The 121,896-nt window shown below is 40.4% G+C and overlaps 1 protein-coding gene across 1 annotated transcript; it reads right to left on the reverse strand.

The window, feature by feature from the left end:
- Nucleotides 1-47,112: 47,112 nt before the first annotated feature.
- OTC (ornithine transcarbamylase) lies at nucleotides 47,113-120,218 on the reverse strand. Its single transcript, XM_052663597.1, has 10 exons — nucleotides 120,142-120,218; nucleotides 105,323-105,461; nucleotides 103,161-103,242; nucleotides 91,443-91,530; nucleotides 69,852-70,005; nucleotides 67,745-67,867; nucleotides 60,875-60,928; nucleotides 60,645-60,794; nucleotides 57,948-58,085; nucleotides 47,113-47,172 (listed from the first exon to the last, which is right to left on the reverse strand). Exons 1-10 carry the CDS (start codon nucleotides 120,216-120,218, stop codon nucleotides 47,113-47,115), a joined length of 1,065 nt encoding a protein of 354 aa, XP_052519557.1.
- Between the last annotated feature and the right edge of the window lie 1,678 nt (nucleotides 120,219-121,896).

The following is a 121,896-nucleotide window of genomic DNA, read 5'->3' on the forward strand; positions in this document are numbered from 1 at the left end:
CATGACAACTGTGCTACATGTGGGCGGGGAGACAGGGCCGGGAGAGGCACACACTGAAGAACATGATGTTGACTGGGAGGCGCCCGACATAACTTTACTCATCATTGTGCAATAAGCCAGCTGGTACCCAATTTGCATTGTCCCTTACTGATTGGCTGATTGATTGATTGAAATAAGTACAAAACCAAAAGTTTATTTTAGATGCAATAAAAAGAAAAATCTTACCCAATCCTCACTCCTAATTTATTTGTTGTTTACTTGGTTCTAGGGGCACCCAGTAGTGATCACACTGGAAAGTTAATGCTTTTCTAGTGGTTTATGGCCACCATCCTAGCTAAGTTTATTGGATTGTAAAATCACCAGAGATGATAGATTACTGGTTAGAATTTTTATTGGTAAGTCACTGAGCCAGAAGTAGCAAGCGTTACACAGAATAACAAGTATGCCTCTGCTTTACAGGTAGCAATTTGTTGTTGTTGTTGTTGTTTTGGTTTAATTCTGGCTGGGTTTGGGGTTTTTTTTTTTAATGTGCTGTGTTCAGTCGTGTCTGACTCTTTGTGACCTCATGGACTGTAGCCCTCCAGGCTCCTCTGTCCGTGGGATTCTCCAGGCAAGCATACTGGAGTGGGTTGCCATTTCCTTCTCCAGGGGATCTTCCCGATCTAGGGATTGAACCCAGGTCTCCTGGGTCTCCTTCATTACAGGCGGATTTTTTACTGCTGAGCCATCAGGGAAGCCCCCAAATATCACATTTATTATCTCCCAGTTTCTGTGAGTCAGGAATTCAGGCACAGTTTAACTGAGCCCTCTGGCTTAGGATCTCGCATAGGCTGCAGTCAAGATGTGGAAGGATTCACTTCCAAGCTCACCCATGTGATTGTTGGCAGGATTCAGTTTCTTGCGAGTGTTTGGACTGAGGGCCTCAACTGTTTGCTGGCTCTTGACTGGAAGCCACTAACTAGGAATCCCTTGTCACATCAATCTCACCAACATGGCAGCTAGCTTCATCAAAACAAGCTGACAAGAAGGAATTCAAAATCTTGGAACTACCATGGAAGCCTCATCCCATCACCATATTCTGTTTGTTAGAGGTGAATCACTAGGTTCAGTTCATGCTCTAGGAGAGCAGATGGGTGTGAATACTAAGAAACAGTGATTGTGGAGTGGGGGAGGGGGAGCATCTTAGAGTAGATGCTTCCATTTAGCATAGCAAAGCAAAACTGGTTGACTGAAATGCCTCTGAAGTCTTGGTTGGATTCCTAGCATTGCAATATAGTAGTTATATGGTCTTGAAAAAGTTATTTAAACTCTCTAAGCCTCAATTTCCCAATCTGTTAATTCAGAATAATAACAGTACTTAGCTCTCAGGGTGGCTTTGAGGGTTAAATTTGAATGAAATGACCTAGGTATACCTATGGCTGATTCATGTTGATGTTTGGCAGAAACCAACACAGTACTGTAAAGCAATTATCCTTCAATTGAAAAAAAATAAATTTAATTATAAATGCACTTACTTATATACATGTTTAACATGGTGCCTGGCATGAGGTAGGTACTCTGAAATGTTCCTTGTCTTAGCTAGGGTTTCCTAGCAGCACCCTGAGAGGCAGGCTGATGGGTTAGGGATCAGGGGAGGAGAGGCAGTCAAGCCAGGGTGATACCTTAACCAAAATCCTGTAAAGGTTAACTTCAGCATGATCCTGCAGAGGAACTCTCAGTGTGAGTTAGCCTTCCAAGTGGTATCTTCTTGAGGTCAGGTAGCTGTGCTTTCATACGCTCATGCTTGATATCCGCTGGTCAACACTCACCCACTTCAGGGTAGAGTGGTAGCCCTCTGGCCTGTGGACAAAGTGACTCTGGTAGCCTGAGGGCAGCTCGCTAAAGAAGAGCCCAAAGACAGGTGCTGGCCTGGCAATTCCAGGAACACTGCCATTGGTGGATGGAGACCACAGAGTAGTCAAGTGGCAAAAGGAATCTGGGTAGAGCACAGATACCATCCAACCTATCACCCAATTGAAAAATGGAGCTTCCAGTCTGAGCAGGGGGGTAAACCAAGTTCACAGAAAACTGTAATTAGATACCTAATGTAATCGTTGCTATAATTGAAGTTTCAGATAGGGTCTTGGCAGAATTTTCAACCAGATTTTTACAAGAGAGTGTAGAAGGCATCCATCCAAAATGATATTGAATATGGGTCAAAATTTTAACAAGCAGAGATGAGGGAGGTGGTATGAACAAAGGCATGGAGATTGGGAATATGGGGACAGATTTAAGGAGCAAGGAATTCCATTGTCTTATAGCGTATAGTAGGAATAAAGGGTGGGGGGAACCAAGCATGGAATGGGTTGGGGATAGATCGCAAAGAAGCTTGAATGTGGGGATAATAAATTTGTACTTGGAAGTGGAGAGCCATTAAAGGTTTTCAAACAAGTAAGCTATCATCACTCTGCTTTAGGAAATTAATTTGACTTTACTGAATGTCATGGATTAGAGCAAGAAAGGAAGGTAGAGGGAGAGAAATTAGAAGCTTGTTACAAAAGCAACATGAGTGATGGTAAGGATTTGGAGTAGAGTAGTGAGAATGGAATAGGGCAGATGCAGATGTCTCAGAGTCAGAGAGCTTCCAGATTTAGCAATTGATTGGATAAAATGAGGAACAAAGGCTTCCAAGCTTTGGGAAAGGTGATAATTTGTGGGAGAATGTATGAATTTAACTAGGGGCCTGTTGAGACGCTGTTGGGTTATGCAGGGAGTGATGTCCTTCAGGAAGCTGTGAACATAGGGATAGAACTTGAGGAAATCACTGAATTAAGAGATACGGGTTTGGCAGATGAAAGCATGGACATGGATGAACTCATGGTTCAAAAGTGAGATAAAACTAATGACCAGTGGCAGTCTTGGAAAGCATTTAGGAACAAGAGGATAAAGAAAATCAGTGCAGAATACAGAGAAGGAGCAGTCTGAAGTAGAACAAAGAGACTTCAGTGTCATAAAAGTCAGGAGAAGAGAGAGGCTCAAAGAGAAGAACGTGGAAAAAATGGAGAGAGATGGAGAGGAAGAGGGAGGAGACAGCAGTGGGGTTGACAATTAGCAGTTCATCTGTAACATTAGTGAGTGGTCTCAGTGGGGCAGTACAAATGGAGTCCACATGTCAAAGGGATAAGCAATGAGCAGGTTATGAGAGTTAATTCAAGAAGTTTGATTGCTGTGAGTTTGGTAGCTTGTGGGAGGTAGGTTCTAATTCATTTTCATACAAGATAAAGCTAAAAATGTAAGCAAGGAGGAAAGACAATAAAACAAGAGCAGTTAAAATATATATTGATGGAATCAGATCCAAAATATCACCAGAAGAAACTGAGGTCAAGAGAATATACATATTCAGAGAAATAACTCATTACAGCTCCCTGTGGTTGATGTGGTTGTCATCTCACCCCCTACCCAACCCCACGCAATCTCATTCCCTTTAAACTTTGAATCTTTCAAATTGTTACTCAAATCATGTCTCTAGTAAAGTGTCTAATTTCAGATGAAGCTTGCCATTTGAGAGGGTAATTTGCAAAAGATGACTCTATCAGGGTGAGGAAGACAGAATGCATGACTAGCAGGGAAAGCTCACAAATCCACCCACCACACTCATCATTATGGAGGAGAGCAATTACCCTAGAACAAAACGCAATTTCCACATCTCATTTTTGGTTTCCGTGTTAACTAAAGGTTATACCAACACACAGATAAAATAGCCTTCAGTTGAACTCCATGTACCCAATGACTGAAGATAACGATCTGGGGACAAGTCAAAGGCTGTAAATAGAACCCCAAATGAAAGGATCTCAAAACCAGTCACTATATGACTTTCATCTTCAAGACATTTTGTTTCGTTTGTTGTTGTAGTAGAGTTAGTGGTAGAGGTGGTGTTAGTGACCTCTGAAAACCATGCAGAGCCATGCTGCACTCTGTAGGCACTTTCCTGCTTCTACATTTGTATGTATCATGGTTAAAAACTTGGAATTAATTTAGCCATATCGTATGTGAACAAGACAGTTTCTTTTCACCAATCTGAAGCCCATAAGGAAAAAAAAACCTCAGAATGAAACAATGCAAGAAGAAAAAAATTCACATACAGAAATCAAGACAACATTGCTGAAATTAAAAAACCTTTGAATATGCATAAGGGAATGGCCTGACATATCCTAGGACATTTTGATACTGAATGAGCATGCTAGTTATTAATCTCTCATCTCCAAACATACCCTTCTTTTATGTTCTACTTGGTGATTCTGGGGCAAACTACATTTTTCACTTGCAAGCTGGTTTCTTGTGCAGTTCAGTTCAGTCACTCATTTGTGTCCGACTTTTTGCAACCACATGGGCTGCAGCATGCCAGGCTTCTCTGTCCATCACCAGCTCCTGGAGCTTTCCCAGTTTCTTGTTAGGCTCTACCAGTATTGGAAGGCAGAGAGAGGGAACATCCTTCCTTCTCTTTGTATGATACTCCCCATAAGCACAGAACCAGCAAAGGTGCTTTATCAGTTCCTGTCTCCAGCTTCTTTTGGTATTTCCATGACTGACTGGTCCTGCCCCTTTGAGATAGCAGCAGCAGCCAGAAATGCACACTTCTCAGAGGTCTGAGGTTCAATTCTGCAGGGTCTCTTCAAGCTCTGGAGGTAGCAACACCAGCCAGGTAGCACCCCATCCTCGGGAACTGAAGTCCCTCTCTCTAAACTTCTAGGTTCTGATCACCTCTTCCCTTTATTTTTTCCAGTCTTAGAAGTGATAGTTGTTTGCCACAGGTATTACTCTGGGTTCCCTCAGTGTTCTCCTTTTGTTCTTTCAGCCCTCTGACAGCCATGTGAAGTTTCCTATATTAAATCTCCTCTGTTGAAATACCTAGCAGGATGTCTTTTAATGATAGCACCCTGGCTGATAGAAGGAGCAAGAACGAAACATATTCTAGTAAAGTTCCCAGACTTCAGAAACAAAGTGTCCTGTGGGCAGTAAAACATAAAGACAAAACTACCTACAAGGAAAAAAACAAGGTTGACTTCTGACTTCTGCACAATAATATTCAACCCTGCTGCTGCTACTGCTGCTAAGTCGCTTCAGTCGTATCTGACTCTTAGCGACCCCATGGACTGCAGCCTACCAGGCTCCTCCACCCATGGGATTTTCCAGGCAAGAGTACTAGAAGATAGCAAATACACCAATGCTTATAAACTTCTAAGGGGAAAAAAAAGAGTCCTAAAACATTATAACTATCTAAAATGTTGTTCAAGTATAGAGCCAACAGAAAAATATTTTCAGACACACAATTCAGGAAATATATTACTTTGAAATATTCTTGATGAAACTAAAATAAAACATTTTCTCAAAAGATGGAAACATTTGGCAATAGGAACTGGCAATAGGCATTCAGTTCAGTTCAGTTCAGTCGCTCAGTCATGTCTGACTCTTTGCAACCCCATCCACTTCTCTTAAATATATGCCTAACACTCAAGTAAGATGATAGACTGCAAATGTCATAAAATATGACAATCAGCCAAAAAAATTATTAACAAAACTCAAGAAGTAGAGAAGATATTTTTCTAAAATTCAGGAAACCTGCTAAACTTTTAACTCTCATAAATTAAAAATTTTGTCAGATTTTCTACATAAACACATTGTCTGCTCTAATTATAGATTTTCCTTTTTTTGATTATCATACATTAATTTTTCCTTGTTTTATTGTACTAGCTAGGATGTCCAGTACAATTGAATAGAAGTGGTGATAGAAGGACCCTTTGTCTCCTCTGCCCCTTCACCTTTTGGATCTTAATGGAAATCCTTTCATTTTATCACCATTAAGTGCAATAATTCCTATCAGTAGTGATAGATATCTTTTATCAGGTAAGAGAAGATCTCTTTATTTCTAATTTTCTGACTGTTATGATCATGATTATGTATTGACTTTGTTATCAGATTGATTTTATGTATCCGTATGATTTTTCACCTTTAAATTGTCAATGTGGTAAACCACATTGATCAATTTTCTAACATTAAATTAATCCTGTGTTTACAGGGTCAACTAAACATGACAGTCTTTTAAAATATTGCTAAATTCAGTTTGTTAGTATGTGATTGTGGTTCCTATATCTATATTCTTCATTGAGAGCAGACTGTAACTTTCCTTTCTTATACTATTTTTGATTTGTGTTTGAAGTCAAGGTTGTGCTAGCCTCATCAATGAGTTGAGGAGTATTCCCTCTTTCTCTGCTTATCTTATGGTCTACCATATAATAAGCTTTTATAAGCGTTCCCTATGTGCTTGAAAAAAAATGTGCTTTCTCCAGTTTGGCCATGTAGTGTTTGATAAATGTCCAGTGGACCAAGCTTACTGATTATCATATTCAAATCTTCCATATCTTTACTAATTTTTCTGCTTAATTTATTAATTCCTGAGAAAGATGTGTTAACATTTCTTCACTGATGCAGTGGATTTCTTTATTTCACCTTGTTTCATATTTTTACATATATTGTTGCTGTTCAGTTGGTAAGTCATATCCGATTCTTTGCGACTCCATGGACTATAGCACACCAGGCTCCTCTGTCCTCCACTATCTCCCAGAGTTTGCTTCAATTCATGTCCATTGAGTCACTGATACTATCTAACCATCTCATCCTCTGTCATCCCCTTCTCCTCCTGCCTTCAATCTTTCCCAGCATCCGGGTCTTTTCCAATGAGTTGGCTCTTCCTATGAGGCGGCCAAAGTATTGGAGCTTCAGCAACAGACCTTCTCTTGAATAGTCAAGGTTGATTTCCTTTAGGATTGACTGGTTTGATCTCCTTACAGCCCCTCTCAAGAGTCTTCTCCAGCACCTCTGTTGAAAAGCATTGATTCTTTAGCACTCACCCTTCTTTATGGTCAAACTCTCACATCTGTACATGACTATTGGAAAAAACAATAGCTTTGACTATATGGACCTTTGTTAGCAAAATGATGTTTCTGCTTTTTAAAATTTATTTATTTTTAGTTGAAGGGTAATTGCTTTACAATATTGCTTGGGTTTCTGCCCTATATCAACATGTCTCTCTGTCTAGGTTTGTCATAGCTTTCTTTCCAAGGAGAAAGCATCTTTTAATTTCATGGCCGCAGTCACTGTCCTTGGTGATTTTGGAACTGGCACATATAAATTTAGAAGTTTTATATTATCTTGATGATACCCTCCTCCTGAACAATATGAGAACCCTAATATTATTTGTGATTGCCACTCTCTATACTTACATGTTTGTCCAATATCTTAGTTATATCTTATTTTTCATTTAAGATATTAGACTTTATATTCACTTGCTTTATTGTTTTATATACTCAATTTGGATTTTATCCTTTATCTTTCCTTCTTGGATTTCAGATCTTACATCTGAGATTATTTTCTCCTGCTTGAATGATAATCCTTTAGAATTTACTTTACTAAGGATCTGTTGATAAAGATCTTTTAATTTTCAATTCCCTGAAAATTTTTTTTATTTTATTTTCATTCTTGAAATGTAGTTTCTGATGATACAGAATTCTAAGCCAACAGTCATTGAATCTCAGAATATTAAAGATACTATTCCATGGCCTTCTGGTTTCAATTGTGGCTATTGATTAAATAACCATTCCTTATAAGTGACTGTTAGTCTTTTCTCTCTGGCTAATTTTGATATTTTTTCTCTTTGTTAATTCAGAATTTCACTGGGATCTATGAAGATGTGGATTTCTTTTTAGTTATCCTGTTTAGGATTCATTAAGACTTCATAATGAGATTTGGTGTATGTCAACTATGCTGGAAAATTCTCATTCATGATCTCTTGAAACAGTTTCTTTCCTCCAGGTCATTTAATCTTTCATAGTTTTTATCTCCTGTCTCTGGACTACATTCTAGGGAGTTCCTTTCATTCTCCTACCTGTTGCTGCTACAACATATTCTCCTGATGGCTAAGCCTGTTTCTTCTCACCGTGCAGTGGTGCAGCAGGATTGGGACCCCCAGTTGCATCTTCTCTCTCTTCATGTGGGATTCATCTTCTGTCCCTCTTAGGAAATGTGAACTTAATTGGGGTTTGTTTCTGGAACCCTGTCTGCTTAGTAGTCCCTCACTCTGTCAACTCTTTTCAATTTTTGTTTCTCTCCTCCAATAGTAAAGGAACAGTCCAGGAAGCCTCTGGCTAAGGAGACATCCAATGAGAAAGTCAAAGTCCAATCTCCCTTACTAGTAGGCATCCATGACTTTATGAGTAATTCTCTTGAAACCTCCATCTTGGCTTTGAAAAAGGGGAGCATCCTCCTTCAACCTAGTCAGAGAAAGGATGTTTGATAATGGTGACAGGTTAAAACTGCTCACTTTACAAGGGCCATGGGCTTTCTGTTAGTTCTTCCTTTAAAACTAGGATTGAGTAGGGTGGGTGCTAAGGACTTCTCTATAGCTGAGACAGTAAAGACTCTGCCTACAATGCAGGAGACCCATGTTCAATCCCTGGGTCTGGAAGATCCTCTGGAGAAGGGAATGGCAATGCACTCCAGTATTCTTGCCTGGAGAATCCCATGGACAGAGGAGCCTAGCGGGCTACAGTCTGTGGGGTTGCAAAGAGTCCGACACGACTTAGTGACTAACACTACTACTAGGGTGGGTGGTGGTACTGTCTTTTTTTCTCTCTCTCCAGTTCTGAGGGGTGGCTAGCCCCAACTCTAAATGGCTTGATGAACTTAGATTTAGAGTAATTAGTCTTTTGTTATCAGTGTTGGACCTTAACTATAACTCCAGGACAACAGGAAAACCCACTCAACATCTGATTACATATCAAAGCATTAGTTTTGAGAAAGGTTACTCAACCGTTACTGTCAGTTGTATTCCCAACTAGACTTCTTAACTGACTGTGTTTAACTCATATCTAACCAAATGAATATATGTTTAAAAGAATTGTAGTATCTTTCTGCATTCTTAGTTCTGGTATAGTAATTTACCTTGTAATTTCTAAAATTACTTCTACTCTAAAGAATAGTTTGTCAAACATTTTAGAATACATGAAGTTTACACATTTCAATACACCCTAGCCTCATCTTGGGTATTCCCCCAAAATAATAGCAAACAAACCAAAACGTCAACTTCTGGTTAGCTTTCCAAATTAGAGTATGTACAAGCACACTCTATTGATTGTCTGGGCTGAACACACATACTGGCATCATCCATTAACAACTCTAATTAGGGGAGCCATCAATTAAAGTAAAGCAGGCCTTGGGCTGAGAATAAACATGACAGAAAACAGTCGTGATCTGCTAATTGTCTAGTCACTAATGGACATTAGTGAGCTGAAGGACATTATGACTCTCATAAAAACAGTGAAATTTTAAAATAAAGGGACATATGTCTATTATAAAACAAGTTACATAAAACAGAAAAGATAACAATCTCCACAAATCCCCTGATTTAGAGATAAATGCTATTAATATTTTGGTAAACAACCTTCAAGACATATAGATATTATCCTTTTGAAAGAATCACCTTGTCACTGTTTTGGGTATCTGTAACACATATTTTCATTTCCAATGCTTATGAATATTCTCCATAACCTCTTGACACTCTCTCATTTTGTAGAATTAAAATGATTAGCCGGTGTCCATTGACAGGCAGTCGCCTGAACAGTGGTAACAGGGGCAATAGCTAGAAACCTGGAATATGAAGAAGCTATGGAAAATATTGAGAAGCACTCAAAAATTCAAGACATGCCCATAATTTTACAGGAATTCCCCAACTTTGATAAGGAGGACTGTATTTAAAGGCATGATATTAACAAGTTAGCTTTCCCCTTAGCTCTCATGCTTGTATTAAATCAATGGTAATTTTTGTTTGTTTGTTTTCTTCTGTGTGGATCTTCTTCATAATTGTCTTTCTGGTGTCTCCTTTAATTGCCTAAGCAGGACTGCCACCTAGCTTCAGTTGCTAAGCTTTCAGAATGTCAGAGCTGCCATCAAATAATGAGTGGCCAACTTGAAGGTCCCATCATATGCCTTTATCACTCAACACTTCAAATGCCTTTATCCCAGGACAAAGGAGCTCTTCATTTGGACTATTATAGTTCAAGCTTTGTTATATTATCACTACAGGCATTGAAATTTTCAGAGGAAAAAGTAGAATGATTTATCCTTGTGTGAACAGAGGATAACAAGAATGAGCAGGACCTTTGGCCACCCAGAGGATGGAGCAAAAGGGAAAATGCCATGGTCCTTGGTTAAGGGTGGCGGGCAGGGACATCCTTCTTCCCCAAGGAGATATTGTTATGTATGTTACTCAGAATATCAGGTGCCTTATAGTAGAAATAATTACTTGATTACTGTCAGAATCAGTGGTTCTCAACCCTGACTGCACATTAGAAGTACCCTAGAGGCTTTGACACAGTATTGATGACAAGGCCCACCTCCGGATACTCTGATTTAATTATTCCTAAATGTTTCTCAGGAACCAATGTTTTTCAGCTTTTCAGTGATTCTAATGAGCCCACAGAGTTGCAAATAATTGGTTGAAATGAATAGAAGAGAGTGGAAATCTCATTATACCTACAGTTTACATTGTGAAAGATGTCAGTTTGAGCATCTCTGGGAGAAGGAGAAATAGAAAAAAAGAGAGAGAATTTTCTCGTTTGGTCATTTGTGCTTTACTGCTGTTTCCTTATAGCTAGGATAGCCATATAATTTATCATCCAAATCAGGACATTTGTGAAAGTGAAACAAGGGAGCTATTAACAATCATGCCAGGACAACAGTTGTTAACCATAACTGTCTAGGCAAACTGGGACCAATTGCCACTCCGCTTATAGCTGTGGCCTGCCTCTCCTCTTGGTCTCAGTAATGGCCCAAAGTTAAACTATACTGTTGTTGATGTTTTAATATTTGCCCATTAGAAGATTTGTAAGTCACTTTTTCAAAATGTGCTTTTATCCGGTGAAATTTTGGCAGTTGGTTTTGGAAAGTCATTTTGGGAGTGTTTAAAACAATCTACTTTCCCAAGGTTCTTATATCGCTTCTGCATCACCACTGTCGTGCAAGACAGACAGGAAAGGAAACCCACATACACTGCATTTTTCTCCCCCACTGTGGATACTTTTTAGGACCACTGTCAAAGTTTAATGGGAGAGTAGTTAGAAATGACTTGTTCAAATTAAGTTTCCTGTTGGTGTGTGGATTTTGCACACACATATTGGGTCAATTTCCCATTAACAATGATGATTAAATGTTGACTGAACTTAACACATTTGTGAATGCATAGTCTTAATTAACTGCCTTTGTTGATTAAGTTTGTTCTTCTGGCCAGATGAAATATCTTTGAAAGCTCTATAAAGAAGTAAAAGTGTCATATAAGTGGAAGGTGTCATTATATCACTGAAAGTTTGCATTTTACAATAGAGGGAGCCCCTGTTTTCTTGGGATGATTTGATTCCATAGGTTTTCAGTTTTGTTTTTTGTTTTTTTAACTTCAGAACAATCTTAGCAAATGGAAACTTAGATGGAAATTCAGTAGGTAAAAGCTGAAGACCAGCTGCTTGGATTGAAGTGAGATGAGGTGATTGGGGTGAGGGTGAGGGGAAGGAGGCTGTGTTTGCCTGTTTAGTCCATACCCCTCACCTGTACCCTTTCAGAATAAGGGAGCAAGAAGAGAGTAGAGGAATAACTTTGGGCTTAGGAAATCTATATTGTGTTCTCAATTTCAATCCAAGATTTCTGCTATAGCTCAAAATATTAGTGTCCTTCCAGAAGTCTCCTTTTCCTTTGAGGGAGGCTAATTGGTTCTGCCATCTGCCTGCCACTCAGGGATGATATGTGAGCCAAAGGTGATGACTATGACATGCTTTGATTTCTGCCACTCACAATTTACATAAATCTAAAGTATTTTAGGTTTGTGTAATAAAATTAGTACCAATTATTTGTAAAGCAACAGGCCCAGAGAGAAAAGGAGGCAGAAATTCAGTTGTTGAGGTAAAGAGTATTTTCACAAGAATCCCACTCTGTTTATATCTTCTGTTATTCATAATGCCAAGGTGACTCACAGTTCTATTTGTTTCCGATTTTCTTCTTTTACAGCCATTTGTCCATCAGTTGGTATCTTGCTGTTGTTGTTTAGTGGCTAAGTCATGTCTGACTCTTTGAGACCCCATGGACTGCTGCAAGGCTCCTCTGTCTATGGAATTTCCCAGGCAAGAATACTGGAGTGAGTTGCCATTCCCTTCTCCAGGGGATCTTCCTAAGTAAAGGATTGAACCCAAGCCTCCTGTATTGCAGGTGGATTCTTTACCACTGAGCCACCAGGGAAACCCATCAGTTGGTATATGGATAGACAAATTGTGGTATATCCACACAAGGGAATATTATTCAATAATAAAAAATGGATTTTTGATACAAAAACATGGCTGAATCTCAACATTATGCTCAACACAGAAGATCATATACTCTGTGACTTTTAGAAAAGCAAATCTAATCTACAGTAATAGGAAGCAGATTAGTGGTTGCCTGGGGCTGGAGATAGGGAGGATTGACTAGGATGGGGTTCAAGGGAACTTTTGAGGTTTGGGAAATGTTTTGTATCTTGATTGTGGTTATGGTTACACAAGTCTATAAATTTATCCAAGCTCATCAAAATATACACTTAAATTGATTTTAGTGTAGGTAAACAATATGTCAATTTAGTTTATTTAAAGAGTTTCATTTTCTTAGGATAAACAGTTTGTTCTTGGCACTGATACTGGAACTAGATGAAATATTACGTTGAACTAGTCCTGTGCAAGATATAGATTAGTTGACCTACGTTTATCTCTTGGACATTATATCTAATTCTAGAAGCTTGTACTCTAGATGGAAATATTATTGTATCTACTTTTATTTTTTTTTGTCTTAGTTCTACTTTGTCCTCTGATTTATTTGATTTTTACACCCCATTTTTAATGCTTGCTATTATTTTTTCTTGATATTGAGATGTACTCATGCAAGTTATGTGAAATCCTTTCTAGTACAAGGTAGAACATAAAATCTTTTTAAAAACCAAATAAGTGTATTTGGGTTTCTTTTATTGTAGACAAAAATGTATGTTTTCACCTCACTATACTTATATGTTTATACGCATGCACATACACACAAAATTGCTAACCATTAAGAGATTTAGAAATCCAATAAAGTTGGTGGATTTGAGAGAATAGTCCTTAGTTATGTTAGGACTAATAAGTGAAATATTTGTTGTTTCTATGAAATTTTTCCTAAAGTAGATAGAACCTTGACCAAATATGACAACAGTGGACACCTTGTAGTTGAGAAAGCTGGCAAGAAATATTTCGAGAGATTCATTGGAAAAATATGGTGTGTATTAAGATAGCTTATCATGTTAGTGGTGGTAATGAAGATTAATAGAAATAAGCCTTGCTATGGTATTTCAGAATACTCAAAATCAGCTTTTCTTTCTTAAAATCAAAGCTGTCTCATGGAACAGATGAAGTGTGCTGTTCAAAGGAGATTTGCCATTGGGGAATATGCTCAAAGAAAAGTAAATATATGAAGTTTTAGATAAGGAATTGATGAAATGAATCTACAAAGAACCTTTATCAAGTACTTTCATATCTTATATATGGGATATGTAAGATTTATAAATAAATATGTTCCTGTAAAGTAAGATTAAGGAAATCAGGCTAAAAAAAAACACAGCTCCTATTGTACACACAGATGGTACCTGTATATAATTGTGATAGAAATGGGTACTGCAGATATGTTAATAACTTTTAAATTATCTAAAAATATCAAGTTCAAAATTTATTCAAAATCCAAGACAAAACTAAACAACAGGTGAAGAGTACAATATAAAAAGAATAATAACCATCATCTGTAATTTTTATATCAATTAAAATTTGCTTCATTATAAGTTGAGTACCTTTCCTTTAAACTGTTTTTCCTAAACACAAACTATTGGTGAGTAAATTAATCTTTCTCTTCATTGTGAATATTCATAAAGGAATAATATTATCACACAAGTACTTTTCCTTCCTTAAGTTAAAAGCAGAGATGAACTAAAATTTAGTTTCAGATATTTGCAGTAAAACTACGGCATCAATATTATACCTGCCCTTGGGTATACATGGGTACCAGCAACATGGGTACCAGCAACATCAGCGTCACCTGGAAACTAGAAATGCAGACTCACAGGCCCTGCCCCAGACCTCCTGAATCAGAATCAGCATGTTAACAAAATGTCAGAGAATTTAGATGCACTTTAGCCTGAAAAGCCCTGTCCTACACCATCGGTGTTGCACAGAATTACTCAAGATATTGCTATGGTGGCCAAGCATTCCAGTTTTCCCTGGACTGCAGAATTATCCTGGATTTAGGACTTTTGGTCCTAAGCCAAGCAAGTCCCAAGCAAATCAACATGAATTGGTCACTCTAAAATTCACCAAACTTCAACCTTAGAATTGAAGAGAAAAAAATATGGAGGTGAGAAAATTATACTCTGGGTTGTTTTTTATTTTTTATTTATTTATTTTTTCTGGGTTGTTTTTTAGTCACTAGCTTGTGTCTGACTCTTTTGCAACCCTCTGGACTATAGCCCACCAAACTCCTCTGTCCACGGAGTTCTCCAGGCAAGACTACTGGAGTGGGTTGCCATTCACTTCTCCAGGGGATCTTCCCAGCCTAGGGATCACACCCGAATCTCCTGCACTGGCAAACAGATTCAGATGTCTACTAATGTTAGCTCTTCTTTTATAGCCTGTTTCCACTCACTAATTTTAAGCATTAAGAAAATAAATGTGGAACAGCTCTCTGTTCTCTGAGATGCTGAGATCTTACAGCCTTTAGGTCCTCAAGACACAGAGTCCAGAGTGAAAGGCCTAAAAGGTAAAATCTTTTTGCTTTGTCTGTACTTCTTGGCCACAGGGTTAATACACATATCCTGGTGGCTAAGACGGTAAAGAATATACCTGCAATGCAGGAGACCTGGGTTCGGTCCTTGGATTGGGAAGATCCCCTGGAGGAGGGCGTGGCAACCCACTCCAGTATACTTGTCTGGAGAATCCCAAGGACAGAGGAGCCTGGTGGGCTACAGTCCTTGGGGTCACAAAGAGTCAGACGCGGCTGAACGACTAAGCACAGCACAGCACAGTCTCAAGCAAGGCCTTTTGTTCTATTCCTTTCCTAGTTTCTCATTCAGGATTGTTGAACTGCACCTCTGGCCTCCATGTGATGATCTTATAGTTGCAAAACCTCTAAGGGAAGCCACCTGGGATAGAGCTGTTTGCTCTCATTAGCTGGGAAAACAACACTCTCTTTATTCCTCATGCTAGTGTCAGGGGGATCCTGCTTTCATTCCAACACAAGTCTAGGTGTTGACTTCACACAGAGGGATTCGCTTAGGCATCTGTGGAAGTTCTGAGTCAGCCTCAGAGGAGCCATCTGACTCAACACAGTGTGACTAGGGAAAACTGGTTATAGCAAATACACCGTAATTTTCTTTTACCATGTGTGATTAGAAAATATTACTGAAGTCAAATCAAGTAAATAAAATGCCAGTGATGCAGTCTCATTTATCATAGACGCTGGTGTTGATTTTGAAATCATGCCTGGTAAATGTCCCTTTGGACAGTACTCATCCCCTCCCACGCGTGTGAGATGGTTGTCACTCATTGAAGCAGATGCTGCAGGTGCTCTTCCCATAATCCCCCCACCCAATCCCTTGACCATTTCCATGCTTCTTAGCTCTCTGTGGGTTTTCAGTCACAACAGCCAGCACCTACATCTCTTAGTTGGCTGACTAGCCTCAGGCAGCTAGAGCCTGATTTGCCTGGAAACATGGAAAGCTGCAAGTGCCTGGGAATCTGTATCCCTTGAGAGCAACCTGTAACCAGCGACTGACAGTGAAGAAAAGAAATAGTCCAGCTCCCTTGCTCCCTAATGGGGACAGTTCTTAGATGTATTTACACTGTTTCTGTAACTCCTCTTTGAGACTGACTCAAAGGACTGTCTTGGAACCTTGCTTGCTATCATACCCTGACTTGACCTTCCTTCTTTCTTGTCCCATTTCTCCATTTGGCTACTGCTTTTTCCTAGAAATACCTCCTATTACTTCACTTTCACATGAATCTTTATCTCAAAATCTGCCTGTGGCAACCTAACCTAAGACCTCATGTTACATAATTCGAGGACCATCTAAATCCCTCCTGTTTCATAAAGACAGTGGTTTATACAAATAGACATGCAAATGGCTCTTAAGTATATACAAATGCTCTACGTTGGTCATGATAAGAGAAATGAAAATTAAGACTACACTGAGACACTGCTTCTTACCTATCAGAGGGGCAAAAATTGTCAAGGTTTGACAGTATACTCCATTGGTGAGGTTGTGGGGAATCGGACACCCTCATTACAGAGCTATTGAAACTCAATGACTAACTTAATGGTCTTCTTCTTCATAACAGTATTGTTATTTTTGAGACTATGGTATGTGAAGTAGGATCAATCAAGTTACTAATTATCTTAATATAATTAAGAATAAAATGTTTCACTGTAAGAGAAAAGGGGATACAATTATAAAGTTAAATAAGTTAAGAGACCTATAAACTTAAATTTGCCTTGGGACTATCAGAATTAATGCATGATTTCTTTTGCACTTTCTAAAAGTATCCTTATATCCTAATTCTGTTCACTAAAAAACTGTAGAATCAATGAAAACCCAGTAAGAATGAGGACTCTAACATCCCAATTATGCTAAGTAGCATTTGCTACAAAAAGGAATCAGAGCTCCATAGAGTAATGTTTATCTCCAGGTGTGGAGTAGGGAATATATACAAGGAATCTGAGACATTGTTATTTTAGAAATTGAGGAAGTATCAGAGTCTGTTGGAGTCATGATGCGAAATGTTCGTGCTAGTGAAAAATGGGATGATATGAGTATCAAAAGGAAAGATGAAGCACACCAAATACATACATATCTACGATTTTACAATATTTGGGGAAAAAATGAGTTTCTTTGACAGTTACCAGGACATCAATTTATTATTCTAAAATTGATTAATAAAGAGAAAGAATCCAATATGTGTGTCTTGTACAAGCTATATTTTGAGGTAACTACATAGTTGATGGACAGCATTTCTAGTGGAAATCATTATTAGCTGTCAAAATCGTTAGACAAATGTCAATAGGAACCTTCATAATGGAAGGATGAGTCTGGCAACACCTGAACCCCATGTCATCAGTCAAGTCACAAAAGGAAACAATAGGACCTTATTGTCATATAAGCCAAATAAGATAATTTAGGACAGTTTAATTAAAGAACTATTTGGCAAAGTATGGATGTGGTTAAGGAAAACCCACATGAAATGATGAAGTATCCAAGGATTCTCATGAGCAGGGGCCATTGACTCTACGCCTGAAGAGGTAAAGAGAAAGTGCAATTACCATAACCTTAAAAGAGAATTATAACTTCAAGAGAAGGTCACCCAGTGGTATCTGTGGACTCTGTTAGAGAAATGTAACCACTGCCAACCTGTGACAACCAAGCAGGAAAGCAAGCAGGGAGATACATACCTCAACTTTACTCTCTTCCTGCCCTATAATATATGGATATCTACCATGGGATAACCAGAAGCCAGAGGACAAAGAAATCTGTTATGGAGTCTATAAAAGCCAGCTCCTGGAGCAGAGAGCAGAACAGAGAAGAGTGGAGACAGGACTGGGAAGATAAATAGAGCATATCTGACACACATAGAATATCTGACTCACAAATGATGAATCCTTTCAGCACCAGCCCGATTCTTTAGTTGTTGTTGTTATTTAGTCACTAAGTCATGTCTGACTCTTTTGGGACCCTACGGACTGTAGCCCACCAGGCTCCTCCGTCCATGGGATTCTCCAGGCAAGAATACTGGAGTGGGTTGCCATTTCCTTCTCCTGGGGATCTTTCCAACCCAAGGATCAAACCCACATCTCCTACATTGGCAGGCGGATTCTTTACTGCTGAGCTACCAGGGAAGCCCAATTCTTTAATAGACCTGAGTGAAAGACCAGACTTCATAAGGATGCTCTCAGCATTCAGAATTTCTCAATTTCTCCCTAACGAAAACCAATAAGAATCAGGCTGGTGTTGCAATAAATTCCAACAGAGTCCACAGGATGGAGGCTGCAGTGACCCTAATTGTTTATCCCATTTGCCAGCTGGCAGACTGAAATATCCATAGTGAGATTCAAGATTTGGTTAGAATTGTGGGCTTCAGGGACTCGAGAGTAAAATGAAATCTGCAACAAATCCAGTCTCTCTGGCCCCTTGCAATTCCTTTAAGTTGATTTTGCACATTAATTCGCTTCAACAGGACCTTGTCAAAACTCCAAATCTTCCTTCCTCTCTCGCTAATTCTTCCAGAGCTCCTATTCTTTCTATCCATGAAAAGACCTAACAATTTCTGTCACGTAGTAACTAGGGTGACCATAAAATAGAGTTGATCCTCATGGTTCACAGATATCATATTTGTGAGTTTGCCTACTCAGTTGAATGTATTTGTAACACAAAAGTCAGTACTCGTGGTGCTTTTGCTGTCATTCACAGACATACGCAGAGTGATGAAAAACTTGAGTTACTCCGTGTGCACGTCCCCAGCTGAGGCTGAACATGGCAGTGCTCTGCTTTCTTGCTTCAGCAAGAAAAGGACTGTAAACAAATGTCCTTTTTTGTGGTCTATTTAGTGCCACATTTTCCCAACTTTTGTGCCTTTTGTTGGTGCTTTTTCTCTTTAAAATGCCTCCCCTCAACATGTAGCACTGCTGCTACTGCTAAGTCGCTTCAGTCGTGTCCGACTCTGTGCGACCCCATAGACGGCAGCCCACCAGGCTCCCCCGTCCCTGGGATTCTCCAGGCAAGAACGCTGGAGTGGGTTGCCATTTCCTTCTCCAATGCATGAAAGTGAAAAGTGAAAGTGAAGTCACTCAGTTGTGTCCGAACTTCGCAACCTCATGGACTGCAGCCTACCAGGTTCCTCCGTCCATGGGATTTTCCAGGCAAGAGTGCTGGAGTGGGGTGCCGTTGCCTTCTCTGATGTAGCACTGGAGTGCTGTCTAGCATTCCTTAGCACAAGAAGGCTATGATGTGCTACATGGAGAAAACATCTGTACTGGATAAGCTTCATTCAGACATGAGTTATAATGCTTTGGCCCATTAATTTAATGTTAATGAACCAACAATATATATGAAATCAGAAACACAGATAAAACCAAGTTATGTATTGATAAATTGAAGAAAATTTTATGAATAAAATTTTGCAGGAACCTAACCCTGTATTTTCCCTAAGAGCACAGGTTCGATATTTGGTAATTCAGTGTTTGCAGAGACTTCATATAACATACCTATTATGAATAGCAAGAATAGACTGTATTAAATAAAAGAAACTACTTTAGGAAGTGGAAGATGGAATGCCTATAGAGAACACATTTGTGGTTGCCAAGAGAGAGGGGGCTGGGGGAGGGATGGATTGGTAGCTTGGGATTAGCAGATGCAAACTAGTGTGTGTAGAATGGATAAACAACAAGGTCCTCCTGTATACAGGCAACTGTATTCAGTCTCCGGGGATAAACCATCATGGAAACGAATATGAAAGAGAATATATATATATATATATATATATATATATATATATATACACTTTGTTTTACAGCATAAATTAATGCAACATTGTAAATCAACTGTACCTCAATAATAATAATAACAAAGATGGAATGCCTAGACAACAGGTGAAAACTGGGACTCATAACACTATAGTGTGTCGCAGTCAGCCCCTCCAGAGCTGATGGTGTGCATCTCTTTCCAACTCCACATTCATTGATGCCGCATCAATGGATTGAATTTGGCCATTTTGTGATAGTATTTACACCATGGAAATTGGTAAATCCTATCGAAGAGCCAGTTGTTAAGCATTTACCAGCACACCACTGACTGTAACTCTCCCTTTCGGTAATTTTCCCTTCGAATTCCTTTTATTGAAGTACAGGAATCACAGTGAAGTTGTCACCAATTACCTGAGCTGACAGTAGCCCTGTCAGAATAATTCTTCAGTGTATGACCAAAAGTGTGTGGCAAAATCTTATGCGGACTGCCTCTTCCTTCAGTCTACTTTCAGTTTCTTTCATAGCAAAATCTAACTGGAACTTCAATGTTCCAGGAATCTGGAAGGAATCTAGGAAATATAGTATCCAGGTTTTCACCCTTGTGGTACAACAGAGAACTTAGAAGGTGGAAATGATACTGAATATCAGTAAACCCTTTATGGCATGGAAGGAAAACAACTCTGATATAGCAAATATCAGTAAATTATTCAATAAATATTTCCTATATGCCATCTATGTGCCATTCACTGTACTAGTGGTTTTCAAGCAGTAGTTTTAAAACTCTGGGTAAAAACATATAATAGGTTGTTTATTAATTTATTATGTTGTCTTCAATGTTATTTTTAATAAAATTGAACAAAGCAAAATAGAAATATCAGAATACATCACACGTGATATGACCAAATATTGCTTGTAAAACTGTCATCTCAGATAGATACACGCATATCTATATATGCTTGCAAAGTGAAATACATTGCTTACAGTCAAAGTTAAAAAACATAGCTTTTACAGAAAGGACTAGCAGATCTTTATTTAAAAGGTCCTCAGCTACATGTACTCCACTCTGCCTCTGTCGGATGAAAGTAGCATAGATAATAAGAAAATGAATCTTGTGTCCAGTAAAACTTTATATACAAAAACAGGTGGATGGCTATTAGTTGAATAGGATTCGACTCACAGGCTGTCAGTTTGCCAACTCCTGATTTAGAGCAAAGTTTCTCAAACTGTCTGTGGTAAAGAACCAGTTTTTTGCTCTGGTTTATTCCTGCCCGGGACAAGTATATACAGCTCCTAACATATGCAACTCATGCGAATGAGTTCAACAACAGCCCATCTGACTTGAATGATGCCTTACTCAACAGCATAAGTACAATGAACATGCACTTGAATAATACAGTAACATTAATTATACTTTGAGAAAAATTATGAAAGCATACTCTCAGTTTATGTACTTATCTTGTTGGAGACTGGCAACAAAGTTCACAGATGAGGAACCAACCATATTTTGAGTAGCACTACTTAAGAGTGTGAAAAAAAAAAAAGATAGTGCTGTTGTATTCAAGAGGTACATGAATGAATGGAGACAGACCTCTTAACAAGTAATATAATACAAGGTAGAATACAGTGTGTGCTTTAATACAAAAACTAGTTCATAGAACATGAACGTATTTTTCCCATACTTGACCTATCTATCTGAAATGGCCAATTGTGCTTCAGATGTATAGATACAGATGTACATAGTGGCATAGAAATCCTTTATCAAATGACTTAATCCATATCAACCATTATTAAGACCACTGTATTTTATAGTACTCTGTTTATATATGTATCAGTTCAGTTCAGTTCAGTCGCTCAGTCGTGTCTGACTGTTTGCAACCCCATGAATCGCAGCACGCCAGGCCTCCCTGTCCATCACCAACTCCCGGAGTTCACTCACACTCGCGTCCATCAAGTCAGTGATGCCATCCAGCCATCTCATCCTCTGTCATCCCCTTCTCCTCCTGCCCCCAATCCCTCCCAGCATCAGAGTCTTTTCCAATGAGTCAACTCTTCGCATGAGGTGGCCAAAGTACTGGAGTTTCAGCTTTAGCAAAGAGTCGGACATGACTGAGCAACTGAACTGAACTGAACTGAACTTCCAAAGAAATCCCAGGGCTGATCTCCTTCAGAATGGACTGGTTGGATCTCCTTGCAGTCCAAGGGACTCTCAAGAGTCTTCTCCAACACCACACTTCAAAAGCATCAATTCTTCGGCGCTCAGCCTTCTTCACAGTCCAACTCTCACATCCATACATGACCACAGGAAAAACCAAAGCCTTGACTAGACGGACCTTAGTTGGCAAAGTAATGTCTCTGCTTTTCAATATGCTATCTAGGTTGGTCATAACTTTTTTTCCAAGGAGTAAGCGTCTTTTAATTTCATGACTGCAATCACCATCTGCAGTGATTTTGGAGCCCCCCAAAATAAAGTCTGACACTGTTTCCACTGTTTCCCCATCTATTTCACATGAAGTGATGGGACCGGATGCCATGATCTTTGTTTTCTGAATGTTGAGCTTTAAGCCAACTTTTTCACTCTCCACTTTCACTTTCATCAAGAGGCTTTTTAGTTCCTCTTCACTTTCTGCCATAAGGGTGGTGTCATCTGCATATCTGAGGTTATTGATATTTCTCCTGGCAATCTTGATTCCAGCTTGTGTTTTCTCCAGCCCAGCGTTTCTCATGATGTACTCTGCATAGAAGTTAAATAAGCAGGGTGACAATATACAGCCTTGACATACTCCTTTTCCTATTTGGAACCAGTCTGTTGTTCCATGTCCAGTTCTAACTGTTGCTTCCTGACCTGCATACAGGTTTCTCAAGAGGCAGGTCAGGTGGCCTGGTATTCCCATCTCTTTCATAATTTTCCACAGTTTATTGTGATCCACACAGTCAAAGGCTTTGGCATAGTCAATAAAGCAGAAATAGATGTTTTTCTGGAACTCTCTTGCTTTTTTGATGATCCAGTGGATGTTGGCGATTTGATCTCTGGTTCCTCTGCCTTTTCTAAAACCAGCTTGAACATCTGGAAGTTCATGGTTCACGTATTGCTGAAGCCTGGCTTGGAGAATTTTGAGCATTACTTTACTAGCATGTGAGATGAGTGCAATTGTGCGGTAGTTTGAGCATTCTTTGGCATTGCCTTTCTTTGGAATTGGAATGAAAACTGACCTTTTCCAGTCCTGTGGCCACTGCTGAGATTTCCAAATTTGCATGTGTATATATATGTGTGTGTATACATATATGTTGTTGTTGTTCAGTCACTAAGTCATGTCCAACTGTTTGTAACCCCATGGACTGCAGCATGCCAGGCTTCCCTGTCCTTCCCTATCTCCCAGAGTTTGCTCGAACTCATGTCCATTGAGTTGGTGATGCTATCTAACTATCTCATCCCCTGCCACCCTCTTCTCCTTTTGCTTTCAGTCTTTCCCAGAATCAGAGTCTTTTCCAATGAGTTGGCTCTTCGCATTAGGTGACCAAAATATTGGAGCTTCAGTTTTAGCATCAGTCCTTCCAGTGAATATTCAGGGTTGATTTCCTTTATGATTGACTGGTTTGATCTCCCTGCAGTCCAAGGGACTCTCAAGGGTCTTCTCTACCACCACAGTTCAAAAGCATCAATTCTTCAATGCTCAGCCATTTCTTTTTGGTCCAACTCTCATTTCTGTACATGACTACTGGAAAAACCATAACTTTGATTATACTATTGGAGAAGGAATTGGCCAGCCACTCCAGTATTCTTGCCTGGAGAATTCCATGGACAAAGGAGCCTGGCAGGCTACAGTCAATGGGGTCACAAACAGTTGAGCACAACTAACCAACACTTACTTTCTTACTTGACTATACTATACATATACATACATGCTGCTGCTGCTGCTAAATTGCTTCAGTCGTGTCCGACTCTGTGCGACTCCATAGACAGAAGCCCACCAGGCTCCTCTGTCCCTGGAATTCTCCAGGCAAGAACACTGGAGTGGGTTGCCATTTCCTTCTCCAATGCATGAAAGTGAAAAGTGAAAGTGAAGTCACTCAGTCATGTCCGACTCTTAGCGACCCCATGGACTGCAGCCTACCAGGCTCCTCCATCCATGGGATTTCCCAGGCAAGAGTACTGGAGTGGGGTGCCATCGCCTTCTCTGACATATACATACATACATACATATATATATATGTGTGTATATATATGCATTTTTCTTTTTTTGTTTTGAAAGTTGCTATGTGAAATTTTTCCTGGTGGTTCAGACGGTAAACCGTCTGCCTACAATGCGGGAGACCTGGGTTCAGTCCCTGGGTCAGGAAGATTCCCCTGGAGAAGGAAATGGCAATCCACTCTAGTACTCTTGCCTGGGAAATCCCATGGACAGAGGAGCCTGGTGGGCTACAGTCCATGGGGTTGCAAAGAGTTGGACATGACTGAGTGACTTCACTTTCACTTTCATGTGCAAATTAGAAGGCAAAGTCTCTCATAGACATCATTATGAACAATTATTGGTGAATGAAGACTTAAAAACCATCCACCTCATTTACTGCTATAACTGAGGCTGATCACCCAGAGACAGAGGCTATCGTTATTTTCATGTCAAATAGTTTGCTTTCTTTCTCCAACAAGAACTATTGCTTTTTTAGAAGCTAGCAGTGAAAACCATTTAGGAAATACTTTAAGATTTACAGATACATAATATGGTTGACCTGCCTCTTGAGAAACCTATATGCAGGTCACAAAGCAACAGTTAGAACTGGACATGGAACAACAGACTGGTTCCAAATAGGAAAAGGAGTATGTCAAGGCTGTATATTGTCACCCTGCTTATTTAACTTGTATGCAGAGTACATCATGAGAAATGCTGGGCTGGAAGAAGCACAAGCTGGAATCAAGATTGCTGGGAGAAATATCAAGAACCTCAGATATGCAGATGACACCACTCTTATGGCAGAAAGTGAAGAGGAACTAAAAAGCCTCTTGATGAAAGTGAAAGTGGACAGTGAAAAAGTTGGCTTAAAGCTCAACATTCAGAAAACAAAGATCATGGCATCCGGTCCCATCACTTCATGTGAAATAGATGGGGAAACAGTGGAAACAGTGTCAGACTTTATTTTGGGGGGCTCCAAAATCACTGCAGATGGTGATTGCAGCCATGAAATTAAAAGACACTTACTCCTTGGAAGAAAAGTTATAACCTAGATAGCATATTGAAAAGCAGAGACATTACTTTGCCAACAAAGTTCCGTCTAGTCAAGGCTATGGTTTTTCCAGTGGTCATGTATGGATGTGAGAGTTGGACTGTGAAGAAAGCTGAGCGCTGAAGAATTGATGCTTTTGAAGTGTGGTGTTGGAGAAGACTCTTGAGAGTCCCTTGGACTTCAAGAATATCCAACCAGTCTATTCTGAAGGAGAGCAGCCCTGGGATTTCTTTGGAAGGAATGATGCTAAAGCTGAAACTCCAGTACTTTGGCCACCTCATGCGACGAGTTGACTCATTGGAAAAGACTCTGATGGTGGGAGGGATTGGGGGCAGGAGGAGAAGGGGACGACAGAGGATGAGATGGCTGGATGGCATCACTGACTTGATGAACGCGAGTGTGAGTGAACTCCGGGAGTTGGTGATGGACAGGGAGGCCTGGCGTGCTGCAATTCATGGGGTCGCAAAGAGTCGGACATGACTGAGCAACTGAACTGAACTGAACTGAATATGGTTGATGAGAGCCAGATCAGAGTGTGGTGGAGTAAAAATTCTTGACACTTGAGAATTTCTGGCCATTACCCTCCCTGTGCACTTTAAGAAGAACTGCTTTCTTGCTCTTTCCTTTTTCTGCTCACTAAGGAATAACTTCTGATCACAAGCTGGTTTGTGAGCTTCTGTGCTGGAAAGTCAGAGGAAATGGTGAAGCAGAGTGTGTGGATAAAGCTTTCATGGGATCATGAATTGTTACATGTGGACAAGACATTCATATAAGCATGGGTTGCTAATGTTGAGCTGTTGATTGGAAAGAGAGAAATGAGGGAGCACCTGTGGTGTCTGATGGGAGTGTATGGGAGAGGACTGAAAGAGGGCATTTGAAGGCTTATTGCTGAGGACTACATGTTTCCCTTCATGGAGGTGCTGAAATACAAGAAGAAATTAACCTATTTAAGACATACCTTTAGTTGAAAAAAAAAAGACATACCTTTAGTTGTATGAAATACGCTCTTTCAAAAACAATACCATGTGAGAAATGGTTTCATAATATTGTGTTTGGACTAGTAATATTTACTAGTGACATTTTATTTTATGCCTTTCCCGTCAAGGTATTCAAAAGATGTTTGAAGCTGTATCTTCAGAGTCTGTCAGAGCTACTAAGTATTCTTTTGATGAATGCAAAACCAACATGAATAATGTTGAAAGACTGCCATGAATCACATTTGACACTTTATCTTGACCAGTATAACCTGATTCAATTAAAATTGGGTCATCTTTCCCCTGCAACCGAACCTATGGAATGAGGAACAGATAAGTCATATGATTTTAGTTTTGCACATGGATGAATTTCAGCAAGGTCACTTGGTGAATTAGGTCTCCAGATTCATTAAACTGGACGTGCAGTAATTTTTTTATGCTTGAAAAAATGCCCAGATGTTTTTGGCAACTGGATCAGCTACGGATATAAGAGGAGAATATATCATTAACCTACAGATGTTCCAGCAGCTTCTTCATCTTAATATTGTTATCAAAACAAACTTGGGTCTACTTGCCTGTGCACAGTAAAGCCAGTCTACTGACATCGGGTTTTGATGAAGTTAAGTGCAGTGTGTATTGCAGGGTGCCAAGCAAGGAGTACAAAGCCACTAAGTGCTTAAAAAACCCTGACTCCCTGAAGGCTTATCATAGAAGGATTTTTAAAGACAGGGTGAGGGAGGGGAGTTGTGCAGTACGTGATCAGCTCACGAATATCCTTCTGACTGATCGGTTGTAAGGTAACAGGGCGTCAACATCATCAACCTTCTGATTCCAACCAGTCTGGAGTCTATGTGCTTGTGGGTAGCAAACAGATAACTTCTTCCACCTGGCGGGGATTTCAGTCTCTGCAAAACAGCACAAAGGACTTGGCCTCAGAATATTATTTATAGCCCTGAAGGAGGAACTAAAGGTCCTTGACTTTGTTTAATGGCTAAACTATTATTCTTTTGTCTCGCTTGACTGTTTTCCATTCTTTCTGCATTTTTCCAGTTCTCTGATTAAATTTATTCTTTGACTAAAGTTTTTCTACAGACAAAAGGAGGTGGAGGACATGGGGGGAGTCCTTTTCTGGGAAGGCCCCATAGGGTCCTGCTCAGTTACAATATCTCATGTGAACACCTTGGTGGCCCCCATGAGACCTCACTCCTGAGAAAGGATCATTTGGATTTCCTGTGCTTTAAAAAGGCCTCACTGCCACCTATATGCTGGGCCCCACCTCCAGTTGCTCCTCCCCTTGTACATCACCCTAAGAGCGTCATACCTTCAGTCACTTTTTTAAATCTTTATAAATTTATGTATTTTTTAATCGAAGGATAATTGCTTTACAGAATTGTGTTGGTTTCTGCCAAACATCAACATGAATCAGCCATAGGTATACCTGTGTCTCCTTCCTTCACCTTTGCTCTTCCATCTTCAGTTTCTTTAAGTTGGAGTGACATCTGGTGGGATTTCAGACATTGAAATTTTAGAAAATAAGATTTTTATTTTGCAGTTTGGAGGAGCAAAGGCCTGGGAGGAAATATTACTAGGACAAGAGTGGGACACAAAGAGGATAGAGTATGAATTTGGCTTGAGTTTATGTGTTTTTTATTATGCTGTGAAGTAGAAAGCTTATTTTTGATAACATACCCATGAATAAATGGGTCAGGAAGGAGTACTCTGAATCAGTCTTGTCACCAATATGAGAGGAGGATGTCACCAGCCTCTGAAACACTACCCCATGGGTAACAGATCCATTAGGCAGATAGCAGCAGCAGATCCAGCAGCAGAACACGATTAATGTCATGGAGAAAGCTCCATGGTGGCTGGGGAATGAACATTTTATAAACAAACAAAAAAAAAGCCTAACTGTCTAAAACCTGAAATGTATGTATTTAATTTTCTTCAGAAATGGTTTGCAATCATCTTTCCTAATCACTACATTTTTCAGGATGGAGAAAGCCTTTGTATTGGTTGGTGGTACACTTCAAGTTCTTGGAGTGAATGATAGCATTGTGACTTGGATGATTCAGAAGGATTTTTATTCTCTTTAATGTATTACTTTAATAAGTAAATTTAAGGCAAAGTATTTCTCCACCCTAAGTGCTTTTGCGACATTCCACTAAGTCCCTGTAGTTTGTATGATAAGGCTGATTCTGTTGGAAAGGTGACCTGCCTAGCCAGAGGGAAGAGAAATCACTCTTGGGCCTAAACTTTTTCCCAGTGTTGACATATCTTTCCAGATGCAAACCTTCATTCCTGAGAGGTCTGAGCCCTTGGGAATCATACCCTTATGAGGCTGGGGTGGATATACTTGCCCATACACAGTCATACACAGACTCTCGCAAAGAGTCGGACACGACTGAGCAACTGCACTGAACTGAACACAGTCATAATTGGGTAAAAGAGTACCAAGAGGTGTGCAAGGACATCACCTGGGTAGCACACACATTCCCCATTCCACCATTATGTCAAAGCAGCCCTGCTACCTCCTGCGGATCAGAGCCAATTGCTCTTGTCACAATTGATTCCTCTTCTTACCTTCTGGTCCCTGGGCACAAGGAATCCATAGTGTCCTGGTAGTAGTCATGGCTTGTAATTCAAAGGGACCCTTTCCTGCATCTTCTGGCAAGAGTGTGCCCTCTTTGAGAACCATGACCACCAGCTCTGTCATGTCCAGAGTTGATGGGACTGGAAGCATGGAGACCTCCAGTGGTAAGTGGGGCCGCTCATGCTTCTACCCCTTGATCTCTGGATCCATGTATTCTTTGGATGTAGAGCCAGATAGAGGTCTCTGATTTTAAATATAGACACTGTATCCTGAAGGGCACTCCCTTCTTTCAGAGTGTTGCCCCCAAACTAGCAATTTAGGTATTCCTTGGAGTGTTCTATGAGGCTGAGTGCCTCTAGATAGTGTCATGTGTGATACAACTAGTGGATCCCATGGTCATGGGCCCACTCCTACCCCCTCCTTTGCTGTAAAATGGGTCCCCTGGTCAGATGCCATGTTGCATGGGATTCCATATTTGTCGATTAAGCCTTCCATAATCCCCTGGATAGTGGTACTTGCTAAGGCTCTACAGGCAGGAAAGGTAAACCCAAGTCTAGAATAAGGATCTATACCTGTGAGGACAAATGATGGAAGGGACTCAATGCTGTTTACTTGATACCAAATGACCAAGAGATAGTGCCAGATATGGGAGCTCAGTTTAGGTCTCTAATGCCAATATGTTGGACATTTGGAGGCACCAATAAGCTATTGGTATTGGAGGCACCAATAAGCTAGTTGGATATTGGAGGCACCAATAAGATAATTTTTAGCCAGTGGGAGTCCACGTTATTGTGGCCATCTTGGCAACCACGGCCACTACATGAATGTGCCCATCATGCCAATTCTGGGGTGAGTGGTGATAAAAGGCTAGCTGATGTCAACTATCTGAGTCATTTTGTCTACTTAGTTGTCAGGTGCCTTGTCTGTGGTGGATGACTTCTGGTGGACATTTATGTGTGATACAAAGACCTTCATATTTTATAACCACTCCCACCCTTGGATCTGATCTTCTAGTCTTCCCTTCCAGGCCATTGGCCACTTCCATGAGTGCAAATATTCTCACCTCACACTGCTGTTCCTTCTACACAAACTGGATGGCTAGATGTACCACTTTGGCTCTACCCATTGGAAAATCATCCCTCCCGTTTTCATTTAGGGCCGTTCTCGAATGTGATGTAATGTGGCCACCATTCATTTTTAGCTTTTCTTCACATACTGAGCAAGAGCTTTAGGCTCTTCCTTCAGCTGTGTGTATGAGAACCCTCCCCCTGGGTCTATAAGGTTCAATCCTTGCTGGGGGCACTGGTATAACTCTTGTAGATGACATGCAGATCTAGGCTACCTGCTCATTCTATTAACTTGAGTCCTGTTGTTTCCATGTTGTTATAGACTGTTATAGACTGATGCAAGGCCTGTCTTACTTTATAACTTAACAGTTCAGAAAGAACCCAACTCATAATGTGTGGTTCCAGCTGCATGTTGGTGTCCTTAGTCAAATGTTGTGTCCCTACCAGGGCCCACTAACACACCAGGACCTGTTTCTCAAAAGGCAGATTATTTTTCTGCTGTGAATGGCATACCCTTGCTCCAGACTCCAAGGACTTACATTTTTTTTCTCCCACTGGAGCCTGCCATAAATTCCACACTGTATCATTTTCCACCACTGACACTTGGAGCACCCTAAGGTCTGCTGGATTGTATGGCCCACATGGCCGTGTTGCTTGCACCATAACCTGAACCTCCTATAGAACACTTTCCTCCTCTGGTCCCTACTTAAAGCTGGAAGCCTTCTCTACCAGAGTAATATTGCTAAGAGTAGAATGTCCTGCCTCCAGGACCGAAAGAGGCTGACCAGATGCTATGCTTCTTCTCTGTGGGGGGATATAAGATTCAGCACTGTTTTTCACTTTAGAGTGGGTATTCCAGCACACCCCTGAACCCTGGACTCCTCCACTGGGATCACCACCAGTGAAACCTTTGGCAAGTAAGTTACTATGGCTTTGAGCCAGAGACTCAGCATGTCTCACCTACCAACCAGAACAGTGTCATCTTTACCTGCAGGCAAGTGAATGACCAAGTTCCAACTCCACATCTTACTGCCTATATTCTGAGACCACTCCAGTACCACTTATATAGTCCAGGTCCTATAGGAAGTAGATGCCACAACAGAACTAGGCATGCAAGAGATTTCTTAGAGACAGTGTCTAAGACCGAAAATGGGGAAGGAACCAAGGGATGCTGGATGCAGACCTCAAAGCAGACTCAACTCTGTGTGAAGGGGAGGGAGAAGGGAGGAAGAAAGGAGGAAGGTTGGGTGGAAGCATCTTAGATGGCAATGCAGCTCTGAAGGAGTTCTGCAAGGCTGTCAGAAAGTCCCAAGCCAGAGATTTTATCTGAAAAGTCTTGCATCCAACATAGATGGACCTAGAGAATATTATGCTCAGTAAAATAAGTCAGAGAAAGACAAATAAGTTATGTTATCACTTATATGTGGAATCTAAAAAATAAAAGTACTGAATATAATGAAACAAGAGAAAAGTCTTGCATCATTAGCTTCGAACAGGCTGTGGAAAGCATGACCTTGGCATCTATACAATGATACATTTCACTGCAGCAGCTGGGACCATCAGTCACTTATGGTCCTTGCACTAGAGGATCTGAGAGTTTTATTTTCATGGCTGCCACAAAAGCTTTGTTTCCCTTCACAGAAAAGAATACTAATACGCACATGTAAAAATGTGTACAATTTCATGGGGTTCATGGACCATCTCAAGTCCATTCATTGGATTGCATGGGTGGTTAAGAACACCTGTTTTCAGAATTTACTGCTGATGTCATTTAATGAGAATAGACTGCTGTGGGTTTTTATCTGAAAAATAAGCAGCATATCTTCAAAAGACACAGATTCCTTAACAATGTATTGTATCCTCTTCATTAAAATGAATGCCTATAGCCTCTTAATACGTACAGTACTCTATAATTGGATAATCTGAATATCTTGACTGGATATAAGGATCCAAGCCAAAATAGTCCCATTTTGGGGAGAGTTTTAACAGTAGGACTGGGAAGCCATAAAGGCTTTTCAATCTTGAAACCCTCTCCTGTCTCATAGTTTAGCAGAGCAGAAGTTTGGTGAATCTACCAGTTCCAGACATTTGTTCTAATAAACAAGATGCCCAATTTCTTTAATCAAATAAAATATTTTCAATATGGTACTCATTCTTGGTAAGCAGTGCAGTTGAAAGAGTGTAGTGGAATACACTTACAAATCCTGGCAAAGAATGACCCTGCACAGCTCATTTGATCCCTGTGTATTAAGTTCCCCTAGAGTTGCAAAGAATAGCAAGGAGAGATAAGAAACCTTCCTCAGTGATCAATGCAAAGAAACAGAGGAAAACAACACAATAGGAAGGACTAGAGATCTCTTCAAGAAAATTAGAGATACCAAGGGAACATTTCATGCAAAGATGGGCTCAATAAAGGACAGAAATGGTATGGACCTAACAGAAGCAGAAGATATTAAGAAGAGGTGGCAGGAATACACAGAAGAACTGTACAAAAAAGATCTTCACGACCCAGATAATCACAATGGTGTGATCACTCACCTAGAGCCAGACATCCTGGAATGTGAAGTCAAATGGGCCTTAGAAAGCATCACTACGAACAAAGCTAGTGGAGGTGATGGAATTCCAGTTGAGCTCTTTCAAATCCTGAAAGGTGATGCTGTGAAAGTGCTGCACTCAATATGCCAGCAAATTTGGGAAACTCAGCCGCGGCCACAGGACTGGAAAAGGTCAGTTTTCATTCCAATTCCAAAGAAAGGCAATGCCAAAGAATGCTCAAACTACCGCACAATTGCACTCATCTCACACGCTAGTAAAGTAATGCTCAAAATTCTCCAAGCCAGGCTTCAGCAATACATGAACCATGAACTTCCAGATGTTCAAGCTGGTTTTAGAAAAGGCAGAGGAACCAGATATCAAATTGCCAACATCCACTGGATCATCAAAAAAGCAACAGAGTTCCAGAAAAACATCTATTTCTGCTTTATTGACTGTGCCAAAGCCTTTGACTGTGTGGATCACAATAAACTGTGGAAAATTATGAAAGAGTTGGGAATACCAGGCCACCTGACCTGTCTCTTGAGAAACCTGTATCCAGGTCAGGAAGCAACAGTTAGAACTGGACATGGAACAACAGACTGGTTCCAAATAGGAAAAGGAGTATGTCAAGGCTGTATATTGTCACCCTGCTTATTTAACTTCTATGCAGAGTACATCATGAAAAACGCTGGGCTGGAAGAAGCACAAACTGGAATCAAGATTGCCAGGAGAAATATCAAGAACCTCAGATATGCAGATGACACCACCCTTATGGCAGAAAGTGAAGAGGAACTAAAAAGCTTCTCGATGAAAGTGAAAGAGAAGAGTGAAAATGTTGGCTTAAAGCTCAACATTCAGAAAACGAAGATCATGGCATCTGGTCCCATCGCTTCATGGGATATAGATGGGGTAACAGTGGAAGCAGTGTCAGACTTTATTTTGGGGGGCTCCAAAATCACTGCAGATGGTGATTGCAGTCATGAAATTAAAAGACGCTTACTCCTTGGAAGGAAAGTTATGACCAACCTAGATAGCATATTCAAAAGCAGAGACATTACTTTGCCAACAAAGGTCCATCTAGTCAAGGCTATGGTTTTTCCAGTGGGCATGTATGGATGTGATAGTTAGACTGTGAAGAAAGCTGAGTGCCAAAGAATCGATGCTTTTGCACTGTGGTGTTGGAGAAGACTCTTGAGAGTCCCTTGGACTGCAAGGAGATCCAACCAGTCCATCCTAAAGAAGACCAGTCCTGGGTGTTCATTGAAAGGACTGATGCTGAGGCTGAAACTCCAATACTTTGGCCACCTGATATGAAGAGCTGACTTATTGGAGGAGACCCTGATGCTGGGAAAGATTGAGGGCAGGAGGAGAAGGGAATGACAGAGGATGAGATAGTTGGGTGGCATCACCAACTCAATGGACATGGGTTTTGGTGGACTCCAGGAGTTGGTGATGGACAGGGAGGCCTGGTGTGCTGTGATTCATGGGGTCACAAAGAGTCAGACACGACTGAGTGACTGAACTTACTGACCTGTTTTAATGTTTACCAATACTTTTATTTATTTATCACTTTAATTTAGGTGAAATTTACATAATTCACAATGAACAGATTTTAAAAGAACAGTTCAGTGAATTTTTACACACCTATGTATGTAACCACCAATCAGGTCAAGATACAGAACATTTTCTAGGGCTTCCAGAATGCTCCTTCATGCTCATCCCATTCAGCATCCCCCACACACATAAAAGTAACCACTTTTCTGACTTCTGCAAACATAGATTAATTTTTCCTGTCCTTAAACTTCATGAACTCCTTTGTTTCTGGTTTTTTCCATTATACATTATATCTGAGATCCATCCATGCTTTTGTGGGTGACTGTACTTTATTTATTTTCATTGTTGTGTAGTATTCCACTGCAGTCATCATTTACTAGCCCATTCTACTATTGATGGATATTAGCATTGTTGCCAATTTGAAACTATTATGGAAAAAACTGCGATGGATTCTTTTTTTTGTTTGGTTTGTTTATTTGGTTTTCTTATAAAATTTTTAAAATTGAAGTATAGTTCATTCATAATGTTGTGTTAGTACAGCAAAGTGATTCAGTTTTATATCTATCTATATATATATATTCTTTATCAGATTCTTTTCCATTATAGGTTATTATAACATACTGAATATAGTTCCCTGTGATATACAGTATGCCCTTGTTGGTTATCTATTTTATTTATAGTGGTGTGTGCTTGGATTCTTGAAGATGGTTTTTGATGGACACGAGTGTTCATTTCTCTTAAGTGCACATCCAGAAGTGAAATGTCTGGGTCAGTGAAATATGTGTGTTCAGCTTTGCTAGATATTACCCAATAGCTCTATAATGTGGTTGTACTACCAGTTTTCACTCCCATCAGTAAGGTGTCAAAGTTTTAGCTGTTTGCTATCCTATCCTGGCCTAACAGATGGTAGATACTGTAATTCCTTTAAACTTGGGCCATTCTGGTGGAGACTTTCCACTTTTAAGTAAGATTAACTGAGCCATTATCAGTCAGACAAAGGCATGTCAGTGCTCTCAGAACCTCTTAAAGAGCTTGGGATGGTTTTACTCCACTGGATACACAAGGTTGTGATATATATATATATTTTATTGACTATTTATTATAATATTCTTGGTTCTTTGTAAGCAGACCTATAGAAGTAACGAAAGAAACAGTTCTATAAATTCAGACGCCTTTGGAAAAGCTTCTGGAAATGATTCCTGAAAACTAAAAGTTGAGACTGTGCCCCAAGCTGAAGTGGTACAAGGAGGGAAATGGCCACTTCAGGGACCAGAGAAGTTGTTGGCTCCAGAGGAAGGAATGGATCATGCATTTTATTACTTAGAACAACTGTCTATTCTTGCTTAAATGTGCATAACTTCTTCTCAGTGGCATTTAAAGGATTAATAATTTAATCATCAAAGGACTTGGACTTTCTTAGGTCAGAGAAAGAGAGATGTTCACGTTGATAAGGTTCTGCTGTTATTGAGCTTTTACTGATGAAAGAGGAAGGACAAGGAAGCCGTGAATAGTTATAACTAAGTACTTTCCATACTTCATTCTATTCTGCTCTCAGATCCTTGAGCAGGAAATATGTCTGTTTGATCTATTAATCTGTAAACCAAGATTTGAAGACAAGAAATAGAGATTCATCATCTCCTTTAATCGTTTTCCTTAATTATTCTTACCCTCTAAAATGGCCTTGATATGTCTGTGGGGCTCTATTCCTAAATTATTTTGATTCAAAATAATTAAAAGTGAGCAAATGTTTATTAATTACTTTCTTTGTGCTAGGTAAATGGCTTGGGGTTCCTGCATCTATTATCACATTTACACTTCACGCCAAGTATCTTGCTTCAGTTCTTCTCAACCCTGTGAAGCTAAGAGATTATATTTTATCTTATATTTATGTTATATTTTATTAACATTGCTTTAAAGATAGAACTATTAAGGCAAAGAGGCGAAATGACCTGCTTTTGTACTTTTCCTTATAATTTCAAGTTCAAAGTGTTTATTCTCTTCCTTTGACTTTTAGATTCAAGTTGTCAAGCCCTGTCAGTTTTCTCTTGGATCAAGGCCTCCATTTCCACAGCTGCTACTCTTGTTCAGGGAACAAAATAGCCACAAGACTTGTTTCCCAAATAAATCTACACAGTATCACCATACCAATCTTGATGAAACATGCTTTCATTATGTCCCTCTCTCCTGCCACACTATTCATTGGCTTCCCAAAGCCTGCAGGAAAAATTCCACACTTAATAGCTTTTGGATGAAGACACTCCTCAGTCTTGTACCAACAAACTTTTTCCAAACACTGCTATATACAAATCCTCCATTTCAAACAATATAAACTACTTACTGATCATCATATAAGAATTCTCTCTCACACATTTGCTCACAGACCTGCCAACCTGAATTCCCTCTCCTTTTCCTTTGTCTAAGCAAATGTTTCCAGGTCTTCAGTGATGAAGTCATATCCATCCACTGACCTTATCAGGTATTTTCTCCTTCTCTGAACTCCTGCGACATGTCTCAGTTGTATTAAGGAGACAGCAGATTACTTACAGAGTAACAACAGGATGAAAGTGGCATGGTAGATTTGAAAATACATTTTATGCTCCTTAAACTGAAAGAACTCAAAATGTGAGATGACAATAGAAGTGGAAAATTTAATTAGGAAGTGAAATACATGTTAGTAACATTTTGAGCATTTTCTATACAGCAGTCCATGCATTGTTTTCCTGGACTTGCATATTTATTTCTATAAATAGGCAGTATTATTATCCTCTGTTTCCAGGTTAGAAATCTGAGGCTTAGATGTATTATAGGATATAGCCAAGATCATCCAACCAGTAAGAGGAGAGGGGCATCTGAATAGCCCATATTCTTATCCCTTAGGGTATAGTGCACTTAAGATGTGATCCCAAGTTGCAGTTGCTCCAGGAAGAAGAGAGGGAGATTAAAGGGATATGATACAATGGAAGACTAAATGACGGTGAATACAGAGAAACAGAGGAGGGCAAGAATTAACAAAAGAGCAATGAAAAGATGGACTGAAGCATAAGCCAATACAATGGAGCTTAGGATTTTCTAGCTTTGTCAACATTTGTCTTCCAGGGTCCTCCTTTTATTAAAAAACAAAAAACAAACAAAAAAAAAAAACTGTAAATTTGTAGATTCTTAACTGGCTCAAATTTAGTCACCTGTTTGGTTCTCAGCTTTAAAGCTGTACAAATGCCATCTTCCAGGTTTATCAGCAGTTGTGTAGACTTTGAGGGCTAACTCATACCAAACAAATGTCTGAGATCGATGGATAAACCAGATAGCATATATTAATGTTGTTGTTGTTACTTAGTTGCTCAGTCATGTCTGACTCTTTTTAGTGACCCCATGAACTGTAACCCACCAGGCTCCTCTGTCCATGAGATTCCCCAGGCAAGAATGCTGGTGTGGATTGCCATTTCCTTCTCCAGGGGATCTTCCCAACCCAAGGATCAAACCCACATCTCCTGTGTCTCTTGCATTGGCAGGCAGATTCTTCACCACTGAGCCACCCGGGAAGCCCATCTTCATGCACAATGACACTATTTTACAATACAATCAACTCATAGCTGTCTTCATAAAACACTTCTAATGGATACATCCTATCAGTGGCTTCCCATTGCACTTAGAATAAAAACCAAAATTCTTACTTTGACCTCAAAGGCCTGTGTGAATTAATCCCTGTTGAACTTTCTGGACTTGCTCCTCTCTCCCTTGCTCACTAAACTCTAGCTCTGCTCACCTTCTTCCAGTTCCTTCAAGAAGTCAAGCCCCTTTTTACCTCAGGACCAACCTGTACACTATTCCCTCTAGCTGGAATACTCTTTTCCATTCTTCACTTAATTATGTGAGGATCAGAAATTAAATACCTTAATTTCTTTTACTGACCTTAGTTAAAGAAATGTAATTTTTACAATTATATTTAATGAAAAGTCTTGAGGGGAGCTAATCTTATTAGCATAAGTACTTTGAGAATTAATTCAAAATGTCAAATGGTTGGTACAACTCTCAGGAAGATAACTGAGAGAACTCGGAGGACATTTAAATTCTGGTGACCATGTAAAAAGGCACTGTTGGAAAAATAGCCAATAAGAACATAAGTTTTTAAATATAAAGATACATGCTATGTTCCTTGTTAATGAGATGAGATGTTCTCTGATATGACTTGTAAATACAAGTCTGCTTATAAAACACTGCTTATAAAACACTTCTGCTTATAAAACATGTTTGTTATAGGAACTTTTAGTTATTAACTTTGGTGATAAAATAATTTTGTAATAATAAATGGAAGGGGCTCACTTAAGCAGTAAATGAACTCACCAGCCCTATGGCTCAACCTATAGCTGTAGATCTGGCATCACCTCAGACAGATTGGATCCAAATCCAGTTAAAAGCCTGGGCCCTGCCATTATTCTCAGCACTAAGGATTCCATTTTAAGCTCACCTTCTCTGAGAGGCTTTCTCTGAGTACTGTATTTAAAACAGCACTACTCAAAATTTGGTAAAACTACAGAAGCCCAGGCCCTCCCTATTTCAATAAACCAAGGCCCTCCATATGTCAAAAAGCCAAGGTCTCTGTAATCTTTATTAGCTCTCCAAGTGATTCTGATACTCACTGTAGTTTGAGAACTACTGATCCAAATGTGTGCTTTTTTCTTCCGTCCCTTTATTCTGTATTAGAGCATTCTGTTTGTTTCTCTCCCAGCTCCTATCACACTATCTATTTCCATGTGGTTGTCTGTCTGCCCTACTAGACTATAAACACCATGAGGGCAAGGATCATGTCTTTCTTGTCAGTTGCTATATTCCCAACATATAACAAGTGCTGGGCGCAAAGCTAGGACTGTAAACAATAGGCTCAGTATGCATAGTGACAAGTTACAAGCTTGAACGACAAGCTTGCTATGAGCCTTGAACAATGCCGGGGTTTGTGGCCTCCGTAGGAGAGGAGTTTGATCCAGGGCCAGTGATGAGGCTTGATCGCTCAGAGCTTTTTGTGTAATAAAGTTTTATTAAAGTATAAAAGAGATAGAAAAAGCTTCTGACATAGACATCAGAAGGGGACAGAATGAGTGCTGCCTTGCTAGTTTTTAGCAAAGAGTTAAAACCTGCTAATTAGAGAAAGGAAATGCCTCAGAACTGAGGGAGTGGCACCAGCTCCCTCACCCACAACATGCATCTTGAGATAGCATTGGCATAAGGTGAGTCATCCTGGCCATAAAACAGTTGACATGAATCTTGAAGAAAGGCAGATTTCCAAGCAAATACATGGTTCATTAACATAGCTTAAGGAAAACATTTCCATGAGAAAAATGCATTGGTTAGCTCAAGGTTTGAAATAAAGTTAAGTTCTGGTGGAACCAGGTGTTGCCATGACAACACAGGATTAGAAGAGAAAAGAAAAAAAAAAGAGAAAAGAAAAAAATGTTTGAAACTTGGAGTTTTATTTCCTCCTGGTGCTTGGGGACCTCCCTACCAAGGCTATTAACACTCTCAATAGGATGAATAAAATGGATTTTTATTCATAATGAACCCAAGACTCACTTTATAAAAGTGAGTCACAAACTTTATTTTTCACAAGAATCCTTTTGGGGAATTCTGAAGTGAAAGTGAAAGTCACTCGGTGTGTCCGACTCTTTGTGACCTCATGGACTATACAGTCCATAGAATTCTCCAGGCCAGAATACTGGAGTGGGTAGGGGAGCCTTTCCCTTCTCCAGGGGATCTTCCCACCCCAGGGATCGAACCCAGGTCTTCTGCACTGCAGGCAAATTTTTTACCAGCTGAGCCACCAGGGAAGCCCAAGAATACTGGAGTGGGTAGCCTATCCCTTCTCCAGCGGATCTTCCTGACTCAGGAATTGAACCAGGGCCTCCTACATTGCAGGCAGATTCTTTACCAACTGAGCTATTAGGGAAGCCCTTTGGGGAGTGCTGCTAAATATTAAATTAGATAAAATTAGACTTGAATCAGCTGTTCTGGTTTAATCAGAAATGGATGTTCTAGAGCTCTTTCCACTTGGCCTTCCATGGTTCTCTGAAGGCAGTACACGACCTTGCTTCACAGTGGGTGGTCCCTGCACCAGCAGCATCAGCAGATGGTACAGAAGGAAGGGTAGGCAAGACTGCTGACACCTTAGCACAAATGAAGGCAATAGAATCAAAAGTCATTTTACTCTTTGTTATCACATCCAAGAATTTTTTTAAAAGGTTCACTTATTAATGCCCTTGATGAATCAGTAAAAATTATTAATATTAAATTTTTAATACATGTTTCTTTAATATTCTGTGTGATGACATGAGAAGTAAGCACTAAGTCTGTTGCATAACAAAATGTGATGATTGTCTTGAAGAAAATAACATGTGCAGTTCTTTGAGATGTATGTTAAACTAGCTGCCTTTTGTATGGTACACAAGTTCTAATTAAAAAAAAAAAAACTCACAAACTATGGTCATTTGGCAGACATCTTGAAAATGAACGAGGTGAACCTGTCAAGCAAAGTAACTGAAGGTATTTGTTGCCAAAGATAAAATTTGAGCCTTCAGGAGAAAATCAGAATTGTGTAAAATTTTTATCCCCTTTGCAATACTTAAATACTTTTCTAATGAGATAGGTCATTGTTTTAGCCTGTTCAGGCAGCTGTAGACATTTACTTCCCATGGTTCTGGAGGTTGGGAAGTCCAAGATAAATGTACCCAGTATGATTATGCTCTGGTGAGGACCCTATACCTGGTTCATAGTCAGTGCCTTCTGTGTCCTAGACTGGCAGAAGGAGCTAGGGAACTCTGGATAGTCCCTTTTACAAGGGCATTTATCTCATTCATGAGGGCCCCATCCTCATGACCTAAGTATTTCCCAAAGGCCCCACGTACTAATACCATAATCTTTTGGGGCTAGGATTTTAACATATGAATTTTGGGGGCACACAAACATTCAGACCAAAGCAGTGGTGGTGTGAACAAATGCAATTTTTTTATAATTTTTTATAATGCATAATGTAATACAGCATTATTTGGAAGATCTGCATGAATCAGTGACCTAATATTTTCCAAATGACTGATGTGGAATCACACATGTGCAAAAGATTTATTCAAAGTGAAGTTTCACCTAACAGTGTAGAAAAGTTCACTGATGTGGTCAGATCCCACATTGCAACTCATCTCTAAGGAGCTATCACTTGCAGAGTTTCAGTGTAACATCCAAGAATAGTGATGATTATTTGAAAAGCCACTTCCTGTTTTAACTGCTTATATCTGTGAGGTTGGATCATCTCACTTTACTTCAAACCAACATAGTACCATGGGTGGAAAGCAGAAACAGATATGAGAATACGGATGTCTTCTATTAAGGCAGGCAGCAAAGATGCGAAAAACAAATCAATGTCATCCACTCTATTCATGAACTTTGTTATTTTCATAAACTATTATAGGTCTAGTATTGTTAACTGTAAATTAATCAATATATAAATATTTCTGAAATTTCTCAGCTTTAATTTCTAATGTGATATATACCACATAAAGGAATATCTTTGAGATCTTTCTAATTTATGAGAGCATAAAGAGGTCCTAAGAACAAAACATTTAAGAACTGCTGCCTTAAGAACAGTTTGAAAATTTCTTCCTCTGAGCACTTCTAGCCTCAAACAAAGATAAATAAACCCTGATGAGTGCTCCCTAATCCCTTTCCCCTTTTATCAGCTAGACCCAAAGCCAAATGCCTCAAATTTATTTCACATAAGTGTACATTCCTGTCATGCTTCCCTAAGCAAAAGAGTTGTCAGTTTGATTAGATTTGGGGACTTATTGGCTTCTATGATTCAGTTGGGCAAAGAGCCAAGCCACTCACCTGGGTAGCATATGTATTCACAAACCAGCTTCTAGAAAGGTATAGCTCTACTGAAGCATTAACTGCTGGGTTCTGCCAACTTCAGAGGACAAACTCATTCTTTGCCCTTTTTTGGACACCAGCTGTTCAACTCAATGTTGCTGATGGTGGGATATAATTTCGTTATAAAGGTAAAAGAAAAAATATAAAAGTATTAGAAACAATCAAATAAAAGGAGGCTGGTGTTTATTTAGCACTGGCTTTAAGCCAAATACCCTTATATGTGTTACTTCATTTAAATATTTTAGCAACACTATGAGATGGGCATTATAATTCTCATTTTACAGATAAGGAAAGTGGGATTAGATGGCTGTTGTGTAGCAGAGAAGGGATAAAATCCAGGCCTCAGTGGCTCCAAAGACAGACTAATAGTCAGAGGATCTGGGTTATGTCAAATGCTTTATGATGGTGCTTTATGGATGTGGAGATAAAGACACCTCCAATAATTCTTTAGCAGTACCTCTTACCAATGGTTCTCAAAGTGTGGTCCCTGGACTGGCAGCATTGAAATCCCTGGGGACATGTTAAAAATGCAGATTCTCAGGCCCTGGTCCAGACCTGCTGAATAAGTAGCTTTGAAGGGAAGTGGGGAAGGAAGGACCAAGGACAGATGAGGTGCCAGAGGCACCAACCTCTAAAGGTGTTAAACTATCACATAAATAAACCTGCAATATTGTGTCAGTTAATTCAGAGGTACTCCTCTCTGGGGAAAGAAAATAGGTCTATTCCACACAGCTAATAAATCCCTCATTATGAATTTGAACATGTGACAGGAAAATATTTGTTATTTATAATGGTCTGCTTCCTTCTTAAGGAAGACTGATCCTGGTAACCAGAAACATTTTTGCTTGCTGAAGTTTGAGCTCTTCACCATTTGTCTAATGGCCACTTAACTTCCTACTCCTCCCTTGATGCCTGAAGGATCAGCAGAGCAGTGCAAACCTCTGAAAAATCTTATTCATGTATCAGATCAGATTCCTGAGAAGCAGAGCCTGAGATGGGGACTCTTGTGCAAATGATTTATTGAAGGAGCACTCTTAGAAACGAGGGAAGAAGGTTAAGCATCAGCTTGGGCTTCCCGGGTGGCTCAGTGGTAAAGAAGCTTCCCAGGTGGCTCAGTGGTAAAGAAGCCTCCTGCCAAAGCAGGAGACACAAGTTCCATCCCTAGGTTGGGAAGATCCTCTGGAGAAGCAAATGGCAACCCACTCCAGTATTCTTGCCTGGGAAATCCCATGGACAGAATAGCCTGGCAGGTTACAGTCCATGGGGTTGAAAAAAAGGGTCGGACACGACTGAGCAACGAAACAGCAAAAATAACAACGACCAAGGATGTGGTCTGCAACAGATACTGGCTTCAGCCTGGGGCATGAATTTCACCACTGGGTTCGTCTTGCCTGGAGGGAAGAGATCCTCTCTGTCAGTTACTCATTGGCTGTGAACTGCCAGTAGTGGGATGACGGATGACAGCGAGAGTCTAACGTCCTGGGCTAAGTGGTTCCTGGTTGGTTGAGGATAGTGTTTCAGAAAAATGAGCAGCTGTGAGCCATCAGTATCTAGCCCTGATGGCAGCTGGGGGATGGGTGAGGCCAGATAACAGACATCTGGATGGGATACCAACAGCATCGACTCCATGAATGCTTTTTGGATCTCTGTTTACACCTCTAAATGTCTGTATCTATCTCGGCTTAGGTGTGAGCTCTCCTCTCATCTGCTGGCCTCACAGAGTCACAGTCCCAGACCAGCCAGTTCCCTATTCCCCACTCAGCCTTTTAAGGATCCCAGATAGTTTGTGGAGGGGTGCTGAACACATGCATAATCCCTCCCTGTAGAATATCTTTCTCTCCTAGGAATATTTTGTTGCTGTTTCCTGTTTCCTTCTTTTGTAAACTGAAGGGATGATCTGGATTATTTCTAAGCCTCATTTCAGTTCAAAATTTTTTTTACCTAATGATTTTGTTCCAGAAGGCAGCTGTTGTGCTTGCCTTGCCTCTGGGAATGAGCTCCAGAAGAACATCAGTTAGAAACTAAGTCTAGTGTCATTGATACAAGTCAGGCATTCCTCAGTCTGTGAAAAGATTTAATTCATATAAAGGAATGCACTTCCCTTTGCTCTGACCAAGATTCTTTTCTCAATAATTGATGCTAAATTTTCTGGACAATTATTAGGGATTAATTTTTTTTAATTAAAGAACTTCAGAGTTGATTGCAGATTCCTGCCTCGATGATGTGTCATATATTTGCCACACAAAAATGGACAGATGCTATCATTTCCATTCTGGAATTTTGAAACTGTGACAGAAACAGGCAAAATGCCTAAATCCTCACTGAAGTGTCCCTATATGTCTCACTTTAACAAGTACAAGGTGATATTGAAAAAAATTTCTGATGTAAATAATTGAAAGTAGGGTTAACCCTACCAGATACTTTTGTGTGACTTTTGGGTGCCTTTTTTGTGACTTAAAGCACCTATTCAGGCTTATAAAATACTGAAAAGTATACCCTCTGGGTGGGCAACTTTAAAAAAGTCATTCCTTCCTCCTGGCTGTAAGGCTCTAAGGAGGCACAAGCCTTGATATTTGAAGTGTAGACCAGGTTTTAGCCCTTACCTTTGAAAAAGTAAAAGTGTTAGTTGCTCAGTCATGTCTGACTCTGCAACCCCATGAACCGTAGCCCGCCAGGCTCCTCTTTTTGTGGGATTTTCCAGGCAAGAATACTGGAGTGGGTTGCCATTCCCTCCAGGGGATCTTCCCAACCCAGGGATCAAAACCAGGTCTCTTGCATTTCAGGCAGATTCTTTAGACACACCTTTACCTGAGACGTTGGCACAGAGTACATCTTGGATGTCAGTATATGGTGCTCCCAGTTGTAGGTGTCCAATCATTGTAACCAGACTGGTTTTCCATTCTTTGGTGTGACCTTTCATGTTTGTCATCAAGCCTACAAAATTGCTGAGTGATGCCATGTCTCAAGACATCCTGCAGCTCATCTTCATTGATGAGAATGTCCAAGACAAAAAGGCCCAAAGAAAGACTGTTCTGGACACCCTGTCTGTATGTATTCTTTATACCTTTTTATTATGTGGCAAGGTTTGCCTTAGGTCTTTAGCATTGATCAAGAGGCTCTCACCATTTTAACTGAAGTTCTAGAGTCACTTATTTATGTAGGAGATCAAATGTGGCATTACCATGTTAATCTAGGCAGATCTTTCTGCTTGGGGACATTATAATAGTCAAATCGTTAGCACAATATTCATTCAAAATGTCTGTTGTAGAATTATTTTTCCAAAGTTCCTAGAAACTCATCACTGCGAAAATACAGGAGTGGGTTGCCATGGCTCCTCCAGGGGATCTTCCTGACTCAGGGATTGAACCAGCATCTCTTAAATCTCCTGCATTGGCCTGGGGGTTCTTTACCACTAGTACCACCTGGGAAACCCCCATTGCAGTATAATCATATGATATTTTTTATTTCTAGTGTTACAGTGGAGAAAGCCTGGAAGAAAGGCACTCTTTGACTAGTTATATTAATTAAGTTGATAGGATCTACTGCACCAGTGACCCAAAGGTCATTGCTGGAGTTTTTGTTAATCTCTGTCATTGCAGTAGTTACACAGGAAAGGGAATGAAGGAGGAAAAGATAAAATGAAACAGGAGATAAAATAGCTTTGGAAAAAAAATAGTACTAAGTCTTCCTTCCCTGGTTTTCTTTATAAATTGACAATATAAATAGTGTCTTCTTAAGAGGAAAAGTTAAGAAAGCAAATAAATTCCTATAGGCTTACAGGTTTGGGTCGAGAACCATGTTAAATGGTGTGTTCAGAAAAAAGAAAGCTTTGGGACATTTTGAGGTAGTGAGTACATTTTGACAAGGGAATGATAAAAGTTCTTTCCCTTTGAGGAAAGAAGATTGTACCTCCTCTTTGGTTCTAAGAATAACCAATAAAGAGATGAGAGTTCATTGTCGTAGGGCAGCAGTCCCCAACCTTTTGGGCACCAGGGATGGGTTTCGTGGGAGACAGTTTTTCCATAGACTGGGGGTGGGGGGTAGTTGTAGGATGCTTCAGGTGCATTACGTTTATTATGCACTTTATTTCTATTATTATCACATCAGCTCCACCTCAGATCACCAGGCATTAGATCTCCAAGGTTGAGGGGCTCCTGCTATAGGGGACCATTTAGAAAGTGGAATATTACTCAGGATCATGTCCTTTGTTTGGAGGCAGTTTGAGGGAAAGCCCCTACAACCCACACAGCACCTCTTGGTTAAATTGTACTTATACTCTCTGCTGAAAGAAGACAGCTTACAAAACTCCACTCTTTCTTTCTCAAGTGCTCCCAATAAATCGCCATCAATGTGAAAGTCACCTTTGTTATTTACTAGAAAAATTGAATTTTTCCCCTGTAATATTATGCACTTCCCCCTCTCCCTACTAAATATGTTTTACTGTATCTTCACTGCAGATCTAATTTGTAATTCATCTCATACTCACTCATTTAACTCAGCTATCCGCTGAAGAATATCAGTCAACTAGGCTGGAAACATTCTTCCAATAGTAGAAATGGAATGCCAAGTTAATTACTCTTCTTGTCCTCTATAAAATACATTACTTTTGAAAGGTTTCACTTATTTAACATTTGAACTAAAGATTTTAAATTATATCATAATAATTCAATACTACACATTTCGTTCACCCACAAGAGACATCTAGCTTTAATTACATAATAATCCAGTGGTGCAAATTGTTCTTAGCTTGAAGAAAAATTAGAGGAAAATATAAACTAAAATGTGGCAAGTAGTGGACTTATGGAAATATCCAGTATGGTATGATGAGCTGCATGACAAACACAAACATGAAAAAAAATTAAATTGCTCCTGCTGGAGAATTTGAACCTATGAAAACGTCACTAATGGACATTATATTCCTACTTAGGTATCCGTGGTTTTACCACTTGTTCACAAAGGCTTCTTTAGGCTTGTAGCATTAAGTATTCATTACAGAAGAGAGATGTGTACTCTCGAAGGACCCTCCTTCCACAAATGACTAGAAAAAACTCCAGAGTTTGGACACAATTATAGCTGTTTTTCTAAGAATTTCATCATTTTGCCTCCCTAACTGAATGTGTGTCTACCCCATTTGCCTGCAAATTGGTTACATCAGCAAGATGGATCATTTGGCTTCCTTGTTAGTCCTAGGGGATATGAGCACAGCCCATAGGTCTGCCAGCAGCTACTTCCTGGTAAGTGTTTACTTATAAATTAGCACGGGTGATAATTTATTAGAGCAATAAGCATAGATTACTTGTAATGGCATAGGCATTATGTGTTATGAACACAGTATTTTATGTTTAGTTGAAGCAAGTGTGTATGCTTATTAATATCGTACCCAAATGTAACTCAGAAATTGTGAATTAGAAAGTTTAAACCAAGTTAAGCCACATGTTACAGTGCATCAGCACTGAAATTAGGAGCTTCAGGAAGGTTTCACAGTGGCACAGCAATATCATACCATTCACCTATACCATGTGTTAGAATTTGTTTATTTCTGTGATTTGTTCTCTTCTCTTCTCCTTCCCTCATAAACTGACCCATTCTGTTCCTGAAGAACATGGTTTCTCTCTTGAGAAGCATCAGTGCATCAAAACTTTGGCTTCTGGAGCTGAGGCGAATAATCTGTCAGCAGGGATACCATGACAGCCTGGAATGACACACAGAGAAAGAGAAAGAAAGAAATGGGTAAATATTAGCAAGATCCTGCTTAGGGACCTATGGAAGAGGATCTGGGTTACAGCTTTGAAGGTCTATGGCAGACATGTGTTTTCCTAAGGAAATGATCAAGGGTCGCTTCCAAACTAATACTTATTTTTAGTAAGGGAGCTCATGAGGGATCGTGATGACCCAAATATATACACAAACACCATGCTTTTTTAGGCCTCATTCCAGGACCAGTGCAGGTGAGAGCCGAATGGAGGTACCAGGGCGGTAGCCATGACTGGCTTTTCTAGTCTTAAGTGAAGCCTACTCACTGAAATTGAAGAAAGTGGAGAAAACCGCTAGACCATTCAGGTATGACCTAAATCAAATCCCTTATGACTATACAGTGGAAGTGAGAAATAGATTTAAGGGACTAGATCTGATAGACAGAGTACCTGATGAACTATGGATGGAGGTTTGTGACATTGTACAGGAGACAGGAATCAAGACCATCCCCAAGAAAAAGAAATGCAAAAAAGAAAAATGGCTGTCTGAGGAGGCCTTACAAATAGCTGTGAAAAGAAGGGAAGCAAAAAGCAAAGGAGAAAAGGAAAGATATACCCATTTGAATGCAGAGTTCCCAAGAATAGCAAGGAGAGATAAGAAGGCCTTCCTCAGTGATCAATGCAAAGAAATAGAGGAAAATAACAGAATGGGGAAGACTAGAGATCACTTCAAGAAAATTAGAGATACCAAGGGAGCATTTCATGCAAAATGGGCTCAATAAAGGACATAAATGGTAGGGACCTAACAGAAGCAGAAGATATTAAGAAGAGGTGGCAAGAATACACAGAAGTCTTGAGAAAGAAGAATGGAACTGGAGGAATCAACTTGCCTGACTTCAGGCTCTACTACAAAGCCACAGTCATCAAAACAGTATGGTACTGGCACAAAGACAGACATATAGATCAATGGAACAAAATAGAAAGCCCAGAGATAAATCCACACACATATGGACACCTTATCTTTGACAAAGGAGGCAAGAATATACAATGGAGTAAAGACAATCTCTTTAACAAGTGGTGCTGGGAAAACTGGTCAACCACTTGTAAAAGAATGAAACTAGATCACTTTCTAACACCGCACACGAAAATAAACTCAAAATGGATTAAAGATCTAAATGTAAGACCAGAAACTATAAAACTCCTAGAGGAGAACATAGGCAAAACACTCTCAGACATAAATCACAGCAGGATCCTCTATGATCCACCTCCCAGAATTCTGGAAATAAAAGCAAAAATAAACAAATGGGATCTAATTAAAATTAAAAGCTTCTGCACAACAAAGGAAAATATCAGCAAGGTGAAAAGACAGCCTTCTGAATGGGAGAAAATAATAGCAAATGAAGCAACTGACAAACAACTAATCTCAAAAATATACAAGCAACTTATGCAGCTCAATTCCAGAAAAATAAACGACCCAATCAAAAAATGGGCCAAAGAACTAAATAGACATTTTTCCAAAGAAGACATACGGATGGCTAACAAACACATGAAAAGATGCTCAACATCACTTATTATCAGAGAAATGCAAATCAAAACCACAATGAGGTACCACTTCACACCAGTCAGAATGGCTGCGATCCAAAAATCTGCAAGCAATAAATGCTGGAGAGGGTGTGGAGAAAAGGGAACCCTCCTACACTGTTGGTGGGAATGCAAACTAGTACAGCCACTATGGAGAACAGTGTGGAGATTCCTTAAAAAATTGCAAATAGAACTCCCTTATGACCCAGCAATCCCACTGCTGGGCATACACACCGAGGAAACCAGAATTGAAAGAGACACATGTACCCCAATGTTCATCACAGCACTGTTTATAATAGCCAGGACATGGAAACAACCTAGATGTCCATCAGCAGATGAATGGATAAGAAAGCTGTGGTACATATACACAATGGAGTATTACTCAGCCATTAAAAAAAATTCATTTGAATCAGTTCTGATGAGATGGATGAAACTGGAGCCGATTATACAGAGTGAAGTAAGCCAGAAAGAAAAACACCAATACAGTATACTAACACATATATATGGAATTTAGAAAGATGGAAATGACGACCCTGTATGCAAGACAGGAAAGGAGACGCAGCTGTGTATAACAGACTTTTGGACTCAGAGGGAGAGGGAGAGGGTGGGATGATATGGGAGAATGGCATTCTATCATGTATACTATCATGTAAGAATTGAATCGCTAGTCTATGTCTGACGCAGGATACAGCATGCTTGGGGCTGGTGCATGGGGATGACCCACAGAGATGCTATGGGGAGGGAGGTGGGAGGGGGGTTCATGTTTGGGAACACATGTAAGAATTAAAGATTTTAAAATTAAAAAAATAAATAAATAAATAAACAAATAAATAATAAAATAAAATATATGAAGTCATAGAAAAAAAAAATAATACACAGAAGAACAAAAGAGATCTTCATGACCCAGATAATCACAATGGTATGATCACTCATCTAGAGCCAGACATTCTGGAATGTGAAGTCAAGTGGGCCTTAGAAAGCATCACTACGAACAAAGCTAGTGGAGGTGATGGAATTCCAGTGGAGCTATTTCAAATCCTGAAAGATGATGCTGTGAAAGTGCTGCACTCAATATGCCAGCAAATTTGGGAAACTCAGCAGTGGCCACAGGACTGGAAAAGGTCAGTTTTCATTCCAATCCCAAAGAAAGGCAATGCCAAAGAATGCTCCAACTACGGCACAATTGCACTCATCTCACACATTAGTAAAGTAATGCTCAACATTCTCCAAGCCAGGCTTCAGCAATACGTGAACCATGAACTTCCAGATGTTCAAGCTGGTTTTAGAAAAGGCAGAGGAACCAGAGATCAAATTACCATCAACTGCTGGATCATCAAAAAAGCCAGAGAGTTCCAGAAAAACATCCACTTCTGCTTTATTGACTGTGCCAAAGCCTTTGACTGTGTGGATCACATAAACTGTGGAAAATTCTGAAAGAGATGGGGATACCAGACCACTTGACCTGCCTCTTGAGAAACCTATATGCAGGTTACGAAGCAACAGTTAGAACTGGACATGGAACAACAGACTGGTTCCAAATAGGAAAATGAGTACGTCAAGGCTGTATATTGTCACCCTGCTTATTTAACTTATATGCAGAGTACATCACAAGAAACGCTGGACTGGAGGAAGCACAAGCTGGAATCAAGATTGCCAGGAGAAATATCAATAATCTCAGATATGCAAATGACACCACCCTTATGGCAGAAAGCAAAGCAGAACTAAAGAGCCTCTTGATGAAAGTGAAAGAGGAGAGTGTAAAAGTTGGCTTAAAGCTCAACATTTAGAAAACTAAGATCATGTCATCTAGTCCCATCACTTCATGGCAAATAGATGGGGAAACAGTGGAAACAGTGGCTATTTTTCTGGGCTCCAAAATCACTGTGGATGGTGATTGCAGCCATGAAATTAAAGACACTAGCTCCTTGGAAGGAAAGTTATGACCAACCTAAACAGCATATTAAAAAGTGGCTCAGATGGTATATATATATACACACATATATACACACACATATATATGTATATGTATATATGCATATGTGTATATATATGTATATATATATATACCCACACAAATAGGTAAGTATCTAAGATAATAAAATATGCTGTCACTTTTAATCATGTTAATTAAAAAACAACAAAATATAAACAAATTTTTAAAAGCAGAGACATTACTTTGCCAACAAAGGTCCTTCTAGTCAAGGCTATAGTTTTTCCAGTGGTCATGTATGGATGTGAGAGTTGGACTATAAAGAAAGCTGAGCGCAGAATAATTGATGCTTTTGAACTGTGGTGTTGGAGAAGACTCTTGAGAGTCCCTTGGGCTGCAAGGAGATCCAACCAGTCCATCCTAAAGGAGATCAGTCCTGGGTGTTCATTGGAAGGACTGATGTTGAAGCTGAAACTCCAATCCTTTGGCCATCTGATGCAAAGAGCTGACTCACTGGAAAAGACCCTGATGCTGGGAAAGATTGAGGGCAGGAGGAGAAGGGGACGATAGAGGATGAGACGGCTGGATGGCATCACCAACTTGATGGACATGAGTTTGGGTGAACTCCGGGAGTTGGTGATGGACAGGGAGGCCTGGCGTGCTGCAATTCATGGGGTTGCAAAGAGTCAGACACAGCTGAGCGAGTGAACTGAACTGACTGCCTATTGGCTGGTTGTGGAGAAATAGAATTCCTCCCATCCTTGTGTTTGCACTGTGGTTTGGATACTTGTAACCTAGAAAAGTTTAGAATAAATTAGATGCAAATTATTAAGGTTAATGAATAATGTCTTTCTGAATCTGGATTCTCCTAAAAGAATATTTATAAGCTAGAGTACAGCTTCCCATCAGGCCATCAGCAGCAAACAGGAATTTTCACTTTTACTCTTCGCAACTTCCAAAATCACAACAATCGTAATAATATCAGAAACAGTGATGACAACAAATGCTGACTGAGTGCTTACTATGTACCAGACTAAGTGTCTTACCATCAACATTTGTTGTCATCACTGTTGCTGATATTATCACTGTGCTAGGTACTGCAGTCAGGTAGAGAGAAGTGTTTGTAAATTAGCTCATGTAACACAACAACCTTCTAAGGGAATCTCTACTATTATCACTTCCAGATGAGAAACTCAAGCCTGGAAACAACACAGAACTGGGTTTGGACCTAAGTTTCTCTGACTCCACTCTTAAGAGGTAGTTTTACTGCCTTTCAGGTACTTGCTCTTGCTTTTTTTTTTTTTCCCCTCTTCCTTTTATTTTATTTTCATTGAAATATAATTGCTTTACAATGTTGTATTGGCTTCTGCTGTAAAACAAAGTGAATCAGCTCTAAGCATACATATATCCCCTCCCTCTTGAGCCTCCCTCCCACACCCCTTGCCAATGCCACCCCTCTAGGTCTTGCAGAGCACCAAGCTGAGCTCACTGTGCTCTACAGCAGCTTGCCCCTGGCCATGTGTTTTACACACGGTAGTGTATGTATGTCAGTGCTACTTTCTCAGTTCATCCACCCCTCTTCCCTGCGTCCACAAGTCCGTTCTCTGCATCTGCATCTCTATTCCTGTCATGCAAATTGGTTCATCAGTACCGTGTTTCTAGATTCCATATAGATGCATTAATATATGATACTTGTTTTTCTCTTTCTAACTTACTTCACTTTGTACAACAGGCTCTGGGTTTATCCACATCAGTACAAATGACTCAGATTCATTCCTTTTTATGTCTGAGCGCTGTTGCTTTTTGACCAGACTATATAATATCCTTTTCTACTGTGTGAGGTAGGAAGAGATAGGAAATACAGATGAGCAGACTGAAGCACAGGTATTTCCTGAGTGATGGCAGTGAGGCATGGATCTGTACCTGCCTGTCCTATTCCTTGACCACCATTTTCCTATGAATAAACTGGACTTAGAGGAGTTATGATACTTTCCCAAGACCACACAGAGAGCCAGAATTTTAACTTGATTTCCAAAGCCCATGTTCAAAAACCAAACAGTATTCAGTATTGCCTTCAGGCTACAAAAATGTATTGAGCACATATCATTATAGGGAGAGGACAGGTAACAAATGAAAAATACAATATCAAGGAGTGATAAATGTCATTTAAAAATTACAAAAAAAAAACAGGATAAAGGAGGTTGGGGAACCACTTAGAGAGGGTGGACAGGGAAAATCTTGTTAAAGAGTGACATTTAAGTAGAGATCTGAATGACAGGAAGAAGACAGAAAGGTCAAACACTAGGATAAGAACATCTTCCAGTAAAATATTTTAAGCTTTTTTATGGGCTCCTGGGATCACCTCTTAGGTTTGGTTTTGTTTTTAATGGTCATAGCATATGTCAAATTTATTTTCAAATATTAAATCTTAGAAAGTTAATTATGAGTAGAGCTGCTGCCAGATTTAGTTAGATACAGACATACATATATACATACATACATAAGTAAGCATTTCAGGTCAACAACAATTTTTCTTAAACTATAAGAATGTTCCAAATATTACATAGGACATGTCTCCTGGTGGTGGTGTTTAGTCGCTAAGTCGTGTCTGACTCTTGCGACCCCGTGGACTGTAGCCCGCCAGGCTCCTCTGTCCATGGGGTTCTCCAGGCAAGAATACTGGAGTGGGGTGCCATTTCTTTCTCCAGGGGATCTTCCTGACCCAGGTATTGAACCTAGGTCTCCTGCATTGCAGGCAGATTCTTTACCGACTGAGCTGTGAAGAAAGCCCTTAGGACATGTCTATGCTAAACAATTATTTATTGTCTTAATAGATTGTCTGAACACCACACCACGTTTGAAACTCCAATGTAGCTGGGTATCCTGCATTTTATCTGGCACCCCTCACTTGGAGAGAAGAGATGGTAAAATACTGTGAACTGCATTGCAATGGCGTTGTATATCTAAAGGTCATCCTGATAGTAGTACTTTGAAGTGGCAGATTTTTTGCAGGGTCCCTTTAGGTTTCTTTAGCTCCACAGTAAAATTTGTAGGCAGAGGAAGAAACCCACCTCACGTTTCATGAGTCCTGTAGCCTTAGTAATTATTGAAAAATATAAAAGCAAGCTTTGTGGTGAGGAGAAGGGGTGTGCGCATGAGTGTGTGTGTGTTGTTTTCTTTTTTTGTTTAAACAAAGAGATCCAAAGGCCTGTGCACTATGGAGAGAATGATGTGATTACCAGAATGTTCTGAAAAGCACTGCTGGAAATCTCCCAGTATGAAGGCCTTAAAAAGCTAGTGTGAGTGCTGAATGAGTACACGTTTGCTTTAAAAACGTTATGTGCTTTTAGAACAAGCCCTTCACCTATTTAGTTATTACATTAGTCATTATGGGCACCTCAGAACTTGAGGCTGGATGGTGTCTCTCCTTCCTTCTTCTATCCTGACTGTAAATGAAACTGTGTGTGTGGAAATCACCCTTCAGACACTAGTGCTGCCCAGTCAGACTTTCTGTCATGATGGAAACATTCCCTGTCTATGCTGTCAAATAGAAATAGTGTAGAGCCACCAGCCCTCTGTGACTACTGAACACTTAAAATGTGGTTAGTATGTCTGAGGATTGAATCTTATATGTTATTATCTTTTAGTTCATTTTTGTTGTTTGGTTGCTCAGTTGTGTTTGACTCTTTGCAACCCCATGGACTGTAGCCTGCCAGGCTCCTCTGTCCATGGAATTCTCCAGACAAGAATACTGGAGTGGGGTACTCTTTCCTTCTCCAGTTAGTTAGCTGAAGTCTAAATTTAAATAGCCACATGCCCCTAGTGGCTACTGTGTTGGATAGGGAGATTCTAGAGGAAAACAGGTATTGTATCTTTAGAACATTCCAGAAGAATCTAGCAGAGCAGTGCTGAGCCTAAATGCCATTCTAAATAAGCCATCTAATAATTTCTTTGCCTATAAAATAGGAATTTAGACTAGATAATCTGTAAGGTCTCATCCCACTTGAAAATGCCATGCTTCTGTGAATTGTACAGACTGTGCGGAGACTGAATAATATTCTTTTTCTTAATCTGCAGTGCCTGGCAGAGAACCTGGCACACAGTAGATGCTCAGTATATGGTTGCTGAAATGAACTTAACTCAGTGGGACGTCCACATCATCAGGTTTGGAGATATAAAGAGCACAGCATGTGTGTTACCAACCCCCTTCCAAAATCCATGTCAGGTATCACTAGTCAGTTATGTCACTCTTTCCTTCCAAGACCACAGGCAGGCTTAGAAGCTTTTGAACGTAGGACTCCATGTAGCCCGTTGATGAGATTGAGGACCTAAGATTAAAAGTCATTTGCCATCTAGATAGCTCAACCTACTTATTTTATGTGGAAGGAAACTGAGACCCAGAGAGGTCACACAGCCAAAATGATACGGCTGACTAGTATCAAAGACAGTTACAGAATTCAAGTCTTTTCACTCCCAGTCAAGCATTCTTTCTATTTTAGATTCTTTACTTTCATTTTAATATGGCTGTGCATCTTATTTTTTTTTAAATATATTTAGCAGATGATGATTGCAGCCATGAAATTAAAAGATGCTTACTCCTTGGAAGAAAAGTTATGACCAACCTAGATAGCATATTCAAAAGCAGAGACATTACTTTGCCAACAAAGGTCCATCTAGTCAAGGCTATGGTTTTTCTGGTAGTCACATATGGATGTGAGAGTTGGACTGTGAAGAAGGCTGAGTGTGGAAGATTTGATGCTTTTGAACTGTGGTGTTGGAAAAGACTCTTGAGAGTCCCTTGGACTGCAAGGAGATCCAACCAGTCCATTCTGAAGGAGATCAGCCCTGGGATTTCTTTGGAAGGAATGATGCTGAAGCTGAAACTCCAGTACTTTGGCCACCTCATGCGAAGAGTTGACTCATTGGAAAAGACTCTGATGCTGGGAGGGACTGGGGGCAGGAGGAGAAGGGGACGACCGAGGATGAGATGGCTGGATGGCATCACTGACTCGATGGATGTGAATCTGAGTGAACTCTGGGAGTTGGTGATGGACAGGGAGGCCCGGCGTGCTGTGATTCATGCTGTTGCAAAGAGTCGGACACGACTGAGCGACTGAACTGAACTGAACCCATTAGGGGAACTGGATACCTCAGGAAGGTGGGAGATGGAGAGAGGGTGGTAGGACTTAGATGGTGGAAAATGGGTGGGCATAAGACTTCACTGTGAATATGCGTGTATATATATGTGTGTGTGTGTATAATATATATACACACAAGTGCATAACAAGCTCCTTAAAAATTCAGAAGTACAGAGCATCTTCATAATTATATTTTAGAAAATTTACTTTTAGTTACCCCTCCAGCCCCTGACTTTCTACAGAAGAATCTATTTTAACAGATTTGGGTTGATCTATCTTTGTCATTGTTGTCATCTTCTGATAAAGAGTAGAGCTTGAGGAAAATTCATTGCTATGTTTCTTCCTGAGGTATATGGTTGGAGAGCTCACTTTTTTTTTTTTTTGCATCTGGATCTTTGCTATTCAAAATGTGGTCTGCAGGACAGCAGCATCTTCATTACCTGGTTGCTTATTAGAAATGCTGAATCTTGGGTCACATCTCAGACCAAATCCAAATTTGCACTTAACAAGTCCCTAGGTGATTCAGATGGATCAAAAGCTTTAGAGGCACTGGTCTAACTGACATGATAATTGCCATTTTGGCCAAAGTTAGTGTCCTGAGGCTGTAAGCTGAAAGGTACAGTAAAAAAAGAAAAAGTCATTCCTCTTATTAGATATGACAACTTGGGCCTGATATACCACTTTTCATTGCAAAGGGAGTCACGTGTGTGTGTGAAAGCCACTCAGTCGTGTCCGACTCTTTGCAACCATGGACTGTAGCCTGCCAGGCTCCTCTGTCCATGGAATCCTCCAGGCAAGAATACTGGAGTGGGTAACCGTTCCCTTCTCCAGGGGATCTTCCCAACCCAGGGATTGAACCCAGGTCTCCCATATTGTAGGTGGATTCTTTACCAGCTGAGCCAGCAGGGAAGCCATACTGGAGCTCAAATCTCTGCATTAGATCAACAGCTATAAGATGACAGTGGTGATGATAATTATAATAACAATATTTACAGTGTATTAGATAACATTCTAAATGTTTTGTTTATGTGCGTGTTTAGTCGTGTCTGAATCTTTGCGATCCCCTGTACCATGGCATGCCAGGCTCCCCGCCAGGCTCCTCTGTCTATGCGATTTCCCAGGCGAGAATACTGGAGTCAGTTGCCGTTTTCTCCTCCATGGAAGCTATAATGGGTTATCTGGCATTTAGTTTCCAGGGCATTAGGTACCAGGCTATGGGAGGCTGTGTCAGTGGTGTTTTGGTTACAAAAGAAGCACAGTGTTGTTGGGCAGTTTTCCTGCCTGTGTTTCTGCATATGTGATATACAATAATGAATCATTCTGGGAAGTGCCTAATGTCTTTTAACAAATTTCTTTTTATTTCTCTACCCGAAGTAGATTTTTTTGTTTTCCAGTAAGACCCTAGCTGATATAGTAATGGAGATCAGTTAAATCACCAAAATGGTGGTACTAAATTATGGCCCTGGAGTGTTCCATTTTCCAGAGAAAAATATGGTATTTGAGACATTGTAAAGCAGAGATGTGAGGTTAATGTTTCCAAGAACAGTGGTGGTGAAGATAAACAAGTGGCATTTTGTTAAAGGGACTAATAATTTTTAAGATTAGTCTTGCTGCAATTTTGATAATGTTCTATACCTAAGAACAATGTTTCTCTACTGTCTAAAGCCAGTAGAGAACCAAATAATTACCTAGGCAATGATAGAAGGGAAGAAAGAGAGGAGGAAGGAAATAAGATTTCTTTGAATGCCCATTTTGTGCCAGACACTGAATTAGGGACTTCTGTAAACATTAACAAGGAGATTATAAAATTATTGTATAAGAATTATACAACCTATAAGGGTTGACAGGCAATGGTGGCTAGTGTTCAGGCTGATCAACAATGGTAAGAATTTTTATTAAAATAGGTATATTTACATGGGGGTCAGTCTTACTCCATTAAAAATACAGTATACATACTTTAAGCACTAATGATATATTGCAAACTTTCTGGAAAAAAATAGATACCATATGAGCAAGTAATGTATATGGGTAATACCAGCTGCTTATTGTTTACCAAAAGGCGTGAATGACCAAGTTGGGTCCACACAGAGAACTCCCCATCCTCCAATCCCCATTTCTTGCTTACCATGATTGTCCACTTTCTGTTTTCGGCCTCTGGGAATACAAGAGATCGTGGAGAATAAAACACTTCATCGTCCACTTCTTCTGGCTTTCTGGGCAAGCAGTGTAAAAATGTCCAGTCAGGGGCAGCAACTTTAGCAGTCTACAGAAGAGATGGAGATAAGACTGTGTTTTGATCTGTAGCTATCACATTTGTCTTCTTCAGAGTCAGCGTCTCTGACCTGGAGTCAAGTGAAGTCACTCAGTTGTGTCCGACTCTTTGTGACTCCATGGACTGTAGCCCGCCAGGCTCCTCTGTCCATGGGATTTCCCAGGCAAGGATACTGGAGTGGGTTGCCATTTCCTTCTCCAGGGGATCTTTCTGATCCAGGGATCGAACCCAGATCTCCCGCACTGCAGGCAGACTTTTTATAGTCTGAGCCACCAGGAAGCTCAAAGGTCCATGCAAAGGGAGAGAAAAAGGGGCAGACTGGGGCTTTCAGCTCAAGGCACCCAGCAGAAATGTATATACTTTCAGCTTAAGAAACTTTCTAGTCATTTTTTTAATTTGGAAGATCACCACTCCAAATAAAACCACTAATTCAGTTTTCTAGTACTCTGTCTAGTGAGATAGTGGACCTTTCAGTAAAGAATTCTACTAGGGTAAGATGCGGATGAGAGCAAAAATCATCAATTATACCCCAACGTATTGGGTTTGCCAAAAAGCTCATTTGGGTTTTTCCATAAGATGGTACAGAAAAACCAAAATGAAATTTTTGGCCAACCCAATATATTAAAGGTTGCCTTTACATGATTGTATTATATTTTTTAGCCTGTCTCCAAATTATGGTTTTTAGCACTTCAAGCAAATTTAATTACTAGTTAAAACAATGTTGAAAAAGAGCTCTGAGATAGTGCATTAAACAGGATTATGGGCACTATACACTAGGTGATTCATTCTTCATGTAAATGTTCTAACAATTTTAATTTTCTCTAACAGTTAATTCCTAAAAATTACATTTTCCCATCCATTTTCATTGTTCACTTACAGATTCAAAACTATATTCCCTCATAAATTCTTCCCTCAAAATTACTGCCTTTGTGCTAAACCTTTTTTGTTTTGTTAAAAAAACTATAGAAAATGGGCAAAGAATATGATATGATATAATATTAAAGAATATGATAGCAGTTTATAGAAAAACATATGGAAATGGCCAAAAAACATTCAAAGATGTTTAACTTCATTAGTAGTAAAAGAAACACAAATTTTAAAAAGCATGAGATACAGATTTTTAAAAGTTACAAATGTAAATAGCAAATAAATGGAGACAGTGTGGAAGGAAGTTATAAACTGTCAATTCTTTTTGGATGGGCAGTTTAGCAGCATTTCTCATATTTTAAAGTGAAGTATATACTACTTCACCCAGAAATTCTTCTCCCTAAAAGAATTCTATTCTCTATAATACCTGCACAAAGAAATATATATATGAGGATCTTCACTGCAGCATTGTTTATAATTGGGATAATTGGAAAGAGCCTGATTTTTTGACAGGAAACAGATAAAATAAGGCCCACTCGTACTTTGGAATTCTATGCAGTCAGAAAGAAGGAAGGATATCTAAATGAATAGACAAGAAAATCTAAGATTTGTTAAGTGGAAAAAGTAAGTCAGAATAATGTGTCTAATCTACCATTTATGATAAATCATTAGAGGTGTAGGGGTGTGGGTGTGGGTGTGTATAGGAATATGTAAATACACAGATAAGGTCTGCAAAGAGACACATCAAATTGTTAACAGTGGCTACCTCTGGGAATAGTCACTGTTAAGGGGCTAGGGCAAATACATTTTCACTTTATTTTTCTAACTTCATTCTGTTGTCATGTATAAATAAGAGGCTTGTATTTACATTTTAAATATTTTATCAATAAAACATCTATTGCAATTGCTTAATCCCTTTCTCCACCAAACAAAAGAGTTGCTCTGCAGACAGAATCCCAATGTACACCTGACTTTTAGGATATTCCTGCAGAACAGTGGTTCTCAAAGCTTGACCCTGGGGCAGCAGTATTGCACCACCTGGGAACTTGGCAGAAATGCAAATTCTTGGGTCCCACCCTTGACCTACTGATTTAGAATCCCTGGAGAAGGGGGGTCCTGCCAGCTATGTATTAACAACTCCAGCCAATTCTCAGTCACGCTCAAGGTTGACAAGCCATGCTTCAGAGCTTAATGAAAAGCATCAGAATAGATGGAATTCCCCTGGGAGTGCCCTGGAGGCAGTTAGCAAAACTAAACGACTTGAGTCCTTGGAAAATAGAGGCAAGGGCTAGCCTGAAGTACAGAACTATGGGGCTTTTCTTAGAGCAGAAATCAAAAGAAACTGCTTGCAACAGAAGTTGCCTAGTATATCTAAACAGATCATCAAGCATTCTGATGCCTCTGCTGTTGCGAGAGGGAAAGGCTTGCTTCTCTCTTCTGCCTGGGTTTCAATTCCTTCATCCTGGACAAAGTGTCTTTCCAAAGGGCAGAGCTCATATTTAGGAGGAAAGAAATCACGGGGGAGCGGGGGGTGGAGGGGGTGGGGGGTGGGGAGGCACAATCAGCGTGTCCTTGATAAGGAAGGAAGGGACGGTCTGCTCTCCCAAAAGTGATTGAGTGATTAGCTGATTCTGGCCTTTATGAATGGGATTAATGAACCTTCAGAGAGGCATCAATTTGTACCTTCATTGTAACCTGGTAACCTTGGAAAGCCTGGAGCCGCTTTTTCTTCTCCTCTTCTTGTCCCATGCTTATCCAAGTGTCTGTAATTAATACATTGCCTCCACAAGCTGCTTCCAATGGATCATTTGTCAGCAACAGCTTGGTACCATTCTGGCATACACAAGCAAGCTGGTTAAAGAACTTCATAAGACAGGGAAAGACAATGACACCTTTACATATAAGGAGCATACCTCCTTGGCATACTGCTCCGCCAACTTGGTTATACTGGGATCCGGCTCATAACCCTGCAGGGGAAAGAATTAACTGTTATTTGGTGTGGGTGTTTTTTTTTAATTATACATGCCTTCTTATATATGCATCACTTTCAACAATATTCCTGCTGTCTTTCCTGTTTCTGCTTTAAGTCGTAGCCCAACCTACTGAACATGCCTACTCCCCATGTTCAGTAGAATATGATGTTGACATCTAGAATTTCAAAGCTTAAGAGTGCTTTTGGGAATTTAAAAAGGTAATCAGTTGCCCCATTTTGCTTCGATTATTTTTGACCTCTTTAGTCCTAAAGATAAACGGGGTGTGGTGCTTTCCAGCTCTTGGTAGCACCTTTTGTTGTTCCTCTAATAGTTTAAGAGGATTGTATACATAAGTCTACAACTTACTGCATTTTTGTCTCAGAGTCTTTCTACAAGCTGTTTTTTTTTTTTAATGTTTTGTTTTCCTTTGGTCTGAAATGCTTTTCCCCACCCACTCCATGTGGATAAAGCTTTCAGGTCTCAGTGCTCTCAGCTCAAATGTTTCCTCCTCAGAGAAACCTTCCCTCAGCGTCTCAGCTGAATATTAAGAGCCCACGCACACATCTTAGTCTCACCAGCCAGTGTTCTGTAGGCAGGGAGCTGGCTTTGAAATGGCCTTTGCATAGCAAATATACTGTTTTTGCTGAAAAATATGTGTTTGGGTTTGTTTGGTGAGGACGGGGTCAGGACTTGAGTGAGGCACTCACTGACAGTCGTGCAAGCATGAATTTTGCACCCTAGGTACCTTGCTTGCTCACTCTGGTCTCAACTTTAGGTGAGGGGATGCTGTGGAAACAGCTGAAGTCCCCCCAGCTCTTCTAGACCCCACAGGTAGCCCGTCTTCTTCCATCCTCAACCTCCAGTGTGCACCATACACAGCAGCATGAATAATCTCCGAAGCCTTCAATGTTTACCACTTGTCCCATAAGTCGAAGCTGATTAAGGGTATCAAGTCTTCCCGCCGACATCTCTTGCTTCTGTCTCTTTTAATTTTTCTCAACATCTTGCTGCCAGAAAGCCAATCTAATTGTCATACTTGTACACGTCTTGCCCTTTGCTGCCGTCACAGCCTTTCACCCTTGAACACTGCCCCCTCTGTCCCTTCCTGGGCGTCTTTATTGGAACATGTCGGCTCCTCCTTTGTCAAAACCCTGGGCCAGCCCCACCTCCAGACCCTCCAAGTGGAAGGCTCGTCAGTCAAAACACCATCATTATTCTCAGCTTCCCCATCTTTCTCATTTTCCTGAATTCTTAGAATTGATTTATGCCTCTTTTTATAAACTCTCAGCAGGGCACAGCAATGGGTGTGGTAAGCCACCCAGATCCCCTTCATGAATAATGGACTTGTGCTCCAGCTGCTGCGCATGCCCTGGAAGGTGGCTTTCAGCTGTCAGCCCTAGTTGGGCACTGGCACAGCTGCAGAGAGCTGACGCACCCAAGGTCGCATACCCTTCCAAGGCCACCTGCATTCTGAGACTGATTGACAGGGGGACATGAAAACCTGACTCCCTCCTCCCAACCTGCAACAACCCTTAAATGACCATCTCAGATCTAGAATTCTCTATCAGGTCAGCTGAGGCTGCTCTCGGGCCTGCATCACAGTTTGACTTCTCCTGTTTCCTTCCCCTCCCTTCTCAAGGGCACGCCGTCATCAACAACCTGCAGGCTGAACTCTGTGTCAGAGTCTGCTTCTCAGGAAACTCAGCCCACAGCAGGGATGTTCAGGTTTATTCATTGGAAATTGTGTTTATTTACACATGTTTATCTATCATAGTTCCTTCTCTCAATAAAAAAATTCTTGAGGATAGAAGCTATCAGATGGTGATGATTCCTGCAGATCTTTTTGCAGCTTTATCACCCTCAATAGCCATAAATTCTGGAGCTTTGTTTATCTATATTTGGGGAAGGTAATTAATAAAGGCTTGCTAATTTAGCACCTCATGTTGTGACCATTCATACTGGTAAACATAAATGAAGAGGCTTGGCTCTTACCCCAGGTACCTCCTGCCCTGAAAATTCAGCCTTCCCTCTGGAAAGCAGGTTTTATACTTCCAAGTATAATCATTCTTAGAGAAGGAATCAATAAGTACTTAGAGAACCAACAGAGTGGTTTGGAAATTACAAAATCACCCAACCTTGCATGCATTGGGCCATGACTGAGAATACAAAGAGGAATTCTTTACTCACAGCTAAGCTTTCAGTACTAAATCACTCATTGGCTTTGACATAAATCTTAAAACCAGATGAAGGTGATTAACAGACCCAGTTCAGTCTAAATACTCACTTAGAACAAAGTTAAAATCATTACCATCAATAGTTTATGGAATAACTTTACAATCCAGGACAAAATTATGTTTTCTCAAACATGTAAGTTATTCTTGGTTAAAGGATGGGGAAATAGATTAATTATGGCCTTGGAAATTTTTCAGTGATTCTTAAATTTATAATAAACCTGCTAGCTCTATCTTTAAAGGAAATGGGTCTACTTATAAATTGATGGAGCACCTTCTACACTTCAGACTTTCCAGAAGACTTTTGAAAACTCTTACTCCCACCCAGATTTAACCAGGTTTTAGTGCTTGTTATCATTTAAATGAGTTTCTGCATAAGAACAATACTGAAATTACTCTGTAACATTGGAAGTTTTCCCTTTGATGTTAATAAAACATCTCGGACATGCAATAAAATGTTTAAATCATGTATTTCCCCAACAGAATAAAACCTTTCCAAAAAAACCTTATAGCAGGGAACAATCATTGTGAATATATATTTTATCTGTAAAATTGTTTGCATTAATATAGAGCCCTTCCTCAGACTAGATTTGCAGTAAGAGTGTGCTAAGTTTTCCCATAAAATGAAGAACTACCTTATTCACATGTCAAATCTGACCTTTTATCTCAGTTTTTGCTGAATGAGAGTGAATTCTCTCTTATAAGAGTTAGCTCTCTGAGTACCCAAAGTTTACTCTATAAAATAGGGTGACACCCTATGCTGCCTACCTGGCATTTCTTCTATGGCAAGTGTATTAGGTAGAAGAATGTCTTCCAAACATTTATTCCCCACCAGAACCTCAGAATGTGACCTTTTAAAAATATATTTGTTTATTTGGCTGTGTCAGGTCTTAGTTGCATGCTCAGGATCTTAGTTTCAGTATGTGAGATCTTTTATTGCAGGCCAGAGTCTCTATAGTTGTGGTATGTGGGCTCCAGAGCATGTGGGCTCACTAGTAGAGGCTTATTTGCTCCAAGGCATGTGGAATCTTAGTTCCCTGACCAGGGATCGAACCCACATACCCTGCACTACTAGGTGGATTCTTAACCATTGGACCACCAGTCCTAGAATGTGACCTTTTTTTAGAAGTAGAGTCTTTGCAGATGTACTTAGTTAAAAGGAGGTCATACTGGGCTCCAAAATTGCTGCAGATGGTGACTGCAGCCATGAAATTAAAAGATGCTTATTCCTTGGAAGAAAAGCTATGACCAACCTAGACAGCATATTAAAAAGCAGAGACATTACTTTGCCAACAAAGGTCCATCTAGTCAAAGCTACGGTTTTTCCAGTGAATGTGAGAGTTGGACCAAAAAGAAAGCTGAGCACCGAAGAATTGATGCTTTTTAACTGTGGTGTTAGAGAAGATCTCTTGAGAGTCCCTTCGACTGCAAGGAGATCCAATCAATCCATCCTAAAGGAAATCAGTCCTGAATATTCATTGGAAGGACTGATGCTGAAGCTGAAACTCCAATACTTTGGCCACCTGATGCAAAGAACTGACTCATTTGTAAAGACCCTGATGCTGGGAAAGATTGAAGGCAGGAGGAGAAGGGGACGACCGAGGATGAGATGATTGGATGGCATCACTGACTCGATGGACATGAGTTTGAGTAAGCTCTGGGAGTTGGTGATAGACAGGGAGGTCTGGCGTGCTGCGATTCATGGGGTCGCAAAGAGTCGGACACGACTGAGCGACTGAGCTTAGCTGAAGTTTAATATAACTGCTATCCTCATAAGAAGAGGAGCATGTGGACAGAGAAAGTGGGAATAAAGGAAGGATGGAGGCAGAGACTGGAGTGATGCAGCCACAAGGCAAGGAATGCCTGAAGTTACCGGAAGTGGGAAAGAGACAGGGAAGGATCCTCCCCTAGAGGTATTGTGTGGGTGTGTGTGTGCGTGTGTGTGTGTGTGGTGGTGGCGGGGTGTTGTCCTGCCAACACTTGGATTTTGGACTGCTAGCTTCCAGAGCTGTGAGAGAATACATTTCCGTTGCTTTAAGCCACCCAGTTTGTGGGAATTTGTTATGGCAGTCCTGGGAGACTAAGGCAGCACGGTACATTGACTCGAACTGGTTCAGCAAGAACACGAGGGGAAGACATTTTCTTTTGCCTTGTTTGTTGCATTTGGTTTTGGCAGGATGCAGCAGACAATGCTGGTGCTCTACCCGGAGGCCCTCAGAGGACCCTGATCTGTATCTTTTGCCCCCTCTTCCCTTTTCAGTGTGCTTTTTAAATATACTTATTTATTTAGTTTTGGCTGTGCTGGGTCTTCACTGCTGCACCAGGTCTTTCTCTAGTTGCCATGAGTGAGGGCTACTCTCTAGTTGTGGTGTGCAGGCTTCTAGAGCATGGGCTTCAGTAGTTGCAGCTCATGGGCTTAGTTGCTCAGTGGCACGTGGATCTTCCCCGACCAGGGATCGAACCTGAGTCCCCTGTATTGGCAGGCAGATTCTTAACCACTGGCCACCAGGGAAGTCCCCATCAGTGTGCTTTTAATACCTAACACTCAGCTCTTCTTTAGGATGGCCCTCTGACTCCCCAGCTGCTCTTCCTGCTAAAGTGGGAAGCTGCTGTATGGGCACAAGGAGCTCAGCCTGATGCTCTGTGACAACCTAGAGGGGTGGGATGGGGTGGGGGGTGAGGTTCAGGAGGGAGGGGAACATATGTGTACTTGTGGCTGATTCACATTGTTGTATGGCAGAAGCCAGCCCATACTGTAAAGCAATTATCTTCCAATTATCAAAAAAAAAAAAAAGAATTCAAAGATAAAATCTGAAGCTAGCAAAACACAAAGAAAAAAAAGTGCCAGAGGATTCACCACCCACCTCTCCATGCTGCCCTTGACCAATGACTGGTTCCAAGGATAAAAGCCCATCCTCCCTGTCTCAGGTTGGGGCAACACTCCAGAGCTCACTTGTTTGATCAGCCTGAAGCACTGTGCCTGACATGACATTTGGGTGACCAGATCACTCTAGTTTGCCTGTGGCCTTCCTGGTTTTAGCACTGATAGTCCCATGTCCAAAGAAATCCCTTAGTCAATCTTAAACTCAAGAAGCAGAAACAGAGAGTGAGTTTTAGGCCTCACACACTCACCTCTGAATGTGTTAGGTTATCAGAGTGAACTATGGCAGTGACCACTGAGAGCAAACACATGCTCAGCCAGAAACACACTGGTGCACAATATTATAAATCATCGTCCCTTAACGGAAAGGTCAATTCTGTCCTTTGTTTCTGCAATGTCTTCTATTTAGGGGCATTTTCCTTCCAAAAGACTCCTGATCAGAAATCATAACTAATAGAAACGTAACAAAGAAAAGAACTTAGTAGAGATGGGTTATGTAAAAGGTTCTGTGGGGATAGCTCAGAACTGATTTGTGTATGGGTCACTTGTAGGATTAGTTTTTATCCTCTAAAAGGCCTACTCATTCTGTATGAGGCTAGGAGTATCTTTTTAAAAATTTTTTTGAAGTTTAGTTGATTTACAGTGTGTTAATTTCTGCTGCACAGCAAGAAGACTCCATTATATATAAAAAGAACATACATACATATACGTAAATATATAATATACATACTCTTTTCCATTCTGGTTTATCACAGGGTAGCGAATATATTTCCTTGTGCTGTACAGTAGGACCTTATTGTGTAGCCATCCTATATATACTAGTTTGCATCTATTAATCCTATACTCGAAGCTGGGAGTTTTGTAACATAGGGCTTCTCCTAGGAGGATCTGCACTTTTTAATTTTAGTGTATTTATTTATGGACTTATGTAATCATGTACGTAAAACATTTACATGTTAAGAAATTTAAACCATATAAAAGGATATATTGCAGAAATAAAGTCTCCCTCCTACCTCTAACCTTGAACCTCCCAGCTTCACTTCTCACAGACAACAATTATTACTAGTTTCTTGTATATCAAAAGGGTTACTTTGGACCTATAAAAGAAGGCCTGTTCCCGTTCCCATACGTCCTGTGAGAGATTAACAGCAGGATGGGAAGTAGGGTAGGTCAGCTTCACAGCCAGGATTCAGATTTAAAAGGCTGAAGGACCCTTGGATTTGAGTTTTGAAGCACTAAGCTGATGCAGACGCCATCACTGTGTCCTTCACATTTGATTGAATTTGTTTTCACCAAACTGTAATATTTGAACAATGACAGCATCTTCCCCATGCCTTGAGATTTCTAGCCTGTCTGGATTTCATTATATTCTTTAGCCTTTGTGGTAGCAATACACAAGAAAGCCAGTTATCATAATGGCTGGTTTCAGGGCATTCAAAGGGATAATTCAGACATGCTTTTAACACAGAAACTCACAAGATGAAAGGCATCAGCCAAGATTATCTCTTTTTGTAGAGATGGGAAATTGGACACTCAAGAGGCTGGATAGCTATAATAGTAGGGATAGCAACATAACCTAAATTTTGTGGCCTCAACTGTGCTCTCCTTGAATGGAAGAGAGGTCTGTTTTTCACTAGGTGATTGTATCTGGGAATGATTTCCAACGGGTGCTAGTTTCAAGGCAGAAAGTTTCCCTACCTTTGGGGTAGCCACCTGAAGGTGCATCCCGAATTTAGCCGCACTCATCATGATGGAATGCAGGATGTTATTCCCATCCCCAATCCAGCTGAGGGTAAGGCCTTTCAGAGAGCCGTAGTGTTCCTGAAAGGCAAGGGATGGAGGAAATTACATCCAGGAGGAAATCCACTTCTGTGAAACAATTATTAGAGTTACTATAAAAGAAACAGTCCACATCTTTGTTGGAATGAAGAAACTACTTTTTTTTTGCATTATACAGAGCAATTTGATAACATGAAGGTACAATCACCAAAAAGAAGTCCTAATAACCAAAAAAATATCCTAATATCTAAGCCAGGATATCATATGAACTTATGAAGATTCATATGTTCCTATATCGCAAATCTGAATCTTTGTGGCATTTGTTCTTTCATTCAACAAATTGAGAACCATCCATGTCCAGACACTGTCCTTGGCCCTGGAGATATAACAATGAACAAAGGAGACAAAAATCTCTGCTTTTATGAAGCTTATACTTGTTAGAATAAGAAAGGGGAAATAGAATGCACCTAGAACAATATAGCATGGGTATTGAGAATGGTCCTGTTTATATAGCTGAAAAACCATTAATATACTTGATTTCTTATGGATATTGACATGGACAGTTAAAGTATGAACATATGCTTGGAAATCATAAATACAAACACCAGGATAAAATGTCTTTGAGGGGTTGGAGGAAATGGGATCAAAGATAGTTACACAGCGGACTTCAAATCTACCTGTAATATTTTTTGGCCACACAGCATGGGATTGCAGGATCTTAGTTCCCTGACCAGGGATTGAACCTGCACCCCCTGCAGTGGAACCCTGAAGTCTTAACTACCAGACGACCAGGGAAGTCCCTGTAATATTTTACTTAAAAACAAAAAAGTCTAAAGTAAGATTTGCCAAAACTGCATAATGGGCACATGGGTGTTTTACTTTTCTTGAAGTGTCTGTAGGTTTCATATATTGTATACATTTATATATTTACAAATGTAAAGAGATTTAAATGTAAGTGTGAAGATTTTAAGATTTTTAAAAGAGAAAGGCTAACTAATTTGGAGGTCACAAATTAGTTAAGTGGCTAAGCTAGGATGTAAATCCAGGTCCATCTGATTTAAATGCCATGCTCTTAACAAGTTGCTATTTATTCATTCAACTCCTATTTTGAGCATGTCTGTTATGAAGGCATTGCACCAGGTCCTGCAGGGGACAATATGATGAACAGAACATTTCACTGTCCCTCATGAGTATATAAACTAGTAATGATGAAACCCCAGCGAGAAGCATTAAATTATCTGGCATATATGTAAAGCCATACATACAAACAGCTGCTTGGTGTCTAACATAGTATATCCTCTCTGCATTCATCTTATCTTCATCATCAAAGAGTTTCATTTTGAGTTTAACCTCACATTTACATGTGTGTGGCATATTCAAATGAGGAGCAAGGTGGACCTGTCCAGTTTGCCCTGTCTCCCAGAATAGTTCATAGATGCAGAAACCATGGTTGTTAGGATTCCCAGTGGCAAGACTATGTAGATTGGCTGTGGCCAATCCAACAGAATGAATCTTTCAAAGTTATTCAGGTTCATAATTTGAAGGGATGTGGCTAAATCTGCATGTCCATTCTATGAATTCTACATGCTCTTAACTCCAGTCTTAAGCAGTTTATTAAAATAATAGCAAATGGCCTTCTTCTCAGAAAGTGATCTAGTAATTGGCCATTTTGAATATTCAAAGCACTCTCCATCAGCCTTCACTCCCAAATCATAGAACCTGACGTATTATGCATGACATAAAGATGTTTTCATTTTCTGTGCTCCAGCACTCCCTGTTCATCCACTGTGTTAAATAAATATGGCACCCAAAAAGCAAAGGTTTGAGAACTGAAGTGTCTTCTAGTCTGTTTTCAATAATGCCCTATCTTCCTTGAATATCAAGTTGTACACATATGCTATGCTTCTCTGCCAAGATGTTATTTGAAAACAAAACACCAGTACCACAATTTAAATGCTTCCATTTAGAGCTACTTAGGAATTATTTATTGATTTTGCTCTTGTGTGAGGCAAAGAAGTAACCCAACCTGGAGCGTGAGGTAATCAGCCAGAATCTGGATAGGGTGGTACAAATCCGACAGCCCATTGACAATTGGGATGGATGCTTCTTTAGCCAGGATGTCCAGATCTGATTGTTTGTACACTCGTGCCAGCACGGCATCTGTCATGCTAGACAACACACTGTGGCAAATGAAGAAAAGATTATCCAAGTTGATTAGGCTTAATAATTCCTTCTTAATTTAGGATCTTATAAGAGTCATAAGAAATGCTAATACATGAAATTTTTACTGTTACAACTACCTATCAACATGACAGGTTTAAAAGCTAATGATAAATATGTAGTCATTACAGAAGCCAGATGTTGTTCCCCTGATGTCTTAGCCTTGATTTTAGTATTTTTTGCAGTGCTAAGAAGCCAACTGTGGGCCTATCAATTGTAATGATGAACTATAATTGATATATGGCAATTGGTAAAGTTGAAAGGGACAAGACCAAAGACAAGATATATAGAGAAAAATTAGTAAACTGGATTGTGGCATTTGGGAGGGGGGACATCACCCCTCAAGTATGCAGTTTCACTACAAAATAGAAAGTAGCAGTGTGGCAACCATGAAGGTACACACACAGATTGTTTTTCAAGAGAGAACCTTCTGGAAGGAGTGCCATTAGCTGACAGCCCCCAGCTGTTGCACCTTTGGGATCTGCCACAGCATTTCTGTCAAGGCCACAACCTCCCTAGCCTGTTCCCACCAAGGGCCAAGCACAGTGGGGTCCCCAGAGCTGGGCCATTCTGCCTGACATTGGACGTCTGTCTCTGGTGGGCAGTGAAGATGGATATAACTATTCAAATTTTATAGCTGAAGGACCTGAACTACAAAGAAGTTTAGTAACTTGCCCCAGCTCACACAACTAATTACGTTGGAAGAACTCATCTTCAAACCAAAGTCAGTTTAATTTCAAAAGTCCATGATCTTACCATTATAATACATTGCCTCATATCTGCAGATGATAAAAACCTGGAATGAGAATCTGGGATCCAGAGTTTAAGTTCTCTCCATGTGTTAGAGTGATGGCAGTCCCTCAGCTAAAGTTTTAGCCTTACAAAAATAACAGGAATGGCTTTTTGTTTAAAATCTTGCTTTTTTCATTATTATGTCTTATTTCTTATTAAACGGAAACCCCACAGCAGAGGCTTCTAGTCATTTCAGTTTTAAGGAACTCTTTATAATGGCAAAAAAGGGAAAACCTCTCATGATACTAGTTTTATTAAATACAGAGTCATTATTATAGGGTATCCTTATACCTTATAAGTTAGTTATTATAAGTTAGTCTTATAATAAGTTATTATTATAAGTGAGACTTTGTAATTTTGACTCTCTAACTTACTAGATGTGTGACCTCGGACATGTTATTTAATTTCTCTATAACTTGGTTTCTGCATCTGTAAGACATGGAACAACAAACTGGTTCCAAATAGGAAAAGGAGTATGTCAAGGTTGTATATTGTCACCTTACTTATTTAACTTATATGCAGAGTACATCATGAGAAATGCTGGGCTGGAAGAAGTACAAGCTGGAATCAAGATTGCCGGAAGAAATATCAATTACCTCAGATATGCAGATGACACCACCCTTATGGCAGAAAGTGAAGAGGAACTAAAAAGCCTCTTGATGAAAGTGAAAGAGGAGAGTGAAAACGTTGGCTTAAAGCTCAACATTCAGAACACAAAGATCATGGCATCTGGTCCCATCACTTCATGGGAAATAGATGGGGAAACAGTGGAAATAGTGGCTGACTTTATTTTTTTGGGCTCCAAAATCACTGCAGATGGTGATTGCAGCCATGAAATTAAAAGACGCTTACTCCTTGGAAGGAATGTTATGGCTAACCTAGATAGCATATTGAAAAGCAGAGACATTACTTTGCCAACAAAGGTCCGTCTAGTCAAGGCTATGGTTTTTCCAGTGGTCATGTATGGATGAGAGAGTTGGACTATAAAGAAAGCTGAGTGCCAAAGAACTGATGCTTTTGAACTGTGGTGTTGGAGAAGACTCTTGAGAGTCCATTGGCCTGCAAGGAGATCCAAGCAGTCCATTCTAAAGGAGATCAGCCCTGGGTGTTCTTTGGAAGGAATGATGCTAAAGCTGAAACTCCAGTACTTTGGCCACCTCATGAGAAGAGTTGACTCATTGGAAAAGACCCTGATGCTGGGAGGGACTGAGGGCAGGAGGAGAAGGGGACAACAGAGGATGAGATGGCTGGATGGCATCACCGACTCAATGGATGTAAGTCTGAGTGAACTCCGGGAGTTGGTGATGGACAGGGAGGCCTGGCGTGCTGCGATTCATGCGGTCGCAAAGAGTCGGACACAATTGAGTGACTGAACTGAACTGAACTGAACGGTATCTATCTCATTGTGTTGTTGTGAGGATTATATGAGATAGCCTACATAAGAGGCATAGTATGATGCCTTGTTCATGATGAAAGATCAAAAAGTAGTTGGTGATATTACCATGTCAAAAGAAACTGTATAAAAACTAAAGCTAGTATGCATTTAGTAAGTATTTTATGGATTTGTATTTAAATCATCGTATATTTGGAAAATTAATCCTTTTTATATGTCTGAGCAACAGACTGGTTCCAAATCGGGAAAGGAGTATGTCAAGGCTGTATATTGTCACCCTGGTTATTTAACTTATATGCAGAGTAAGTTCAGTTCAGTTCAGTCGTTCAGTCGTGTCCAACTCTTTGCGACCCCATGAATCACAGCACACCAGGCCTCCCTGTCCATCACCAACTCCCGGAGTTCACTCAGACTTACGTCCATTGAGTCAGTGATGCCACCCAGCCATCTCATCCTCTGTTGTCCCCTTCTCCTCCTGCCCCCAATCCCTCCCAGCATCAGGGTCTTTTCCAATGAGTCAACTCTTCTCATGAGGTGGCCAAAGTACTGGAGTTTCAGCTTTAGCATCATTCCCTCCAAAGAAATCCCAGGGCTGATCTCCTTCAGAATAGACTGGTTGGATCTCCTTGCAGTCCAAGGGACTCTCAAGAGTCTTCTCCAACACCACAATTCAAAAGCATCAGTTCTTTGGCACTCAGCTTTCTTCATAGTCCAACTCTCACATCCATACATGACCACTGGAAAAACCATAGCCTTGACTAGACGGACCTTTGTTGGCAAAGTAATGTCTCTGCTTTTCAATATGCTATCTAGGTCATAACTTTTCTTCCAAGGAGTAAGCGTCTTTTAATTTCATGGCTGCAGTCACCATCTGCAGTGATTATGGAGCCATTTTTGATAAAGTCTGATACTGTTTCCACTGTTTCCTCATCTATTTCCCATGAAGAGATGGGACCAGATGCCATGATCTTCATTATCTGAATCACACAAAATGCAGGGCTGGATGAAGCACAAGCTGGAATCAAGATTGTTGGGAGAAATATCAATAACCTCACATATGCAGATGACACCACCCTTATGGCAGAAGTGAAGAAGTAAAGAGTCTCTTGATGAAAGTGAAAAAGGAGCATGAAAAAGCTGGCTTAAAACTCAACATTCAAAAAACTATCATCATAGCATCCAGTCCTATCACTTCATGGCAAATATATGGGGAAACAATGGAAACAGTGACAGACTTTCTTTTCTTAGGCTTCAAAATCACTGCAGATGGTGATTGCAGCCATGAAATTAAAAGACACTTGATCCTTGGAAGAAAAGTTATAACTAATCTAGACAGCATATTAAAAAGCGGAGATATTACTTTGCCAACAAAGGTCTTTCTAGTCAAAGCTATGGTTTTTCTAGTAGTCATGTATGGATGTGAGAGTTGGACTATAAAGAAAGCTGAGCGCCGAAGAATTGATGCTTTTGACTGTGGTGTTGGAGAAGACTCTTGAGAGTCCCTTGGACTGCAAGGAGATCCAACCAGCCCATCCTAAAGGAAATCAGTCCTGAATATTCATTGGAAGGACTGATGCTGGAGCTGAAATTTCAATACTTTGGCCATCTGGTGTGAAGAATTGACTCATTTGAAAAGACCCTGATGCTGGAAAAGATTGAAGGTGGGAGGAGAAGGGGATGACAGAGGATGAGATAGCTGGATGGCATCACCAACTCAATGGACATGAATTTGTGTAAGCTCCAGGATTTGGTGATGGACAGGGAGGCCTGGTGTGCTGCAGTCCGTGGGGTCACAAAGAGTTAGACACAACTGAACGATTGAACTGAACTGATATGGACTGAACTCAGTCCATAGAAAACTGTTGGTGCTTATAAAATTCAAGCATCACTTAAAAAATTCCGTTCTCCAAGAGATCAGACAGTCAAAGATTGAAAATCATATTCCAGCAACAATATTTTCTAGACTTGGATTTATTTTTTCAGCTGAGATGTGTGGCATGCGGAATCCTAGTTCCATGATCAGAGATGGAACCCATGACCCCTGCAGCGGAAGTGCAGAGTCCTAACCACTGTAAGTCCTTGGACTCATTTTTTTTTTCATATTTTCCTAATTTCTCATACCCATAGCTTCCAGATTTTCAGATTTCATGGAAGCAAAATTTCTAAAACCATATGGCAATGAACATAAGATTTCTAACTTTTTGTTTAGAAAACTAAGGACATGAGAAACAAACAAATAAACATATAAAATATGTTAATATCTTCATTTAGTAGAAGAAGACATTTTAACAACAAAAAATGTGTGAATGACTTAATTTCAAAAATATCCTTGAAAAAAAAATATCCTTGAGCTTGAATTAATTTAGCTTTATGAAATTGACTCTGTTGTCTTTATTTTCTTATTTTAAAACTTCTGATGAAAAATTCGTATGGCAGGGCATCAGGGGAGGGGGGTCAAGACTTGGAAACCAGTGCTCTGAGCTGTCTAAGCACATTGTTTATTGCAGTTTGAAAGAGGTGACTAAAAGAGCCACTTTAGAGTTTCTCCTGCGAAACAGGTGATATTTGATGGTTGACTAAGGTCAGGATCTTCCATTTTTGCTGCATATGAAATTCACCTAGAGAATTTCTTATACTCTTGAGGCCCAGGCCATAATCTCTATCAATTTCATCAGAAAAATATAATCTCTAGAGGTGCAACCTATTGATCAGCACTTTTTAAGACTTTCCAGGAAATTCCAGTGTGCAGCCAAGGTTAAGAACCAAAGCTGGAACCTCACTGCTCACATCAACAGTATCAGCATCTAACCTGGGGCTTATTAGAACTGCAGAATCACAGGCCCCACCCTGAATCAAAATCTGTATTTTAACATGGTTTCCAGGTGATTCATTTGCACATTAAAGTTCGAGACTCCTTATAAAGAGGAAATTGATGCCACCATATTTTCAAAAGTACCATTCATTCTTTTCTTTGAAACCTAACCAGCCTCTCCCCACTCCACAGAAATCAAGAGATCAAGGGATGGCAGCCCACAATGACAGAGGACTATGTCCACAATCTCATTGGCAGAGAATGCTTTCTAGTTCAGTTGAAAGAAAAAAGCACCTCAAATCCTGAAAAATGAATCATTTACTCTCTTCCATTAAAGCCACCATCTTTAGAGTAACCACCTAGCTTGATCAGTCTCATGCCCTGAGGAAATGGTTCCCAAACTTGGGTGTATATTAGAACTAAGTGAATAATAGACCACAGAGGTCCAAGCTCCTGAAATAGAGTAGGCTGGGTCTTTGTACTTTTACCAAGTTCCCCAAGTAACTCAGATAACCCTCCAAAGTTTTTGAACCATAGTCCTAAGACATAGGCTATTATATTAAAAGAATTTTAGATCTTCTCCCCTGTTTTCAAGATCACAGTACAAATTTCCTTCACAGTACAGGAATACTGACATTTCATACTACATAATACAGGTTTTAAACTCTATGTTGGGAAAGTTATTTAGATGGTGGTAGATATCCCAATAAGGTATATAATTATAAACAATGATCAATTTCCTTTTTCAGAAGAATTGGTTAATTTTATGATAGTTAAAATCCTATCAGAGAGCAGTAGAGGGGTGTTTGACCCCAAAGGACATCTTTAAATATGCATCACTTCCCTCAGTGTGTAGAGATGGGGTTAAAAAAAAATCTGGATTAGCAGATTGCAGTTGACTTTCTGGAATCTCCCAGTCAGAAAAACTGATCTGACTTCTGTTGTAGCCTCTCAGATAGTTTTAGGGAACTAGTACTGTAGGCTGCCAACCTCTTGGTTCATGAACTCTACAATGCCCTGTTTTGTAAATGTTATCTTAATCTCATAGTTGAGAAAACCAAGGCTTTTGAAAGCTTTGAAGTAATTACAGCAAGATTAGGAAAAATTGAAGAAAGGTGAGGCTGACCAAGGGAAACACTGGGAGAGCAACTGGAGAAGTCAACGCCCTATACACTTGAAATTTTCAAGAATATTGAAAAAGGGCAGTTATCGTTCCCTGCCTTGAACAATCCCAAGAGTTCAGGAAGCAAAGAAGCCAACAGGCAAGCAGGTATTTACTTGCCCTGTTTATAACTTGGACTTTGTATCCCTGGGACCTTTATGGTATAATCTCATAAAATAGTGACTGGTCTGCTTTTTGAGGTTGCCCAACACCTCCTAGAAGGGTTCTTGATCTTGGCTGAACACTAGTATCACCTATGAAGGTGTACAAATGCTGATGCCATAGTCAGCCCTTTGGAAGTTTAAACCAGAAGCTGTGGTGGGGGATTCATATCCATATTTGTGAAGCTCTCCAAGTTAGTCCAATCTACAGACAAGGCTGAGAACCATTGTCCTAGAAAACAGAGATAGTGAGGAGGTGGCAGCAGAGTGGGATACTCTGCTTCTGGGTGGAACAATGGATCAGTGTAGAGGAGGAAAGTCTTGGTAGTGGCTGAACTCTCAGACTTTAAGAAAAGTAAGGGATAACAACACAATATGTTATGCTGGAAAGAACAAGATCTCATACACATAAAAGAAGTACAGCTGACCCTTGAACAACGTGGGTTTGAACTGCAGAGGTCCACTTGTAAGTGCATCTTTTCAACAGTAAATACTAGAATATAGTCCATGGTTGGTTGAATCCATGGATGCTGAGGAACCACAGATACAGAGGGTAGACTGTAAGTTATATGTGGATTAACTCCTGTGTTGTTCAAGGGTCTGCTGTATTTTCCTTTCAGTTCAGTTGAAGAAGGAATTCCTAGGGCCTGGACTCCATCTTAGGCCTGTTCATGCTGATCATGCTCAGCCACCTTTCCAGTGGACTCTGACCTCTGTGTTTAGTGCCTATGAAAACAACACAAGGATAAGACTCCCTCCAGACAGGGGAACCTTGAAGATCGTATCTAGGTTACTCATTGCCTAAGAGAAAACATACACTAATCACCCCTTCCTCCAGACAGGCCATACATTTTTCTGTATCTCTCAGAGTGTAACCTCGGGTTTATTGATTATTGGCTGATTGTTTGACTGTTTGAGCACATGAGCACATAGCACGTGAATGATGGGGTTATTGGGATTGTATTTTCCTTGGTTTATGTAAGTCTCAAGGAATTTGGAGTGGTGGGTTCAGACACATACACATGGGGTATAAAAGATTTTCACAAATGCTGGTGGGGGTCCTTGGCTAAGAGGAGACTCTGCCTTGGGCCCGCCGGTGTGATAAACTGCACTCCACTATCTGCATTGTCCTTCTGAGTGAGTTTGTTTCCCAGAACGCGTGGCTACAACACAGTCACTACCAAGAGCAGTGCCATGGCAGTGGTGATAGCTGTAATCTTTTTTCCCCTCAACATTTGTAAGCATCCCTAGTGCCCAAATTTTGGTGTTAATACTGTGCTATACCTAAAAAAGGAGCCACAAACCAGAGGCTAGTTAATTCCATGTCCTTCAGCAGGGTAAAATCAGTATAGTCTGTAACACCCTGTTGTTGCTAGGAAGCCAAAGATATTTTTAAAATAGCAGGGGCAGTGCTAAAAGGAAAAAAGGACCAGCTTAACCGTTTGTCAAGTTGTGAGCATTTATAGCAAAAGTCTTTAAGTAAAGCAAGCTGTGCTTATAAAAAGGCCGTGAAGCTCATAAGAAAAGAGTGAATATAAAGAAAATGTACAAAAATATAATTGTAGTGTCAAAGAAGGATGACTATTACCATTACATTTAAATGTATTTACTCAAGTAAGTAGGAAAATGCTTATATGTAACTGTGTAGATACAGATAGATATTTTGTGGGTTTTTGTTAAGTATATTTCTGTTCACAAAGTATAGATATCTGCCATTTTTAGTGTGTGTAAACCACAAATAATTAAGACAACTTAGAAGTTAAATTGTCCTAGAAATAGTAGAAGCTATAACATGAATGGAAAAGCCCCATCAGCATTTGTGGTCTTACATGAAGTGATGTATAAGAAGAATCCTGCAGCTAACTAGCACCTGTTGTCATACACAATTTCCAATTAGAAAGATGATACAACCATTTATTCCAAAATAAATATTTAGTTTACTGTCCTGAAGAAGAAATCTAAATTTTCAAACTCACTCTCCTGTCACTCTGGGAGTGAAACCTCTTGGTGACCCAACTAATTATAAAACAATGCCCATCAGAAAGGCATATAGTTTAAAACATTGAAACTAGGCCAGGTTAATAAAGCATAAAAATATTACAATGAGTCATGTCCTGCCAGAGACTGAAAACAAATAAAAATTGAATGATACCCCAGCTTTTAACTTCTTTAATAAATGAGAATTGATATGAAAAACAGAAGCAAGGATCCTATGGAAGACAGGATAAGCCCCCCTACCCCCACAGGGTGTTCTTGTCCTAATACCCAGAGCCTATGAGTGTTACCTTACATGACAATGGAAATTTTCCATGTGTGATTCAATTAAGGATCTTGAGATGGGGAGGTTATCCTGGGCTGGGTCTAATCTAAGAGAGAGGTTCCTTATAAGAGAGCAGCAGGAGGGAGACACGCCTGGTGGTCCAGAGGTTGGGGTTTTGTGCTTCTACTGCAGGGGGTATGGGTTCAATCCCTAGCTGAGGAAGTAAGACACTGTAAGCTGCACAGTGAGGCAAAAAAAAAAAAGAGAGAGAGAGAGAAAGAAAGCAAAGCAGGAGGTCAGAAGAGAAGATGCTAGCTGTGTTGCTGGCTTTGATATGGAAGAAGGGGACCATGTGCCAAAGGATGTAGGCAGCCACTGGAGGCCAGAAAGACCAAGGAATTGGATTCTCCCCTGGAGCCTCCTGATGGAGAAGGCAATGGCACCCCACTCCAGTACTCTTGCCTGGAAAATCCCATGGATGGAGGAGCCTGGTAGGCTGCAGTCCATGGGGTCACTAAGAGTCGGACATGACTGAGCGACTTCACTTTCACTTTTCACTTTCATGCATTGAAGAAGGAAATGGCAACCCACTCCAGTGTTCTTGCCTGGAGAATCCCAGGGATGGGGGAGCCTGGTGGGCTGCCGTCTATGGGGTCACACAGAGTCAGACACGACTGAAGCGACTTAGCAGCAGCAGTAGCAGCTGGAGCCTCCTGAAGGATCACAGCCCTGGGGGGTTCATTTTAGACCTCTGACTTGCAGAAGCGTAAGATAATAAATCTTGTGTTAAGTCACTAAATGTATGGTAATTTGTTAAAGCAGCAATAGGAAACCAGTATCAGATCCCATTGTTAAAAGGGAAAACTAGGTGATAAAACTATATTCAAACTAGTGGATGGCAGCTTGAATTTAATTCATCTTGAACTTAGCAAGCAGTTCCCGAACCCAACCAAAATTAAGTGATCACCAATCAGCTTAATCTGCATTCCTAGCCTCTTGAGATGATTTTTCTTCTTTCCAGTCTGCTAGAATTACACACACGCATTTAAATTCCAGGATCTTGTAAGGATAAGAATAAAAGTAGGGGCAAGAATGTAAACAAAATTAAATCTATGATATTAATAGCATTGTGCTTAGTTTTATTGTTAAAAAATTAATCAGCTCTCTAATGAATACGGTGTTTTATGTATATATTTTCCTTTTTAAAATATTTAGAGCATTCAAGAAAATTTGAAATGCTAGGGTTGTGATTAAGTTAAATGTTTTAGAGCATTTGATAAAGTTGCAATCAGCGTTTAAATGGTTGATGAGACTTGTTTTGTTCATTTAATATGTATTTGATTTAGTGGCTGTATAAGTTAGTATGTGACCATTTAAAGCAATTGCTCTGAAACTTAAACACAACATCAGAATCACCAGGAGGGCTTATTAGAACACAGCCAATTGTGTTTCTGATTCAGTAGGTCTGGTTGTTGTTTTAGGGGCCCCCAAAATTTGCATTTCTAACAAGCTGCCACATACTGCTTATGCTGTTGGTTTGGGGACCACACTTTGAGAACCGTTGAGGAATATGAGAAATGGAATATTCCCTGCAGTATCAATAAACAAAGGATATCACAGTCATCAGTGATTAAAGCTACCACGGATGGTGAGCTGGTGAGCCCTGAAAAAACTCAGGATGTGAAAACACAAGGTACTGGCCCCAGACAACTGAGGAGCATATCAAAGGAATGATTTCAGTGAACCAGACTCTTACATCTTCCCATACATGGAAAACCACTAAATTCCTTACTTGGGATATCTGGCTTTCTACATTCAGACTATCTGCCCTTTGTTGCAAAACTTCATATAACCTGTCTCCTCCAAGCAGGTCTCTTGGGGTTACTTGAGATGCTGCCTCCTGGGCTTGAAGTCACAAAAGTTCCTGCACAATAAAACATAACTCTCAACTTTTAGGTTGTGAATATTTTTCAAGTCCATAACATTTTTCTAATGTTTGCTCTTTTATGTTTATTGGAATGCTAAATTCATAAGAGTATTATATTGGACTTCCCCGGTGGCTCAGCGGTAAAGAATCTGCCTGCAATTCAGGAGACGTGCAGACACTGGTTTGACCTCTGAGTCAGGAAGATCCCCTGGAGGAGGAAATGGCAACTTACTCCAGCATTCTTGCCTAGAGAATCTCATGGACAGAGGAGCCTGGCAGGCTATATAGTCCATGGGGTTGCAAAGAGTCAGACATGACTGAGTGACTAAACAAAACAAATAAAAATATTTGCTCTTTTTTCTAATGTTTACCCTTTTTATGTTTATAGAAATGCTAAATTCATAAGATTAAGATATTGAACTGTAAAACAAAGTACAAAGAATAGGGACTATTTCTATAGACAATAAGAGTCTCTTGGACATTAAAGAATCTATGAGCAAGGGGGAACATGACAAAGCTTAATAGAAAATGTCACTTCAATCCTTCAGCCACAGAAGCTGCAGGTGAAACAGATTCAGTGATATGAGGGAAGGAGCAACTCCTAAGCTGTTTTCACATTGGAATCACTTGGGAAAACAAAGATATTAGAGATCTTTAAATAGTCAATATTATTTTGTCAATAATATTGCTTTCTGCTTTATGTTTAAAAGCACTATGAATCATAGAGAAGTCACCATTCTTATTTTCCTTCCAGTCTACTAAAAATCTTTTAAAAAAAACACTTTTCACTGGAAACAATGACAAACCTGTAATTTGGGCTGGACTTACAGGCCCCCTAACAGTAATCTGGGCTTTCTGTGTTGTTGTTTAGTTGCTAAATCACGTTTGACTCTTTTGTGACCCCATGGACTGTAGCCTGCCAGGTTCCTCGGGCCATGGGATTCTCCAGGCAAAAATACTGGAGTGGTTTACAATTTCCTCCTCCAGGGGACATTCCTGACCCAGGGATCAAACCTGGGTCTCCTGCTTGGCAGGAGAATTCTTTACTATGGATTCACTGGGCTTTCTATATAGCCCTCCAGAAATTTATTATCCCAGCTTTAAATATTGTAAGAGCTGTGTTATGTGTTACAAATGAAAGGTTGACAAAGTTAAAAATACTCTCTGGCTCTGTAATGACTTTTCATTTTGGTCCCTCTTCATTTCCATTGAACATATAGTTTTGCTTGCCTTCCAATGGATTCCTGCAGCTTTGCAGTCTTAGGAATCTGTCAACAATGGTAGCAAAACAGCTTTTGCAAAATCCAAAGTACCCAAATTTAAAGTTTCTGACACTGATCAATTTGCTCTGGATGTTTAATTAGCTATGAGGATTTAAAATGAATAGTCAACAAGCTCAAATATTTATTCAACTTGATTTTGCCTAAATGTTTTAAAATGGCAACTATTTTCCACCATTGTCTCTTTTCCTGTTGTTTAGAAAAAGGAGGAAGAGCATGACATAGGATTTTAAATGGGAAGATAGTTGAGGAGATAAAATGTTAACATTGATTATTTCTGGATAATGGCAGTATTGGTGGTTCTAACTATTTTAAAAATCTCTTTTAGTATTTTTTTTTAACCAAAAAGAGTATGACTGTAATAACCAGAAAAAAAATACCATTCAAAGAAGGAAATTTCTCCCAAACATGATTTTGAAAGTAATTGAAAATGAAATAGGACTTCCTAGAGTAATGGCTAATTCTTGGCCTTAGTGAAGAAATGTGCAAGGGAGTTATCAAAGACTAATAGCGTTATGTCAAAATGACCCAGTAGCCAACTTGAAGACAGATCACATTGGCCAAATAGGGTACAATTTAAGCACCAATAAGAGTATTAACTGCAATGAATCGAAACCTTCAAGTATTAACATATTAAAATATATGAGTTTATGAAGATAATACAAAACAGAGGAACATTGAGAAGAGCCATAGTAAGATCTATTTTAATTCAATGTAAAAGAGAACTCTCTGTCAGTTTCTATGAATTCTGGTCAGAAAAGTCAGACTGTATAAAAATGGAACAAGATAGCTCCGTATATAAAGAATACCCTGATGCTGGATATTTTCATGCAGGCTAAAGAATGATTTCGAAGGAATGGTGTGGAGGAGGCATGAAAAGGATGGTTGATATAAAATAGCTCATAAAGATCTTTGAAATCTCAAATTTCTATTATTCTTTAATATTTTTCCCTTTGGTATGAAATCAAAACTTGTTTAGAAATTAACTAAAACTCCCACAAAGCCAAAATAAAGCAAAAAAACCCCAAAACAATAAATACTGTAAACAAAGTCTCCTATGGCCGGAGGAAGACCTGATGCAGAGTCCATGTGGGTGGGTAAACAGATACTAAAAACAAACAAACAAACAAAACCCCAAACCCAAATAGTGTGCTAGGCCAGATCTTAAGAGCAAACATGGATATGGATGAGATGGGCAATCACTCAACAATCCTGATATGCTTAGAAAGAGTTGAAGTGAAGTGAAGTCACTCAGTCGTGTCCGACTCTTTGCGACCCCATGGACAGTAACCTACCAGGCTCCGTGGTCCATGGGATTTTCCAGGCAAGAATACTGGAATGGATTGCCAGTTCCTTCTCCAGGGGATCTTCCCAACCCAGGGATCGAACCCGGGTCTCCTGCATTGCAGACAGACGCTTTACCGTCTGAGCCACTAGGGAAGCCCCAGAAAGAGTTGAGTAGTCCCTAAACTACCAGAACGTGGTGGATGCATTGCAAAAGCTGAAGGCAGACAGCGGTTGTATTCTCATAGGGTCGTGCCATGCATTCTTCCCTATGTCCCTATCCTGCCTTGAATTACCGTGTGTCCTAGCATTGACCTAAAAAATATTAACAACCTGAAAGTTGAGAGTTATGTTTTATTTGGTGGGAATTTTTAGGACTTCAAGGCTGGGAGACAGAATCTCAAGGAACCAGGAGAGAACTGCTCCAAGGAGGTGAGGAGCCAGATTATATAGAAGTTTTGTTAGCAAAGGGCAGGTAGTCTGAACATCTGAAGATTGTTGTTAATTAAAGAAAACCAGGTAACCTAACAAGGAATTCAGTTAACTTAATTCAAAAGTTAACCTAACTTAACTTTTCTTTGTGTGGAAAGTTGCAAGAGTCTGGGCTCACTGAAATCATTCCTTTCATAATCATCTCAGGTATCTGGGGCCAGTATCCTGTTCTCACATCCTGAGCTTCCTTCCTCAGGGCTCACCTAGGTAGAGGCCGCCATTCTGATGGCTGCTAGATCACAGGTATTCTCCTTCCTGAGTGCCCTTAGGGCTCACCAACTCACGTTGGAGGGTTGCAGTCACTGATGACTGTGACTTCCTTGTTTACTGATATGGCAATAAATATTCCATTTCTCACCCCTAATTTTCAGTATGTTATCAATGATGTCTCTCTCCAACCAGTTGAATAACTGATTGGCCAACAGTGGGAGGAATTTTGGGCTGTGTATAATGACACCGTTAAGAACCCTGTAATCATTTAAAAATGGGCATTTCCTATTTTTATTTTTTATGGAAACAGGCTAAGGCCCTAGAGGAGCCATAGACTTTATCCCCAGTGTAAACTGGCCAAGGAATAAACTTGCTGACTGAGTCTCCCTCTGGAATGGAGAATATTCCAATGCTCTGATATTCTCTACCCAGGTTATAATTTTAGTTATATCAATATAAGAATGACAAGGAAACAAAATAATGCCTTCAGCACACCTAGATTGGCTCCCCTCAAAGATAGAAGCCCAGGGATGTTGAATGAAATTGCCATATGAAATTTCTTCACGTAGGCTTCTATGATGGTCAGACTATTTTGATGTATATGTTAGTGTCTGGTTTTGAAGACCTCGGAGATAAATGGTTAGGGCATAATGGTATTCATAATGACCTCCTCAAAATGTGCTATAGGAATTTCAGTGTTGGGTCAGTGTAAACTGACTAGGAGACCACGAAGATGGCCAGAATTGAGTCAGAGCTTCTCCTGAGATTGAATTAGACTGTAACTTGATTCAATGAAAAATACAGGAATTTCTCCCGTGTGCCTGTGCTTTAAAAGCACTATGTGATTTACCCTCATACAACTCGTTGGGATACATATTTGTAAATCCATTTTACAACTGAAAAACCTAAGTCTCAGAAGCAATTGGTCCAAACCACAGGGCCAATGTGGTATGAGCTGTGACCTAAAGTCCAACCTTGCTTCAAAGCCCGTACTCTTACACTATGGCAAACTGCCTCTGAACTATATCATATTTCATGTTGTGAACAACTGGCTTTTGTTACTATTTACCCAAGGACATAAAACTGCCATGCTGCTTGGTGGCCTCTGTAAATATTCATGGAGACATCATATTTCCTATTTAGATACAAATGTATCAGTATCCAGTTAGGTACATATTTCCCATTATGTGCCAACATTTTAAAACATTTTACCAAGAAATCTAAATAAGATTACCTTTTTTGGTCCTAAAATCATTACTATAAATATCTTAGGAACAGTATTTCAGCTTTTCAAAACATTCCTGTCAATATGACAATAGTTTAACTCCTACTCTTTTTTTCACATTTCTACTCTTAAGGACTGTGTCTCATCCACAAATTCCTTTGTAACTTCCATTATTTGAACTACCAGAATGACAATGATTTGAAACCCTTCCATGTTGCTGCAGGGCCATATGGATATGTGGTTGTGTAGTGGGTTGAATGTTGTTGTTGTTCAGTTGCTAAGTCATGTCTGACTCTTTGCAGCCCCGTGGACTGTAGTCTGCCAGGCTCCTCTGTCCATGGGATTTTTCCCAGGCAAGAATACTGGAGTGGGTTGCCATTTCCTTCTCCAGAGGATCTTCCCAACCCAGGGATCGAAACTGTGCCTCCTGCATTGGCAGGTGAATTCTTTACCGCTGAGCCACCCCCAAGCCCAATGGGTTGAATGGTGTCCCCCAGATTCATATCTACCAGGAAACTGAGAATGGGGCCGAGTTTGGAAGTAGGGTCTTTGCAAATGTTATTAGTTAAGATGAAGTCATGCTGGGGTAGGCTGGACCCTAAATCCAGTGACAGATGTTTTCCTTAGAAGAGGAGAAGAAACACAGAGATATACTGAGAAGATCAAGGTGGAGTCATAGACTGGAGTGACAAGCTACAAGCCGAGCTACAAGCTGAGGAGTGCCAAAGCTTGCTGAGAGCCTCCAGAAGCTAGCAAGAGGTGAGGGAAGATTCTTCCCTAGAGCCTTCAGGGAGAACATGGCCTTGCTGACATGTGGATGTGGGGCTTCTAGCCTCCAGGACTGGAGAAGGCAATGGCACCCCACTTCAGTACTCTTGCCTGGAAAACCCCATGGATAGAGGAGCCTGGTAGGCTGCAGTCCATGGGGTCACTAAGAGTCAGACACAACTGAAGTGACTTAGCAGCAGCAGCAGCAGGAGCCTCCAGGACTGTGAGAGAATAGATCTGTGTTGTTTCTAAGCCACCAAGTTTGTGGTAATTTGTATGGCAGCCCTAGGAAACTAACACAGTGGTTTATGCTGAGTTTCCTTCCTACTGGTTTTACACTGGCAGAAAACACTTCGGCAATCACTGCCATAAGTAAATTACCTCTATAGGGGACTTAATTAGAGTAGAACAATGTTATATTATTTGGTTTTATATGGTGCTTTTCATACACATGTTTCCTGAAGCTGTTTTACTAATTACTGTGTTAAAGTGAAAATGACTGTGAAGCTATTGTATTATGAACCTTTCAATAGTGGACTCAGAGCATTAGGCATGAACAGCTGTCATTATGGAAGAAACAGAAAGGCTTGAAAGTGGAGTGATAATGTCCCACTGCTGTTGCTAAGTTTCATTCATTTTTAAACTTCCAAAGAATAAGTGATCTGGAGAAGGAAATGGCAACCCACTCCAGTAGTCTTGCCTGGAGAATCCCATGGACAAAGGAGCCTGGTGGGCTACAATCCATGGGGTCACAAAGAGTTGGACACGACTGAGCAACTAACACACACAAGGTGTCCTATCTAAAAAGACAAGCCTGGAGTGAAGGGAAAAATAGAACATCCAACCCTTGATTGACCCTGGTAGAGCATCTGAGAATTAACAAAATCTGAAAATAACACCAAATTTGAAACAAATGTAATGGAATACATATGTATATCTTTTGTAGCTTCTGATATGTTAGGGGTGGAAAAGAATCACTAAGAGAGATTTTTCTAAAGAGGGAAGTGAGCAATGGTCAATTTTCACCAATGGGAGACTGACCCTACAGGGATCCACACTGAACTGAGGATCCACACTGAATCTTCGGGCTGTCTTTCCATGGGTGTAGGATACACGTCCTTACTAGTTTAGCAAACTTCAGAAGAGAAATCATAGCCCATTTGTTGGGGGGGGAAAAAAAGAGTTAACACAGCAGTCCTGAGACGGCTGTCTTTAAAAGGCTTGCTTCCTAGGTTGGTCCTTGGCTGGCACCTGGGAACTTGAACTGTGGTGGGAGGGTTTCCACCATTCCCGGAAACGATAAAGATGGCTCACTCCCTAAATTGTTTGTAAAAGTACTATGGATTACGCTGAACAAAATCCTTTTGGGAGTCTAGAAGCTGGCTTCATGCTAGGCAGATGGTGCCTATGTGACCAGTTCCCAATAAAAGTCTTATGCACTCTGTGTCTAATGGGCTTCCACGGAAAATAGCATTTCTCACATGCAGCCACAGCTCATTGCTGGGGGAATTAAGCATGAACTGTGTGACCCCACCAGGAGAAGACCCTTACAACCTTGTGCCTGGTCTCCCCTGGCCTTTGCCCATGTGCCTTTTCCCTTTGCTTTCTTTCCTTTTTTTGTAACAAATTTTAGCCATGATCATATCCTGAGTCATGTGAATCCTCCTAATGGATCATTGAACCTGGGGTTGGTCTTGGGACCCTGACATACCAGCTCCTCCACAATATCAGTCAACAGCTCCATCTGAGTACTCCCTTTCACTCCCCAGTGGTGCCCTCAGATTATATGATACTCAACTGTGACTTAGCTAAAGAGAATTCACCCATGATATATATATATACATATATTGGCTATGTTGTTGTTGTTCAGTTGCCCAGTCATGTCCGACTCTTTGCAACCTCATGGACTGCAGCACGCCAGGCCTCTCTGTCCCTCACCATCTCCCGAAGTTTGCCTAAGTTCTTGTCCATTGCATCAGTGATGCCATACAGCCATCTCATCCTCTGATGCCCTCTTCCCCTGCCCTCAATCTTTCCAGGCATCAGGGACTTTTCCAATGAGTCAGTTGTATATATACTGGCTGTACCACATGGCATGCAGGGACCTTAGTTCCTTAACCAGGGATTGAACCCATGCCTCTGGAATCTTGACCACTAGACTGTAAGGGAAGTCTCCTGTCCCCCTCACCCACTATATTTTGACAAGTAAACAGGTTTAATTATTGTAATCAAGTAAGAAAAGAGCAATGGGGCTTCCCTTGTGGCTCAGTGATAAAGAATCGGCCTGCAATGCAGGAGCCGCAGGAGATGCAGGTTTGACCCAGGTTGGGAAGATCCTCTGGAGCAGGGCATGGCAAGCCACTCCAGAATTCTTGCCTGCAGCATCCCATGACCAGAGGAGCCTGGCTGGCTACAGTCCAGAGGGTCACAAAGAGTCAGACATGACTGAAGCAACCTAGCATGCATGCAAGAAAAGAGCAGTGCATTTTATTTTGAATGTGTATGTAGGTCTTTTACTTCTTGATCTGGTTTTTCCTTCTTTTGGTGGCTGAGACAGGACCAGCTTGTAAGGGTACATTGTTTTTTAAATTTGTAAGTTTAAAATATGTTTATTTGCTGATATAAAAACGTTGCTGGCTGTCCTTCTGTTCTCCAGTGCATCAAACTTGTTCTTGCCTTAAGCTTTTGTACCAGCAGCTCTTGCTGTCTGAGATGCTTTCCCTATAGCCTTGAATACCTCGCTCTATCTTTTCAGTGAGCACTCCCCTTAACAGTCACCTCCTCAGAGAGGCCTTCCCTGACCACCCAATCTAAAGGAGCCTCCACTCTACCCGCAGATCCCCCTGCTTTGACTTCATCATAGCACTTATTTCAACCCTCTATTGTATTCATGCTTTATTTTTTGTTTACTGAAAGCCTCTTCCCTCTAGAATATAATTTCCACTTGAAAAAGTATTTTGTTTGATTTGATCAGCATTTTATTCTCAGTGCTAAAACAACACCTGGATGAAAAATCAGGCATTTGGTAAATATTTTTGAATAAATGAATAATTAAATCATTTGATTAAATAAGTGACATTTTGGAAATTGCACTTAACAGTTTTCAGGACACTGGCCCAATTTGCTTTATTTTTTTTTTCTGTTGCCACATTCAGTATTTTCCCCATCAGGTTTTTTTCACCAGTGGGCAGTCACTATTTCTTTGTTCCATCAGGCCCCCAAAGCAACCAGACAGGCAGATTAGTGAAGCAACACCGTCAATCAATGTCAGGTGTACGCTTGCCTCAATTCCAAAGGGCCAGCACTATCATTTAAACATCATGCAATCTCTTTGCATCTTACAGAGTTTAACTGCTACAAAAAGTAAGGAGGCAATTGCAGTGGGTTGTACTGTGCATATTGGCAGGGTCGATGCCATTAAGATTCACTTCCTTGCTTCTCCTGTTCAATTACTTCTGTGCAAGGCGGTGGATTTCCCTTGTCTTCTTCAATTTGGATTTATTGAATTTCTGAGTCTCAGCCATATTGTTTGTCAGGTATTTGGGCAGATGAAGCAGTGATGGGGTGCACAAAAGAGTCAGATTTCCATAGTATCTACTCTACCCCCCCCTCCATTTCTGACATCTCCATCACCCATTCCAGCCTCTTATGATATTGCACTACCCTAATTTTCCTTGTACCTTAACAATTTACTCCTGTCCCTCCCTCAGTGTACCTGTCCTTGAGGTTTAGCCTTCTGCAATTCTCCCACAATGAGACGTGTGTGCTTAGCTGCTCAGTCATGTACAACCCTTTGCAACCCCATGAACTGTAGCCCGCCAGGCTCCTCTATCCATGGAGATTCTCCTGGCAAGAATACTGGAGTGGGTTGCCATGCCCTCTTTCAGGGATCTTCCCAACTAAGGGATCAAACCCACGTCTCTTATGTCTCTTGCATTGGCAGATGGGTTCTTTTGAACAGATTGTTTTTCCTAGGATCTGTGTAGAGCTCCTCTAACGAAGGACTTCCAGTGGCAATTGTTGTGTGGTGAGCAAGCACAGAAAAGAACATGTTTACACTCGTCCTCAGCTTTCAACCCATGCTTGGCTATTTGTCTCTTGCTTTGGGGGTCCCGCCCACTTCCCTGATTTCTGGGCCCTGACCTCTTTCTGGCTGCCAATCTGCACTTCTGCACTCCTTCACTCTCTATTGAACACTCATCTGTTTCTCCAACTGTACCTTCTTCCAACCACTAGTTCACATGTGACACTCAGCATCATTCACTTGGTCCTATATAGAGGATCCCCACTGAAACTTCTTTCCTGGTTGTGTCCCTGGCTTCATCCCCTAACCAGCTTATAATATTATTCTGGAACAAAGCATATTTCACTCTGGTGGAAACAGAATTATTAGGCAAATAGAATTCCAAGCAGTGACAGCATATTTAGAAGAAAAACTCTTTTATGTTTGTTTATTCTTTTTGTCCCTTGCATCCAGAAGATGAACACAACACAGCTTAATACTAACACTGTCTCATCTGAAATAACATAACTAAAAGTTTTAAAGATGAGTTATGTCAAATCTCTTCAGCAATTCAAATGAGGTGGATTCTTTAGTACTTACTAGGGTAGCGGCCATAAAAAGCAGGCAATGTCTGCAGGGAGTTGCTTTATGACATATCGTTTTCAGAAAATAATCATTAGTCTTTGATATCAAGTGTGAGATACTTAAACAAAGACATTTGCTCTGTATCTCTCTATCAGGCATGATACAATGGTGAGAGGACTGCATGGGGAGGCAGAGGACCTATGTTTCAGTCCCTAATTATAGGATAGTGATTCAGAGCCTTTTCTCACTCTTCTTTCATCCAGGTAGGGCTGAGCTACTTAGTACTTGCTGATAGAATGTGAGTGGAAGTGATTGTGCTGCTTCCCTGCTAAGGTGGCTTTGAAGTGAGCATCCTGTCCCCAGGCACTCTTCCCTAAAACCTGGCTGGATGTTGACACCCAGGATAACCTTGGAGGCCACATGTTGAAGACAGTAGAGCCATTTACATCCCCAGTCCCTAAATGGTCACATAAATAATCACTCCTTCTGTCTTATCAATCAGGAATATTTGCACTATGTTAAGCTACTGACATTTTGAGATTTTTGTCTTATAGTAGCTAGTATGTCCCTAATAAAGTTGTTTCACTTCTTTATGCCAATCTGTTTGGGTTTTTATAAGGATTAAATGAGTCAGAACAATGCCTTACACATAATAAATGTTCAATAAATGTTAGCTCTCAATATTACTTCCTGCTCTGATGCTAACAGGTTATGGGTCATTGAACATGTCAATTTCCCTGGCCTTCCATTTCTTCAACTGAAAAACATAAGAGTCATGCTTGATGACTAAATTTCCTGGAGTTTGAAATTCTATAATCAGAAGCCTCTTCAAATTGCTAAGAAAAGAAAGAAAACTAACCCAAGGAAAGTGGCCAGAAGATGAGAGAAATTCACTCAGGACATCAGGTAAAAAGGTAAAGAACGAAAACAGAGCCGTCCAAAGGGTGCTGAGAGGGAAAATCACTAGTTAAAGAGAAGCATATTTTCTTTTTAAGATGTATCCATAAATTGTGAAATAAGCTTCCAAGAGAAGATGTACAAACCGGGCTGTATCTGTGAGACTTTCATTCACACCCAAATGAATATCGTCCGTGGTAAGAAAACAAGGGTGTCCTCCCAGAAGTGCAAAGCCTGCAGTAAAAGAGAGAAAAGAAAGGCCTTTTGAAAAAAAAGTATTAAAGTAGCAAACAAAATCATGAGGTCTCAGCACCATCTCAATTGAAAAGTCAAAATCTTTCAATCTCACCAGCCTCTCTAATAGGGAATTCCCAGGGAAAGCAAAACGAGGAACTGAGAGAAGTATATGAGATTTTCTGTACTAGCACTTAACTCTCCTTCAGATTTGTGACCATCTCTCCACCATCTTTTCAGAACTGTGCGATTATGGGCCATTGTTCCTTTCTGGAGGCTATACCTCATTTTTATTCTTAAAATATATAAATGATGTCCACCAGGAAAATGGGAACATCAACTGTAGTATGGGATGTCATGGATGGCAATGGAATACTGCTCAGTAATTAAAAGAAATGAACTATACACACAACATGAATGAATCTCACAAACATGCTGAATGAAAGAAGCTAGACACAAAAGAGTACATAATGTATAATTCCATTCATATGAAGTCCTAGAATGGGTGAAACAAACATAGAGTGGCTGAAATTAAAACACTTGTTGCTTTCAGAGAGGGTGATTGGCTGGGAAAGAGCACTGGTGAACTTTCTGGGGTAACAGAAGTACTTTATACCTTGACAGAGATGGTAAGGTTACATACCAATACATGGGTATATGTATTCTTCAATACTTACTGAATTGCACACACTTAAGATCTGTGCATTTTCCTATATATACATTATACCTTTTTTAAAAAATTGAAAATAAAGTGAGCATTGAAATGGCAGTTTCAGTTCTCTAAAAATCAGCAAGATTGGACTTCTCTGGTGATCCAGTTGTTCAGAATCCATCTGCCAATGCAGAGGACATGATTTCAATCCCTGGTCTGGGAAGATCCCACATGCTGTGAGGCAACTAAGCACATGTGCCACAACTACTGAGCCTGTGTTTTAGAGCCCGTGAGCCACAACTACTTAAGCCCAGGTGCCTAGAGCCTGTGCTCTGCAACAAGAGAAGCCACCACACTGAGCAGCCCGCCCATCACAGCTGGAGGGTAGCCCCCACTTTCTGCCACTAGAGAAGAGCCTTTATGGAGCAATGAAGACCTAGCCCAGCCAAAAATAAATAAAATTTCAAAAGTTAGTGAGATCAAAGATCATTCAACCGTTTTATTTATCCTCCAACCAAGACAGAGCTAAGCACCACTTACATATTACCCTCGCCACTTGTCAACCCTCCATGGAATGTGAGATTACTGCAGACATCTAAGCAGATGAAGCTGGCTCCTTTCCCACCCTCAGAGCACATCCCATTGGTCTGGGAGGATGACGGACAGGGGTCTGCCCCAAGCCATAGCTAAACTCTGTGGGAACAAGGAGAACACTTTTATCACACACCCTGGGGCAAAATTATGGGAAATGATGACATCCAATCAGAACTTCACTCTCTCATCTGAGACAGGTGAGGCTTTCTTAGATATATATACATATACAATGTAAAGGTATAATTACAAGATAGAGACTTGTCTGAGGGAGTTTGCAAATATTACTTTTTCCCTCCTTGGAAACATTACTTTTTTACTTAACTTGTCTTTTGGAAAATATGCAACAGTCGCAATTTTCTGATCCTACCTGTTTCCTGTGAGAAAGAGAGAAATCATTAATTGCATGGTGAATTGGGTGATAAGGAGTGTTAGACCTATGAACGGAAACTCAACCCAAAGTCTCATGAAACAACCCAGTGAGGCCTTAACATGTTTTTTTTTTTTTTTGCATTCCACAGTGAATATTTTTTTTAATTTTAGAAAGAACGTTCAAACTACTGCACAATTGCACTCATCTCACACACTAGCAAAGTAATGCTCAAAATTCTCCAAGCTAGGCTTCAACAGTACAGGAACTGAAAACTTCCAGATGTTCAAGCTGGATTTAGAAAAGGCAGAGGAACCAGAGATCAAATTGCCAGCATCTGTTTGATCATAGAAAAAGCAAGAGAGTTCCAGAAAAACATCTACTTCTGCTTTATTGACTACGCCAAAGCCTTTGAATGTGTTGATCACAACTAACTGTGGAATATTCTTCAAGAGATGGGACTACCAGACCACCTTACCTGCCTCCTGAGAAACCTGTATGCAGATCAAGAAGGAACAGTTAGAACCGGACATGGAACAATGGACTGGTTCCAAATTGGGAAAGGAGTATGTCACGGCTGTATTTTGTCACCTCGCTTATTTAAATTATATGCAGACTATATCATGCAAAATGCCAGGCTGGATGAAGCACAAGCTGGAATCAAGATTGCTGGGAGAAATATCAATAACCTCAGATATACAGATGATCCCACCCTTATGGCAGAAAGCAAAGAGGAACTAAAGAGCCTCTTGATGAGAGTGAAAGAGGAGAGTGAAAAAGCTGGCCTAAAACTCAACATTCAAAAAACAAAGATCATGGCATCTAGTCCCATCACTTCATGGCAAATAGATGGAGAAACAGTGGAAACAGTGACAGACTTTATTTTGGGGGGCTCCAAATTCACTGCAGATGGTGACTGCAGCCATGATATTAAAAGATGCATGCTCCTTGGAAGAAAAGCTATGACCAACCTAGACAGCATATTAAAAAGCAAAAAGCAGAGACATTACTTTGCCGACAAAGGTTCGTCTAGTCAAAGCTATGGTTTTTCTAGCAGTCATGTACGGATGTGAGAGGTGGACCATAAGGAAAGCTGAGTGCCAAAGAATTGACGCTTTTGAACTGTGTTGTGGAGAAGACTTTTGTGAGTCCCTTGGACTGCAAGGAGATCAAACCAGTCAATCCTAAAGGAAATCAGTTCTGAATATTCTCTGGAAGGACTGATGCTGATGCTGAAGCTGAAGCACCCATACTTTGGCCACCTGATGTGAAGAACTGACTCATTGGGAAAGAACCTGATTCTGGGCAAGATTGAAGGCAGGAGGAAAAGGGGACAACAGAGAATGAGATGGCTGGACGGCATCATTGACTCGATGGACATGAGTTTGAGCCATCTCCAGGAGTTGGTAATAGACAGGGAAGCCTGGCGTGCTGCAGTCCATGGGGTCACAAAGAGTCGGACATGACTTGAGTGACTAAACTGACTGACTGACTTCTAGGTATCTCTGTCACATCTCACTCCCATACTCCAAACTAATACCCAGCGGCCTCTTCATCACCTTTGCTGTGTGTCTAATAGACATACCAAACTCAGCACTTCTAAAACTGAACTCCTGATCTTCGTCTCCTTCCTGCCTGATTGGCTCTATCCTGCTCCATCCTGCTGACAGTTGCTCAGATGGAAACCTTGAAGACATCCTTCACACCTCTCTTTAACCCGATACATCAGGAATCTTGTTGACTCTCCCTTCAAAATATTTCCTGAATCTAGCCCTCTTTTCTGGCCCAAATCTGCCATAACCATGGCCCCAGCCTCTATATACTGTACCTACCTGTTGACAGCTTTCACTGCTTCTATCTTATCTCCACCCCTGAAAAGTGAAAGTCTATCAGTCATGTCTGACTCTTTGCAGCCCCATGGACTGTATAGTCCATGGAATTCTCCACCCCTAGTGCCCCGGTTTATTCTCAACAGAGCAGAGAGATCCATTTAAAATGGAAGTTAGGAGCATCCCTTGTGGTCCAGTGGTTAAGACTCCTCACTTCCAATGCAAGAAGCATGGGTCTGATCCCTGTTTGGGTAACTAAGAGCTCATATACTGAACTAAGGCCTCACATGCTGTGTGGCATGGCCAAGAAAATAAATTTTCTTTTTAATTTTTTAATTTAATAAATAAAATGCAAGTTAGACCATGTTCCTCCTCTGTTCAAAACCCTCCAAAGATTCTCCTGTTTACTCAGAGTAAAAGGCAAAGTCCAAATAATAGGATACATATCTCTCCCTCACTTGCAGGCAGTCTTGTCTTTGTTGAGAGCACTGATCACCATCCACCATGATACATCATTCACTTACAATTTATTATGTCTATTGTTTACCGTCCGTGTACCAACTAGAATCTCAGCTCCATGAAGGCAGGGATTTTCCTATCTTTTATTCACCAATATGTTATAACCAATCAGAACCCTTATGGGGCCTTCAGGGACAAGCCTTCCCCTGTATCCTCTGCTTTAGCTCTTCTCTGAAGTACCTAGGTAATGGTATTTGATGCACATTTCCTGAGTTGTTTTGCAGATGTAAAAAAGCCATCCCCTCTCCAACAAAGAGGAGGTGTTAAGTACTTGAAGACCTTGAACACAAAGCCCCAGGCCTCCTGGAGCCTAAAGATTGGTAAAGCTTGTGACATCTCCCTGCTCCCTCACCATCTGCCAGTCAGAGAACCCTGCACAAGCTGATCACAGACCTTGTGACCCCCGCTTGCGCACCTGGCTTTTAAAAATGCTTTGCTGAAACCCTTCCGGGACCTCGGGGCTTTTAGGCCATCATCCACCCTTCTCCTTGCATGGTTCTGCAATAAACCTTTCCCTGTTCCAAACTCTGACCTTTCAGTTTGTTTGGCCTCACTGTGCATTGGGCACACAAACTTGTATTAACAACATCAGTCTCAAGAACCTAGAATAAATATTGGTACATAGTAAGTGGCTTCCCTGGTGGTTCACATAAAGAATCAATGTGCAATGAGGGAGACCTGGGTTCGATCCCTAGTTTGAGAAGATCTCCTGGAAAAGGGAACGGCAACCCACTCCAGTGTTCTTCCTGGAGAATGCCTTGGACAGAGGAGCCTGGCGGGTGGCAAAGAGTTGGACACTACTGAGCTGCTAACATTTTCAGTATTTCTTTCACATAGTAAGTATTCAACACAAACTTGGTGAACAAATGTAGGAAGGATTTTGACTCTGGGGAGAGAAGTCATTTTTCTTACTTGCAAACATCTCCTAATTTTGTTAATGGACTTATCTATTACCTGTTAAGTGAGCTAACAGGATTTTGTGATGATTTTAATTATGAATCACTCTTGAGCACTTAATCTGTTTCTAAACAAGGGAAATCACCTAAACAAATATGAATACTGCATATTCATCAAGAAAGTATTTATTAGGCCCCTACTATGTGCCTGGCATAGGGAAATGCCACTGAGGGTTGGGGGCTGTGGAGGAAGGATTCAAACAGTTTAAGACCTCCTGGCTGGTCTACTTGAAGTCATACTCTTACTTGGACTAGAAGTCATTTTGCTAACAATCCAGGTTTAGCTTGTTGCATTTTCATTTTTTTCTTTGTGCTATAAAGAAGATTCATATCAAATCTGGACTTAGCTGATAGGGGTAGGAAGAAAGGTTACATACAGAAAGTGTTAAGAATTAGCAGTGGAAGCTCTGATGGAAAAATGTAGCCTGCCATATCAGCAAACAAAGGATGCTGTGGCTGTCAAGCCATCAGCCACTACCACTGCCCCAAGTGTGAGCCCTGAGGAAACTCGGGATGAAGACAAAAGGGCTGCCCACTCCCAAGCCCTCAGCCACTGCAGCCACCCCAACAGTGCACCCTGAGGGGACTCGGGATGGGAAAGAACAGGATGCGTGCTCCATCACTTCAATCCCGTCCGACTCTTTGTGACCCCATGGACTGTAGCCCACCAGGCTTCTCTGTCCATGGCAAGAATACTGGAGTGGGTTGCCATGCCCTCCTCCAGGGGATCTTCCCAACCCAGGGATCCAACCTGTGTCTCTTGCATCTCCTGCATTACGGGTGGATTCTTTACCGAATGAGCCACCAGAAAAGCCTAAGAACAGGATACTGGTGCTGGATAGCTAAGATGCATATCAAAGGAATGGTTTCCATGGGCCCAGACTCTTGTATCTTCCAATACATAGAAAAGCACTAAATTCATTAACTTGAGATGTCTGATGTCTTTCATTAATGGTAATCGTTTGATGTTCCAACGACCTGGTTTTGAGTTCAGAATTCCTATGTATCCTGGCTCCTCCCTGACCTCTTCTGAGCAGTCCCTCAGAGCTAACTGAGAGACTGTCTCCCGGGCTTCAGTCCTCAGCAAGTCCACTCAATAAAACATAATTCTCAACTTTCAGTTTGTGGAATGTTTTTCAGTCAACAAAGCCTTCAGCAGTTCTTGAAGGAGATAAAATGGGAAGCCATTGCCTCCAAAAAGGAATTACCTCTGCAATTTTTGGTCACCCATCAGAAAGAAGCCTCAGACCCAGGTCCAAAAGCACAGGTCAAGCATTTGCCAGTTTAGCTGACCTGGATGGCATTAAGTGCTTGAGTGGCGCTAGTGGTAAGCAACATGCTTGCCAATGCAGGAGACACAGGAGACGCAGGTTCAATCCCTGGGTCAGGAAGATGCCCTGGAGGAGGAAATGCCAACCCAGTCCAGTATTCTTGCCTGGGAAATCCCACAGACAGAGGAGCCTGGCAGGTTACAGTCCATGGGGTCACAAATCGTGGGACACAACTGAGCATGACTTAGCATGCAGCACGCTTATGGAAGATGTCAGACATTCTGAGAAGCCACCAGGAGCTGCCATTGCTGAGGAGAGGAGGGCAGAGGGACAGATCTCTATTCTCTCTTCACTCTTCATCCGGAGGGAGTTTAGCTCTTTCACTTCTGCATACATATCAGATATTTTTGAAAAAAGGATTTCATCTGTTAATATCTAAATTTCTGTCTGAGAAAATAAAAGTCCGTCTTACTTTGCTCTTTCTTTTCTTCAGGGATCCCTGCAAGCTTTGGAAGAAGGGGTATCCTGCAAGCTTTGGAAGAAGGGGTATAAACAGAATTCACGTAGGAAATGTGAGGGCTCCAGGGGTTCTTGCTGGTAGAGATAAGGCAACTGTTGCCCTCTCTGAGCTTTACTTTCATACCCATGGCATAGTATCACGGTTTCTATATTACCAGCTTTGCAAAATGACGAATTTGAAAGAGCTTGGAAAGCACTAACTTCTATTTTACCTTGAAAGTCAAATACCAGTGTTAAATAAGGAAAAGAACCACCTCTTAGGATGCCCTGTGCATTTTTCCATCCAATACTGCGGTTACCGGGATTAATAAATGTATCCGTCTGTCTGCTCAATTAATTTGCAATGAAGGAGTATAATCATCAGTAGTCACACAGGAGAATTGTCTGGTTTGCCAGGCTGGCATACACAAAAAGTGAGTGAGGAATGAATGAGCTACAGCTACACACAGCGACATTGATACAGCTCCCAAACATAATGCTGAGCAAAAGAAGCCAGACACAAAAGAGCAGGTATTGAATGACTCCATTTCTATAAAGTTCGAAAACAGCTAAACTAATCTGTGAGGTTAGAAGCCAGGATAATGATTACCCTTGCGGGGTGGGGCAGAGAGTAGTAAATGGAAGGAGATACAAGGGAGGACTTCTGGGTGCTATTCACATTGTTTCTCTACCTGGGTATTAGTTACAAGGACGTATAAAAATTCATTGAACTGTGTAATTAATGATTTGTGCATTTTTCTATATGTGTCTTACATTTTAATAAAAATATTACATGAGTAACAAATATGGCTTGATTTGGGTGGAGAATTTTATTTTGTCTCCTAAGATAAAGGTGACGGCACCCCACTCCAGTACTCTTGCCTGGAAAATCCCATGGACAGAGGAGCCTGGTAGGCTGCAGTCCATGGGGTTGCTACGAGTCGGGCACGACTGAGCGACTTCACTTTCACTTTTCACTTTCATGCATTGGAGAAGGAAATGGCAACCCACTCCAGTGTTCTTGCCTGGAGAATCCCAGGGATGGGGAAGCCTGGTGGGCTGCCGTCTATGGGGTCGCACAGAGTCGTACACGACTGAAGCGACTTAGCAGCAGCAGCAGCAGCAAGATAATACTAGGGAAACCTCAGTGGCTCAGACAGTAAAGAATCTGCCCACGATGCAGGAGACCCAGGTTCGATCCCTGGGTCAGGAGGATCCCCTGGAGGAGGGCATGGCAACCCACTCCAGTATTCTTGTCTGGGAAATCCATGGACAGAGGAGCCGTGGCGGGCTATGGTTGTGATGTCGCAAAGAGTCAGATAAGACTGACCAACTAACAAGCTAATACGGCTGTATCATTGCAACTCAGGTTTGAGATAGAATCCTCAAGGATTATCCAGTGAGGATCACCCCATCCCAGAGGCTGGCACAAATCTGGGGTAGAAATAGACAGTTTTAATTATGTCTTATTTTCATTCTAAACAGCAGGGTAATAGGTTTTGATGAAAAATTGTGCCAACAGACAACTATTAAGATGCACATGTACATAATAGAAATGTACTGCCATATTTTGGGTTGAGGTTTACCATTTCTATATGCATTGAAATTAGCTGCTTACTCTGACTGATTCTCCTACTATTGAGTTTGGCAGGATGCCATCTCAATGAAACCCATGGGTATTTATTGAAGATCATGATGAATACTCTGAACCATAACTTTTATGGTCATATGTTCCTTTTCTCATTTATTTGTTGTTTGTAATTTTGTGCAGATTTCTATAAAGAACATTTCTTTATAGAAAATCATCATTTAACAAAATGCTTAATGCCACCTGTAGAAACAATTTTGCTGGAATAAAACATGACTAACATGTGCTCAAATTAAATTAGACATTTAAAAATATGTTTAATAATAGCTTCTAATCCTGGGTCTGCCATTTATTAGCTATATGTCTGTGGGACTTTTGCTGAACCTATTTTAGCCTATTTTCCTCAGTGGTCTCACCCTCATGGAGTTGTCCTGAGGATTAAGTGAGATAATCCATGTGATTAATGTAGAGCACTTAGTGTAGGGTCTGTGCCCAAAAGCTTATTAAATCTTCACTCTTGGTTTTATTAGTAGCTTATCTACCACATGACATGTGCATGGTAAAACTGATCACTTATTCAGGGATATGTGAAATTAAAAATAACATTTGAACAGAGGAACATGGTAGACAACATCAACAGCTAAGAAAAAAATAATTTGAGAAAAATGTAACATTAAGAAAACTGTATTTAATCAATTCTTTGATGGCTTCAGAAAAGAATACTTCTCTTAAGTACTAATGATTTTTAAAAATGATAACCAGTGTTGAAAAGGAGAAGAATTTCAGAACTACTGACAGGTTTATGCCATATTCATTTTTCCATTGCTGGACATCAGATGTCAATGTGACCTTAAAGGACCCAGCTTTAAAGAACAAAATGTTCTCATCAGTTTTCTTCCTAGGACTATAAAGATTAGGTGACACCTTATATGTTTCCTTTCTTCCTCCTTCCTTCTCTCAAGGGGCAAGGGGAGTGCATTAACAAGAACAGTAAACTTGAGATCTGAACCCTGGTGCTATTTGTATTAATTGCATGAACTTAGCAAGTCACTTGATCCCTCTGAACTCCATTTTGTAATGTATTTGAGATACCTCATTACTGGTCCTTACAACGCAAGAACTGCATGAAGTAGTTGTTTGCTTCTGAGCCCTAGAAAGCTCTGATGCTTGTAAGTAGGATAAGACACACAAAGAATCAACAAATATGTTTTTGTCTGTGGTACCTTTTCCTCAATCCTATCCATTTGCCCTTTGGGGCAGTCATGTTATTGATTCAAGGGAGGTCTGATGGAGTAGAAATGCAAAGAGAAAAAAGAGGTGATGAATTTCAAAATAGGTTTTTTGAAACTCATTACAGCAAACATAATTTGAGAAAAAAGATATTTTGAGTGTCAACAGCTAGGATTTCAAGTACAAACAACAGACTTGAAAGAATGCATAGGTAGTTAAAGCCAGTTTTTCCTCCTCCTTTATCACCTGGGAACTGGAGGGGAAGAAGATGAAGAGCAAGAGCGAAAAAGCAACAGAAACAGACACTGGTGGACCTTTGTACTCTGCTGTCTGTCCCCCAGGCCACGTACTGAAGGGTGGGAAGCATGGAAATTTCAGATTGTTAAGGGACCAGACCTGAGCCATGACAGGCTCAACAAGCTATACTAGGCCTAAGATTCAGATTCTTGTAAAACCTGAGTCATGATTCCGGGAAACCACACCCTGGGAAAGTCTCCACTGGCGCCAAACCTGAGCCAATCCGGATAGGGATGCAGGATTTGAAAATAGTGCGTGCGCGCGTGTGTACGGCTCAGCCAATCACTACCCACCAGCTGTACTAAGAACCGCCTGTATAAAAGCAGCTGTGATTCAGAGCTAGGCGCTCTCGTCAAGACTCCACTGCGCTGGATGAGACAGGAGCCCTAGCTCGAGCTAGCAATAAAACCCCTTTATGATTTTGCATTGCTGTGGACGTCTTATTCTCTCAGTTTTGGGGACTCGGACTTCGGGCATAACAAGATGAGTTTGGGGGACACCAGAGCTGAGAACATCTGTCTCTTTAAAGACAGAGTTCAAGGAAGGAGTAAATATTCTAGAACTCCCTGGCACCCAGAAAGAGGAAGGAACAATAGAGAGAGTCTTGCAATATCTCTGTGCCCACTGTGGCATGGAGAGCTGACAAGAGCTTGAGAGTATAACCAAGCAGGACCCTATAGGATCATCTCAGGGACAGACCTTCCCCCATATCCTCTGTTTCAGCTCCTCTCTGAGACACCTAGATAATAGTATTTGGTGTATATAGTATTTGGTGTAGTAAATTCTCAGAGTTGTTTATCTAATGTGAAAAATCCCCACCAAATGGAAGATGTTAACTACTTGATGACTCTGATGACCTAACCCCAGGCCTCCTGGACTCTAAGGACTGATAATGTTAACCCCTGTGACACTACCCTTCTAACTCACTCACCATCAGCCAATCATTGTGCACAAACCGATCAAGTACCTGCAACCCCCACCCCACCCCCTCACCTGGCTTTTAAAAATGATTTATCGAAAATCTTCAGGAAGCTCAAGTTGTTTTAAGGCTTGAGCCAACTTGTCTCCTTGCATGGCTTTGCAGTAAACCTTTCTCCGCTCCAAACTCCAACATTTCAGTTTGTTTGGTCTCACTGGAAGTCAGGCACACAAACTTGCATCAACAAGCGAGCCAAACCAAGAGCTATCTCAGATCTTGTGATCAGAGTAAAACAAACTCCTCCACATTGAATGGGAGCCAGTCAAGGTCCAGTAGGGATACAGAAGTCCCAGCAGATTCCAACATAGACATTTAATGATGATGTCCTGATGATCAAAGACCAGATCCCTATAGCCCTAGATGCCTTGACATTGAGATTCTCTCTAGGACTTAACCATGACTGTGGGGAAAGTGTGAAGGGACCCTAAACTGACAAAGTAAACGATGAAATGACAGGATTTGGATTGCAGAGACTGTTTCCATCATCCAGCAGAATTGGTATAAACAAGGAAAAGCTCTTTACACATTAGAAAAATGCACATTTCTTGCTCACGTTGAATTGAAAGCCTGAGAATTTATGACCACTAATATTCTGTACTGAACATGAATTATTTGAGATGTCTACTCAAGTCCTCATGGAATTCCTACAGATGAGGCTCATCTTCCTGCTTGCAGCTGCTGTGAGAATCAGAAAGAACATTCAGAGGCTTCCATTGCTACTCTTGGTGACATTGTTTTCCCTTTGTTGTTGCCAAAGAGACAGATAAATCTCACCACTGGGCTCCTCCTCCCAGGTCCTCACCTGTTGGCCCCCTCTTCAACACAAGTCCAAGTTTGTCTGTGAACTCACCTGTTTCTGTGGACAATCTTGTTCGAGTACTTCTTTTTTCAAAAATCATGCCTAAGGACTTCCCTTGCAGTAAAGGCAAATACTGAAAGTCAAGGATAATAATAAAATTAAACCAACTAAAATGAAATATACATTTTATATCTACTAGCAAAGATTATATTTTAAGATTTATTCTTTACATTGTCAGAAACTGGAATTAATTAACACTGCTCCCAAATAAGCATTCATATGTTGTTTACAAAGTGAATTCAAAGAGTTTATTTCCTGTTGTATACAAATAGGGGAAGGAAAGAGGAATCCCACAGCTTATTGACATGTAATGAGAAAGTAATATTAGTTGCTCTGGGCTCAACCTGAACACTTGTTCCAAAATGTATTAATATTTCATATTGGAACCATCTTCTTACTTAAATCTGTGGAAATGTTACAGGGAAGAACTGACTCCATGTTGGATCTGTTTCTTTTACTTTAACATTTGCTTCCAGTTGTTTTTGTTCACTAAAAAGATACTGTCCATATATAATGGCCTGCCTTGGTGAAACCTGGTCATCTTCCTGAATGTTAAACCAAAATGCCTTTGTTCAGGACCCTGTCCACCTGCGGATGGCTACAGGAAGGAAGAAATTAACATATCCTATCCCTAAGTCTGGCCATTCCAGGACATATTTGCAAGATTAATGTCTTTTTTACTTTACCTCCTCACCTCCGCCATCTCTCTTCTAGAAAAGAGCCTGGCATCCAGACCCTGATAAGATGGCTATTTTGAGATATTAGTCTGCAGTCTTCTTGGTCAGCCAGCTTTCCGAATAAAGTTGTATTCCTTTCCTCAACCCTTGTCTCTCAAATTCATTGGCCTATCATGAGGCAAGCAGAGCAAGCTTAGACTCAGTAAAAGAAACTTCTACCAATGTTCAATGACTTCAAAGATGCTTGTTTGGGAAGTGTCTTCTCAGCTAGGAACATGTTTCTCTGTCACAACATGGGGCACTCAGACTCCTAAAGATGACACCCCAGAGTTTCAAATACACTTTCATCATGCATCCTTGGGAGAGTGCAAAGGCTTTGTTTCTAGAAGTCATGTGAAAGCAATCTGAGTTTGGGTGTGGGGTGGGGCTCTTTCTCCTTCCTCTGCTACAGATGGACTTCCTGATAGGATGAGTTCTGGAACAAATAGATTCCTGCCAGCTAACCTTCCTCACCACAAAGTGTGTAAAACAAAAGCCTGGGGTCTCGAGGAGGGGAGCTTTTCTCCTTATTTCAAGGTGTTCTATAGGAACCAACAGCATTTGGAGTCACACCTGTTTGGGGTTCATTCTTAGGAACTTGGAGAGTTTGTGAGCTAAATAAGAGAATCAAGGTTGTGTACAACTTTCTCAACCTGAAACCAGCTCTTTCAAATGCTTTTGAACAAGCTTGGAATATGAAAATGCTTTCACAGTTAAGCAGTCTAAATGAAGCTGCTGCATTAATTGTGTTTCAAACATAAATTGCTCAAAATGCAGAATAATGCTTCCAGCTAAGCACCATATCCCATTTCTTCTCCTACTTGGTTACCTTTTAATTGGTTCTTTGCTAATCTAAATTTTTAACACCATCACATCATCCTGAATTTTTTGAAATTATCCTAATGATGAAATATCTGATCTTCATCCACCACTGGAATTTGTTGCTAGGAAAAAAAAAAAATCATCCTTATTTTAAATCTGCTAGAAGACAGAAAAGAAGGTAAGGGTAAAAATAAAATCATTCCAGAGAAATGATTCCTTAGGTTCTGATTCAGTTAATAATGACTTTCAACATTTCACATGAAAGAAATGCAATGACTTGTCATTGAATAACTGATTTTTATGCTTTTTGTATGCCTGTGCACTCAGTGATAATCAATTACCTTGCCTGTGTGATTTCATTACTTAGCTACTGGTTAGGAATTTTAATGTATTTTCTTTTTCCTCTTTCTTTGTAAAGGCTGTCTTTCAAAAGGCTGATTGGAAATTCCCTGGTTGTCCAGTAGTTAAGAATTCATGCTTCCACTGCAGGGGGCATGGGTTTGATCCCTGGTCAGGAAACTAAGATCCCTCATGCCATGCCATGCAGCCAAAAGAAAAAAAAAAAAAAAAAGACTGATTGGTAACAGTGGAAGGTAATATGGAAATACCACATACCTCTCCTTTCTGTTTTATCCTGAATTTCAGATCTGCTGATAGCCATAGCATATATTTAATTTCTTCTCCTGTAAAGTTCTTTAGAGTGAGGAGGTCACGGCCCTTCAGCTGTACTTTATCCTGTACTGGTTGCCCACATCTATGAAAAAGAAAAAGATGTATTTAAGAAAACAAAACCCATGTCCTACAATAATTCATTGTTTAATTTTTGAAACAAAATATAGCAAATCATGTGTAAACTCATGTGTCTCTGCAAAGTGCTAATGCTTTCAAATTGATATGGCTGTGGTTTACATTTTAGATATCCAGTTTTTTGAATGTTGAGAGAAAAGAAAAACTTGAGGAAAGAGGTTGAATTCTGTGCTGAAAATAATCATAAGTGGCTTTGTTACTTCATAGTTAGTCAAGTTACCCAAACTCTCTGCACTTAAATTTCTCACCTAGAAAATGAGTATAAGAAGCTTATAGAGTTTGTTGTGAGGATGAAATTATTTGATACATGGAAATCAGATAGTGTCTGGCATATAATAAGTATTTGATAAATTTTAGCTGGTACTATTGAAATCATTGTTTAGTCACTAAGCTGAGTCTGACTCTTTGCAACCCCATGGACTGCAGCCCACCAGGCTCCTCTGTCCATGGGATTTCCCAGGCAAGAATACTGGAGTGGGTTCCAATTTCCTTCTCCAAGGGACCGTCCCGACCCAGGGATGGAACCCACGTCTCCTGCAATGGCAGGTGGATTCTTTACCACTGAGTCACCAGGGAAGCCCCGTAACTGAAATTATTAGATGGTACAAATAGAATTTGTATGTACATACAAGAGAAAACAATTTCATTTTCCTCTGCTGCCTTTCAAATCTATCCTTGAAGAATTGTTCTTTGTAGTCCCCGGTCAGCTACAGTGGACCCTGTGGCTTTTCTAGTAACTTTCAGGGAAAGAAAAAGTTCTCTGGTTACTTTACTCGCTCAAGGAGTCTTGGTTAAAGAATGTATAACAATAATGATAATTTTTTTGACTTTAAGAAATGTACTACAGGTTAATACCCTTTTCCTTCCAGCTCATGCCTAATTTAAGCTGGCCTCCTCCACAGGGGAAGGGGAACCATGAACTGTTTCCTCTGTTTCCTTACCTTCAGTTCCTCCAAGTAAAGTCAAAGGAAGGTGAGGAGTTAAGGGCCAGGCAAAGTCTGGTTCTGTTCTAGTAATCTAGCATTGGTATAGGTGTTTGAGGCTGATCCTTTTCTGGGGTACTTTCGAGGATCCATGGAAGAAGTCTCTCGTCACTGGGAATTTCTCATAGCAGTTCTTGATGGCGGACATTTACATCGTCTTTGCCATTCAAGGAAACATATCCAAACTCTTTTTGCTGAGATCTCCCCAACCTGGGTGCTTCAGGAAGTCTTTTGGTCATAATGTGACACAGCACCATGATAGGTCTCTTTCTTCATCCATATTAGTTCATGGGAAACCCTGCATGTTCTTTGCTCTGACTAGAGTTGAGTCTGTCCCAGCATAGACTCTTGTTCTGCCATCAAAAGAGCTAGCCAGCCAGTCCCTCTCTATATTTTCCACTTATAGGCCTGATATCACTGTGCTGTGTCTCCAAGCTCTCCTATTGAAGATATTAGTGCCATCATAGCCACTTGCCCTAATCTTGAGGTGAGGGAATAATTCTCATCCATGTGAGGCACATCATATACAATGGTTGTTGCTGTTGTTCAGTCGCTAAGTCATCTCCGACTCTTTACAACTCCATGGACTGCAGCACTCCAGGCTCCTTTGTTCTTCACAGTCTCCCAGAATTCGCTCAGATTCATGTCCATTGAGTTGGTGATGTTATCTAACCATCTCAGTCTCTGCTGCCCTCTTCTCCTTCTGTTTTCTATCTTTCCCAGCATCAGGGTCTTTTCCAGTGAGTTGGCTGTTCTCATCAGGTAGCCAAAGTATTGTAGCTTCAGCTTCAACATCAGTCCTTTCAGTGAACACCCAGGACTGATTTCCTTTAGGATTAACTGGTTTCATCTCCTGGCTATCCAAGGGACTCTCAAGAGTCTTCTATACAGCACCACAGTTTGAAAGCATCAATTTTTCGGTGCTCAGCCTTCTTTATGGTCCAATTCTCACGTCCATACATTACTGGAAAAACCATAGCTTTGACTGTATGGACCCTTGTTGGCAAAGTGATGTCTCTGCTTTTTAATATGCTATCTAGGTTTGTCATCGCTTTCCTTTCAAGGAGCAAGCATCTTTTAATCTCATAGCTGCAGTCGCTGTCCACAATGATTTTGGAGCCTAAGAAAATAAAATCTGTCACAGCTTCCACTTTTTCCCTTTCTATTTGCCATGTAGTGATGGGACCAGATGCCACGATCTTAGTTTTTTATACAATGGTACATAGCTAAAATCCTCTTCAAATCTACAACTCACCTCCTGGTTTCTACAATCCATTTTAAAAGCTGGAGGCAATCACCAGTGGGTTGCAAAACTAATTCTTGTGTACCTCCTTGGCAAGCCCTGTTTTAGTGGTCTAGCATCTCACTGCGGATTGAGGAAAGAGTCAGAACCTATTGGGCCTGGGCAGAAACTGAGACCAAGTCCCATTTTAACATTCTATTACATTATGATGACAGTAATTGTTATTTGGGATAATCAGTATATAAAATGGACAGCATTTATTCTCAGTGTTCTCTCTATTTAATAATAATTAGTATTGTATACCATTAGAAATTATGACTAACCAAGGTCAAATTGTGATTTACCACATATATTAAGCATTCATTTTACTTGGAGTAAAATGACTGTCAGAAAATAATCATGCTTGAACTCCAGCCTAAGAAAAAAAGCTTGTGCTACTTGAGATGAAGAGTAAATTATCTGGTGGAATTTATGTCTTTTTGCACTGCTAACAAGATAATAAGTAAGAAAATAACAAATTCTCTCAATTTGTTGTTTTCACTGCATGATGTCAAATAACTCAGACAAATGTATATTTTACTAAGTATCCAACTTTCTAGCAGAGCTTGTTTAATGTTCAGAAGGTGAATAGATTTTTTTCAGTAGACCTTTTATGAGATAAAGCCCTTCAGAGATTCTAATTAGTAAGGAAAGGGGCTTCCATAAAGATGGAGGGTTTGTGGGTTAGCTGGCTAATGATTAATTGATAGATTTAATACAAGATCTAATGATATATTCAACTCTAATAAGGGTTAGCGTTTTCAGCCTATATGTGCATTAAAATTTTGCTCAACATTTCTAAGACCTACCATTGTCTTCAACTTTTAAAAATGTGTGATTCAAACACTCTTCAGATGGAAATTTCTTTAAAGCAATTGTCTCAACTGTTTTATTACAGATGCAAAACATTAAAAGATTTTGAAGATAGGTCTACAATATATGTTTACTTACTTATCTGTATTACTATCCTAATAGATTATGCACATAACAAAACATAAAAAAGAAATAAAAATTTTAAAGTGTAGAATAAGATTCAGATATTTTAAAAATAAATTTGTAAGTATACAAAAAAAATTGCTAGCTAAAGAAGTTTCTAGAATAGATATTCATTTTCTTCCTTTATTGGAACCCTAGTAAAAAGCTTACAAAATTGTGTCCAAGATCTGGGTAGTAACAGAAAACAATTTGATAACTTTAGAGATGTGGCAATTAGGCAGGAAATTTAATTTTATGTGTGTATTCTGGTTTTATGTTTGGCTCTGATAATATTAACTAGTGACACTATCTAGTACTATTTACTGCTTGGAATATACAGGTACTGATATTGTTGAGAAGTAAATTCTTTGGTATTCATGCATTTTTCTCTGTCAGTTGGATCCTTCTAGGGATCTGTAAACAGGTTTAACATGTCTGGCTTGGGATGGAGGCATGGCAGCTTAATCTTTCCCAATTCACACTGTCAACTACAAATAGGCACTTGCCATGGGCACTTACCATCTGCCTCTACAAGGATTAAATCATGAGCTACTGTAGCTGCTGACCTTCAACACTCCATGAAAGGAGTTCAGGGTGGAGAGCAGGAATGAGGCACTCTGTGCTCAGGGGAAAAGCTGGCAGGACAGATCTTTAGATAGTTAGATAAATTCAGGAGCTAATTTTATGAGTTCAATTCCTGTATCTCCCCATATTTAGAAAAGCACTAAAATCCTTCACAGTGATGACTGTTCTTCATGACTAGCAAAATCTTCCCGAGACTAGTAGAAACCTTCTGGAAAAATATGTGCTTGATTGCGTGTACTTCCCCTTTACCAAAATCTCATACATACTGACCTTCCCCACTGTCTCCTTGGAGCAGTCTCTTAGAGCTATCTGAGGTGCTCTCTTCCAGGCTGCAGTCCACACCTCATTTTGCATCCACACCCCAATAAAACTTAACTTGCAACTCTCATGTTGTGCGTTTTTAAGTCAACAACATTTAAGGCAGCTCTGAGAGTATAATTTCTTCTGGAATAAGGTCCAAACAACATAAAATCACAGAAGATAAACTTGCTTGACGCTATGTCTTACAATAACACATTAACATTCCATGGTTGAAGATGTCACCTGATATTATATTAAAAGGGGGAGGAAAAAACTTTCCTGGAAAACCCCACTCCCTAGATTCAAGAAATTTGGGAAATATCACTATAGTTGTTGAATTTGCATCCATCAAAACCAGGAAAAACAAACCATGAGCTAATTTTCAGGCGTTTTTTAATTCCGTAGAGTTCAAGCTCTGACTCCTGGCTATACTGGAGCCCGCGAAAGCTGAGTTGCCAAACTCCAACACTTAAGGGATTCAGTATCCTCCCTTACTTTCAGCCCCTATAGGGTTTTGTTATATTTGTGTGCTTAGTCACTCAGTCATGTCCAACTCTTTGCAACACCATACAGTGTAGCCCACCAGGCTCCTCTGTCCAGGGGGATTCTCCAGGCAAGAATACTGGAGTCCATGCCCTCCTCCAGGGGATCTTCCCAACCCAGGGACTGAATCCAGGTCTCCCACATTGCGGGCGGATTCTATACTGTCTGAGCCACCTGGGAAGCCCTTGTTGCATCTACTCTGATCTAAATACTCACAGGACTATATGCTTCATTGAATGCATATCATAGATTTCAGAATTGTGGTGGTGTGGTTGAATCTCAGAGAAAAATAATTGGAAATGAAAAGGAAATGGAAATTTTGCAGAGCACTGATTTTTTTCCCCCCTTCCCATGAAAGTAAATAGCAAAATAATGGTGAAAGAGGAGGGGCAGCAACACCTTTAGCTGCTTCAAAAGAGCTTCAACTTCTAGCTCTTTATTGCCCAAACAGAAAACAGATTGGAAGAGGTAAAAGGTCTCTGAAGCTTTCTCAAGTTTGTCCTTACAAACTTTAAGAAATTTCTAAGTTGGAGGTAGGGTTAGAGTTAGCGCTGATATTCTGCATTTGGGATTGTGTTGTGAGAGGCTCTTTTTATTTCTCCATTGACAGATTTGAGTTTAAAAATAGAAGTCACCAACATCCTGCTCGAATATTCCCTTCTTGTCCAGACCGTTCATTTTCAAATTTATATAGTGACAGAAGCCTTATTTCAAATTCTTTTCCTCAGACCACAAGAGATCAGAAGAATACCTTGTGTCTCTAGTCTCCACAGGGTGGCAGCTGATATGTGGCCCTCCTTCCTGTTACTGTGGAATCATACCTCCAATAAACCAATAAATCTTAGCAGATAAGCTATTAAAAAAAACAGTTCTGGCTTTGCACAGCAGTGAGGGACTGTAAATAACTATTAAATCTGAAGCCATGTAAAACAACCTTAATAATCAATGGGAGAAATCACAATTGTTCTGTGACTTAAGTTTTTTTGGCAAAACATTACAAACTCTCTTATAGTCAGTTATAAAGGCTTAGGGAAATGAAAAAAAGAGTAAAACTGATATATATTTAGTACATTGTCATTTAAAACATTAGAAACATCAAGAATTACAGTGTTTTATTTCTTTGTAAAAATTATCGGGTAGTTTGCACAGTGTATGCTGTCTTCTTATCACGTTTGTTATGCTTTGGTGAATTGTTATACTTCTAAGTTTGAATCAACTTCCAACATTTTATTCTTTGAACTCTTAATATTGTGAAATCTCTCTGAGAATTCCTTTAATTCTTCAAATATTTATTATTTGGCTGCTCTGGGTCTTAGTTATGGCATGTGGAATCTTCTAGTTGCAGCACATGGGATCTAGTTCCCTGACTAAGGATTGAACCTGGGTCCCCTGCATTGGGAGCACAGAGTCTTAACCACCTGACCACTAGGGAAGTCCTGAGAATTCCTTTAGTGTGGAATGTTTTACTGGTATCACTTCCTCTGGAATATCTTCATCCTTTTGGTCACACCACTGTACTCGTTTATGTCAATAAGTTTGTCTTCACTAAGTTTCTCTAGCTATATAGCTAGAACCTCTCAAATAGCAGCAGGGTCAACAACCCCACAGTCAGCTATTTCTTCTATAAATACATTTGCATTCACTTTTAACTTGTCGATGTTATCATTTTTCTTTCTCTGCTGCATTTTCACCTCTTTCAGACAACTCTGTCTTTTAATTATCCATTTTTTATTAAAATGTCACATGGGCTTATCACTGGAAGAAGAGAAGGCAGAACAACTATACTCTTTAATGTCTGTAGGTGAACTGGTTAACAGCTGCACAGTGAGCAATCAGCAACAGATTTTGAAAGAAGTGATGTGATTGGTCACTGATCATGAAGTGCATCTGTTATGTACACAGTGATTTGTGAACTGAAGAGGCAGCAATGGATGGATATGAGGGTTGGACAATAAAGAAAGCTGAGCGCCGAAAAATTGATGCTTTTGAACTGTGGTGTTAGAGAAGACTCTTGAGAGTTCCCTGGACTGCAAGGAGATCCAGCCAGTCCATTCTGAAGGAGATCAGCCCTGGGATTTCTTTGGAGGGAATGATGCTGAAGCTGAAACTCCAGTACTTTGGCCACCTCATGCGACAAGTTGACTCATTGGAAAAGACTCTGATGCTGGGAGGGATTGGGGGCAGGAGGAGAAGGGGACGACAGAGGATGAGATGGCTGGATGGCATCACTGACTCGATGGACGTGAGTCTGAGTGAATTCCGGGAGTTGGTGATGGACAGGGAGGCCTGGCGTGCTGCGATTCATGGGGTCGCAAAGAGTCGGACACGACTGAGCGACTGAACTGAACTGAACTGAGCCAGCAATGAAATTTTTACTTTAGGCAACTAAACCCAATTAATGTCCCATGGCAACTGAAATTTGAACTGTGTACTTGGGAGACTGGTGTTATTTACTAAACTGTGGTAATTAAAATTCCTACGTGAGGACCATACAAAGGAACAACTGTTGGTACTCCAGATACATTCCACCATAGGCTTCCTTTCACATACTACTCCGTCTGTCCAGGACACTCGCCCCACAGCTATCAAGCTCTCTTTCTCATCCTTAGGCTGGGGGCTTAAATACCACCTCTATGAGACTCCTTCCCTGACTGTACCAAGTAATCTCTGCTTTGGCTTCATTTTCCTCAAAACACCTATCACAATTTTTAATACAGCAGGTTGGCCAGAAAGTTTGTTCAGGTTGGAAACCAGAAGGAACTTTCTGGCCAACTCAGTATATTTGTGTCTGTCCTCTGCTTACTTTTTTTTTTTTTTTAAGATCTTTTTAAAAAATATTTATTTACTTATTTTTGCCTGCATCAAGTTTGAGTCACAGCACATGGGATCTGTTGTGGCATACAAACTTCTCCCTAGTTGTGGTACTCGGGCTCCTTAGTTGTGGTGCCTAGACTTAGTTGCCGTGCAGCACATGGAATCTTAGTTCCCTAACCAGCGATTGAACCCAAGTTCCCTGCGTTGGAAAGCAGATTCTCAACCACTAGGCCACCAGGGAAGTCCCTGTTCACTGCTTACTTTTAATCTTCCCATTAAATTACATGACCCACAATGTCAGAGATCCTGCCTGTTTTATTCATTAATATATCTTGGTGCTGCTTGCAATGCCTGGAATATAGTAGGCATTCAATAAATATTTCTTAAGTAAATGAATGATTGAGTGAGGTAGAAGTAAATCAATTTGTATAAGAAATTCAGCAGATTTCTGGGCATGAATTTAGAGAGATTTGCCATGATGGATTTTTAAGGCCCTGACTGAAGTCTGATGACCAAAAAAGATACTAAAAGTGCCCCACCCCCAAAAGAATTAATGTTGAGGCAAGAGCAAGTGTGGATAGTGGTCCAGGCTGAACACAAGGCCTAAGAGTCATGGAGGAGAATTGATTGTGGCCTGGTATGTTGCTAAAGCTGAAATTCTCTAAGATTCTACAGTATTTGCACCACTGGGAAGAATAGTTGGACATATACACATGAAACAAAAAAAAGCATTATAACCTTGAATCCTACAGATAGTAGCCTGAGACAAGTACAAAAACTAGAAAACTGGTGAGAGTGCCTGGTGGGTGAGTTTTTATCCATAGCACCATGAGGGTCAAATCCAAAATACATTAATAATGAACTATACCAATATTTTGGTGACCTCTTTCCATGAACCCCTTTTGGACAGAATAAGTTCCCAGGGTTCTTGGGGACAAAAAGATTGGAGCAGTAGCTCCTGCCCATCTGTCATACCAGCCTGAGAGGGTTTGAGTGATTAACTGGAAAAATTGTTTTAAGTTATATCTCACCTGGTTAAGGGGTTCATAATGTTTATACCATTGAAAAACCATTAGAGCAGCCACCAACTTTTCTCAGTTCTATCCAGGAGGTTGGGCAGGAAATGTTGGCTTGGGAAAAAGAACTGTTTTTCATAGATATCAAGAGCTAACCAGGACAGTTTATCACTGAAAGGAAAGCAAACACAATGGTTCCAGTTTAAATTCCTATCCTGTTTACTGTCTCCTTATAGACCTCCCCTTGGCTCCAAAATGGGGTTGCCACACCTGTTTCCTGAGCTACTTAAAAATTAGAGGAAAATTGAAAACCTCCACAATTGTACCACGTTAAAATGCCTCCATTACAGGCACCCTCCTTTTTTTTTCCTTGTTTGTGTTAAGCATTTCTTGCTTTCTGGTGATAAACCCACATTCTAGTTAGCCAGATAAAACTGCTGACCTAAATGGCTTTTAAGTTCTCATAGAGACCCTGTGCTTCAGTTGGAAGCAGCCCAGTCTGGTTCATGAGGACCCAAACCAAGGCCAGAATCACTGTTTCAGTGTTTCCATAAAATGCTTGGTCTCTTTGTACTCAAGTGTGTCTCCTTGGTAAACCAGACTTAAACCACATTATCATTCTTCAGCCAACATATAATAGGGAGGATATAGTATTGGAGAAAACAATGAGAAGCATGTATGGATTTTTCCATCAAAACTGTCATGGCAATCAGGTTAAAGCCAGAGCTTTTGAAAAAAGGCAAGATTCATTCATCACATTAATTTTATCCCTTCAAAAAATAATTACAGATGTTTTTCAACCCTAGGTCACTGAATGCTAAGAACTTAGGCCAAGGTAATAGTAGACCCTTGTGTTAGCTTTACCCAAATATCTTCCTAGCTAAAAAATGGAAGAGAATTCTCTATTGGCAGAATAAAGCCTTTCATTGCTACAGTGCATTTTCCAACTCTAGTAAACTGTTTGGAGTATGGGGGAAGACCTGGATGTGTTCCCTCGTATAATTGTATTTTGTTGGAAGAGAAAGTGCTTAATTTGAGTAAAATGTGGTCAGTGAGAAACAGACTTTGCCAGAGTAGGAAAAAACTCAGTGTTAAATGATATTTTGATCCCCATGGAGAATTTGAGATAAAGACTTTAGCTTCTGGAGGCATAAGAGAGGGCCAATGGATGATATGGCAGAGATTTTTTGGTTTCTTTAACATTAGAGACTGATACAAAAGGCATACTTTCTTGGTGTTTTTTTCCTTCTTTACTGAGATATTTTGGCTTATCTTTAAAAGGGGGTGGAATATTGAATAAGGGTAGATTGTCCAATTTGATCAGTGTGGAAGGATCAAAGTCATCAAGCAATGGAATGAAAAGCGCAGTGGTTTTAAATACTCAAATTCGAGTCCCAGTTTGACTATGACCTTGAGATGATCAGTTTCCATTTTTGGCCTTAAATCCTCATTTGAAAAAGTAAGAAAATGAACTACAAATCAGTGATCCTTCATGTCTTTGTCTTCCACAACACTCATGAAGTTCATACAAGATTTCCCACAGGCCACACTGGAGCCATCTGAATTCTCAGTGGCCGAACTTTCATTTCATCCCGTTGTTTCCATCTCAGAAAAAAAAATATGCATTGCATATGCATGCCAGGGAGAGTGACTCTTTTTTCACAAAACCCTTGAATATGACCCTATTGATCTGGAAAATCAAAGCACAAATTGTTTCCAAATTTCTCTATTATTAAATATAATGATAATTTATTAATAAAAATATACTTGCAGCCTTTCTCACTGTTGCCACATGCTCATATGCAGTATAAATTGCTACTGATAACTAGGTGACTGAAGGATGTCAAAGCTAACTTAGATTTGTCAGTATTCTAAAACTGCAAAACTTAACCCTCATCTGAAAATTGAAGACTGGGATAAGGATTAGCTTCATGTAGACTTACTATTAAAGGGCTGGAAATCAGAAACTGTTGAAAATCTGTGGCCACCTCTCCTTCTTTTATCTTGGCTAAATCACTAAATTACTAAAAATAACAAACTAGAAATAAAACCCCAATTCTACTCTTGGCCAAGGGAAACATCACAACCCCATTCCTTTCTTGGTCTCTTGCCTTGCAGTTTTCTGAAGTCAAGAAATATGTTTTTTAAAAGGCATTTATTTTCAGTTATGAAGGAAAATGTGAATAATCAAAGAGGACTGTTTTCTCTCCACAGCATGAGAGCATGGATGGCCTGTAATGGCTATGTCTGTGTCTGTGTGTCCACGTGTGTGTGGATGGGCATGTGTGTGGGATGAAGGGAACTTAATGAGTTCTGTAAGCCTTTAGAGAGGTCTAGAATGAAATACCTGAAAACCAGTCACCTCCAGCTCCAATCCATAACCTCCACAGAATTGGGTGGCTTAGCTCAATATTCTCTGAAGAAATGTCTATTTGTGAGATGAAATTGAACTGCACTTACAAATGGGTCTTCTCTGATAAAGAAAGATATTTTTTTAGTGGTTTCTTTAAAAGCTGTGTTTCCCATAATAGGCAACAAATCATGGAATACTGTCTATTATCCAAACACAGCCAGGCTCTCGAGCCTTGTTTGTGAGATGAAAAGCCTATGGATTTGGGTGTTTTCGGCAGTCTTGGTGTCTGATCCTATTGATTTTGTTAAAAAAAAAGAAAGAAAGAAAGAAAATTGACTAAAAATGATTGATCTGGGAGCCGGTGTAGATGGCTTTAGCCTCACTCAAGTGGTTATTTTATCACGCCCATGGCCATATGGCTGCTCACTTCAAAACTGTGAAGCCCCTACTTGTGGCATTGCCAAACCTTAACCACATATTTCCTACTACTCTCTAGTGCTAAACTCATGTGGTATATTTCATAACAGGGACCCTCCACCGTTCCAAGAGAGATGGGTGGGGGGTGGCTGGGGGGGTTGAAAAAGAACCCGAATCTCTGAAGAAGGCTGAAAATCAAAGTAAAAAATATCATATAAGTGGAGATGACAGGAAGATTTTCTCTGATGTTAATGGGTCATCAAAGACTGTAGGTATTATTGAGTGCTTGCTAAGTCATTTCAGTTGTGTCCAACTCTTGGTGACCCTATGGACTGTAGACCATCAGGTTCCTCTGTCCATGGAATTTCTCCAGGCAAGAACACTGGAATGGGTTGCCATGCCTGCCTCCAGGGGATCTTCCCCACCCAGGGATCGAACTTGTGTCTCTTATGTCTTCTTCATTGGCAAGCGGGTTCTTCACCATTAGTGCCCCCTGGGAAGCCCCAGTAGGTATTACTGGAGATCAGCAAGTCTGAATTCATCTAACTGGTAGTGTGGCTCACTAAAAGAGTAGGAAAGAAAAATACTCACGCCACATGAAAATGACAGCATTTCCATGTTAAGTCATTTTTCAACAGAGACTCATTCTCTATGGTTTCTAATAACATGGGTGATCTGAGGCTTTCATATTTTCAAATAGCCAGTATGGATTTGAGCTGATTTAGTCTTACTTTAGGAGAAGGCAATGGCACCCCACTCCAGTACTCTTGCCTGGAAAATCCCATGGACGGAGGAGCCTGGTGGGCTGCAGTCCATGGGGTCGCGAAGAGTCAGACACGACTGAGTGACTTCACCTTCACTTTTCACTTTCATGCATTGGAGAAGGAAATGGCAACCCACTCCAGTGTTCTTGCCTGGAGAATCCCAGGGACGGGGGAGCCTGGTGGGCTGCCGTCTATGGGGTCACACAGAGTCGGACATGACTGAAGTGACTTAGCAGCAGCAGCAGCAGCAGTCTTACTTTTGCCTCAGCCCCCACTCACTGAGAGACAGCTAGCCAGGATTTTCAGAGTCATAGTCTGGCTACTGGATATATAAAATAGAATGTTAATAAATACTCAAAAGTGCCTAAATATTTGTTTCTTATTTTTGGTTTTGGCTGCGCTGTGTGGCATGTGGGATCTTAGTTCCCCAACCAGGGATCAAACCCGTGCCCCCTGCAGTGGAAGTGTGGAGTCTTAACCACTGGACCACCAAACAATTTCCTACCTAAATACTTGGAAGAGGTTTTACTAGCAAAAATTTAACCTGTAATAATGTTAAAAGGGTTGGGGCGGGGGCGTTCCTTGGTGGCTCAGATGGTAAAGAGCACAGCTGCCAATGCAAGAGACATAACAGACATGGGTTCTATCCCTGGGTCAGGAAGATCTCCTGGAGAAGGGCATGGCAACCCACTCCAGTATCTTGCCTGGAGAATTCCATGGACAGAGAAGCTTGGCGGGCTACAGTCCATGAGGTCACAAAGAGTCAAACACGACTGAGTGACTAACACTTTCACTTTCAATGGTAAAAAATCATCACAGTGATTTTCAAAGAAAAGTATAAATTTAAGCTCCAACCTTTGCTTATTCACTCAGTTGATTATTTCTAGCTCAGTGATGAGTCTTTGTTAAAAAAGTATGGAATAAAATTTCATCACACTCTTAATAAATGTAACTCAGTGGGTTAGAATGATAAAATAATGAACACTTGCCTGTCACTTTACAGTTTCCACACAAATTATCTTACAGATTACTGCTAGACTGTGAATTCATGTGTCTGGAATGAAATAACTTTTTATCTTACTTACCGCTGTATCTCCAACACCTTGCTTAGGGGGTGGCACAAAGTAGGCACTCAATAACTATTTATTGAATAAATAATTGAACCACACTGTGATGTAGGCAGAACATGCATTACACTTTCTCTCATTTTGTAATTGAAGCAACATCAACGAAAAGTTTAGTAGCTTGCTCAGGGTCATATAGCCAATGAGTGGTGGTGACAGGCCTTAAACCCAGTTCTTTAGACTTTAAACCTGAGCTTTCCTCTGACTTCTACTGTCTAGCTCTGCCACTAACTAGTAAACCTCATTATCTCTCTGGACCTCATTTGCCTTATCTATAAAATAAGAGAAGGCATTATTCTGTAGCTCTGAGGTCCCAACTGCATCTAATTCTATGTGTGTAATTTACAATATCATTTACTATGTCATTCTGGCTTCTGAGTGGTGCTAAAGGTAGAGTCCAGAGAGTCCAGAGCTGTCAGGTGGCCCAGAGAGGGGAGGCCCAGGGCCACTTCCTAACAGTGGGAGAAAACTTCAGACTAGAAGCTTCTGACTTTAGGAAGTCATTGAGGTCATTTTGAGGTTGGTTTAGGTTGTCAAGAGGCACTGGGAAAATTCTGATTGTTAACAGGCAACTACTCCAGAAGTCTTCTGGGAACAATGTCCAAATTTGAGAGCATTGCTTCCCTGATTAACCCATCACTCCTGTCTCCTTTGCTGGGGGACAGGCTCCACACTGCCTTCGACTGTGTGCATGAACAATTGACGAATTCTGAGCATGATGTAGCTTTTTTTTTTCTTAAATATTTATTTTTATTTATTTGGCTGCACCATGTCTTAGTGGAGGTATGCAGGATCTTAGTTACCTGACCAGGGATTGAACCTGGACCCCCTGCATTGCAAGCTTGGAGTCTTAGCCACTGGACCTCCAGGGAAGTCCCAGGATGTAGCTTTTTAATGAATTCATTGGAGACAGCCTCCTTTCACATGCTAACAAAAAATGCAGAAATCTATTTTAAATTTAGATTTTCTTTTAAAAATATCATTATCATCATCACATATAAGGCTTCTTTCCAGCAGCTTGCAAGTATTTATCTAGTCATTCTTTTGGGGTCTGCTTTTTTAAAGAATGAATCAATCTCCATGCTCTAGAATAATATATTGTTTTCAGGCAAACCTAAATACAAGCAGAAGACCCCATGGAAATTAGTTTCTCTCATTTCCTTCAGCCACTTGCTCCTTTAGAATGTACACAAATGGAAGGTGTCAAGAACATTTAGTCTGTTATACCTGCCACAGTCCCCCCATCCCAACCCCACCCCCTAGCACCCTGTGAAATCTGATTACAGGGGATTGAGAAATGAAAGCTCAGCTGGAATTAGAGACAGCTGTCTCCAATAAGGACAGAACTTGCCACTATAACAGAAACACTATAGTAGAAAGTGGCTTTAGGAGGTGGCACGCCTCTGCAGGATAGAGCTTCATTTACCACCACGGCTCCCAAGTCAGGCTCTAGTCTCCGGCCATCACTTACCGAAAATTTCGAACCACGAAATTGTGACCATTTCTAAGAGCTGCATTGTTCAACAGGGTCCTTAGATTAAACAGCATCTTCTTTTGATCGTGTAAAGGGTGATTCTGTGCTGTTGAAAACGCCGCACCAAGGTAGCCAGGGGGTCCACCTGAAAGCTGAGTGCTTTCGATCACAGTGAGAGAGCAAAGGTAATATTGCCCTTCAACTACCTTATCAAGTTCCCCAGGCTGGAGATAGTGCAGGGCAGGGTCCAGGAGCATTTGAACTTTAAGCCAAACTCCACCATTGTGTGTTTTGTTTTTTTTTTGGTGGAGGGTGGGAATCCTAACACTTTTGGTGCTCAGATTCCTCATTTTTCATAATATATTTATGCTGTCACATACTTGTACCAAATCAATTGACAAGTACTCATTGAGCGTATAATATATGCAAGAGACTGCAGGGCTGACTGCTGCGAAGGTACATAGAAATAACTCATTCAGAAAATGCGAATTGGCAATGCAAAACCCTAGATGTAGACATGACATCCCTGAGTATTTCCAGTGATAGCACTTTCCTCCCTCTAAGCCTCAGCCTATCCACAAAAACAAACAGAAAGACGTGCCCTGGAAGGTTTTTTTTTTTTGGTGGCAAAAAACCTGGAGAGGGGCTGGAGATGGAGTAAAAAGATCTCAAGCCTGGAGCTCCCATTGTGCCTTGCACATGGTAGGTCTTCAGTAAGTAAGGAGCTGCCTATTAACTCCTGCAGAAACCCATCATCTGCATAAGTGAGGAGGTGGGGTACCAAATGTTCCTCCCCTTGCAGCCTATCTGGGCAACTAAGGGGCCATCCAGAAGTTCACACTCAACTCATTCATTCATCCGTAGTTGTAGATCAGATGTTTTCAAAATCTGTTCTGTGGCGGATACTGGGCGAGACTGGAATTTCAGGGAAGGAAGATGATCTCATCTTTGCACACTTTAGAATTTGGTAAAAGTCATAGATCTGTAAATAAATAACCATAATAGATGCCTATAGAGGACACCTTATTAGAGACATCCAGGTAAAGAGCAACCTCATCACAGATAAGGGATAACTCTGAGCTGGGGAGGGTGGGAGGCAGAGTAAGAGGGCAACGTAAACATTTGCTTGATGTTTGTGGAATGCAAAAAAAAAAAATAGTGTCATTTTAAAACCAACTATGACCACTTCAAGGGTAGGGAGGGTTGTGATGTGATGTCATAATTAATAGCAGCGAAATTTATTGACACGATTCCCTTCTACTCACAGAGAATGAGGTGAGATAGAGAGGAAAAGACTGAAATCTCCAAACCTCTGCCACATCTTCTGTTATGGAAAGACTATTCCAGGCAGACTGTTTGCAGAGGCAGGGCGGGGAGGGGGTAATGGTGGTGGTGGTGAGAAAGTAGATAGTGAATGCACCACGTGGGAGACGAGATGGCAGCTCTGTTTGAAAAGATCGCTTTAAAAGTGTTGTTGAAGTGACAAAACTGGCCTCTTGTTGGAGAGCTTTTAGTGAACAGATCTGATCTACCTAATACAGGGAAGGAAACTGGATGCTTGCAGGGAGACACGAAGAGAAGTGGGCAAACTGCACTCAACTGCGTGCTGATGTAAAGCCCACCTCTTCAGTCAAGGATGCTACCCACACAAACAATTCATCTGAACAAAGCTCAGGGAGAAACCATGCAGTCTGCCATGCCACATGGCAGAGAACGTGGGCCGCACTGCTGAGATGCCAAAGTGACTCACAA

This window comes from Budorcas taxicolor, chromosome X, assembly GCF_023091745.1.
Source record: "Budorcas taxicolor isolate Tak-1 chromosome X, Takin1.1, whole genome shotgun sequence".
NCBI lineage: Eukaryota > Metazoa > Chordata > Mammalia > Artiodactyla > Bovidae > Budorcas > Budorcas taxicolor.

Coding starts and splice junctions, on each gene's coding strand:
- OTC (XM_052663597.1), bottom strand. CDS start 120,218: ATGCTGTTTAATCTAAGGACCCTGTTGAACAATGCAGCTCTTAGAAAT. Junction 67,868..69,851: donor CTGATTACCTCACGCTCCAG/GTTGGGTTACTT, acceptor CTTGCCTTTCAG/GAACACTACGGCTCTCTGAA. Junction 58,086..60,644: donor GTTACCAGGTTACAATGAAG/GTACAAATTGAT, acceptor TCTCTTCTGTAG/ACTGCTAAAGTTGCTGCCCC.